The sequence below is a fragment of the Malaclemys terrapin genome, chromosome 4 (genome assembly GCF_027887155.1).
Source record: "Malaclemys terrapin pileata isolate rMalTer1 chromosome 4, rMalTer1.hap1, whole genome shotgun sequence".
Classification (NCBI taxonomy): domain Eukaryota; kingdom Metazoa; phylum Chordata; order Testudines; family Emydidae; genus Malaclemys; species Malaclemys terrapin.
In genome coordinates this window covers 137,093,472-137,237,650 of record NC_071508.1, presented here as the reverse complement: position 1 = coordinate 137,237,650, position 144,179 = coordinate 137,093,472, and positions in this window count along the sequence as shown.

The following is a 144,179-nucleotide window of genomic DNA, read 5'->3' as shown; positions in this document are numbered from 1 at the left end:
TCCTTTCCCAAAGGTTTTTATAGTAATAAAATTGATTGTTACTGATTAAAATGGTTCTATTACATCAGCTAAATGTCACTTGAGGTGAATGTGGTATTAGAAAAATGGTCATTAAAAATGGGTGAATAGAAAACAGAGGGTAAAAGATAAAAATGTAAGGGAAAAAACTCTCTGGAAGGACAAAGTTGAATACAAGTGAAGAATTTTAAAAAGGCGGCTGCTGATTTTAAAAAGATGTATCTAAGCACATCTAAAACCAGATTTCCATGCAATTTAATTCTGGTTTATACAGTTTCTTTTCTCCCCCCCCACCCCCCGCCGCCCTTTTCTTTTTTAAATGGAACTTGGCAGAGTTAAATTCTACACCTCCTGGGTGCGTGTTCATTTTGTAGTCTTAAAAACAGACTTCTCTCACTTTCTTAGGCCTTATATTATAGTGATGTACATCATATTAAAAATACAGACACAAGTAGACCAAAGTAATGTTATAGTTTAAAGGTTTGGATATGGGTATTAAATATGGAGCTGATGTCTTGGAAAATGTATTTTCAGAGAAAGCCGCCCTCACCCCCCCACACAAGTTCATAAGCCTAGGGAAGGCGAAGAGTTAAGCATGGAAGTCTGATCTGGAATATGGGAGGGCTCTAGGTGATGGGAGGAGCTGGAAGGAGCTAATCAACATATATTCCTGGCTTTCTTATTTTAAGGGGGAGAAATCATAATTCATTTTGCTTCCTCTGATATTCTAAAAAGAAGGGTTGATAATCCATAAGCCTATTAAAGCATAAAAAGAAATCACCTCTTGCAACTTTTTTTCCTGTACACTATTGGTCCTTTATGACTGAAAGTCTGTTTTGCCAACTCATGGTTTTATCATATTTAGTGGGGGTTTTAAATTCCCCACTCCTGTAATCATGTGATGGTGAGAAACTTTGCCTCCATTTAAATAAAAAACACCCGCCCCCCCCCCCCCCCAAAACACACAACAGTAAGTTTCCAGCCCTCAAGCTTGCAGAGAAAAGCTTGAAAACATGACCCAAGAGCACCCAAAAGGCTTCGAAACCAGAAGACGGACAAAATGAACCCAAAGTTGATTTTTAAAAACTTTCTTTTGAGGTCTGACTCATGATTTTTGGCTGCTTTGGGTTGGCAAAAGTAAAGTCTGCAGCTGTACCAGTTTCTCAGTGACCTCTGTTTCCTCTGGAGTCTTCTGTCATGTGACAATGGCAAAGAATCACACACAGTTGCTTTCTAACACTGAATAGTGCAGAAATAAAGAAAACAGTATTAACCTTTCTCCCTTCCTCACTTCAGAGCAGTTGTCTAGAACTTCCACAGCTCCCTTCTGTCTCACTTCCTCCTATAGATTTTAAAGAAACAACATATGTGTGCAGCTTCCTTACCTCCTTTCCTTCCTGCCAACATTGTCAATAATGTCTTAGATCATTAGCTTTCAGTTTTTGATATATATTGCCGTTTTGTGGCTGAATGCCTTACGAAAGAAAGTACAATTACCGTGCCGTATTAGCTTACACTAAAGACACCTTTCTGAATTCCATGTGTTTCTTGGCCTCTTTGTGGCCATTTCCTGTCACTCCTCTGCAGTTTGATATTGAAGAATGGAGCCAAGGTGGAAGCGGTGTCTGGAATGCAGCGTAACGAAAATGCCTGAAAGCATTGGCTTCTCAATTTTAAATGTATCTGCATGGGGCGGGGAGAGAAGGGCTTGCTGAAAACTGCAAGGCCTACTAAGGAAACCCATTGTGTTTAGGTCACTTAAATATACATCTCTTCCCCATGTTGAAGCAATAACAATCAAGATGCATGGCATTTCTTGGAGATTTAATGAGCATTTTCCTAGGGCCAATAATTCCAGCTGCCCATAAGTTCCCCAGGAAATATCCTAGACAGTGGTTGTTTATGGAATAAAGGGGCATTTCCTTGGGATTAATGACTGGCTGAGAGAAGCTGATGGCCTAAGGCACAGAGGAGCCATCCATTAACTGCAGCAGGTTAGGAATGGCTAGGAAATGTCCTGTGCTGAGGTTATTACTAGTATAGGATACAGATGAAGAAAGACATAAAATCACTGTGGAGGTATATGGATTATTTATTTGGTTTTTGGGATAGATGCCATTTCCAAAATATTTAGTAGTTTGGTGCAGGATATTTCTAGAGAATTAATATTCCCTTCACTAATCAGATTGCTTGAATCAACTCTCAACATTCCAGTCAGTCTACAGTATTGTGTAATCTCAGGAAGGGATATTGCTGTGGCTAGAGATAGGATAATTGTTATTGCTTAGTATAAGGGTTGGGAATTAGGCTTTGGAGAAGGAGGTAGAGGAGGAAAACCAGGGAGGAGGAGGAGATAAGACAACATGGCTTGCAAGTTGCATGTGCAAAGAGAAGTAATTATATTTGTCCTGCAACTGAATCAGAGTTCAAATAAAATGGACATTTTTGTTCTGAAAATAAAGTGTGTATATCCCTTCTACTACTAGCTTATTAGGAATAAAAAATGGTGTTGCAATAGCATTCCTAGCATTCTCCAAACCAGACCCATTCTTGTGCTTCCCTCTGTGCCCTGGATGAGATGGTTCAGCTCTTGATAGAAACAATCCTCAGAGGTAGATGTGGGTAGAAAAACTTCAGTCTTGTTCCACTGCTTAAAAACAGAAAGGCAATGGATTTAGCCAATGCTTAGCATCGACAAACCTGCAGCACACTGGAACAATAGGAGAAGGAGATGCATGCTCTGAGCCTGCCAAGAACACATTAACGAATTACATGTGCTTAGTTGACACAGGCAAAATGGCCGGGCACTATAAGGCAGTATGTAATAGCCCTATGGCTTTATCTAGACTAAGAAAAGTGGCTGAGTATGTACTCTAGTCAAGATGAGACCTGTAAGAATTTGGAGAATGAGGGACCTTGTGGGGGGGGGCATGGTGAGGTGCACATAGCCGCTGGCATGGTGGGGAAAGGAGCTGCACGCACACAGCGGGAGAGGAGGTTGCAGGAAGTCCCTGAAATAGAGGGGATGGGAGGCATACAGGGAGCTTGTGGGGTAAAATGGAAGATTGTCATGGCAATCAGGCGGTAGATGCTCCCAGAAGGGTGGCTGAAGACACAGGCACGTTGAGTCCATTTCTCATCTTGTATCGGTATTGGATAGCAGTTCAGCCAGCGCCAACATAAGATACTCCAGAGATGTCTGGCAATGCTGTGACAGGACCACAGTGTCTTGTGGACAGAATATCCTCTTTAAATATTTTGAAGCTTTCAGAGCAGAAATGTGTAGTGTCCACTGGCAGGATAGTTACTATCCTGTTTATGGAGGTAGGGAAAACAGGCAGGAAGGACGACTGTTAACAGTAATTGTTAGTTGCACATGTGCCTTGAAAAGGTCATAGTGTTACTCCTGTAAAAGAGGCCATGTTTATACGGCCAAGCAAGGAGAACAGTAAGAAGTGGTAGGAGCGGCTTTGGGAATTCTTAGCTGGATGCTCATAGAGAGAGAGTGTAACTGTGACCACAGAATATATTATGGTAACATGGCGTTAATCTTATTTCTCTGCCAATCTAATCTTGCATTTATAACATCCCAATTAGAGTGGTCTCTAGTGCCCTAAGAATGGGGTAAGCCTTTTGCCTATTGTATTTCTGCTACTGAAGCTGCCACAGAAGAGTCTGTCTAAAAGTGAAGTGCTATCTCCTCAGCTGGTGTAGATCATTGTAACCTCACTGAAGTCCATAATGAAGATTTTTGCATCACATTAACTGAAGTCAATGGAACTAAACTGATTTAAACCAGCTGAGCATCTGATCTAAATTGCCCCATGTATTCTCTCTGGTGTTCAAGAGTGTTTGGATTCACAGTTCTAGTTTGAGCCATTATAGAGTGACCTCAGCTGGAAAGTTCAAACCAGGATGCCTAGCCAAGTCTGACCTTTCCTAAAGTTCAGGGTTGGGGTTTAGATCAGTAACGCCAATCCAGGCACATCGCTAATTTGAATTTGCACGGCTTTTATATTTTACAAGTAATTACTTTTGTGGTAGCAATCCCTTGTGTCTGCTGACTTCCCTTTTTTGGCCTGCATTATCTAATTAGGTCTGATATTTAGCAGTCTCAGTGTACAACAACCTGTAGCTAAGTTTCAGATGTTGTTTATTAGAACATCATTATGGCAGGAGTTGTCAGCTGGTGCTGTTAACCACAGCCCCACAAGTTATTTTTCTTAGGGGCGGGGGGGAAGCCCAGAATAGCTGGTGCTGAATAGCTATTCCCCACTAGCTCCCCATATGGACGCTCTTATTCTGCACTCTGGGTGTGTCTCTACTGCAATTGGAGGTGTGATTGCAGCATGTGTAGACCTACCTCAGTTAGCTTTACTCTAGCTAGTGCGAATATCAATAGCAGTGAAGTCACGTCAGCGCAGACATCGGCTCAGGCTAGCTGCCTAAGGGCATACCCAAGGTCGGCTTGTGAAGCTGTGCTGTGGTTTCACTGTTGTTTGAGCGGTCTCAATTAAAGCTAGCTCGGGTATGTTTACATGTGCTGCAGTCACACCTCTGGGTATGTCTACACAGCAATCCTAGTGCCTTGTGTGATTAAGGCTACATCTACACTACAGGGAGGGGTCGATTTAAGATACGCAAATTCAGCTACGTGAATAGCGTAGCTGAATTTGACGTATCGCAGCCGACTTACCCCGCTGTAGGGACGGCGGCAAAATCGACCTCTGTGGCTTCCCGTCGATGGTGCTTACTCCCACCTCTGCTGGGGGAGTAAGAGCGTCGATTCGGGGATCGATTGTTGCGTCCCAACGGGACGCGATAAATCGATCCCCGAGAGGTCGATTTCTACCTGCCGATTCAGGCGGGTAGTGTAGACCCAGCCTTAGGTTAATCCACTTCCAAAGTACAGAAGAAGAGTGGCCACATGAAGAATTAGTGCAAAATAGCTATTGCGCTTTAACTTCACACCCTACATATTCTGCACCAACTTCCCTGCAAATTCCCCTTGTAGACAAATGCTTAGTGTGGAAGCAGATATTCAGTCTGTGTCACATGGTGGTGTTTTTTTTTTTTTTAAAACAGTAGTCCTTGTTGGAGAGAAACTGTGGTAGAAAGCAAAGAGTTTGCTCTCTGCTTTATTCTTTATATTCGGTGGCAATTCTTGGGACAGAGTAGCTTTCTGGGAACCAGGCATTGGTAAATGGGCTGACACGTCTGGAAGAGAGGATTGCCTATTGTCTGTGACTGCCTCTCCTCCAGGATTGCTGTACATGTCTGTCTAAATCAAGTTCTCTCCAAACTGATTTCTCCAACACCGAGAAGCCAACTTGAAAGGCCAGAATTCTCATACCACTCAGCAGAGGGGGAATGCTAGGGTGAGAAGAGCCAACAGTATATTTATTATTTCTACAGAGTCCTAAACATGCCTGGCATCTCACAGATACATTAACAAAAAGGACAAGATCCTAACACTACAGATCTGTAATTGAAGGCTGGCTCCTTTGCCAGTGCGGGAACAATGGGCAGGGGACAGAGTTTGCCCCTCAGTGGCATCTTTGCACATTGGCCTGCCATAACTATGCTCAGCACATAGGTCCTGCTCCCTGTTAACATCCTTACGGGCACTAGCAAAATGGCTTCAACGTATTTTAGTTACCCCATAGCTCCTAATGCGGGGCAGCATAGAGAAGGTATCCATTGCCTTCCTTGATTCAGCTCTAAAAGTCTTACACCTGGACAGGAGCTGAGTTGTACTAAAAACATCAGTGAAATTCTTTTTCAATATATTTTTCCCCCATTGACACTTTTTTATTTTTATTTTTTTATTTTTAAATCAGCAGTTCTGCAAACCAGACTAGGGAGTCTGGGAGCAGAATGAATGTGAGGCGCTCAGGATGAACGCGTGATCAGGGCATTAACATGGGAGTCAGAGAATCAAGTTCAGTTCCCTGCTCTGCATAGACTTAATGTGGACAAGTCCTCATTTCCCTGAGAGACTGATCACATGAGAATTACTCTCCTACCTCCCAGGGATGTTGTGAGGATTGTTGGGTGCTCAGATACTACAGTCATGTGGGCCATATAAGTACCATAGACAGAGCATTGTAAGACTCCAGATTCAGTAGAATAGATCCGGGAGTATTAGAAGGGAACCTAATAGGAGTAGCAAGGTTTATAGTAGAAGCAAAGGCCAGGAAGAAAGCTGAAAAGGCCACTGGCTTCAGGCCAGTGAGGAATATGTTTTTGGCAGAAGCAACTGTGCTCCCTTAGGTAGGGTTTCTGTTTCTGCCTTTCTGTAGAACAGGTGAGAATCTTGGGTGGGTTTTTTTTGTTTTGTTTTGTTTTATTTAGTCATGTGCAAAATGTTGTGTGTCACTCTAATCTGTCTATCAGGGACTTAAATGAAAAAGAACATAAGGGCAGCCAATTCAGAGGACCCCCGCTGTGGGTTATGTACTGCTAATGAGGCCCCATGTGATCTTAGTGCTGGAGGGATAGACAGTTGCCACAGGGAAGAGGCCCAGAGAACTTCTGAGGGAGATAGTGCTTCTGGGAAGCAGTTTGCAGAGAACAGCTCTGCAAGAAGCTTCAGGCCTAGCAGGGGCCGTGTTCCGGATGGTTAGTGCTGTTGGGAGCACCAAGAAGCAAATGAAATCCTCAAGGAGAGTTGGGAAGAAGTCCCTAAGTCACTAACCAGAGAGCGAGGCCAGGCCTTCTAGTAGTAAGCTTGAACAAAAACCCTCCCTAAAATCTCTGTATAAAAATTATATTCTTACCGCTTGGGGGAAACTCCTCAGTGGTTGCAGTCTGACACTTTCTATCCCCTGAGGAGAGCATGGATGTTGCATTAAGACATTTTGTTTCTGCTGATGCTTAGAGAAATACCGGTGCTGCCACAGGGCCTGATTCAACAAACCCATTGAAATCAATTGGAAAAATACCATAGATTTCAATTTGTTTTGGATCAAACTCATGAACAGGACCCATAGTGCCAGGGTCCCCTTTCGGCTGAGTGTTCCAGTCGAAAACTGGACACCTGGCAATTCTAGTCACTATAGTCCTCCCCTTCCAGGGTACCAAAGTGCATTTATATAAAATGTCAACCTTCTTGTCAACACCCTAACCATACCACTCCTCCAGTGGGTGGCAGGGGAACCCGGGCCCACCCTCCACTGCAGGTTCCAGTCCAGGGATCCTCTCTCTAGCAATGGTGGCCTGCTCCCTCCCAGACCATATTGCTCTTTTCCTGGACTCATTCCTACATCTTCCTACTTCTCAACTGTACCTTCTGGCTCCCCCCTCTCTGGGTTTACCAGCCCAAACTCCCTCCTCCCAGGAAGTAACTGTAAGCTACCTGGCCCTGTATCCCCCAAACACATCTCTCTTCACCCAGGGAATGACTGCAGACTACTTCCCCTGCTTCCAACTTCCTCTCTTTATATCTGCTTTGTGTTGGTAACAAGAAGGAGGTTATTGGCAACTAAGCAGGGAAAGTGCAGCTGTTGTCAGGAACACTGATTATCTGAAGCCTGCTACAGAAAAGCAGAGGGGAGAGAGTGTGGGCATTTCATGTTTGAAAGGTTTCATGTTGTTTCTAAGTGTGTGAATACCAACTAGAGAAGAGTTCAGGGCTGCAGTAACTTGTGCTTATAGGTAATGTCTCCCGAGGAGCAGGTGCTCCCTGTACTGGGGCCTCACCCCCTCCTGCCTATTGGACATGGCCTATTAAGCCCCGATGATGGGATGTACTGGATCTTTTAAGACCAGAAGCCTCAGTGGTTCAGGAGTTCTGCAATGGATATGAAGAGAACAACAGATGCAGATGCTGAGAGAGCGATGACGTGGTCCCACTGGAACAGTTGTTTGGAGACTACTATTCTCTTTAGGGCCCAGGAACAAGAACCATTTCATATAGGGTAGGGCAGGCCTCCCATTTCTTAGATAATCTGGGAAGGAGGCCATCATAACGGGAGAGAGACTGGTGAGAAGAGGACTGCCTGCTAACCTCTCCAAGGTCAGGGAGACTGTGACGGAATGGTTCGACTTTGCCTCCAAACAGTGGAGGAGTGTTGGTGAAAACCCCATCTAGCAACAAGGCCTGCCGAGAAAGGGATTTGGTTGTGAAGATTTTGTTCCAAGTTTTGTTTACATGAGAAGCTTACCTCCACGCAGATCGGCAGTGAATTCAAAGGGCCAGGTGGGAGATGCTGGTCCAGGGTCATAGCCTGCTACAGCTCCCTATCCTTCAACAGCTGAAGATGCATCTGTGCAAGGGGAATTCTTAGGTTATGGAAGCGTTAAACCCCTTTGGGCTGCTGGAGTGGTGCAAAAGGGATTTAACATTGGCACATGCGTTTGATAGTAATTCTGGAAAGGCTGATTTCTGGGGCGGTGTCAATAGCATCCTGAAAGAGGTGCCTGGTCTGATGTCCTGTACTCTAGGTTGTGTAAACAAGATGTGTCCACGGCCAGCTGGGGAACTTTGGTCAAGTGACTAATGATTCTGGGTGCCCAGCTTGGGTCCTCTGAAAGGGGTCAGATTTTTAGAAATGGCCAAGCACCCTCTCGTTGAAAAATCAAGCTGATTTTAAGGCTGTCTCGAGTTTGGGCACCCAAAAATCACAAGTCACTTTTGAAAATCTTTGATCTTTAAATTTAGAAGCGTCCCTTCCAGCTGAAACTGCTTAACTGTTACCTGACTCAGTTCAAGTCAGCATAGTGTTAATGTGGCCAATAACCAAATAGTACTCAAGTGAGCAGAGGCAAATCGCAGATATCCCACGAACCTTAATATCTCCATCATTATTGCTTTTGTCATTAGATCACTGCTTTTTTGTTAGAAGCGTAATTAATTTCTGGAGTCATTCCTAATGGCTGTAATTAGTGAAAACCAAAAGCAGGTTGCAGGGGAAGTTGAGGTTCTGCAATGCCATGATGGGAGCTCACTGGCCTCCAATCGTGCCACCTTCTCTATATACATACCAAGGTTTTCTTGAGTGCGGAACTGTTAGTGGCTAAGCTATCACATGAGTGAATAATCGTAATATTTAGAACTTTACTGGCCAGATCCTTAGCCAGAGCAAAGAATAACACTGTGGAAGTCAATGGGGCTGGGCTGATGTTCACAGCACTATACACACACGAATAGCCAGATTCACTGTAAGATCTATTCTGGCTTCTCTCAGTGCAGATGCTGACTGTGAGTCCAAGTGGTGCAAAGCCTGCTTGGGGAGGCTGCAATAGTGTTTTAAAAAATCTACAGCCTCCTGTCTGCCAGGAGTGGAGGTGCAGGGAGTGGACACCTCAGAAAGCCAGAAATCTTACTTTACTGTGGCAAAATAGGAGTGTGGCTAGCCTGGGAAGGGGTATCGCTAGGGATGCCAGGAATGCATGAATTCAGTGCATCTCCCCAGAAGCCTCTTCTGGAGGGAGTCCCTCTGATGCAACTTAAAGTTGTCTTCCTAGGCTACGGTACATGGCCAGATTTCTTCTTTGACTGCTGTTCATGGGCCTGATTCAAAACCAGTTGAAGTCTATGGGAGTTCTTCCATTGATTTCAGTGGAAGTTGAATCAAGCCCTATGGCAGCACAGGTTTCTCTAAACACCACCTGTTCTCCTCAGGGGTGAATCCCTCTGCAGCCTTGCTGGTGAAAGGAGATGCAGTTCTGCAGCAGGGCTGAATTGAGCAGCAGGTCTCTAATCCATTTTTAACACCCTAATGAGATGGGTGAGCAAGTACATATTAAAACATCTCCACTTTCCCCATTTTGAGCATTCAGTGCAATGCTCAAACCTGACAAAGATCTATGCCAAGAAGCAATCCAGGTTAGAAAAGGGACATGCTACTTTTCTCTACCTCTGATGCTTGTCACATTTTGTTACACATGGTCATGTAGCATGTAATGAAGACATCTGTTCATTTTGGAAAAAACTGTGAAAAAGTGCATACATTTGCCTTGTGCCATCTGTTGCCATTCCGATAAACATTCAGACGCACTGGCAAACATAAACAAAAACAATGCACTTTGGTGTTAACTACACCGTTTTCTTTCTGGCACTCAGCATTTGAACAGTTACATGTAATATGTTAAGTATTTCAGTGCTTCAGTATGCTGTGAGCACAACCTGTGCTCAGTAAAATACTGAGGGATACTCCTGCTCCTGTCTGCGTCCCTCCTCTGAACTTTCTACGACAAAGACCACATGGGAACGTAAAGAAAGGACAGGAACTGCCAATTGCTAGAATGGTATGAAATATTTAATGTTCCACTTTGACAGCTCAACTTTTCCCAAAGATTTTGTGACTCTTAATGGAAATTTGGCTACATAGAGAAAAAGATTTGGGAATATGCCACGACCAGGAGGTATTTGGCCCTGTTACATAGGATTATTATTTTTCCAGAAGTCTGATTTGGGAGCCAAGGTTCTTCTGTGTTACAGAATGTGTTGAAAGTAAGTCGCTTTATAATGTATTTCAAAGCCCAGGAGCCCTGTGAAGCTGGACGGTTGTTAATAGAAGGAAAGACAAAAGGAGACATTGTAGTGGAAGTCATATCCCATCAAATAAACTTTATAAAGAGAATGCTGGGATTGCATGGTTAAGTGCTTAAAAAAAAAGAGACTGAAAATGAATCCTGCCTCCTTCTGTGTGTGTGTCTAACTGCATGATCATATACTGTTTCTCAAATATTACAGTATAATAGAACACTTTTTTTTTTACAACCTTAGATATATGTGTAGCATCATATAGGACTATGCATTTCCATGTCAGTTTAGAGCTAAATTATCTTTGTAGCGATATGCCTGAATTGCATCTAAGGAAGTTTTGAGCTGTAGATAGTAAAGAAAATGTACAGTACTGACAAAATTACTGAATATGTACCTTAGTAAGAAGAGCATTCACATAGAATGTCTGTCAATAGAGAAATACTATCTTGGACCATTATGATAATGAAAATTTGTAAGTGTACAATGGTGTGTGGGGAGGAAAAAAAAGTCAAGAAGCCCCACCTGCATACTTAAGATCATAGGGGAAAAATCATATGCTGTTGCATTATTTGAGAAATAGTATGGTATCCTGTAACTAGAGTATCCTAACACACGCTGACCAGGGTCAGGATTAAGGTTCATTTTACAACTAGAGCTGTTTAGAAAACCAAACATGAAATTTGGGGGTGGGGAAACAGGACTCCCAGGAAAGTTCCATATTGGGAGCTGTAGCAGACTCCATTCTTCGTGGATCACAGAGGGGAGATATATTTATATATTGCATGCTGAGCACTGTGTTACACCTACTTCTTCCCCAAGCCAAAATTCACCAGAATTGTAAGTAGAGCTGTGCAAGAACTGGAATTCTTGTTTTGCAAGAAATCTGTGATTTTCAAATTTATTTCTAAACCGGGGGAAAAAAAGAATTTCTAATTTTTCTCATGAAACACAATTTCCCAACAAGTTTTGGGTGAATGAAGTGTTTCATTTTGACAAAATCAACAGGTTTTCAATTTTGCCTTTTTAAAAATGTTCTATAATAGAAAAGAAAATTATAAAGGAAAAGTTGTTTGAAATGGGAAGTTTGATTCTGAAAAGGTTTTTTACCTTAGAAAAATGCTCTCTCCCTCTCCTCCTCTTCCCCCCGCCCCATGACACTTCATTGAAATGGACACATTCCCACGGGAAGTTTTGGTTTTGACAAAACGGCACTTTCGGATGGAAAACCATTCTGTCAGAAAAGTTTTGACCAGCTATAATTGGGAGTCTTCTCAACTTCATTAACAAATCAAGCTTTACAATCACTATCCTAATGGGGTTGGGTGGCAGTGATTGGAAAAGGGATTTAGGGCCTTATCTAAAGCCCATTGACATCAGTGGGAATTTTTCTATTGATTTCAGTGAGCTTTAGGTCAGTCACGTAGAGCCTTGCATCTCTATTTTATTTTTATTAGCTATTTGGCTAGAGATCAAGGGCCCCTGTGACAAAAAATACCCCTGTATTCACACCCTACACACTATTGTAGTAATCTTTGTACAAAACGTATGCCTTGTAAAGTATTCATTTGTAAACTCAACTTGCTGGTCAGTATTGTCCTGATAAAATGTGTATTGCAACATTGTATGTGCAGTTATAAGATTTCCCTGCATAGTGTACATGTTTCAAACCCCACAGTGCTACCCAAACAGAAGCTGGCAAACAGGGGTGTTCTAAAAAAGGAATGTGTGCTCTGCTTACTTTGCATTTAAGCAGCAAACAGAGTCTTTAAGCAGGAAGAGTTCAAACAGGTGAAAAACCCATGAGGAAAAATCCTTCCACATAGACTCTTTGGCTCCTTGTTCTCAGCAGGAAATGTTTTTGAAGAGGGAGACTGAAACTATATAAAAGGAGGGATAAACACCCCAAGGCACCGCCCTGCCTATCACATTCACTGTGCCTGAAAAGACAAAGGAAGAGGGTTTTGGACTCTGGGGAAGGGATCCTGACCTGAAAGTTAGGTCAGTAATCTGCTGGAGCACATGATGAGAAACTTTCCTTAAATCTAATATGGGATGTTAAGTTAGGGATTAGTAAACATCTTATCTTATTTTTTCTTGTCACCATCCCTGTCCTCATTACTTGTACTCACTTTAAATCCCTTTGAAGTTGTTAAACTTTGTTTTACTGTTTTATCTAATCCAGTGTATTCAATTTGAAGTGTCTGAGTAACTCCTTTTGGGGCAACAAATGTGCGTATTATTGCCTTAAAGCAATAACGGACTTAATATATTTGTTCCCTCCAGGAGAGGGACAGGCGGTATGGGACATATATTTCTGGGGGAAAATCTGAGAACCAGGAATGTGTTGGGGTCACCCTGTGGTAATTTTTAAGGCTGGTAAGAGCCATTTTTAAGGCTGGTAAGAGCCATTTGTGAACAGCCAGGCATTGTAAAGGGCACCCTACGTTACAGGGCAGGGGATGACACAGCTACTCACTAGTCTGGATCAGGGGTAGGCAACCTATGGCACGCGTGCCGAAGGCGGCACACGAGCTGATTTTCAGTGGCAGTAACGCTGCCCGGGTCCTGTGCACCGGTCCAGGGGGCTCTGCATTTTAACTTAATTTTAAATTAAGCTTCTTGAACATTTAAAAAACCTTATTTACTTTACATACAACAATAGTTTAGTTCTATATTATAGACTTGGAGAAAGAGACCGTCTAAAAACATTAAAATGTATTACTGGCACGCGAAACCTTAAATTAGAGTGAAAAAAGGAAGACTCGCACACCACTTTTGAAAGGTTGCTGATCCCTGGTCTGGATTGTACCTGAGTATGTCACAGCCCCACTGTGGATAGTGAGACAGTCCCTTCCCTGAAGAGATTAGTCTACATAGACAACAGATGGGAGAGGCAATAGGCACAAGACAGTGATGTGATGTACCTGAGGTCACACTGTTGAACAGTGGGAGAATTGAACTGCTGCCTCTTGAGTTGCTAGCCCTGTGTCCTACCCACTAGACCACACTAACTCAAGAATACAGTGTCTGATCTAGGCCAGGCACTGGTAGGATGTGTTCATTACTGTTTGATTCCTGGGAGAAATGAATTATTGGTGTCAGTTTGGTTTTCCAAAGGCAGGTAACATCAGAAGATACATTGCTCCACTTCTCACCCTGGTTGGCAATCCCAGCAGAGTGGTCAAAGTCTGAATGGTCATGAAAGCAGAACTATTCTATTGCCTCCAGAGGTGCTCCTTCCATATTAGGTTGAGGCCCGTGTGTGTGGTGTGGAGAAGCTTGTCATGCCACTGTGCTGTACCTGTGCTATGGATAAATAGACTGGCAGCCCTACAGACTGAAGACCTCTCTTTCCTCGTCAACGGCTTCCCGATTCTGGCCAAGATGGTCATCCATCAGTCCAGGAGGACAAAACTGGACAGGGAGGGACTGTGCTTGTGAGGCCTTTTCCCAGTCCCCTATCTCGGTGCACATCCATAGAGTTTCTGTGGATGGCATGCACTGACTCATTGTATTCCTTCGAGGAGGAGGAGTGGGCATTGTCTTGGGTTCTCTGCTCCGTGTTCCCTTGTTTTACCTCTGTGAACTGCATCCTCATCCCTGTCTGGTTTTTGTCTCCTGCTCTCACTTGATGTCTGGGCTCTGTGGCCATTCTCACTGGAGGGGTTGGGACTTCTGTTGGCTTGGAGGGCTCTGCTCACTAATCCCAGTCACCAAGTGTGTGTGGTGGGGAGGGGAAACAGATTCTCCCTGAGAATGGACAGAGGACTAGCAGGGGGAGTGAGGGGAGGTATTGAGATTGAGAGGACTGTTGGCTCCAGGCTGGGAAGGAGGGTCCCGGGGGATTCCTACCTGCTTCTAGACCCAATCCTGGGCATTATGAGAACTTCTCTAGCCCTTGTCTCTGCCCCATGTCTCTGCCCCATCCCTGAGGCATGCATGAGTTTATGTGGGGGCTATTTTGCCACTGAGAGAGTGCTAGCCCACTCAGCACTCCAGGCTCCGCTGCCCCGAAATAGGGCATCCCCTGTCAATATTCACTGCTTATATCATACCAAACATGTGTCCGGGAACTGCAACTGGAGTTGTGTCTGACTAGTTATTTTTACTGTGTTTAATAAACAAGAAAGAGACAAGTGAGCAAAAACCTCAAGCAAAATATATGAATATGTAAAATCCTGAGCGTGTAATTAAATAGCACCTAATGAGTGGAATAATTTGAGTAGGGAGTATTAGTGCCAACAAAATGCAAACTATGACAGAAGGGAAAAGGAAATACAATCTTTACTATCCCTAAATGAAGACAGAAATGACAAAAAAAAATTAGCCTTCGCCCACCCCAATCTCATCCCGTATAATAAACAGCTTCAAAAACTTTTAATGAATGCAAATTTTGAGGCTGTCTCGGAGAGAAGGGGAAAAAAATTGCCTAAATACCTTCTGATACTGCTGGGAAGTCCCCTCTGCTGCTTTTCTAACAATGTTCACACCATTATTTAAAACCTAATGTAGGATTCTGTTTTCAGGTTGCAAGCAGGTCCATCCCTCTCACTTGGATTATATATTGAGTCATGTACGTGATGTCTGTTGCTGTGAACAGAAAATGGAATTGAAATTAGTTTTGCATCTTATATTTAAGAAATTTGACTTGAAGAAAATAGAAAATGTGCAAATAAGGGTTTGTTTTGTTTTTTTTCCCCATGAAAACACTTTTATGTTGCATTGCTCAAACTTAAGAGTGTAGGTGACAGAAGACCAAAACATCTGCTAGCCTAGATATGTCTTACACACAACAAAGCATCTATAAAAACAAGAGAAACAGGACCCCTACAGTTTGTCTTTTCCATTTAGTTATCCATTCCAGTAAATGATGCAGGAAAATTCTCAGGTAGCTGTTTGTAAGGCAACAAATCATAGCAAGCAGATAGATTCTAAGTTATTAATAACTAGAGAGAAACATGCTTAAGCTACCATCTTTCCCAAAGTAACATGTCATGGCAGAGGTGTACATGATATGAACGTCTGAGGCTACTTTTATTTCAAAATGCTTTGCTGCAATATCTCAGGATGGTGATTAATCAATTTTCTGTGCCTTTCAGAGTATTCCTCTGAACAGTGTTCTTCCTCTGAAGATCATTAGCTATCAAAACCTGTCATGCTGACACACGTTTTTTTTGCACGTCATTAAGAGATTATTGGTTGGTGTCTTCTATACCTTTCAGGACTTCAGAAAACTAATTCCAACCAAAAGCCCAATTTAACCAAGTACCTTTTTACCAATGTTTGATTGTTGCTTGGTTTGTTAATATAATTTAAAAGTGATCATGTTTATTTGTTCAGCTTCAGTAGATTCATGTTCTGCAGGAAAGAAAATTATGTTAAATGGTATTGTATAATATCGTCTACACAGGTTGGCACAAGCCTAAAGCTAGTTTAGAAATATAATGAAACTTTATAATTGCTATTGATTGATTCATAACAGGTGTATCTCAAAACCATCAGATTTGTCAATATAGCTATCCACTATGAACCATGCAATTAATGTCCTTTATCTATCTATCTATCATCTATTTTTTGGAGCCTTGGTAATTAGGACCAATTTTTCACTTGTTGAATTATTAATTATTCAGCTCCTGGGATTTTTTAAATTGGGAAATATATGTATGTCCTTTATATGTTTATGAAGGGACTTTTCTAGAGTCAAAAGCCACTGAATTTAGAGTAAAATCTACCATTGCTTGAGAAGAAGGAAAAAATAAGAGCAGCATAGCAAATTCTTCGTGTTATGTAGCAGCTAAAGGTCCAAACTCTGAGCAGGGACCCGTTGTATTAGACACTGTACAATCTCACAGTCAGAGGAGGTCTCACTGCCTCTCTACAATTGAAATAGATAAGGAAATACTCCTGTCCTCATTTTACAGGAAAGAAATCGAAACACGGGGGACAGATTTTCAAAGGTATTTGGGTGCCTAAAAATGCAGAGACGAGCCCAGAGGAATTTTCAAAGGTCCCTAAGCAGGTTAGGTATCGAGCTCCTATTGAAATCAATGGGAGTTGGGCACCTAACCTGCTTCTGAAAATCCCACTAGGCACTTATGTGCATCTTTAAGCACATAAATACCTTTATGAAATCTGTCTCAAAGTGATATACATAAGATTACACAGGAAGTCTGGGGCACAGCAGGGAACTGTAGCTAGATCTCTTCAGCTCAAGGCCTGGTCTACACTTAAAAATTAGACTGACCTAGCTGCATTACTCAGGGCTGTGAAAAATGTCATGCTCTGAGCACCGTAATTAGGTCGACCTAATCCCCTCTGTAAATGTCGCTAGGTTGGATGGAAGAGTTTTCTGAGAGGCAGTAGTTATGTTGATGGAAGCGGTGGATTATCTACATAGATTGCGGGGGGGGGGGAACTCTTCCCTCATTGTAGGGAGCATCTACGCTACATTGCAGCATTGTAGCTGCGCCACTGTAGTAGCTGTAGCATAGGCACTAGTTCAGTGCTTTGGCCCCTGGAAAATTTTTTCTCCCTACAAGATCTCCTGAGTAAAGAGGTCCATGTATTTGGGAGCATTATTCTCTTTAAGGTCAACCCCTCTCTGGTTTCAGCAGGGACGTCTCCGGTTGAACAATGGAGGAAGGAGGAGGACCTTGTGCTTCAAGCACTGACCCAGGTCTCACCAGAGCTGGATTTGCTTCCTGGCTCTGTCAGACTCCCTGTGTGATCTCTGGAAAGTCACTTCATCTTGCTGTGCCTTTGTTCCCCAGTTGTACCATGTAGCTAACAGTCATTTGAAATTTCATGACGTGGGATGGCTTAGCGGGCTAAGCATCAGTTGGCAAACACTTTGACTCCTCGGAGCCATGTATTCAAACCCTGGCAGAGCTGCTCAGGCCTTTCGCCCCTGACTGGCAGGAGGTCAGACTAGATAATGATGATGATGATCATGGAACGGGTCCCATATGAGGAGAGATTAGAGGCAAGGACTTTCAGCTTGGAAAAGAGGAGACTAAGGGGGGATATGATAGAGGTATATAAAATCATGAGTGAATTGGAGAAAGTAAATAAGGAAAAGTTATATACTTGTTCCCATAATATAAGAACTAGGGGCAACCAAATGAAATTAATGGGCAGCAGGTTTAAAACAAATAAAAGGAAGTTCTTCTTCACGCAGCGCACAGTCAACTTATGGAACTCCTTGCCTGAGGAGGTTGTGAAGCCTAGGACTATAACCGGGTTTAAAAGAGAACTAGATAAATTCATGGAGGTTAAGTCCATTAATGGCTATTAGCCAGGATGGGTAAGGAATGGTGTCCCTAGCCTCTGTTTGTCAGAAGATGGAGATGGATGGCAGGAGAGAGATCACTTGATCATTACCTGTTAGGTTCACTCCCTCTGATGGATGGACCTGGCATTGGCCACTGTCAGTAGACAGGATACTGGGCTACATGGACCTTTGGGCTGACCCAGTACAGCCATTCTTATGTTCTTATGGAGGGCCTCTTCTGAACTTCATCTGTGAACAAGGGAAGTGCTCCCATTTATGCCAGAGATGAGTCTTGTTTCATGTGTATGATTTTTCTTGGTAGCTAACGATACCAATCCATTGTTTTCTTGGCAGGAGTGGTTGGGTCCACCCATCTGTCTTGCTTAGCTAATTAGGAATTGATTGGGATTCAGATTTTCAGTTTATTTTAAACAAGAAATGTTAACCTGCAATCTGTGGCCTCTTGTAGGAGATTGAAAAACAACACTTTAAATTCCAAGTAAACAGTATGAATCCCTTCAACCACTGATAATCAAAAATAAAATCTATATAAGCCATTTGCTCGCGTCAAGTGTTTGGCATATCACAGGCGGAGAGACATTTAATTGCTTTCATTTAGGAAATATATTACACACATAGCTAAAGCCCTACTTAAAATGCAGGGAAACTTTTAAAAAAATCAAGACCACAAGAGACCAAATTGTCTAGTCTGACCTTCTCGCGGGGGTGGATGATGTGATAATTACCTGTTCTGTTCATTCCCTCTGAAGCCCCTGGCATTGGCCATTGTCAGAAAACAGGATACTGGGCTAGATGGACATTTGGTCTGACTAAGAATGGCCGTTCTTATGCATAATCCAGGCCACTGAAATCCACTCATTGATTGCTGCATGGAGTCCAATTTGTGGCTGGACTTTCAGATTCAGGGTATCCTCAGCACACTGCTTACTAGCTGAAAGAATACACTGTGTCTCGTATAGTTCTGCTCATGGATAGCTGATCAGTGGCTGTGTTTGTTACCATTGCATGGATTGTCTTTGACTTTGTATGATGCTCTCCAAACAAGATACGTAATTGCAAACTGCTCCTCCATTTATGTTCAGACTGCATCGGTGTGTCATGAGTTTACCACATGGTATTTCTCAATTTACTAAGTCCTATAGGCCCAGTTTGACATAGTACATTGGGTGAAATCCTGGCCCTGTTAAAATCAATGGCAAAACTCCCATTGACTTCAATGGTGTTAGGATTTTGCCCACTCACCCAGAGAAGTAACATGGGCACAGAAAACTATGTAACAAATGTGGTGGTTGTTCTTCTGTTAGAAACATAGGAATTGCCATACTGATTGAGCCCATATTCCATCTAGTCTAATGTCCTCCCAGTCTGTGGCAGCGGCCTTTTCCACATGCTGCAATTGTAAAGGTGTAAAACCATTGTAATGGACAATCACACAGCAATACAATAGCAGAATGTATCTGTAAGTGTATTTGTCAGCTAATGAATAGGGACTAAGGGTGAAATTCTACTCCCCTGTGCAAACCTGTAGTAAAAGGGCTCTGTGCAAGGGAATTGTGTGTGGGGGGGGAGGGGAGATGGAGAGAAGCAATCCTTCCCCCTAGTCTGGAGGAGGGGTGCATATGATGCACTTGCCTATGGTAGTGGTCATAAACTGATGTGGTGTTATGGTCCAGTGATCACTGTTTATGGACCCCCTGGTCATGTCCCACCATTTTCCTGTTCTGCCCACATCCTGCCATTCCCTCCTGGAGAGTGTCACCATATAGCTTGGCTCCATGCTGAAAAGGGTCTATGTAGTCCCCAGCCTCGTGCCCTCATCCAGCAGAAACCTAGCATTTCATGTGTGTTTTGGTTCTCCTGTGACTAACGCATGGGATCTGTTGCATGAGATTGGTTTGTCCTGGGTTGCTCAGTGTGTCTCTCTCATCTGACTTTTTTTTGTGTGGTGGTGAGAGCCCTTAAGCGGGTGGTGGCATGTGGGAGCAAGCCCCGCTTTCATCCTATCTTCTCTTCCCTTTTGACTGGTGCAGTAGCGTAGCTTTCAGTGGAAGGATCGTTTTTGAAATTTCTGCACATTCTAACTGCTCTGATGGCTTCCAACCTTTCAGAAGTCTGTTTCCCCTTCATCAGAACAGATTTAATGCTTTTTGTTAGGCATTGCCCTTCACTGCAAGAAATACATAATATGTGCTGGTTTCATTATGAAAAGTGATCCTACTGGGAGAACATCCGTGAACTTCTGAGCTAAAACTGGGAAGCTTTGAGGGGCTTGTTCATGGGCATTGGCAACACTCATGAACAGTCCCCTGCAGGTCTAATTATTTTTACTAGATAAAGTCCCATTTCGATGAATAGGAAATTTATAACTGTACCAGTGATTTCAGTGGGCTTTGTGCTGTAAGATAAATTATTCCTGTGTTAATAACATTGCATGGGAAGATATGGCGCAGTAAGGATAATGTGGTTGCTGGCACGTTGTATATGAGCAGAGAGAGTCTCTGTTGGTACTTTTGAGCCAGAGTTTTGATTCACGTTATTTTCATTTTCAACTTGTCAGTGTTGCAAACGGTTGTACTATTAGCATTGGAAAAGAATAAATGGAATTAAATATGCAAAAGCATCAAAGTAACATCTAGCATTTAACATAAAAACACAAAATTTGAGAAAAACCAGAGTTAAGCTTGTCCTGCCTTTCATTTGCCCTGGTATGCCTCTAGATTGCATCTCATACGGTATGTAATATCCTGAAGGGACTGCTGTGTGAGCTGCAGAATAATGAGGGGGTGATTTTAAGGATGTAAAGTAGTGGCAATGTTGGCTTTGAATTTAGTTTGTTCTCATTTAAGTCCCTCCCTAAAGATGGAGCACTGAGTGACCCCATAGGATGGGGTATTGGCCATTAATACGTAGGGCCAATATTTCCAAAAGTGACCACTGATCTTGGGTGCCTTAGTTTTGGGATCCCCATTTGAGCTTGGGGTGCTCTACTCACTGCTGGAGTGCCGCCTCCTGGCTGCGTCCGGAGATTAACTCTGCCAGTCTGACGCACGCGCTTCTCTCCCCTCACCCCCCCGAGGTTACTCACTCCAGCACTCTCTCAGCCTCGCTCTTTTGGGACTTGATTACTCCCACTTCGTGGCTTGGCCCTCCAGCCATGTCACTGTAGTCCTCCCCTTCCAGGCATCAAAGTCTCTTGGGACCCACTGTCCCAGGCAGTCCTTCCTCTTACTGCCCTTTAACAGCACCACTGCCCAGGCCTGCCCTTCACACCGGGTTCCAGCCCAGGGACCTTATAACAAACAGTCTGTATCCGCAAAAAGAACAGGAGTACTTGTGGCACCTTAGAGACTAACGAATTTATTACAGCATAAGCTTTCGTGGGCTACTGCCCACTTCTTCGGATGCATCCGAAGAAGTGGGCAGTAGCCCACGAAAGCTTATGCTGTAATAAATTCGTTAGTCTCTAAGGTGCCACAAGTACTCCTGTTCTTTTTGCGGATACAGACTACACGGCTGCTACTCTGAAACCAGTCAAGACTGGCACAGTCATGAACCTTACTGCTGTATCCTTCGGCTACTTCCTACCCTACCTTAGCTAGCACCAGACTAGGACTAGAGAAATAGGGTTTTAATCCTATCTTTACTATGTATGTCCTCTGTGATCCTGGTCCAGTCATTTAATCTCTGTGCCTACGTTCCCCACTTGTAAATCTGGGATGAATGTTGCTTCCTTTTCTCCACCCTCGGTCTGGCTTGGCTGCTTTGATTGCTGTCTCTTTGTGGCTGTGTGTTTGTACAGTGCCTAGTATAATGGGGCCTCTCCACACCACCACAATACAAATAATTAATAATAAGAATATGACTGTTCAGAAAAGTGAGAATTAGGGACTCTTACAAGGCTCTTGGAATCAGTAGGTTGGTTCAGTAGGTAAAGGTGAAACTGCCCATTATTATTTAGACACAAAGCTCATGGTGCAAATGCTATTTATCTCACTTCTATAGGCCAGTGAAAGCTTTGTGAACAACCTAACAAACCCCCCCAGAGATGGTGTTGGGGGGAGTGCTTCCTATGAGCTAGGCGATGCTGACTGCTTTGATTTCCATGGGCACCCTATAGTCACTGTTATAATGCACTACGGAAGGAGTGCTTATCTAGTCAATAATTAATTCCTTGATGTACAAATAAGCTGTGTTATGCACCAGGGTGTTTTTAAAAATGAGAAAACATTACATTATAGCTTCTACCCTACACACTTGTTAAACGTACAAAGTTACGATAGCTTCACTTTAGTCAGTCAATAATTCAAACAAGCAAAAAAGCTAAAAGCGAGTTTCCCACTGCCTTGCCCTCTGAATGAAAGCCAGGCCAATGAAAGCCAAAGGAGAACAGTCGGCTGGCAGAGAGAGTATATCTAACAGGACTGCTGAGAACCAGGATCGTGAGAAAATATCAGCAGGCTGCTTTAATCAATACAGAAAGAGAGGTAATTGATTTCAGGGATAGCAAGGGGTTAGTCAGCCAATAATTAGCCACCTTATCAAAGTTGTCTGGTAAAACCAAGGCTTATGCTGCACTCTGAGCATTTGCTCTTTGAGAAGGGTTCATTCAGATCCAGATTTTTCTCGTTGCTTATGCTTTCCTTTGTTGTTCATGTGCTGTCTCATTTCACAGGCCAGGGGATTCTGTTCCCTTCCCCTGGCACTAGAGTGCACAAGTGTCTGTCTAGGAAGAGCCATTCCATCATTGCCGTGACAGGGAGCAGACATGTCACCTCAGCACTAGACAAATCAATTCAGGAATTTGTGAGCAATGTTCTTTTTTCCACCCTAAGGTGACGACTTTTGTATCTGCCAAATGTTTGTGAGTCTATCAAACAGTTTTACATCTTCCTCTCCCCGTGTCTGTCTGAACCATCCTCCAAAGCCTCAAATCTTTCAATATCTTTGCCATTAAATGTGCTAGCACCTCTGATGTGGGTGGAAATAATCGGCAGCACGTTCCCTCGCTAGCGATACTCAAAGAAAGACTTCAACCGGTGGTACTCCTGCTGCGTTAGTTCAGAGGAGCTTTACAGATTAGTCCCTCTGTCCTTATTCCTGTGCCTAAGGCATTCTGGAAAGCAGGTATTTGTATTGCAGACATTTGACTCTCTGATCATACCTCTTGGAGCAGAAAAAGATTTGTTTTTTCTTCAGCCTGTGGAATTGGATGTACTTTTTCCTTTTAGTTTCTTGTTGCTGCCCTACTCCTCGGACTCACTATGTCTAAACAGCATATCACATTCTAAAGTATTTGTAACTGAAAAAATACCAATATAGAAATCTTCTTGACTCTATTTCTTAGATTATTTTGTACTGTATTATTGCTACTATTTATTTGTTTTACAGTAGTGCCGAAAAGTCCCGGTTGTGCTCAGGACCCCATGGTTCTAAACACATTGAGAGAGAGACCCTGTTCCTAAGAGTCAAGTATCAGGGGGTAGCCGTGTTAGTCTGTATCTACAAAAACAACAAGGAGTCTGGTGGCACCTTAAAGATTAACAGATTTATTTGGGCATAAGCTTTCGTGAGTAAAAACCTCACTTCTTCGGATGCATAGAGTGCATCTGTAACTTTCACTCTATGCATCCGAAGAAGTGAGGTTTTTACTCACGAAAGCTTATGCCCAAATAAATCTGTTAGTCTTTAAGGTGCCACCAGACTCCTTGTTGTGTTCCTAAGAGTCTAAATTTAAATTGGGGCCAGAGGAAAATTTAATGATGGGGAAAATTTTATTTTTGACAATGTAGAGAACTGGTCTGGTAAGTACGCAAAGGTTGGGAGACAGAAACTATTCTCTCCTTTTGCACATGGGGAGGTGGGGCATGGAGAAATCAAGCAACTCACTTAAGGTCCCAAAGGAAGTATGTGGCAGAGCCAGGAACTGAATTGATCTCTCTCAAGTCTCAGTCTAGTGCCTTAACCGCAAGCTCATCCTTCCTCTCTAATGTACTCATTTCTGCCTTTAAGCTGCATGTTCTTCAGGGTATGGGCTCATTATTATTTTGGCATCCTGATCAGCAATACAATCCAATAGACAAGAAATGGGTGGAGAATCAAAAGAATGGTTCTATCTCTGGCTTTGCTGATGACTTTAGGCAAATCATGCAAATTCTGTGCCTCTGTTTCCCTATTTTACAGTTGGGGATAATGATTTCTAATCATCTTTGTGAGTGCAGTGCTATCAGCGCTAATTGTTTTGCCTGTTGTGTGTCAGTGTCTCTCTCTCACTTCTGGTGCTGCATGAATAATAAATAATAGAGGGCCAAATCCTGCACTCTCTACTCAGGCACCACTCCCACTAAAATCAATAAGAGCTTCATCTGAATAAGAATGGCAGGATTTGAGTCTTCGCATTGCTAATCTGTACATGTTTACAGACTGTGCAGTAATGTCCTGATTCAGCAAAGTACTTACGCACGTGCTTACTCATGTGCCTATTGATTTCAGAGGGAGTACTCCTGCTTAAATTGGGCATGTGCTTAAGTGGGATAGAAAAGCAGCCTCATATTGCCAAGAGTAAGCGGTGTGTGTTGCGATAACCAGTTTAAAAAGGTCGCAAAACAAGGCGTGGCCACCACCTGTATTTTATGACGACTCTCTTGGAATTCTATTTAGACTAGTCAAGACTGCTCTCAAGGTATTTAAATGTAAAGTAGGAGGCTCTGTAATTAAGGAGATAGATCAAGTACACACATGGAGCATGTATTAAAATATTATATACTGCTTGATGGAGATACATACTGTACCATATATAGTGTCCTGACAAGTGCTTTGTGATCTCTGACTGAAATGTGCTATGGAAGTGCAATGTAATTATTACTGCATTTCAACGTGTCATATAATAAGAAGATGTTATAGTGCAGTTCATAAATATTACATTGCCATTGGGGTTTGATCTTAAATAGTATTTGCTATGTATTGTATGTGTTTACAGAGAATGTACGCAAGACACCTACTTCAATCAGCTCTTTCTTAAATTATGATCTTTTTGTTTCCTTCCTTTGGAAAACCTGCCTTCAAGTTGAGATTCAGAAGCTATTGTCCGTCAAGAAACAGGGTGGGCAAATAGTATTAACTGGGCTAAATTAGCATGTTATCCCTGGCTGCTTTTCCCAACTCATGTTTAAATTATGCTGTGTTAGTAATTTTTTGTTATCCAATGTTAAAACATGTTTATAAGATCAGATCTGAGTCATGTTGTGGATTAAGCAATGATGTGTAGCTAGAACATGAGTCTGTGTTACTGCCATTATCTATTTTTGGTACTAGGGCGCAGCATTTGAAAGAGGGGAAGTGATGTATCCAAGACATGTGGCATATCCCATGTTGTTTTCTCATAGCACTAATTAATATCCCAAGAGCCTCGCTATCCAAAGTACCTAACAAGATCGACTCAATTGTTTATATTCAGTTGAGGTTTATTTAATCAGAAGGGTGGCATTTGGCCTTCTCGTTAGTGCATTGTGGGTCTGACTCTAAATAATTAGAGGGAGAGGCTCCCAACTCTGTGACTGAAAGATTAAAGTGCTGTGATGCTGTTAGAAACCTATTAACCAAACAGAGTCTTAGGGAGCCTTTGAACTTCATGACCTTACCCAGACTCTAACAAACAACTCACTAAGCTAATCAATGAAACAGAGTGACATTGTGGTCTATTACATTTACCGACTCTTTAGTGTCTATAGGCTAATGCTACAACAGGAACGGTTTCTCCTGTTCTTAATATAAATGATTACCCTCTGAGCTGTATTTAATGCATCCGGCAAGGAGGCAATTCTACCTGTATGCTATTTTTAGGGCTACTTTAGCAATGGACGTTTAGTTAGTAGGCACCACTGGACCTGACAAACGCATTGAAAGCTTTGGTGTCTAACTGTAATTGACCTGACCAGTGCAGTAGTGAGACTTTTTACGTGAACTAGTGGCATGATGTGAAAAAGCTCTGTGGGCAGCACAGGTACCCTGCTGTGGTTGCATAAGCAAAGAGGACATGAATTATGTGCAAACACTGATAGACACAAGGCCCAGAAGGAGGGAAGACTTCGTTGTCTTTGTTAACGATGCAGACAGAATGAAAAATCTCAGGTTTCTTAGGGACACATTAAAGATCCCAGTGGTCCGTCATTAAGTGGAGGCCCATCAAATAGCATTAGCAGACTAATTGAGTGTGCAGCTTAAACTTAATTTTGCTGGTAGCAATAAGAGAGATTAAACATTATTCATTTTGTGATGTCCTTGATTCTTAGTTCATATTTTTCACTCCTCTGCTCTCTCCCCTTCCCCCCCCCCATCACTTTGTTTCAATCCTTATTTTGGAAGTTTTAGCTGAATTAATGTACCTGACCAGGTTGCAGAAGTAGGGTATCTCAGGCAAATCTTCCTTACCTGAAGCCTGGTGGTAACTCCTATTAGTAAGGCAAGCATGCTGTATAAAACGAAATTGGTTAATCATGTATAATGTCAAGACTATGGCTATATCTGTGCTTGGAGCTAAGGGTGTGATTCCCAACTTCTGCTATCACTGAGCTAGCGCAAGCTTGTGTACACGAGCTGGGAATCACGCCTAGCTGCAAGCCTAGACATTGCCTTTGTGTAAGAGAAACTTGCATAGACTCCAAGCTGAGTACTATCATCTAGTCTGACCCTCCCTGTCCATAGAACTTCCCCCAAACCATTCCTAGAACCTAGTCTTTAGATAAACATCCAATCTCGATTTTAAAAATGGTCAGTAATGGAGAATCTACCATGCCACTTGGTAAATTGTTCCAATGATTAACTACTCTCGCTGTTATAAACATATGCCTTATTTTCAGTCTGAATTTGTTTAGCTTCAACTTCCGGCCATTGGCTCATGGTATACCTTTCTTCGCTAGATCGAAAAGTCCATTGTCAAATATTTGATCCCCATGTATGCACTTATAGACTGTAGTCAAGTCACCACTTAACCTTCTCTTTCTTAAGCTAAATAGACAGACTCAAGGAGCTCAATCACTATAAAAACACATTTTCTTCTCCTTTGATCAATCTTGTAGCTCTGCTCTGAACCCTCTCCAATTTTCCAACATCCTTCTTGAATTGTGGACACCAGAACTGGACACTGTATTTCAGCAGCAATCGCACTGGTGCTCTCTGCTGCTACTCAAGATTTCCCTGTTTATTAATCCAAGGATTGCATTAGCCCTTTTGGCCACAGCATCCCACCAGGGGTGAATAATCAGCTGATTATTCACCAAGACCCACAAATCTTCTTGAGTCACTGCTTTCCAGGATAGAGTCCCCTATCATGTAAGTATGGCCTGTGTTCTTTGTTCCTAGATGTGTATATATTTACATTAGCAATATTTAAAACACATATTGCTTGCACCCAGCTTACCAAGCGCTGCAGTATTGCTCTGTATCAGTGACTTGTCCTCTTCATTATTTACCATTCCCCCAAATTTTTGTGTTATCTGCAAATGTTCTCAGTGATGATTTTATTTTTTTCTAGTCGAAGGATGATTACAAAGTTTTGTTTTACAAGAGGCTGTTTCAGACTTGTCCCTCTCATTTTTATGTCCTTTAAACCATAGATAGCCCCGAACCAATGCCCCAGATCCAGTATGTTCAAAACATGGACACTTCTCTCTGTGGCTGTATAAGAATCTGAAACAAAATGAGAGAACCTGAAAATAAATAAGTGAAAGTTTCAGAGGCTTGTGGGGAAGCTGGATTAAATGTATTCTGCTTTGTTTTGGGAAAGACAAAACCTGTTCTGGAAATGCACCTTTGTTTTAGAGTATCTCCGAGTGGTAGAAAACTGTCTTGTTCCTAATTCTGCAAATAAAAGTGCAGCTGTAGACTCAATGCGGCCATAAGAGTTTGACCAGCACATCTGTTTGTAGGTTTTTGGATCTGGCTTTAGAGATTCTCTATCCCAAATGAGCAATGCTGTTTCGTGATTGCCTCAACCTATAAGTGGATTACACCCTCTCCCCCAAAAGATGTTAAAAGAATGCTAAGGTTGCAAAGTCAAGCACTCAGACATTCAGAAGTTCCAGACTTAAGTTTGCCCATGCACCTTAATTTGGCCCCATGTGCATACACATCATTATACTTTTTAATTACATGATCACATACTATTCCCTCTACCCCCCAGTCTCTAAGTAGATTCGCATGTACAGGATATCTAAAAGCCTATAAACAAGAGAAGTTATAAGTGACCTGAAAAGGACGATGGTCGATGTACATTTCATCGGCATGAGCTGAATACTCTGACCAAACAGGGTGTAAATAATTCTTTTTATGTTCCCTTGAAATCTGCTGTTAGTCTTGCTACACTGAGTCCCAAAATGCATCATTCTTTGACATCACTAAATACTGCCAGCAAACTCCACTGGTGTACAAAGTCTTAAAGGTCTGAAATAACCCACCCTTCCCCACACTTTATAATTTTTTTTTGTACATTGTGAATTTTTTTTCAAAGTGTATTTTTAAAACCTTTTAAATAGCCCCTGCCCCTGGACTTACCTGAGCCCTGTGGGCTGCTCTGATGAGTCTGCAGTTCATTGGTAGCTGTGATGTCACTGCAATGCAGTGGAGTTGGTTAGCAGAGGCACCCAAATGGCGTGTTTGAAATGGCTGGTATTTACTTGTGTATTTTTAATTATTATTTGCGGTAGCACAGGGTGTGCTAAGTGCTTTCCAGATATATAAGGAGGGACAATTCCTGCTCCAAGGAACACTGTCAGAGAGTCAGAGATCAAGAAAAAGGAATAATAAAAAGGATTTTTCTATATAAGCCATCCTGATTCACTATAGATAGCACAGCAGAAGGGGTTTGTTAAGAGGGACTTAAAAGTGCGGAAGATAGGGTGCTGCCTGATCTATTGGTTAGGTATTATTTAGAGTTTCCAAGTAACATGACATGGTTTGGAAGGGTTCAGTTGCCTCCAGGTTGGCTGCAGTATTACAGTTCACCTGGGAGTGAGGACCCTGGGGTATGCGGGAGAGATACTTGCACTTAGGGAAGGCCTTTTATTAGCACAGTCACAAATGCTACAACATAGAAAAGTAGACAGAGATAATACAAAGCATCTAGAACTTGCATACTCACACCTTTCTTTGCAGGGAGCCCCGTTGTATGTAAAATGACTGAGTGGTCCTTGGTTTGGAAGTTTCCAGGAAAACTCCCTGGAGTGCATAGGCCAAGTGCCACCTTTTATCAAAAGCAACAGAGGGTCCTGTGGCACCTTTAAGACTAACAGAAGTATTGGGAGCATAAGAACCTCACTTCTTCAGATGCCACAGGACCCTCTGTTGCTTTTTACAGATTCAGAATAACACGGCTACCCCTCTGATACTTTTATCAAAAGTTACACTAATGCCTACTATGCCTAATATGTATTCTGTATGGGTTTCAGCCACTTTCTCCTTGTCTGTATTGCCTCACCCACTAATGTTGGGGTGCCCTTCTCCCATAGGTTAAGTCTTTTACTTCAAGCATTTACATCAGTTATCATGACACTGTTGTGGCTGGGCATCTGCTGATGTTCCTGATTTTAAAATATCTAAAGCTGGTATAAACTAGCATTTTGCAGTAATCTGTCAGCAATTTAGCAACACTTACCTATAACAGCACTCTATCTTGTGATACAGAGCAGTGGTTTTCAAACTTTTTTTCTGGCGACCCAGTTGAAGAAAATTGATGCCCGTGACCCAGTGGAGCTGGGGATGAGGGGTTTGGGGGGTGGAAGGGGGCTCAGGACTGGGGCAGTGGGTTGGGGTGCGGGAGGGGGTCAGGACTCTGGGATGGGGGTGCAGGCTCTGGGGTGGAGCTGGGGAAGAGGGGTTTGGGGTGCAGGAAGGGGCTAGGAATATGGGGGGCTCAGGGCTGGGGAAGGGGATTGGGATGCTGGCTTACCTTGGGCGGCTCCCGGTCAGCAGCACAGCAAGGGTACTAAGGCAGGCTTCCTGCCTGTCCTGGCACTGCGGATCGCGCTGCACCCAGGAAACAGCCAGCAGCAGGTCTGGATCCTAGGTGGAGGTGTGAAAGCGGCTCCATGTGACTCTCGCTCGCAGGCCAATGGGAACCAGCCAATGGGAGTGCGGAGCCGGTGCTCAGGGTGGGGGCAGCGCGTGGAGCCCCGTGGGTCCCCCCCCGCTTAGGAGCTGGACCTGCTGCTGGCCACTTCTGGGGCGCAGTGCGGTGTCAGAACAGGTAGGAACTAGTCTGCCTTAGCCAGACAGCACCGCCGATGGGACTTTTAACAGCCCGGTCGGCTGTGCTGACCAGAGCCGCTGTGACCCAGTGCCTTCCATTCCAAGACACAGTACTGGGTCGCGACCCACAGTTTGAAAACCACTGATATAGAGTCACTTGCTGGTCAGTTGCTTACGCTAAGTCTTGTATGCCTTAAGCCTTAGCTAGTTTGGCTAAGCTGTTGTCTGTTGTCTAAGCCTATAGGCCTATGCATTACTGCCTTAATCCATACCTACACCTTTTTTAGCATATGTCCATATATCTATACTAAAATGGCTGGCTACAAGGGGCCTTGCAGATGAGATTATACCATGGCTATGGAGATGAGTATATACTAAATTTCCCCATTAGCCTGGTTAAGTAGAAGCCTCTGGCTCACATTATTAGTCAGGTAAATGCAATTTACTACTGCGTTATGTAGGCCCGCCAACAGCAATTCCGGGCCCCATGGCCGTCCTGTGGGGGGTGGGGCCCAGGGCTGAAGTGATGAATACGTCACTTCCTGAACCGACCATGCTGGCCAATCATGTGCGCTGGCCAATTGTGCGCGCCTAAGAGTCCTGCGGCCCCTGGGCAATTGTTCCCCCTCCCCCCCCCATCGGCGGGCCTGGTGCTATGGTAAAAAGGTGAAGACTTGCAAATAATTGGTGAGTATGGTAAGGGGTAGGACGGCATTTGCAGTATGTATTTGGCGACCTTTTAAAGTTCTTATCTCAAAATATTGTCTGTGTAGTGAAAAATGAAAATTACCCAAGTACTTCTGCTTTTTAGTGTTCACAAACGTGATCTGTGAGCACCAAGCTAGCAGAGCCATGTATCTGATTCCCGAGGCAAACCATTTAATTGGCATATACCTTTCCAGCTTGAAAAATAGATGTACTTAAAAAAAAAATGCATCATGTATACTTTGTTAGCTGGGTAATTTGTTTTTGTTTCCTACCTTAGGAAGCAGGGGGATGGTGCCATTTATCTTATTTCTTGGGTGTTTTTTTAAAAATTCCATATGCTGGATTTCTATAGTGTTTATTACAAGCTGATCATTATAATCTTTACTAATATGAGGCAGCTTCCTTTGAGAAGCATAGAACAACGTGCAGGATGAAGTCGTTGCAGACACAGCATGTTTAGCTTACTACAGCAGGATGAATTTACCACACGAAATAGCTAATCATTAAGAAAATGTGGATGGAACTGACTACTTGGTTTACATATGAAAAATGTGCCATAGAGCTTTTCTATTTTAAGAAACAAATCCATATTGGAAGAAATTCATCCCTATTGAGAGGCCCAGCAACAAACCTGTGCACTGCTTTGGCCCTACTTTGAGGACTCCAGTGGGACTTCAATGGTGTATAAGCTTTGTGCTGGCTCTCTGCAGGGAGTGGACTTTAACCATTTTTTCTACATCTTACAATGCATGGTAAAGAGGCAAGGGCTTTGGGAATCAGTTTCCTCAGTTGTAGGTTTCCTGCAAAGTCAAGGTATTTGGTAAAAGCCCTCAATGCTCAGGGGTAAAGTTGTTATTTATTTGTTACCATAGCATCTAGGACACCTAGTCATAAACCAGGACTTCATTGGGTTAGGCACTGCACAAATGCAGAAGACAAAGATGTCCCTGCCCAAGGACCTTACAAGCTAAGTGTAAGGCAAGAGACAACAGGTGGATACAGACAGACCGATTGGGGGAGTACAAGGAAACAATGAGACAGGATATTGCTTAGCATGATAGGCAGTGGTCTCTGTGCCCTAGAAGCCTACCCATTGCCAAGTCTTTTATAGACTTCATGGCAAAAGAGTTTTAAGGAGGGATTTGAAGGAGGCGGTATTGCAGCTGTGCACAGGGAACTCCCCCCAACCATGTGGGACAGCATGGGAGAAAGCATGAAGGTGTCTGAAAATTTAACACATGGGCGATGGAGGCTGGCATCATGGGCTGACAGGAGGTGAGCCTTGACTGTTCTGGCGTTGGGCGGAAGGGGTGAGCATGTAGCTAGTACTATATACATTTTACCTGTGACTTGTACAGGTAAAAAGCAACAAGTACCTAAGACCATTCTGGGGACAGGTACAGTACAAGGCTCTCTTGAGTTATTCATTTAGGGCCTGATCCAAAGCCATTGAAGTCCATGGGAATCTTTCCAGTGACTTTGCCTCAGGTCCTTAGTTGGAGTTAGCTGAAGGCCCAGCTGAAGATGATGATGACTGGGTTTTGCACTGATGCAACTCAGTTGATTTTAATGGCATCACTTCTGATTGACTCTAGTGTCAAAGATCAGAATTTGTTCCTCTCTGGATCCTGGGTCCAGCTTGACTTTTATTGATGACTACTGAAGGCCCCCACCTCTCCCATATACAGCCCTTTTTCTCCATGTCAGTGCCATGGAGTCACTGCACTTTTCTTTGTACCTCATCATACAATGGCATAGTGAGAGTGGGAAGATCAGGGAGCCAGTTATGGCTTCCTTGATTCTTGGTGTAGATTTGTACTACCTGGAGACCTGAAATAGGTCAGGGCAGCCAGGGGGCTGCTCCAATATTTTCCTCTCTGGCCAACCCTTCCTCAGTGCTGTGCCAGGCCCAAGTTAGAGCCAGGTATGTTGGCTCTCCACCAAATGAGTTTTTCTACTCTAGGGAAATTTTCAGATGGTTGGATCCAGGTGCTTTCTGGCCCCTTTGTACTGCTGAGGGGCTGAAAGGCAGTTCAGAATCAGGCCCGTGTTTTCATTTTGCACATTTCTAACTCAGTAAGCAAAAAAAGTTGCTCCTTTTTAAAAATCCTATCTTATAATGACTTGAGGGTCACTTTCAGTGTATCTACTACATCTATCAATGCAATAAACTGTTTTATTTTGTGCTAAGTTCCCACAATATGAGATGCTGAGAAAAGAAGCATTTATTCAGTGATGATTTGTACTTTTCTCCAGCTGACTTAGTATGAATTCAGGGCTTTCATATTTGCAAATCGCAGGTTGGCGGGGTTTACAGACAATTTGGCTAATTCAACCACCTCTTGCAAAGATCTGTTGCTTCTGAAAAGTTCTCAGTGTGAAGAGGAAACCACGTTATTTATAAGAAACTGTCAAAGGGAAGCTCAGCTCAGCAGTCTGAAGAGCTGCTTACGTACATCAGCACTAAACTGCTCATTTGGTTAGCACGAATGGCTAATTTTAGCTTAAAATTGGAGGCAATTATGGGTTCAAGGAGAAATGTAGGGCTGTATGTCATCAGTAATTGATTTCTTTTGGGGAAGAGTTTGAAATGAACAGTTAAGAAGTAAAACCTACCTAAGTGATGCAACCTGTCGTGAAATATGCAAATAGTTTTCACATGTGTCTGCATCAGGTAGACTGGTGGTTCTGGTTTTTTCCAGTATTTGTCTGGTTTATTCCCATGTGCCACTCGACTTTCTTACTGAAACTTGTGAGCTAATGATGCCTCACTCGTGCTCAAACTGAGATGACTGCACAAATACTATACAAAGCAGAGAGCGATCCGTCCTAGCATAGGAAGAGTTGAGTCATTCAGTAAGATCTAGCTTCCTGCTTTTAACATTGCAATGCCTTGAGAACTTGTTCTCTGTCTCTCCCCTGAATAGCTCAGGGTAATTAGGCTGAGGCGAAGACTGGTCAAGCAAAACAAAAGTTCTACATATTGGTGAGGAAAACTTGGAACGTTGTTTACAAAACCAGTTAGGAATAGAAAAAAGAGTTTGAATTAGCTCCTGCTGTTCCTTTCCACTTGGAGCAATTTGTGGTCTTTCAGAGAGATACCTGGATAAAACAGAAGGAGGCGAGTACCTTTTTGGGTCAGAAATTCGTGGCCCCAGTAGAAAGGATCACACTAGTGCGCTTCAACAAAAAATGGATGTGGATCAATTTTTACTGTGTGATGGGTCAGCAAAATAATCGGATAGCATTTGGGAGACAAATCAATGTCCTTTCTGCTGCCTGACGTCACCATGAAACATCTCCTAACTTACAGAAAAGCACAAGCCAGAAATAAATAGAACCCCCCCCAAACTTTAATTTTAAAAATCTCATGATTTTGAAAGCCAGTCTCATGATTTCGGAGGTCTTATTCATAATCCTTAAATGTCCGTGCTTGGTAATACAGCTGGATTTAAAAAATCAGCCACTATCCCCTTTTTAAATTTTATACTTGTTGCTGTCAATAGTTACAATATATTTAAGGGAATGTACATGATTTCCCAATTTGCTCTCCAGTCTTATAGGCCCTTAGGGCATCGAGAGGCAAGACACATTTAAAATTCTCTTTGGGCTTTCTATGCCACAAACGCTTAGTGGGTGATAATGAATTGATGTTAACTGACTGATTATTTATTGACTTTTTGGTTTGTTATGCTCTATGCAGTCTTCCTCCAGAACTCCCATAGTATCTATATGGTAAATCTAAATCTTATATTGAATGATCTCCAATCTTATCTCTTTGGCTACATGAATTTGCAACATCTTAACAAATAAATACAACTATAAAAGGTTTTAAAGATAAGCAGTTTGTTTAGCTGCCTGACTGTAAATTCAGTATTACTTTTATTGTTAATGTGTACATATACAGGCTATCTATTCCAGGAAATCAAAATTATACTAAGGAAAATTTTTCTAATATGAACCTACTTTATGGGGTTCTTACTGCTTCATGAGAAAATATACAGATTGCAACATGATTAGCAATACATTATTATAGTGCAATTTCTGGAAGTTTTTGTAGTTAAACATGGCAAAATTTGTTCCCTTCTAGTCACATGCAGCGAATTAACCAAATTACCTGTCAATATGTTTTGTTTTAGGTTTATTTTTATTGGTTTTTGTAAAACAACATTTGCTAGGACTTATTGACAAGAATGCCAATCCCCGAGTAATTTTGGATTTGAAAATGCTATCAGATGCCTCCTTTTGTACTATAATGCACCTTGATCAATGGGTTGTTGAAGAAGGAAGAAAACAGAGCACAGCAAGATAAATAAAACAGCAATTGTTGTTTGACATGTTCCGTCCACGGCCTAGTTTATTAAACTTGCTGAGAAAGAGCTAAGCAGTAGTGATGAATGTATCTGTTTTCCATAAAATTAGATCCTCGGAAGGTAGCTGAAATGATTTTGTTTTCCATCTGAAATGGGTAGACGATCTCATTAAACAAAAGGCAATTATATGTATTAGCAAGCAAAACACACCCCGATGGATGTAATTTTAGAAGATTTTGCAAGGGTTAATATGAGAGCTGTTTTCTGTTCATTTTTAAAGCTTTGCTGTAATTTTGTATGGAATTCGAGATCAGTGAGTCTATAATATCTTATGAATAATTTACAATGCCAACAGTCTTTCTGTGGAAGAATACTAAATTAATTAGGGCCTGAAGGAATTTCCATGTGTTTAAGCCACATTATATCTTCAAGGTTTTACTACTTCAAAGTCACTGAGACTAACTTCTGGCTTCTTAGGTGTTAATAGTTCTAGAAAAACAAGATCTGTGCCATTGTTGTGCCTGAAAGAACTGAAGGGCTTGGGAGGATGTGCTGGGTACACCAAAAGTACCTTCCTCATATGCCCTCTTCCCCACCTTGCACCTTCACGTAGCTTTCTGAGAAAGGCTAAAGTTAAAGGGCCATCCCTAGTGTCTCTCCCATCACCAATGACCTTGTCGGCATTAAGGGAAGAGGTAGTAGGCATCCTTTGGGCAGGCTCATTTCCTGGGGTTGAAGGAAATGGAAGCCAACCTGAAGACACTGGAGGGGGGAATAGTAGGTTTCTGAGCCTGTCCCCCTCCAGAAGACCGCAGCCTATTGGGTTGGGAAGGAAGCTGCCCAGCAGAGGCCATTTCACTGAACCTGATGGTGGGCCTCAGAAGTTCTGGTTATTCAGCTAAACTTCCCATCAGCCCGGAATACCCTTGCAACTGGGAGATGGAACTCTGCATTTGTGAACATTGCCCATGGCTGATGATGTGGCAGTGAGCCAGTGGGGCCGTGGTTAAGGCTGAGGGGGGGGGTTTCCATCAGCCACTAAATTTCCCTCTCCCCCAGCCTGTCAGACCTGTATTATTTGTAGAAATTGAATTGAAAATAGCTGTTACTCCATCTGTGCTAGATACCCTTGGCTTAACTTAAAACACAAATATCAGTGTTCCCTCTCCTTGCCTACCTTTCAAACTCCTGGGGATAACGGCCAGCTTTGCAGCATGCCCTGTGAGGTTTTTCAGGTTCAGGCGATTTCAGATGAAGTATGAGAAGTGAGCTTCTGAACAGGGGACTCCCAATGAGAATGCCCTGCCAGCAGCTCCTTCTTGACTATATTCAGGGAGAGTGCTACAGCACTCTGCTGAGCTCAAGGGCAAAAACACGATGGCATAGGGGGTGAATACAACAGTCCTTTTAGACAGATCTTTTCTGTGCTTTGCTGCAGTCTGAGAACAAGGCTGTTACATACAGCAGAAGTAAATTTGGGGGGGGGCGTGAGCGCGTATGTATGTGTGTGGAAAAGTATGAGTTTTGTGCTCAAATAACTCATAAATGCCTTTGTTTGACATCCTAAGAAGATGGCAGAAGATACCCAGTACCGCTCTGGCACTCTGTGCCCTGCAGGAACTGAGGTCCAGTCCTTCTCTTGAATTTAAAGAGCTTCACTAGAGAGAGTGTGTGTGTGTGTGGGGGGGGCAGTGGGAATGATCCAAATATGGAAAGGAAATAGAAATTGACAATCAGTAGACAAGGGCCTGATAAGACCTGTTGTGCCATGCTCAGCCCTCCATGAGAGGCAGAGCCCTAGTTTAGGTCCCTATTCAGTAAAGCACTTAACTATCTTAGGTACTTGTATAGCTCCCATTACGAGAGCACCTCAATCATTCATGTATTTATCCTCACAACACCCCGGTAAGGTAGGGAAGTGTTGTTATCCCTGTGTTACAGATAAGCAACTGAGTAGGGTTACCATATTTTGTGCCTCCAAATGGAGGACACTCCACGGGGCCCCGGCCCCGCCCCCAGCCCCGCCCACGCCCCCTCCCCAACTCCGCCCCCTCCCCAAAGTCTCCGCCCCCTCCCCTGCATCCCGCGAACATTTAATTCGCGGGAAGCCTGAAGCAGGTAAGGGGGGGGGAGGTGCGGCCCAGGCTGGCCCCCCGGGCGGCTCCAGCCTGGGTCGGCTCGGGCCCTGGGGTGCCAGCCCCAGCCGACCACCCCCGCCCAGCACTGCCGGCCGGCCCGGCGCACCCCCCGGCCCAGCCCCCCGGCCCGGCGCACCCCCGCAGCTCCCGGCCCGGCGCACCCCCGCGGCTCCGCGGCCCGGCGCACCCCCCGGCCCCGCCACCCCGGACCGGCCCCGCGGCTCAGCGCACCCCCGCGGCTCGGCGCACCCCCGCGGCCCGGTGCACCCCCACGGCTCCGCGACCCCAGACCGCCCCCGCGGCCCGGCGCACCCCCGCGGCCCGGCGCACCCCGCGGCCCCCGACCGGCTCCCGGACCGGCCCCCCAGCTCAGCGCACCCCGCGGCTCCGCGGCCCGGCGCACCCCCGCGGCTCCGCGGCCCCCCCCAGTGGCCCGGCCCCGCGGGCCCGGACCGGCTCCCGGCACCGCGCCCCCTGCTCCCCGCCCGGCCCCGCGCCCAGCCCGGCCCGGCACTGCGACCCCGGACCGGCCCCGCACCGGCCCCGGCCAAGCCCTCCCTCCCTCCCGATTTTCCCGGACATGCCCGGCTTTTGGGGATTTCCCCCTGGACAGGGATTTGAGCCCCCAAAAGCCGGACATGTCCGGCAAAAGCCGGACGTATGGTAACCCTACAACTGAGGCTTAGGAAGGCTGAGGCCCAGATCCTAAGGTCATACAGGAGGCCTATTACAGAGCAGGGCACCGAACCTAAGTCTCCCACAGTCTAGGCTAGTGTCCTAACTGCTGGACCATCCTTTCCCCTCTACAAGCACATGCCAAAATGCTTTGTTGAATCGGGGCCTTGGACCCTTCCTCCCTCTCTCCTCTTTGAACACTGATTACAGCTAGATGTCTAGTTGTTTATAGTGTGCAAGCCCATGTGTTTCAATGAGTTGTCTGTGTATTTGTTATATTAACACATAAAGGGACCAGAACAGAGAATTCATGTATAGTAAATTGCAGTGAGTAGCAATATTTGAGTCCTATTTTATATAAGCAAATTAGGGCGTGCATACATTCAAGCTACTTGAATTACTGAATGGATAATTTAGAGCAGGAAAAAAGACCTTAAGTGAGGGCTGGTTGTAAAAGGGGGAAGCCAGTTTGGGGGCCTCAATAATATCAAAACTGCCCTGAGAGCCAATATCCATGGATGATTTACACATGAAAGGAAGGGAGCGGAAATGGACATGAACAGTGGCAGCAGTTGCCAAGTTCAATAAAAGCCCCTCAGTGAACATGAAGAGCAATAAAAGGCATTTGAAAAGTTGGCTGCAGAAGAAGAGGTTTTGTGAGAGCTTATCCCCTACTGCCGTCTTGGTCCCTTGGGAACTTATACAGACTCCGAATTCACTTGACCCGTGAGGCTGAGGAAAATGTGGCCACACATCAGGAAAGTCTGGTGTTTGTCATAGGAAACAATAGCAGAACTGTGCCAGCTACCAGACGAATGGGATCAGGTAGCAGGAACCAGGACCCACCTATAAACCTCAAAGTTAATCTGGGCCAGTAGGTTTCTTTAGAGCAGAGTCGCCCCCACTTAAAGAGGAGTGAAATATGTGTGTTGATTTTTTTTATTTTCCCCCTAGGTGTGTTGGAGGAGAGGTACAGGCTGGGTTTGGTAAAGCAACAAGAAGTCTTTTTAAGAGAGTGCTCCCTTAAAATATAAGGTTTACATTAAAACACTTTCCATTCTTCTCTTGAATTACTTTTAAAAAAAATGAAAAGCAGCTTACATAGGTGGAAAATTAATACCAAAATCGGTTTTCACTCTCCTCCCCCAGATGTGATTTTCCCCCTCCCCCTGCATGGAGCAAATCTAGCAATAATCCTGACTTCTCTCCCAGAGATGGAATGTTTCCATTTTCACCATGCAACCCTATTATGTTACCTTGTCAGGCAGGGAGAAATGTCATCCCCATTCATATTTGCAGATATGCAAATAGCTGCAAAGGAAAAAGTGATAGTTACCTGAACCTGGTATCTTGGGTCAGTTTCTGATCCCAGTAACACGGGTGTACATGAGAGTAAATCCACAGACATCAGTCTGGTCGGTGTAGATGTCCACAAGTGTAACGGAACAAAATCCGGCCTTGAGGTTTTTTTTAAACCTTGTTTCCCACTCAGACTGCCTGTCTGGGGAGTTAATCTAGCTCATTGTTCAGGGTGGTGCTGGTCGGTATTACCGTGCAGTTCTAGCCTGGCTTTCAACATCAACTGCAGCTGCTTTATGCTCAAAGTGACCAGAACTGGCAGTATCCTACTCCCCTCCATTCCCAAAACACAGCAGGTTTAAGTGTCCTTGCTGAACTCTTGTGACTTGCCCCTTTGTGAGTCATGTGACTTCTGTTGTTGGGATTTCTTGTCCCAGTCTGAGGAGGTGTGTGTGTGTGTGCTGGGGGAGGGGATGGGTTAGAAGCTGCTAGTGGAGATGTGTTTAGAGAATGAATAAGGTTAACCAGGGCCAGAGTCAGTCTGCAACACAGGGGTCTAAACCACCGTCCAATTCCCGCATTGCCTATTGGAGGCAATGCTGTGACACCTATAGTTGCAAAGGGTCCTCAATTGACCAGGGCAAGTTGAAATCTCTGTGTGATGGTTACAGCTTTTGCTCCAGTGCTACGTGGATTCGATAACAAGCTGCTTCATATTGACACAGCTTTGCAGGGTTAATAACTTGAGCACCTTGGGCAATCGGGCGTCTCCCTGTTTATCATGTCGGGGTGTGTCACAGATTGCTCCCTTCCTCTTATGTAACAGGAAATCTCCATCTTCTCTTTCTCCAAGGCCCTTCCACGCTAGTTCCAGTCGTGTTATGTGTAGTCTCACCACCACCTTGGCCTCCGAAGACATGGCAAAGCAATATTTGGGGCTCGTGGGTGGGCAAAAAGGATGAATTCTTGGCATTGCAGTTGGGATGGGGTTCCCTAACAAAACAACTTTGTAGGGGGACATCAAATTTGCTTGAAACTGCCCTTCTTCCTACACCTAGGATTCATTCCCAATTTCCCCCAATTAAGATGTTTCCCTTAGTATCTCCTCTCCTCCATCCCCTCCATTTCCAGTTGAATTAGCAGGCCAGATAATTTTTTCTTCTACCATTCCTCTCAGCTTCCTACTAGGAACCGGATCCTCAGCTGGTCTAAATCTGCATGGTTTTGTTGACTTGGGAGCTACACCAATTTACACTAGCTGAGGATGTGGCCCTAGATTGCAAAAGCTTCCAAAACAGGATGCTGTGAGACGCCTTGCACTGAAACCAGCGTAATGATGATACAAACAACCTATTAGATCGATGCCTTCCTACTAGGAAATGTCCTAGTTATGATGCAATCAGTTTCTATTTTCATTCAATAACCAGGTTTACTATAATTAGGTTAATGACCTGAGGCTGAAGGAGAAGAGATTAAATTTAATAGGGAAAAAATGATTAAAAGACTAGAAAACATGACCTATGGGGGAAGATTGAAAAAAAAAATGGGTTTATTTAGTTTGGAAAAGAGAAGACTAAGAGGGGACATAACAGTTTTCAAATACATAAAGGGTTATTACAAGGAGGAGGGTGAAAATTGTTGTTCTATCCTCAGAAGTTAAGGAGAAGACGCAATGGGCTTAAATTGCAGAAAGGGCGGTTTAGGGATCCTGGAGTCTCTGCCAGTCAATCGCAATCTCCGGCTGCTAAAAGTCCGGCGGTGTAGCAGAGTTGCCTCCCTGCGGCCCCTGGGGGGTGGGGGAGGGTGAGGTGGCTCCGCATGCTGCCCCTGCCCCCCAGCACCGTTCCCACAGCTCCCATTGGCCGAGAACTGGCCAATGGGAGCTGTGGGGGTGCAGGCAGCGCACAGAGGCCCTCTGCCCCCCTACCTCCCAGGGGCCGCAGAGATGTGCCAGCAGCCAGCTGCTTCCGGGAGCGATGTGGGGCCAGGGCAGGCAGGCAACCTGCCTGAGCCCCACTGCATTGCTGACCGGGAGCCGCCTGTGGTAAGCATCACCTGGCCAGAGGCTGCACCTTGTACCTCCTCCTGACCCCCAACCCCCTGCCCCAGCCTGGAGCCCCTCCTGAACCCAAACTCCCTCCCAGAGCCCATACCCCTCACCCCCTCCTGCACCCCAATTCCCTGCATCTGCCCAGAGCCCCCTCCTGCACCAAACTCCCTCTGAGCCCTCACCCCCTCCTGCATCCCAACCCCTGCCCCAGGCTCAGCCAATGCACAGCCCACAGTTGAGAATGTTACACTGATCTGTGACAATCCCTGAAGGATTTTGGATCTATAAATCACAAATGTCAGTACTAAAAAGTAAAACTCATTAAATGTCCAGTGGATTCTATGAGATTAGGTGCAGTGTGACCATATGACCCCTGCCCCAGGCTCAGCCCGGAGCCCTCTCCCACACTCCGAACCCTTGGCCCCAGCCCAGGGCCTGCACTCCCTTCTGCACCCCAACCCGGTGCCCCAACCCGGTGAAAGTGAGTGAGGGTGGGGGAGAGCGAGCGACGGAAGGAGGGGGGATGGAGTGAGCAGGACAGGGCCTCAGGGAAGGGGCGGCGTAGATCTTGGATTGATCTTAAATTCAAAAAGTGATCTTGTGCGTAAAAAGGTTGGAGACCACTGGTCTAGGTAATACTTAGTCCTGCCTAGAGTGCAGGGGACTGGACTAGATGACTTCTCGAGGTCCCCTCCAGTCAAGATTCTATAGTGTAGGAACATGTCTGACCAGTGCTGATCTCTCTAACTCTCTCTCACAAGGAGAGGGAGAGGGAGAGGAAAAGTTCCTTTCTAACTCTTTTCCATATCCTCTTGAAATGCAGCTGATAGGCAGAGCCTCAGGTTCACTTGGGGCAGAATAGTTATCCTCTTTGCCAGCCCCTTGGCAGCTTGGGATTGCAATCATGTGCGTATTGTGGAGTCGAGTGACTGTTCCCAGGGGGATGGGCCATGCCACAACGCTGATGCGGTGGCACACTCACTAATCTGCTGTGTGTCAACAGTCTGTTCACCTAGTGTCATGGCTGATTCCCCACTCTGGCACTTTGAGTGCAGAAGGTGGAGGCCCACAAGGATTCTAAAAGTTAATACTAGCCACTCCAGGCTTGTATTAAACTCCCAAGGTTACACCTTTTCTCTGACCTTGGATGGGTAAATGCTGCCACCATGCAAGTGCAAAAACCCCTTTAAGAACCCAGGAAGGTGCACTTGGGAATTCCTTCCTATGGGGTACCCTCAAGCCCTTTCACACCCCCCCCCGGGGGAAGAGCTGAGAAAGAAAACAAAGGAAATCAGCTGTTGCCACCAGCTAGTTAAACAACATGTACACACACCTCTTAGGACACACAAATTCAATCCTGTTCTTAGAAAAGGTAAATTTTATTAAAAACAAAAGGAAAGAAAATATATCTGAAAACTCAGGCTATTGCTAGATTTAAAAAACCCACTTACAAAAATTCAGAATCAAGAATAGCTTTCTTAAGGTCCAGCTTAAAGTCTACAAGCAAAACAAAAGCATTTGAGCTTAGCACAGAGGAGTCCACAAGTCATAAAGAAATAAACTTAATCATGTCTTCCTAGACATTTTCTGACCTACTTGCGTATCTAGGGTTTCAAATGAGTAGTTTCTAGGTATGATTTGATGATTTTTCATATCTGGCCCATAGCTGTAGCCCTGTCTCCGCTTCTTCCCGAGAACAACAGCCAGACAGACCAAGGGAAAGTTTTTTTCACAATTTTAAAAAGTTCTAGACTTCCGATTGGCTCTTTTGGTCAGGTGCCCACTCCCTTCCTTTTACCTATGGGGACTTTTTAACCCTTTACAGGTAAAGCAAGTAGAGAACAACTACTAAGAAGGATTTCATAGATGGTTGGCTGGGTGTCCATAAAAGGAAGCTACCCCCCCTCCTCTCCTTTCATTTATCACATCTAGTCTGCAGGGTCCAGGAAAGATGATACTGACAAATCAAGAGGAAGAAAATGCAGCTGTAGCATAATACAGAAATCTTTTCTCCGCTGACCCAGTGGAGCAATGGAAGGATTTGCTGAGTAATCTAAGGGATCAGAGAGCTCCTAGGGTTTGGACCAATACAAGAAAAGAACAGCGCAGACTGGCAGTGGCATACTTAGGCTCTGGGGAAAAGTATACTGTCTGCACTGTAGCTTAGTTACTGCCTGCTGGCATGTTCCTCAATCAGGGCAGACGGTGTCTCTGAAACAGCTGCTTGCCTTCCTTCTCAGACATCCAGCAAGGTGCAACCATGACAGCTGTTCCCTTAGGGGGAGCTGCTTCAGAAGGGTATTTCAGCTCGGAGGGACTTGCTCTGGAAGGATAAGCCTTAGGCTGTGCACGTGCCAGTCCACACAGGCATGAGCACCATCTGGTATGAGGTGACTGCTCTGAAGAAGGGGGCAAGGGCGAGTAAGGAGTATCGTTTCTTCTTAAGCCTAATAGGCTAATATTTAGTCATCCTTTTCCCAGCAGGATCACAGTCATGTCTGTAAGAGCTACAGTATGAAATAATGTCTTTATTAAATAATGTATCACTGAAGCAAACGGTGGTGATTACCTAAGCAATTTCAAAGCTCTGCGAGCCATATCAGAAAAACCAATCTGAGACTCATTGCCAGGAGGAGTGGGAGAGGGGCTGTCAGCTGCTTCGAGGAACTTTTTGCTTGACATAAAGGACTCAGCCATGTCAGATGCTATAAGGTGCCTTGTAGATGATTGTTTTATCTATGGCTCCAGGTATTTGAAGGAGACAGCTGACAATTAGACCTTTTTGTTTTCTTTTTTATAGTTGACAGCCAAATGTTTTTTTTTTTTTTTAATTTGGGTGTGGGGGTGCATGCGTGTGTGTGTGTGTATGTGTGTGTGTGTGTGTGTGTGTATATATATAACCTTACATCTACTAGTCTGGCAGCGTCCTGAATGGTTCAAATGAATGTTTAAACAAATACAGAACTGTCTTGCACACTGTAACACCACAGATAAGAGAGCTCTTTCAGTGCTTGCTTAGAAACACTGTAGGGAAATAGTCTTCTTTCTCCTGCAGCTATGAAATTCTAAGAATTGTACAGTTTCTGCTAAGGAAAGAGAGTCCCAGAGTTTGATTCATAAATGTCCATGCAAGCACTGTGTGATTTGTGCTGCAAAACTTTTTTGTGGGCTCCCTTACTGTTAACCCTACAGCTGGGCCAACAGAATAGAATCTGTTTTGAATTCTAGCTATTGAATACCGGAAGCCAGTCCAAGAGTGAACCCCAGGCTGAGAACTGTTTGCATAAAAAAATTGTATCAAATAATCCTGAAGAAGGAACTTGCTCACAGAAATTATGATGTTTCTGTGGGTATTTTGTGAACTGGAAAAGAATGACCCAATCAAACAAAACAAGTAATAATATAAAAGGAGTGGTAATTCGCATGCATATTGTATAGCTGCAATTTATGGCTGAAAAGGTAAATAATAGTTTATATGAGACACTCATGATATTGGCCTGGGTTCTCAGTAGTAATGGAGAGTGGCCGCTGCAAAAAGTTGTTCTCTGATTCAGGACTGTCCAGCTCCAGTGCAAATTAGAGCTGCCCGGGGCAGCCCTGACCCATTCAACTGGTGTAATGACCTTTAGGGACCTTACACCAGTGGACAATCAGGTGCAGCGGAGTGCTGATCTGCCACATCCCCTTCCCACCCTGCCCGACCCATGATCTGCTCCAGAAATCCCAACATGTGTCCTCTTATGCCAGAGGAGGGGGGCACAGGTGTGATAGGAGGCAGTGGAGCAATGAGATGTTTCTCTACACAGAGAAAATTCTCTACTTTCCGTTTCCAGACTAGTGAATCTGTCTCATTTTTGTGACAACAAGGCCCATTTAGGCAGTTAAATGATCGGAGTAAATGGTGTTTGAGGGATGAATATGGGACTTTGAGGCTCTTATTGCATTAGGGGGTTCTAAAGCCCTGACAGTTCACTCCTGCACTTGAAAAGTGTCATCAGAAAAGCTGAAGAGCAGAAGGCACTAGACTGACTGACTGTAATGAACAAGGAAAATCCTGCGCCATGAAAGGACCTGGGCTAGTTGATCCATAAGATCAAACGGCCAGGACTAGAACTCTGGACTCACAGACACTTGCTCAAGTGACAAGACCACACCACTCCTTAGTTTATCATAAGGCCTGTCACAGCAGTTCCCTATCAGTCCGGTAAGTAGTGGTTGGAGTAATTACAGAATTGGGGTGAAGTAAAACCAGCCCTTGTTGGAAGGATAAGGGATTACGTTAGAGGGAATTTTTGCTGTTCTGATGTGTTGAGAAAAATACATAACAGTGATTGTTCTTCTAAAATTAAAAAATAATGAAATGTATTGTCCTGCAACATCTCTCATGAGCTATTATAGGTTCGCTCCTGTACAGGAACTGAGATATCAGCTGGTGACAAAGTGAGCTCTGGGAATGGCTGTAGAGGCTTGCTTCCATCAAGGGAGCAGAATGGAAGCGTAGGGAGACTGTTTTCCTTGATCCTTTGCCAGCTGACTAACCATTTGGGAGGATGGGGGCATGGCCATGCACGATCTAGCAACCTTTGAGGTACAGCCCCAGCATGTGTATTCCTTCCTGGGAAAATGTTTGTGTGTGTGTTCACGTTTCTGGGCCTGCTCCTACCACCTTGACTCACATGAGACTGCAGTGGGACTCCTGCACTTGTGTATTTGAGGTATGCATGTGAGCGAGGACCAGACATGCCAAACCCGTGGAAAAAAAATGCAGAAATTGGGCTTGTTTTTGGCTTAATTGGCTTGTGAGTTGCTTGTTGGCTAGTTTTTGGCTTGTAGCTTGTTTGGCCTGTTGTTGCTTGTTTTTTTTTTTGATCGGCTCCCAGCAAACAGGAGCGGGGGTGGGGAGGGCAAGCAGGGGTAAGGGGTGGAGAGGGTCAGGGATGCACAGCCGGCCCACCATCCCAGGCAGCATGCCGGGGGGATCTAGTCGCATAGAGTGTTGGGGTTCTTAGGGATTGGCTTGTTTTGGCCTTGTTTTGAAATGAGATTAGCTTGATTTTTGGCTTATTGTGAACATCGGGGTGCTTATTTACCGCGTGAAAGTTGGCAGCTGTGGTGAGGACTGCAAATTTGGGGCTTATATGTTTGTCTGTGTCTATGTTACCATTCCGATGAGTCATCCAGAGCTTGATTGGAGGTCCCATTTTTTTGAGATGCTTATGTAATATTTGGCACTTTTCAGACTGCGCTGAAAATTATTACAGGTGGAGATTTTCATTAGTTTCAAAGGGAATTAAGCCTCCAAATCCCTTAGTCATAGCTCAGGTCAAATCTTGAGGTCCTTAATTGGAAAAATTTGCACTGAAGTCAATGGGTGTTTGCCTGAGTAAAGTGTAAGCAGAGAAGTAGGATAAAGGCACACACAAAGTGCTGTGTGCATGGTATGTGGGCTTTGCACACAATCTGCATATGTCATGTTCTGTACAATCTATCATAGTGGTATTGCATACTAGCGGGGTCCCTCTAATTAATATACTAAAATAAACTCTTAGTGTGTAATGATTAAGAAGAAATCATGCATAAAGAAATCACTAGTAGATGATCGCATTGGCAAAATTATAACTCAGTTATATTGCAGTCCCATTTATTTTCTGTTAGGTTTAATCACTACTAATAATTCAGTCTGGGATAATTAATCTTTGCTGATCAAAGTACAGGAAAGAACTGAAGTACTGTAACAGCATCATAATGAGATAAGGTGCTGACGGAGCAGAATTGTTCAAAATGCTCACTTATATGGAGAGTTTTGAAGATGGCCTGATAGGCACACAATCAATCAGCACATGTTTATTATCAGATGGTAGGTCCTGCTCAGGTTCTATGGTGATGGGGTCCTATGAGTACCAAGATAGACAGATGTTAATAGCTAGGACCAGCTCATGCCATCCATCAGGAAAAACCAGTGGGGGAGAGATCTGGGGAAAAGGCCATTCAAAGTTCCCCACCTTGTTTCCTTTGAATTGTTTCATTAGTGGGAAGGGCAGGGTTTTCTCCACGGAAGGAGTGGGAAGTCCCATTCCCAAACTCTGTGGATTACCCATGAGTTGCAAAAGGCCCTGGCCATCAGCATGGAGGTTCTGTTCTTATGCAGGGGCTTTCTCCTACTCGCCCTGTTATGGCTTCTCCTAACAGCTGCTGCCCATGGCATCTCCCCCTCTTAAAGGGGGTGGGGGTAGATGGTTCGTAATGCACAGCAAGCACTAGTCAGGAGTTAGTACAGCTGTAAATTGAGTGAGGATGAGAATTAGGACTCAGCCGTAAACAGAGTAAGGTTGGACTGCACTCTTGGTATTCTGTCTACCCCTTCCCTGACTCCTCTGCAATCATGGGTCCAGGAACAGGGTGGGTGGATGTTTGCACTGTTCTGTTTGGCCAGGTGGGCTAAATATTGTGTATATAATAGGTATGTTTTGGAGTTACAAGGCAGGAGTCAATGCTACACTGCAGTAGTGTAGGGTTTTAAGATGACTGCTAAAAAGCTCAACAAGCCTAATTTGTTTAGTTTGGGTTCATTTATTTTAATCTTTCAGGGAAGTGCTTTTTGAGGAACTTTGATCTGAAGGTGGGTGTCTGTTTTCAAAGGGCCAAAAAACCTTTTCACATCTGAATATTGTGTTTAAAATTCTTTTGATATTCCCTTCTATTGACTCTGTCACGGAACATCAGCAATATTTTTTTAAAAAAACACACATTAAAAGTAGACAGTATTTAGAGTGATCAACAGCTTTGGAATTAAACAGTGAATTAAAAGCAGAACTCCATCAATTCTTCTGCTGCTAAAACATTTCCATGGTGGGTTTGCCTTTATCATCTAGAATAAAGAATATATTCAGAGAACACCAAATAGCTGGCAATAGGCCAGAGGCATTGGCTGTAGGACAATTAGCACAAGTGGGATCCCTCCTCCCCCCAAAAAACCATAAAAAACCCCCAAACAAAAAACCCCAAGGCTTCCGGAAATAGACATGAATAAGAAATATTTTTAACATGCACTTTAACTTATTGGTTTGATCCAAATGCTTGCCTCTTATTCCTCTTGGTTGGAAATGCGGTCTTGTATTACTTGGTTAGCTTTGCTTTCTTCAGTCATTAGTTTCCCCCTTGAGTTATAGGACTAGTACAATATTGTATTTGTTGTCTCCATCATCTTTAAGACTATTTTTGTTCCATTTATAACACATAAAACAAGGACTCAGTAGTAGTCACAAAGATAGGCTGCTTTCTTCTAATCCTTCAGCTCTCCCTCCTTACACAACTTTAATTAGCCACGAGGATTTAAGCCTTTACATTCCAAGGCTTGCTATAGTCAAACTAATCATTAAAAGGAGATATTTAAATGGCTAAAAATCCCCTTTTAAGGATAATTTTTGATATTTAAAAGTACCAGGCCCCTGTCGGTATCATATGCTGTAGATCTACTCTTGTGTATTATCAAGAAGAATGTGGCTTATAGGAGCTGGAGTTCAGATGTCTTTCTCCCATGATGCATCACGCTCTCCTCTCTTCCTGATCTGTCATGGTACATCATCAGAGTCACATAGCTGTGGTGCATTGTGGGAGAGTTAGTTCAGCTGGAAAATCTGGTCCATAGAGGAGAATGAGGGTATGAGGCATGCAAAGGCCAGCTCTCATATGGCACTACGTGGCTCAGGAGGGCATGCTTAAATGTGGAACCGACCCAAAATGAAATATTTCTATTCAAGAATGTCAAAACATCTCATTTTGATTGCCAATGTTAGGAAAAAATTTGTTGGACACTTACTAAATGGAAGCTTCAGGTTTTTTTTGTCCAAAACTCAAACATTTCCATTTTTGAGTGTTCAGTGTTTTGATGAGGAGCTGATATTTTCCCACAGAAAGCAGATGCTTTTCACCAAAAAAGGGTTAATCGAAAACCTAATTTTCAGGCAAAAAAACAGTTTTGCCACTATCTTGGCCAAGGCACCAGGGATTGACTCAGGGATCTATAGAACTGAAAATGTAACTCTACAGCTTGAGTTAGCAGGTGTTACGTGTCCCACTCTGTCTGAGTGGGTATGTTACACCCGCTAGATAAAGATGTAGATCTTATGTGTTCAGCTTATGGACACTTTCAGTGTCTTGGCTGACCTTATATTGGCTGACAGAGCTGTATGGAGGCAGAAGACTTCTGTCAGGTGGGTAGGGTTTCCCTCCACAGGAAAGATTCAGCAGAAACTCCACAAGAGGAACCAGACAGATATTTCCCTCCCTTCGACCTCTATGTTTTTCCACACACAAGGCAATGATCATGTCCTGAATAATCATAGAATCTCAAGGTTGGAAGGGACCTCATGAGGTCATCTAGTCCAACCCCCTGCTCAAAGCAGGACCAATCCCCAGACCGATTTTTGCCCCAAATCTGTAAATGGCCCCATCAAGGATTGAACTCACAACCCTGGGTTTAGCAGGCTAATGCTCAAACCACTGAGCTATCCCTCCCCCCAAACACAAGCAACCATCCTCTGTGGAAAAACATAGAGGGCGAAGAGCGGGAAATATCTGTCTGGTTCCTCTTGTGGAGTTTCTGCTGAATCCTTCCTGTGGAGGGAAACCCTACTCACCTGACAGAAGTCTTCTGTCTCCATGACAGCTCTGTTCCCCGGCCGTCCTCCGTCTCTCACTGGAGACTGATGCCAGGGATTCTAGAAGGATGGTTGCCTCTAGGACTTCATTAAAGGCTGTATTACCTTTTGTACCTTGAGCTCTAGTCCCAGCCCGCTCACACTGTGCCCCTTTAAGACTTTACTCCATCTTTGCACTTCCCATGTAGGGAGCCTCCAGGAAGCTCGCAGACTCTGTCTGTAAGTGCCCCCGTGGGCTATCTGGCAGCTCAGAATAACGGTAGCACAGCATTCTGCCCTATCTTCTGCCATTGCCTATTTTGGGGGTTGCATAGAGGTGGCATAGAGCCCTTCCAGCAGCTCTAATCTGCCCAAGGAACTCCCACATGCCCAGGGTACGCCTAAGGAGCCATTTCTGTGCCCTTTACCACTCCTTTATACCGCAGGGGTGAAAGGGAGAGTCAAGCCCAAGACTTACAGGGGAGGGAAGACTTAAATATTGACTTAGACTCTAAAACCCGATTGTAATCTTTTAAACTGTAGTGTCCTTTCTGAAAGAGCAGGTAATTATCAGTTGGATTACTAGGAAATTAAAACTATCTGGAAAACTGCTACCTGTGCTCAGAGAAATGGCACTGGGAATATTGGCCCTAGAATAATTCCTCCTCTGAGCTAGCACAAGGTCATGGAGCACTGAAACTGCTGGCAGGGGATGGTAGAACGGTATACTTTTGTTTCTGCCATAGATTATTGCTGTTCTGTCTCTCTAGGTGCTTCTGCAGCTCCCGTCACCTTGATATCCGAATGCCTACTGCGGGTTTCTTCATACCACGTTATAATCCTTTAGCATTTCTGTCCCATTTTCATGAATTACCGGAGGCCCATGGGTATGTCAGTAGTTAATCATCACGAGCCAGATCTTCAGCTGGTGCATACAGGTATTGCTGCACTGAGTTCAATGATTTATGCCAGCTGAAGGTCTGGCCCCATGTTCTTAATAGAAATAATCACCTCTGTGTTTTACTGCAGACTTGAGCCGAGCCAGATGAGCCCAAGCTACTTGATAAATTGACACACAACAGGCCACTTTTGAGCAATGTCAGGATCGGGAGGTGCGACAAACCAGCCCAGTCCGCTGGGAAATTGAGCAGGTAGAAGAAATACGTGTGTGACTCATTCTGTTGTTCCCTATTGCACTTCCTAGGGAGGTTTGTCATCTAAGAACCTGCAGTGTGGGGAGATCCTTGTAATTCCTTTGGGGGGAGGGGCGAGTCGAGGCCCTTGCCCTGGTTTGAAGCTTTGTATTTCTTTGCTTTTGTCATGGTGTTTTTGGCACAGCTGCAAGTTAAACAGTTTGCTTCTGTCAATTTATTTTAAAAACAGAAACAAGTTAAAGGGAGTTGTGTTTTAGAGACAAAATATGACCTATCGTCTGTTTCAAAATGGCTTGCCTGGTATATTTGGGGAGGTGCAGAGGGCTCCGGAAGTGGCAATGCGGGTGCGACTTGGAAACAGCAACGGTGAGGATCCTCTGCTAACCAGCTCCACCAGCCATTGACTCATGCAGAGCAGGGATGCGGGAGCTGTGGGTGCTAGTCTAGCCTGAGGGTTGCAGAGGAAGATTTCTCCTTCTCCAGCTTACCTGCACGCAACCTGGCGGATTAGATTTCCTGGCTTTGCTCTTTTATGCGGTTGGAAATTGGGGATTTTGCATGGTCTGTTGTGGATTTAATTGAGCACTGCTTTAGCAGCTAGTCATGCAAAATATCTATCGGAATGCAAAAATATGAAAGGGAAAGTATTTGTACTCACAGTTGCATGTTAACCAACATCTGCTGAGCTGCTTAATATCTTCCGGTCTTGTATCTGTGCCCATCATGTGCATTCCAAAAACAAGCCTGTGACCTCAGGTGTCTAGGGGTGCCCACACTGGAATTGCCAACGTCCGAGCAAGCTGCGAAAAGGAGAGATGATTCCCCCAAAACCAGTTAACACTGTAGTTAAATTCACCAACCAGTCACATACTGTGCTCCTGACCTCCCACACTGGTTATCAACAAGCAGAAGGGAAAAAAAAGAAATCACACAGCCCCCTTTATTGCATTCCGGTCTCTGGCTCCCAATTAGCAAATAGGTCCAATAAAGTGAGAAGTTACTTAAAAACCTATTCACTATACAAAGTGTTCTTCTGATCCCCAAAGGGATCAGCCACATTACCAGACCAATATTAGTTAGGGTCGTACCCAAAATACCACACTGCCAGCCAATCCTTTAGTATAGAAAACCAAAGGTTTATTATAAAAGAATGAGAAGAGAGTTATCTGGTCAAAGCAATCAGATACATACATGTGACTTCAGAATCCAGATTCTTAGCAGCACTGGTGAGTTTGCTGGCTTGTAATGTCCCTCTGGAACACACCCAAATCTTGGATGGGTCTATCAGTCCTTTGTTCAAAGCTTCAGTTTGTAGAGAAGTTACTCCAGAGGTGAGAAGCAGGATTGAAGACAAAATGGAGGTGACGCAGCTGCCTTTTTATATTCTCTGCCATGTGGCTTGTACATCCTTTGGCCCAAAGAAAAGCTCACAGCACATGGGTATGGAAACGTATTGGGGGTCCCCTGTCCATAGGCATGTCCCTACATGTCCTGCTGACTCTTAGGCCTAGCTCCTGGCTTCTCTCAATGGATTCATTGTACAGCTGATTTCCCTTGATGGGCCATCAAGCAGGCTGGATAGTGCTGATGCCAATGTGTCTGAGGGTGTCACCCAGATACACAGCACAAGTATGAGATATTGGTATACCCCACACATTTATAACTCATGATACAAAGATGATACATATAAACAAGCTTATTATATTTAGCAAATCATAATCTCCACTGACATCTTCCATGGCATATCTGGTATAAGATTCATTGCAATTTTGTAATATTGGTATCAATGATACTATAAATGGTCACCAGTGTTCCCTCTCATTTTTTACATCCATGTGAGGAATTAATTTTATGTGCACCAATATGGAGGTGATGTGTGGTGGGGGAGGGGGCTCAAGGCTGGGGCAGATGGTTGGGGTGTGGGGAGTGAGGGCTCTGGCTGGTTGTGCAGGCTCTGGGGTGGGGCTGGGGATGAGGGGATTGGGGTGATGGAGGGGGGTTAGGGTTGGGCAGGGGGAGGGGCTCCTCTCTGCAGCAGCTCTGGCAGGCTTGGGCTGGGCCGGGGAAGAGGTGCCTCTCCCTGCCAGTGCTGCCGTTGATAGCCTGCTGTGCGGCCGCGCAGCTTACAGGGAACTTAGATGGTCACCCATATTCCAGACAGTGTCACAAAGCCCACTCTCCTTGTTTTCCCATTCACTCAAACCCGGGGGTGTTGTAACCAAAAATAAAAGTATTAGCATGCAATGGCCAATTTAAACAGATCTTGGGTCCCAAATGCTAATGACCTTAAATGAGATGCTGTTCAGGCCTCCAAACCTCCTTCTAACCCCTCCTCACAGATTATTAATTATAAGTTGTTGTTCAGACCTATACGTCTGCAATACTTGCTCCTTTAGGGACTGGAAAACTGGCCACAATTGACAATGGCTCTACAGTGGCTTTTAGCTTCCAAACACAAATCTCAGAGCTGACATCATCAGCAATTATGGTGCACAATCAAAAACACTCTGACATAAGAAGGTAAATTATGCATTAGTTGGTTAGTACCATGGATGTAGCCAGCACTTTATGAAACATAGGAATTGCAAGACTAGATGGACCCTGGGTCTGATCCAGTCCATATTCTGTCTTTGACAGTGCCCAACACCAAATGCTTTGGAAGAAGATATAAGAAGCTCATAGTAGGCAGCTGTGGGGTAGTCTGCCCTCCCACATAGGTCTCATCCTTGTCTTTAATACTAGATTGGCTTAAGCCCAGAAGCACCAGCTTTAATATCCCTGCCCAATAAGGAGACAAATTTCCTGTCCCAAAAAGGTTCCTGCAGTCTTAACCAGACAAAAGCAAAACACAGGGCAAGAGTGGAGGCATAGAGACAACATTTGTGAGATCTGGGTCAGAAGGACTAGTGGAAGAAGTGGGGAGGGATTTGTAGGGAGGGCCCTGGGCAGACAAATCTGCTGTGTGTTTTCATGGTCATGTTCAATCCTGCACCATTCAAAACTCAAGGGTGGATAGCTGGGAATATCCGTTTTCCCAAATGGAAAAGGACAAAATCAGTGGCAGAAATAGATCATGATTCTAATAACAATTGCAAGCTAGAGTGTTCTGATAAGCCACGGTAAACTCTGCAGATATAAGCCATTCCAGGTAAGGATCTATTTGGGGGCAGGTGGGAAGGTGGCTGCTTTCCCTGCATGCCCATTTGTCACCTGGTAGATTTGGAGAGGTGTAACTAGGCAGGGCTTTTCTCCAGCAGCTCCCAAAGAAACCCTGCCACACCCACAGTCTCTCTTAAGCCGACTTATTGTCCAAATTTAAACAAACAAACAAACAAACAACCAAAACAGTTCCTCAGCTCACCCTTTATACTTTAGTTTCTCACTGCCTCCCCTCCCCAGGGACTCTGTCAAACCTACTTCCTGCAGCTCTCTAGCCCTCTCTCAAGCAGTTCCCCTTCACCAGGTCTCTCTCACCCTTTCTAGCCAGAGGTACAGTCTTGCCCCCTTAATTGGCACGGGGATGCTGGGCCTACTTCAGTGACCGGGGGTTAATTGGAGCACTGATATAAGGCAAATTTTAGTTCTCACTGCTATGGTCCAATGGATGATTGACTCAATCATTGCATGGTTTAATCGCCTTAGCATTTGATTGTGACCAGTCCCATGGGGGTGTGTACCAGTGGGGTCAGAGCATGAGGAAACATTTTCTCCAACCTTGTGCAAGCGTGAGTCCCAATCTCTGTCCTTGCACTCGGGGTCTGCACTTGGCTGCTCGACATCCTAATGCGGTGGAGTCCTTGCTCATGGACATTTGCCATGTAATCGGCGCTAGCGCGCCAGAGAGGCCATGCTGCATCCTGCTACAACCCCTGTAACGGTTGTTTAGGTGGCTGTGCTCCTAGGAAACATATGGACTGAATCTGCTTCTACATCCCACGGCCCCAATATGTGCTCTGGCTGTAAAAGCCGGAAGAAAGCCTTTCATCATAAGAGACTGAGCTTGATTTTGGCAGAGGGCTTTTATCTATCAGTGTTTGTCCTGTTCCTTGACCACTTCACTATATACAATAGTAATGAAAAATAGAGGTAGGAATCCAGGAACTTTGGGGGGAACTGAATTGTTTCCTTGGTGGTAGATGTATGAGGTTACCCAGAGGGGGGGTCTCCTCTGCAGCAGTACTCTATTGAGTCACTCAGATTTCTGAGTGTGGTCTGCAGTCCTCTCTAGATACACAAAGTGTAGGCGGAAATAACTCTTGATCAAGATTTAAAACTATAAATAAACACATGCAGAGGGGCCAGAGGGGAACCTTATGATCATGTACCCTGATCTTCACCAAGTAACGTTTAAACTATGCTAGGGGAGACATTTAGTTTGCAATCTATAGTTTGTGATGAAAACTTTCTTGGGGAACTTGTTTTTTTGTGAACTAAAAATTAACCTCTCATACTCCCCCTTCCCTCAAACAAAATAAAAAAACCCAAACCTTCTTGCAGGATAGAAATTTCTTAGCATTCAGAGTTATATTATGAAGAATTAAACACATCTGGCTGAGATTTACATCAACAAAGGGATGTGTTTCCTTTTTGACATTTCATTGTCTCTGTGGGTATAGATGCAGCAACATGTGGCAGCTGCCTCATAAACAAGAAGAAGCCCTCACAAACCCATCACACAAGATGCAATTTAGAGCCTTTTTCCTAATCCCAAAAGTATAGGAAGGATCTGGCTATTTGAGGTCCTGGTCCTTCTATCACTGAAGCCAGTGTCAAAACTCCCACTGAAAAGGAGGGCCATGACTGGATCTTTAGAAGCTAGCCCTCCATTTGTGACCCACCAAGGTAGCTGCACTCAGCAGGGAAGCGAAGCCTAATGGAGTTGGAGATGAAACTCTTAGGAGAAGGAGGTTGCTAGTTCTCAGCAGATGGATCTGGATTGTGGAACTCCTTGCTCGGGATCAGAATAGCCCCAGGTGGGTCATTTTCTTAGCATGACACGCCATCTTTTTGGAAAATGCTTTCTGTAGTAAAGAAGTCTAAAGATCCTTCAGCTGAATCTAGTAGCTGTGGAGAATAAAGTCCTTTATGGATGAATTTAATACCAGTATTCATTTTTCTAGTTGGCACCTTGAAACAATTGGATGGGTGAATTATAAATGCAATAGATAGACTTCAAAATGAAACAGACATATAATCAATATCTTAAGAAATGCTAAGAGGAGGAACATCCATCAGGCTTTGGGTATGTATTGACCTGGAAGAATGAGTTTGTTTATATTAAAATATATCAGGGTGAACATATGCTCCTGTCTGAATATGGAGTAATATTAATAAATATTCCTGTTGTATTAAGCAATGGCCTGGTGTTATTAAAATGTACTGGCAGGATCTGAAAACATATTCCTTTGCAAAAGTGTCCTTTTAAATTAACACTGATTCAATGGGAAAGATTTGCAGGGAACTTTGGTTCAGCCTCCTTTTGCTTAAAGGCTTGGAAGGATTAGATTTTTATTGCTAAATGTTGACTTCATTGTACACCCACAAATCAATGGAAATATATTTCCATCGATACTAATAGAAATTTACAGCTAAGCAAAGTAGCAAAAACACTGCTTGAGAACTTGTTTGGGTTTGCTGCTGTAACGCCATGCCTGGGATGCTCACAGCCAGCCCACGAGCAGGCAGACACCCTGAGTGTCTGTGTGCTAGATAGCCCTAGTTCAGCAACTGGCTGTTTACAGTTTCCAGGATACAATGTCAGAGAGTATCCATAATTGCACCCACCGAGTTGTTACAAACATTTCACAGGGACATTAATGCCCAGTGTGATGTTAGATTTCAAAGGACATGTGTGAGGTGTAGAGAGTATGTCAGGCCTGAGGAGTTGCTGATACAGCGCAGTGAGCCACAAATGGGCCGCTGTGTCACAGCATGGTGAGTAGGCCAATGCCAACCTGGGGTCTCTCACTAAAGCAGGTTAGATGCAGCTGTGGGGGGACAGTGATGACGTTTTCTCCTCCAGCAGTCTTGGATGAAACCTGCCTATGCCTGTAGGCATGATATTACCAGGCATGCTGCTATTCCCTGCCCTGCAGAAAAGGTAGAGCTGCTTTTGAGGTTTTGGCATCTGTTTGACTCTGACTCCATGATAATTCCTTAGACGTTAGCCAGCTTAGAAAGGAGCGGCCAAATGCTGCTCCTAGTTATGCCACTGGCAATCTGGAGTACCTCCACTGGGCCAAATTAATCCCTGGTGTAACTACAAGAATCTGGATTCTGGGCTGTGCTCCTACACGGGTGGATGTGAGGGTGGACAGTAGACATCCATTCAGCTCTTGTACTAGGGTAATTTTCCCCATGTGATCCTAATATGCCTCCCCAAAGTGGCAAACAAAGACCAGAGCAGGGACCTGACTCTGACCCTTTGACTTCAGTTTACACCCTGTATCTGAAAGGGAAAATGTTTTCGGTGGTGACATTAACTGAAAGTAGAGGGGAGAACTCAGACTCCCTAAGTGAATGCAACTCTGCTGAATCCATTTATAGCAGGTCTGAATTTGGCCTGAAGCCTTCTTATTCTTGAAGGGAATCATCCTTTTCGTATAGTCTTTGTGGTGCATTTATATTTACATGGTCTATTCCGCACATGGATTAATCCTTGAATACTCTATATTTACTGTTTCATCCAGATAAGGCTTGATGTTCTAGTAATGAGATTATTATTATTATTATTATTTTTTTTTGACATAAAACTACATGGAATGGGGCAATACACCGAGCGTCGTGGAGGAATCCCTGATAGCTTCATACTAGAACGCTGTAGGAGTTCATGGCGCACATGTTCTGGTGGGGCAGGTGTCATGGAGAGTGACTGTTCCTCACCTGCGCTCCATCTCGTCCTGCTTCACCCATCCGCAAAATACCTTGAGTCGTAAGCTTGTGGTGTTGAAACACCTGGGCTTCCTCAGAGCCCGCTGCACCCTAATTACCTACACAGCCCCTTGCCTCTTCTGAATGAGAGAGGGGATCTGGAGGAGTTTATGGGTTTAGAGAGAACCTATTCAAAATAAAAGCAGCAGAGAGTCCTGTGGCACCTTGTAGACTAACAGACATATTGGAGCATGAGCTTTCGTGGGTGAATCCGAAGAAGCGGGTATTCACCCACGAAAGCTCATGCTTCAATATGTCTGTTAGTCTCTAAGGTGCCACAGGACTCTTAGTCTGCATCTGTAAAAGCAGCAAACACGGCTACCCCTCTGATACTCTTCAAAATAAGTTGTTACAATGCCTGCCATTGCTAGAATGTCTTATCTTGGTTTAAATAACAGGGAAAGACTTCATTTGGGAAACAGACACACTGAAGCTGAAGGAATCTAGTCATACTGCAGTGCACCTTAAAGAAAAAGTCACTCCTGGCTTCAGCAACTGTGTAACTATCTGCAAACTCCTTTTTTTTCTGTTCCCCTCTTCCCCTCTCTCTCTTCCGTGATGCCTAGTTATTTTGGAGAAACACCATGTCATCCAGCTATCTCTGATGATGAGCATTAGGAAAGCTGTAATGAGAACTGTAATGATGGCAGAGACTTGTGTAGATGAGGTGACATTTACTTTGGAGCCTAGTTTGCAATCAGAGAAGTGCCTGAAACAATTTCTGTGTTCAAATATACTGAGTTGTTCATTCTCTTTCTCTCATATTACCTGGAATAACTTGGCTTCTCTCCTATAGCTTGGGCAAGACACACCACTGTAGTGTAATCACTCTGGCAAACGCTGGGTTTTCATGCTGCATACTCTGTTTTCTTGTGTGTGAGGGAGGAGTATATATGTGTGTGATATTTTTATTACACTTACACTTTCTCACACACCAGCACCTTTAAAAATTCAGCATATGCCATCACAATTCAATGGTGTCTCTGGCCCAGATTACAGGAAGATTCCACAGTGGTGGGAGATAGCTTGGACAGTGAAAGTTGCATTTTTAATGGTGCTTACAATATTTAGTCTAAACTGTGGTGATTTATTTTGTTTCTCTAAATTATTCCCGCTGGCTGTGGATAAACGAGAAAGAGTCCATTTTTAGTCTGACTGTTGCTTTTTCTTTGCTTCCCAGCAATCCAATTTTTGTTTTAAAAAATACATCTAATTAAAGGACACATTATTCAGCAGGCACTCTTTTAAATGCATAACTGATTATCTACTTCCTGTAATTGGTGGCTTGTATACTGAAACTTTGATTGAGTTGGCAGCCAATAAAAGATTATATTTTAATTAGGCATTCTCATTCCTGCCATTTGGGAATAGGGGATTTCCACCCCTTATTTGCTCCTATTCAGGAACACACAGTAATCTCTCACTAGCCATGTATGTCATTTTTCCCCAGAAAGAAGAACAGGAGTACTTGTGGCACCTTAGAGACTAACAAATTTATTAGAGCATAAGCTTTCGTGGACTACAGCCGACTTCATCCGAAGAAGTGGGCTGTAGTCCACGAAAGCTTATGCTCTAATAAATTTGTTAGTCTCTAAGGTGCCACAAGTACTCCTGTTCTTCTTTTTGCGGATACAGACTAACACGGCTGTTACTCTGAAACTTGTCATTTTTCCCCAGATGAGAAATAAATTGAAATCTGTCTCCCTTGCAAAACCAGCATGGCTAGGCATTATTTATCATTTCAGTTTGAGAAGGCACGGCTAGCAGGATAAACATGCATATAGTACGCTGAGGCCAGTTTAAAGTACTGAGATTTACTTCCTGTCCCAAAGTGTGTTTTTGTTTTGTTTTGTTTTGTTTTTTTGTTCTTCATTGTAAATTCTCTATTTACATCAGGAGAATGTTGACATGAAATTATGACCCGTAACTATCCTTTTATAGGACACCAAACTCATTTTCCCCCTGACAGACAGAGCGATTGTTCGTTGCCATAAAAGGCATCTCATGTAACCTCTTGCCCTGCAAACTCCATCTAAAGTGATGGTTCCTCCAGAGGGCTTTCTTTCCGCTTGATAAACTGTGCTGTAGCCTGTCTCTGGAGAAATATACAGTATCATAGATGTGTAACTCTTTGTTAATAGCAGAGCTGCCAAGCAGGGTGTGTAGTTGAAACATTTATAGCGATGCATTTTGCTAGCAGGGGTTCTTAGATTTTTTTTTTTTTTTTTTTAAGGTATGGGCAATATTTCAAGACAGGTGCGAAGACCACCACCCTTTTCATTCCCAACCACATGAGCCATCTCCTTCCATTTGAAACTGCGTTCCATTCATGTGGCAGTCACCGCAGGCGCTTTCGTGGGCGAGAACCTGGCCAGTCGTGAATACGTTTTTAGCCGTCCTTTTAAGTTAGCCACCGGAAATGAGGAGGAGTTGCTGGCATCCCACCTTGAGTGCTGCACTACCACTAGTTTGAGAATACGGGTGCTAGGTTTACCCAGTGCCATTGCTTGTGAATACATGCTGCCCTACAGCGCTGGATGCCACTGATCTCTGGCGCGCGCTCTCTCTCTCTCTCTCTTTACTGCGCAGAAACTTGCCAGTGTAGACAAGGCCTAAGTGAGGAGAGAATAGGGCCCCACACCTTGTACTGTGTTGAAACAACATTATTCTCTTTGGGCAGAATGCGACATTTTTATCAACCCTCCCCTCCGCCACCTTCAATAGCTTCCTCTGCTTAACAGCATCCAGAGGGCTTTCAAAGCTCTCCATGGACTTGCCTGATGCTACCTCTTTGATCTTGTATCCATCCCCATACACATTCATTCAGTTCCTCTAATCTGGATATCGCCTGTGAGCCCTCCCCTCAGCTCAGAACATGTGGGTGTTTCTCTCTTGTAATCATTTATCTGGAACTTTGAGCCACTGAGTCACTTCCCCTCTCTGAATCTCACAGTAATCTAACCTCACCCTCTTATACAGCTGAGTCCCTGGGCCACCACTTGGTGACACTGTGCAGGAAGGCAGGCTCTGTTACTAGCTCTGCTCTGGGACAGCACAGATATTGTTCTATGCTCAGCCACAGCTATTGATTCAGGGCCAAACTGTGGCACCTAGATACTGGCTGCAGTAGGGAGTTCGGGGTGGGATGGTGCCTCAGAAAAGGAGAATTGCTCTCGGTGGTAGTGAGGGAGGCCAGGTTTTCTGCTGTGCTGAGTTTATGCCAGTCAGGGAGCTGGTTATGGCACCATGATTCTCTGCCTAGCCTCAATGCAAGTTAGAGCAGCTGTGGGGTCTGCTCCAACCTGTGCTGGCTGCCAGCAGCCCCCCAGGGACCATCCACCAGCTGACCATAGTCAGACCTCTCCACTCCCCATGCAACCCTCCTCACTCCTATCAAGCCTGGTTACACAGGCTCTATCTGGGGACTCTCTCACAACAGGGGATCCCCAGTAAGAGATTTAGGTCCCCCTTAGGACTGCAGCAGCACAAAGAGGGCAGAGTAGCTGGGTCCAGAAGTGGCTTTCTGTTGAAAGGCACCTCCATGCCTCAAATTGGGAGGGGCTGATTCTGAAAGGGCCTTGATGTCTTAAGGGTTTTGTCACGCGATGGTACGTTTTACCTGGTGGTGTTGGCGCACATGTGTGTCTGGTCTTGTCTGCATCCAGGGGTTAAATAGCTTTATAAAGAGCATTTTGTCAAAGGTGGTGATTCGAGGCTGCATTTTAATGCCATTGACTCTTGGTTTATGCTTTGTGACGTGATCCTCATATTAGCAGAAGTGAGCTCCTTCCCCTCAGTAATTGCTCAGTTGCCCTTTATGTGGGAGAGGGGAAATCAGAGGTGGCGAGTAGCTAAGTAACCTCTTGCTGCAACTGCGTCTTCAGCAGGCCTTTCTGTGTGGCAGATGTAACCTTTGGAGAGGATATATGCTGCAGTCGCTTTTCCTCGTCACCCACTAAAAGCAAGCTCAGGTGACACGTGAGTCAAATGATCTGGAGAACAGCCTAAGGGCAAGTTTTTATGAAATGCACAGTATCGAATGAACTGATACTCTCTGTGTAACTGTGTATTAGGAACAGTATTGTAATAACATGCAGTGTTTTGCTTCCCTCTAGGAACAGTAATTTACAGTTTTTTTTTTTGTTTGGAAAATGATAAATATTCACAAAGTGATATCTCCGGGGCCACTGGGTTGTCCTGTAAGCTCTGGGTACAGGGTCACAGCAGAGCTGTTTGCAAATCCCCAACCCTGGGACTGATTCTGTGCCATCCCTGTTCTCTGCATAATTTAGAGCAGCCTCAGGGAAGCTCTACATTCCACCAGTAGCCCCCATTATGCTGACTGTGCATCAAAGAAGCACCACATTCTGGCCTTGTCTGCCCTCCCACCTCCCCCCTCTCCCCAAGCATGCTTCCTACATCTGTGATCTGGAAGATGATGGTGTTGAGATAACTAGAAGAATTCCATCCTGGGGGAATCCATTGTTGATGAATTAAACTTGGTTTCTGGCCCCTTTGTGCTGTTAGAGAAGATCTGCCCCTAGATAAGTATGCCAAATTCCCATTGACATTAATGGGAGTTGTGTGTGTATGTGGAATGAGTAGTGCTGGAAGTAGCAGGTCTATGTCCCCACAACAACTAGAACCTCTCTGAAGCTATGACATTGTTCTTCAGAATGTCAGATTTAATTGGGGCAGAGGGGAGTAAGTCTCTAGCTGTTATGGTTGCTTAGGAAACCTCAAAAATGTAACCAATGCAAAAATGAGTCCACAGAGAGCCTGGAGCAATAGTTTGGAGATGTGTGAACCACCCTGGAATAATAGTTTGCAATAGTGTGAATTTCCACCCCCCCCATACTCCATCCTCCCCAAATGCTCAGATATGAGAATTGTTAACTATTTAATTCCTCACATAAGGCCTTGTCTGCATGGCAAAGTTTGTTTGGGTATAACCTAAAGTGTGAATTCAAGCTAGCATCGTTATACTGATATAAACGCCAGTGTGGGTACTCTTACTTTGCTATAAGAATTGTGCTTTTTTTGGTTTAACTTAAACCTTTTCCCAAATGGTATAAACTAATAATAATAAAATATTATTATTATTATTATTATTAGCTTATACCATTTGGGAAAAGGTTTAAGTTAAACCAAAAAAAAAAAGCTAAAATGAGAGTATCCACATGGGGGATTGTATCTGCATAACTATATTGGTATAAGGCCTTGACTACACACACAATTGTATTGTGTTAACTACACTGGTATAGATAAATTGGTACAACCCCTGTAGTGTGGATGCGGTTATAGCAATATAAAGGTGCTGTGTGGGAAAGGGAATAAGCTATACTTGTATAAGGCACCTTTATACAAATATATCCATGTTCACACTATAGGGATTCTATTGAGTTCAATCTCACCCTGAGCCAAAATAGTTAAACCAGTATAAAAACTGGATAGACAAGGCCTTATGGGTAAAACCTTCCCATGTGCACAAGTCCTAACCAAAGAGAGGGAGGGTCACAGATTGGCATGATTGAGTGATGTCTCATTTTAGGGTCATGAGTGGGTGGCGTTTGGGAGGTGTCCCCACTAACTTCTTTTCCCCCCATTAAGCTGAGCCCAAAGAGCCATTGACATGCTGAAGTCACTGCGGGCGAGCCAAGCTCAAGGAGCCCAGTACATCCCACAATTATAATATGAACATCTACAAACTCTACAGCGAATGGGGTCACATTTTGGCTGCTCCCATAACCAGAGCATACTATAGGTATCTCTACACAGCAATGTAAGCTCAGGGTTCGAACTCAGGCTCAAGTGTAACCCTTCTTCTGTCTACACACAAATTGCGCTAACCCAGGGCTCAGACTCGGGGTACCAGGACTTCACGGGGTGGGCGGTCTGAGACTGAATCAAGCTGGGATCCAGGGTTCAAGCCCTATTGCTTTGCAGTATAGGCACAGCCCCTCAGGACTTGTGTTCTGGGAGTCTTCCAAAAGTATCCCACAGGCTGACTTCTTGTTCTCTGGACAGTCAAGTTTGGTGGAGAGTCAAACTCTCTGCACTGCAGCATGAACAAAGGGCTAGCACCACATTATGAAAGGGTGCTAGGAAGTCTGGGATATGGGTGGCTGGACTTGGGCCTACATACTGGAGTGTAGACTCTGGAGACCCAGGTTAGGACCCAGGCTTCAACCATTCCTAACCCGGGGTTGTAAATGAGTGCAGACGCTCAAGCCCTAGATTAACAAACCCAGGGTCAGCTACTGGAGCTCTACAAATGCTGGACTTGTTTTGTAGTGTAAACATACCCTAAGATGGTGGTGCTTGGCAAAGCGCCATCATCTTTTCCCAGGGTTCAAAAAAGAACTAGATAAGTTCCCGGAGGATAAGTCCATCAATGGCTATTGGCCAGGATGGGCAGGGATACAAAACCATGCTCTGAAGTGTCCCTAGCCTCTGTTTGCCAGAAGCTGGGAAGGGGATCACTTGATGATTGCCTGTCCTGTTCATTGCTTCTGAAGCACCCGGCTTTGGCCACTGTTGGAAGACAGGTTACTGGGCAAGATGGACCATTGGTCTGACCCAGTATGGCTGTTCTTATGATCTTCTTAATCTGACCTCTGGGAGTGAGTGGAGAATACGGTCTGTGGTTGTGATTATTTCATTACAGAATTGTGTCCCCTTCTCAGTAGTACTGTTGTGATAATTGGGCCTACAAATTCACCTAACTGTGAATTCAACTGTGTAAAGTGAGTGAAAGTTCATAAAATGTCAGAATAACCTATAACAACAAATGTTGATGGGAAAAGGTGTAAAAAAGAGAGAGATGAATTAATCCAAACAAAAAAAGCCTACTCATATAGTTCAAGCAGTGTTTAAAATCATGCCTGGTAAACAAGATCAGTGTGAGACCAGAAATCAGTGAACCAAATCGGTGTGTTGGAAATTAGGCCTCACTAATGGATGAAATAATGTGGGGATGGGTTATTCCACCCAGCACTCCTTTTTGGGGTCCTTATTAAGAAGAAAAAGACTTTGGGAGGAAAGCTGGCTACTGCTCCACTGGCTGACTGAAAGAAGCAGCTTCATCACCCGGCCATCACCCCACTCTCTCCTGGGACCTCCAACCTTCTTTGTCCTAATCCTGAAAGATGACCCAGATCAGGCCAGAGAGGGAGTCAGATCACATCACCACCTACACTGGCTCTGGCTAAATCCCCCAACATCATCTGGGATGTGAGACTTTGCTTCTCCCCACGACACTCCGTGAATTTCTCCTCCTTCGCTTTCCTCTCTCTCCCCCTTTCCTTCTGTCTAATAAGAGTCTGGCTTAGACAGCCAAGGCTGCATATTTTGCAACTCCGCTGTAAACAGGTGCCAGAGAGGCAGATACAAGTAATGCCCTGCCCAGGTTGATGCTTGTGCAAGCTGGGCTGATCAAACCATGTGCTGTGCCTATGTTTTTCCAGCAGTGGGTGAGAGTCAACCCCAGAGACAGAAGTTGCATTTTCTGTCTTTGCTGTTCTTTCCTTTTCCTTTTTGTGTGTGTTTGTCTTGTGTATTAGGAAATGGGATTGGACTTTAACAACAACAGGAATGACAAGTCTTCCAGCCCAGGTCGACTAACTTCTCTTTTTTTCCCCAAATGGACAGTTATTACAATCTTTAGTATCATCTAAGAGACTGTCAAATGGTGGGAGAAAAAAGGCTCCCTTCTAAAACCTCCCACCCGGTAAAGAGAAAGGGAACGAGAAATGCGGTTAAAATGAAAGCCTAGCTTAATACTTTACACGTCAAATGCTTTTTGTGTTTCCTTCATTTTCTGCATCTTTAATAAATGGTTAAAAAGATTTGTAATGGTGTGTTTGCCCTGGTACCGAGCAGGCTGAGGTGTCTGTATATTAAACCCTGAACCTTTTTTAACACTGTACAGTGATTGGGTTCTGTCAACGTCTTTAACAACTTGGGCACTTTATTCCATCTAAATTAATACAATAAGACTAATGTGATACTGTTTCCCTTGTGTGCCCCTTTCATTCTTCTCACAAAAGGGAATTCTCTCTCATCTGACAGGGGATGCAGGATACTGCTGCATTGTCATCTGCTGTGTGTATGGAAAAGCAGTGTTTAGCACTTCCATCAGTGTTTTGTAATGCGAGTTATATGGTCCGTAAATGTACGTGGTGCTGTACAGGGAGGGAAATGTGCGGAAAAATGAACTGGCGTCTGTTCCCCACACAGTTAAACTGGGATTTTTAAAATAACATAGAGGAGTTTGGCTCCCAACTCCCACTCTATTTCCGTGGGCTGTGGGTGTTTAATCTGCTGTGCAGAACAAACACTGAGTGGGCTCAGATCTTTAGAGCTAGGATGCTTCGTGGAGCAGATGTGGCACTAGAAGATTTTGAAAGTGGAACGGAAATGGGTTGGGTGTATATTAACTGGAAGGCTATTCCAGACATGCAGTGCATTGTGAAAGAGCGACAGTCTGGCGTTGATGAGACAGAGAGGGGCCAGTCTGGTATTTTAGCATAACCTTGTTGGTGGAAGAATGGCACAAATCTTTCAGCAGCGTAGTTTATCTGCAACAGTGACAAGGTGTCAGTGGCTATTTAATTTATTAAACACACTCAAAATCGCAGCCCATTTTACAAGTATCATTATTACATTTGCCCTCCCACCCATGGATCTCTGATTAATGTAATACAAGCTGTATATGCGCTGCCCCATCACAGCCAATGTATCTATAGCTGTTATCCAGATAATTCTATAAAGTGAGTTACTGTCTTGTAGCTTTATAAAACTGGACATTACTGCCTGGTGCACCTTCTCCTGGCGGAACAAAATGTTCTTTATTTTTGCACTGCTTTAGTATGATATTAACAGCGAGGCATTGCCCTGAGTCCAACTCACACCTTTCCCCTGTGGAGTAATTCACATTTTAAACTTTGCTGAAATAAAAGGTCATCCCATTTATTCTTTGCATGATTCAGAGCCTTTCTGGAGAGTCGTCTATAGCCAATATTAGAGGAGCACATGCTCATTAGCTGACTGCTGCTGTCTCTCCAGAACATTTGGAAGACCTATTTAATTTACGAATGTCTCCTGTAAAGGGGTGAAAATGACGGGAGCTTTCTAGGCACAGAGTCTGTTTGAAGAGAAGGCAAGAGCAGGTATTTGAGATGAGATTACTAAACATGTGCCTTCTGGGAGTTCTTTGCAGCCCTTCGGGCTCCTGTAGTTTGTGCATTAAAGCAGTGCCTGGTCCTGGTTTTCTCTGGTCAGATTGTGACCTGTTGACTTTTCCTTTCATTTCCCTTGCCCCTCAGCTAGTTACCCCTTGCAACTGAATTGGCATTGGTGGCAATAACAGTGGCAGCTGCAGGAGCCTTTTCTACACTGGGCCTCCCCTGGCAGGAAAAAACAGTGTAGCTGAAAGGGTGGTAGCATCAGGGGTGAATGTTGGGGGTCAGTTTCCCTAGTGTAGAGGAGAGCTCTATTTCCTCACTCAGTTCTTTTTTACCTCTCCCCCCTCATCCACTCTATTCTCCTTATTTCCAGTTCGTTCCCTCTGCTTCTCTAGACCCTCAGTTTTGCCCAGTTCTCCATACCTTTTATTACTATTTTCTCTGTGCTACCTTAAGCTGATGGCTGGAGATGCTGGAGAGACAGGCTGAGATTTTGGTTGGGCCAGTTCTGGAGCAGAGAGGTAGATCTGTGAATCGCCAGCATAGCATCCTCATCTCTCCTTTCATTGGGTCCCTTTAGCTGTCCTCACCTCAAGGTCCTCTGCTGCTCAGTTCCCACCCTATTCTCCTTACCCTGCAGTTCCTCTCTCTCACTCCTCCAGTTCTTCCTAAACACCAAGGATTCCGCCCCCTCCTTTTCCTTCCATTGGCACTGCAGAGACGCTTCTAGAAGGGGAGGGAATTGGGGACTGGAGTGGCCTGAAAAATGTTCTAGGAGAGAGGGATGAGGAGGTCTGGAACAGCCAGTAGGTAGGTGTTGGGGGAGGGCAGCCTGGGATGGGGCCAAAGATGCTCTGTGTGTAGGGGCGAAGTGGTGTGGGAGCAGCTGAGCTGCCAAATATCTGCTGGGGCAGGAGCTTGTGACTCAGGGATGAGGTGCGGCTCTGTCCTTCGGAACTAGTCACTCTCCGCTGTATCGTGTCTTAGCACCCAAGAGGTGGCCTTTTGTGCTGAGGCAGAGGGAGCTGCTGCTGCCCATGGGGCCAGAGGGGGCACTGCTGTCCAGGAGCTCACAGAAAAGTAGCACCATTGCATCAAGGTTATTAGTACCCTACATAAGAATGGCCATACTGGTCAGACCAAAGGTCCAGCTAGCCCAGTATCCTGTCTTCCAATGCCTGGTGCTTCAGAGGGAATGAACAGAACAGAGCAATTTTGAGTGATCTATCCCCTATCGTCCACTCCCAGTTTCTGGCAGCTGGAGGTTTAGGGACAGTCAGGGCATGGGGTTGTCCCTCTGACTATCTTGGCTAATTGTCACTGATGGATCTATCCTCCATCAACTTATCTAATACTTTTCTGAACCCTGTTATTGTTTTGGCCTTCACAACATCCCCTGGTGACCCCATTCCTCCTGCTGCCTCCTAGGCCCAACAGTTCAGCAGCCAGCACTTCCCACCGGTGACATTGTGGTAGATATCTTATTACTGGCTGGGGGGAGGCTGGGACGAACATGTGGTTGTACTGTTTGCCTATTCCTATGACTGGATCCGCATTTCAGATGTTTATCAGAAATGCATGCGAATGTCTTTGACTGGAAATCTCAGGGGATGAGGCTTTCTGGAAAGGCTTGCAGTACGTGCTGGCTTGGCTTTGCTTGAGCTGGGAGTACTGGGAAGAACTTCTTTTGTGGTTGGCACATCTGCTCCCTGCCCTGGCTATAACCCAGAGGAGAATACGTGTTCAGACATTTGGGAAAAGGCACCAAAATTCACCCCACTTCTTCAAATCTCAGAAGAGGTTTTGGTTCAAGCAGAGCTCAAGTTTTAGGTAGAGATTTAGTTCAATCTCTTGTTTGTTGGTCTGTTCCTCCCTTTTACATCATGCTAATACCATGGATTGAGGCACAAAACAAACCACAGAAGTGAAGGAAGGGCCCAAACCAAAACCCCCGGCTCCAACCCCCCCAAACCTTTGGGAAGGTTCAGTTCTAGGTGGGCTTGGACACAGAAAAATACGCAAAGGAAATAAAAAAGGGGACTAGTGAGCAGTAAAAGGCCGCATGTGTGCCCTGTAAATTTGGCCGCTTTTTTCCTAATGAAAGATTCTATTTCCTCAGTACACCCTATGGCCCCTCAATGGGACCACTCAGGTGCATAAAGCACTTCTGTGTGTAAGTCTTCGCAGGATCTGGGCCTAAGTCAAGATACTATCTGTCTGTGGTGCGTATTTCAGGCACAGCAGCTGTCACTCAGGTTATTCTGGGGAGGGGCAGGGTGGGAAGCAAAGAATCTGTCATTGTTAATCATCTTCGCCGACTCCAGGTTCATCCTCAGATTGGCAAGTGTCAGTCTAAAGGACATAAGTAGATAATCAGGGAGGTTTCTCAGCCATTGCCTCATATTTTTTGATCTGGGTAACTTGGTCTGTAACAACGGCACCAGCAGCACTGATGTGTTGGAATATACAAGGGTCAGATCCTGGCACAGGCCCACGTCCTTTGGGTCTGTCTAACTGTGCTTAGTGCAGGACCCAAGGAGAAGGGGCAAAGGGCTGCTCTAAGTTAGTTCAATAGGAACAGTCCCCTAAGGACCATTCTGCTGGATTGCCAGAATGCAAGGTGCTCAGGTCATGCCCTGTCTTGCACCCAACATGCCCCCTCTGCCGGGGTGAGAGGCTGGGAGTGGGTGGTGTAGAACCGGCTCCACCAGCTTTATCCTCCCACGCTAGGTAGCACAAAGCAGCTGGGTACAGAGCAAAAGCCAGGGTGGAGTGTGCAATGGCACGTACTTCGACATGGTGTGAGGCACAATCAGTACACAAAAGCCTGCCTTCGCAAGGCAGAATGCCACATATTGGGTTGACTCAATGTACTGCAGCGTGATTTATCTGCTCCTTTTTGGATGTAATATAATAATTAATGGAGATATCCCATCTCCTAGAACTGGAAGGGACCTTGAAAGGTCATTGAGTCCAGCCCCCTGCCTTCACTAGCAGGACCAAGTACTGATTTTGCCCCAGATCCCCAAGTGGCCCCCTCAAGGATTGAACTCACAACCCTGGGTTTAGCAGGCCAATGCTCAAACCACTGAGCTATCCCCCCAAGGGAGGCACAACTAGCTCACTGTCAGGATTCTAGGCCTTTGTACTCACTCCGTTTTGTGCAAACCACACCCTGTTTCCCTCAAACTACACCCTTTGAGGTCATGGTACCTTGAATAACTGGGGCACTGACTAACTGTGTCCATAAGTGTGCTTGGTGCAGTGTAGGCCAGAATGCCTTCTGAGGGCCCAGTTCACATGGCCAATGAATTGTGTGAAGGTTAGTGGCTGATTGACCCTCCGCCCCCACCCCGGATAGCTGTCCAGGCATAGCTAGGATTTAGCCTTACATGTTAAGCACTGTGCCATTCAGGCACAGAGGAACCATTTGTGTCTGAGCTGGTGGCAGAGGTTTCTCCATGTCTGTCACCCCAGTGGGTTTGTATCACACCTGGAGATGCTTCATGAAGGATAAAGAGACAACTCCGCAGTCTCAACAGTCTTCGACAAGTATTTCATTACAAATTAAAAAAGCAGCGCAGAGTGAAATTGTCAGGAAAGCACAATCTTCTCACTCGGAGCCCCAAGCAGTGTCTTTGGAATACACCAATGTACTCAAACAATTAGAGAAGTGTAACAGCCCAACAAATCACAGCAGCATAATGCTGCCCCACCTAACGCTTAGCTGCATATGTAGCCTCCACGCAATTTTCTCATGCAGAAACCCCGTGACTCTTTTAACACCACTGCACAATCCTACAAATCTCTTTACAGTTCGTTCTCCCTCTCTGCTCGCATACATGGCTGCCAGAGCTGAGTTCATAACGTGCAAACCTCTAACAGCTGCCTGATGTGCTTTTAATCTTTCCCAGATGCTGCATCCAGGCGCTTCAGTCTAACAAAGGGCACAACTACAGGCAATTTAACAAACCCGGCATGTTCTTAGGTCTATGTCTAGTCTTGACTCTTGATCCCCGAACCAACGATAATTGGCAAAGTGCAACTGTCACATTTATTTCAAAATTCCTCTAGCAATGGGGATAGCTCTTGATATTCTATGCTGCTTATTCACTAGTCAGCCCTAGACTAGAAAAAGATCTAGATCTTCACTTTTTAATTCAGTGAGCAGGGAATGTTTCTCGGTCTTTGCATGTATTAAATCTTTCCAAGATCATTCCTTTCTCCCACTTTTGTCTTGTCCAGTCAAGTTAGATCACAAATTCCTTGGGCAGGGACTCTCTCCTACTGTGTGTATTTATACAGTGCCTAGAACAATGGGTCCTGACCTTGGTTGGGGCCTCTACGCTCTACCATAATACTACTATGACTAATCTCACTGATGAGCAAGATCATTATAGAGATCATGTCAGAGAACTCACTTTAACCCTTCTGAGACTTCACATCCTTCTACGGATCCACTTTTTGTTGGCACTCTGAAAAACGCCAGCTTTCTAAGAGCTAATATTAAGAGTCCTATAAACGGGTACTGTCTCTGCCATGCTCCTCACACAATAAACACAAACTGGATATTTTCCAAACGTACCCCTTTCCTACATCTGCCTTTAACCTTCACGTGAGCTTGATTCTTCTCTTTCCTCCTCCAGCACCATTCCATGCCCTACTTCCCTCTGCCTTCACATGACTCAACTAGAGCTGGTCAAATAAACTGTTGAAATTCAAATTTTTTTTTACAAAAATCAGGAACAAACTTTATGAATTTTGTTTTTTTTTAAACCAGCTCTAACCTCAGCCCTGTTATACTCTTGAGCTGGAGCAAATGAGCCCCACTAGGTCTGGCTAGCTGAGCAAGTCAGCAAAATAGCTCTGTGTCTCTGTGTAGGGTCCTAGAACCTGACACGCTATCACAGGTTGTTAGTGGCAAAATGCAAATGCAATGAGTCTTGCCTATCTCATAACTTCTATTATATAGACACCATCTGCCAAACTGTCAATTAGATTTACCAAACTATCTTTCTGCCAAACGTTGCCCTATAGGGCAACTCCCTGATCCTCTCGGTCTCTCTCTGACTGTGAATTGTGGACCAGAGATGCTTATAGAATAATGAGAGCAATGAAGAAGACTCTGATTTCCCTTCGTTGCAACTAGCAAATCTATCTGTCCAGACACTTATGCTGCATCCATCACCATGGCATCTGAATTATAAAGTTATGTCTTTTGAATGTACCTAATCTAGCTCTCTGCTTATGCTCCAAGTGTCACAGATGGAGGTGTGGCCAAATACTAGGGTACAACTAGATGTACCATCACAGTGAGCCGACAGATGGGGGTGAAATCCTGGCCCCATTCAGATCAATGGGAGTTTTGCCATTAAGATCAGTTGGCGAGGATTTCACCCATCAGTCTATCTTGTCACAATAAGCAAATAGTCTATCTTCAAATGTAAAAGAGCAGGCACTGAAAAGAAGTTCTAAGTCTTCATCACTTCAGATTAAGAGGGGGTCCTTGACTTCCCTTTTTTATCATTTCAATTTATCTTCAGTTTGAAAATTCTGTCGTTTCTGCAAGGAAGGTATTTTTAAGACCTGACCCTGCCAGCCTCCCTGAGCTTGAGTAATACCTTACTCTGCCGTTAGCCTCAGTGATTCCGACAGAACATTAGTCTGTGTGAGTAAGGCCTGGTCTACACTACAGAGTTAGGTTGATGGAAGCTGGCCTTACGTCGACCTAACTCTCAGTGTCTGTGCTACAATCAGGGCCGGCTCTAGGTTTTTTGCCGCCCTAAGCAAAAAAAAATTTGGCTGCCCCCCACCCCAGCCCTGGGCTCTCCCCCGCCACCTGCACTGCCTGTCGCCCCAGCGCTGGGCTTCCCTCCCCACCAGCGCTGACTCCGCCTGCTCCCCCCTCGCCTCCATCCAGTCTAGCGCTGGTAGGGTCGGGGTAAGCAGCGGGGCTCCCGGGCCGCACCTCAGCCCAGGGTCCCTCCAGCCGGGGCTCCCGCCTCCAGGACCGGCCGAGACCGGGGAGGACAGAGCCAGGGGACCGCCCTGGCAGGGGGCTGAGGAGCTGGGGCTAGGCAGTCCCAGTGGGAGCGGAGCCCCGGAGAGCAGGACGCGGGCCCCGCATGGCAGCACCCCGCCCTCTAGGGTCTCGCTCCTGCTGCTGCTCCTGGCCGCCCTGCCACAGTCCCTGGGTGGCTCTGGCCACTTCACCCAGTGCCGGCTGCAGGGCTGGGGGGCGGCAGCCCTGCGGCACCTGTAGGCAGCTCCGTGTGCCCTGAGGGGCGGTCCCCAGCCCGAGTGTCCCGCGCTCAGAGCCCACCCAGCCATAAGGTGCGGGTGCTGCTTCGTGACGCGAACCGCAGCGGCCCCAGGGCGCCCCCGGTGCAGAACGCGCTGCTGCTGCCAGGGCCGGCTCTAGGCTTTTGCTCCCACCGATGCAAGTCTCCCACGACATCGACTTAATAACTCCACCTCGGTGAGAAGTGTAGCACTTAGGTCCAGTGTAGCCATGTGGACACTGCTTTACTTACATAGCCTGTCGGCTGTTAGCCGTGTGTGGGGCTGACCGATGGAGTGCCCCCTGCCCCGGCACTGACAGCCCAAGCTGTTAGCCCAGCAAGGGGCTCAGTTTCACAGCAGGGAGCCTACCAGCAGTGAAATTGACATTCTTGTTAGTACCACAGCTGCTTTTATTTCACATTTTCATCTCCGATGGTCAGCCCCCGGGTCGGGAGGCCCCATCTGTAAGGCCCATGCGGTTGCCAGTGCCCCACTTCAGTCGGTGCAAGTGCTTCTGATGAGGATGCACGCCACCGGCAGAAGGAGTGTAGTGTGGACACCAACAGCCAATTTAATTGCCGCGGTGGCAGTAAGTTGACATAATTCTGTAGTGTAGACAAGCCCTAAGCACGATGGGATCTGGTCCTTAGTGGAGTAATTACTTTGACATTTATATATAATGGCTGTAACTTGCTCCCACAAAAACTCTCCCAAATAATATCACTCTTGAAATTAGAATCTAATATGGGGAAACGAATGGGAATTTGCACATAGTCCCCTATTTATGTAGATGGGGAATGAGTTGATATGGAGGAATAATGCCTTCCTTTGGCTTGTTGGAATGATGAGGCCTGAAATAGTCACAAGTGAAACTGCACTTAGGTGCAGACCTGAACTGCACGCTCGTGTTCAATGCTGCAGCTGGTCTCCGTGTGGCTGTTACTGTTTCACTACTCTATTACGGGCACTCCTTTCGTGTGACATGTGAGATGTTCCTGGCTTGCATTCAAAGGGCAAAGGGGAAGAGGATAACAGCACAGACTCTAGTTTGAGCATTTTGTTTACTGGAATATCCTTTTTAGCCATTCAACAGTATATACTGCATGGGCTGGGGAAAAGTCATTAATGCTGCCCTTGATAAGTGGATCAAGTAATGCTGCCATATGCTCAGATCTAGTCAAATGAAATCACTGCCCAGAAAGACCTTTCCAACAAAAAAAAAACAAAATTAGATTTGCTCTTGCTCATTTTTCATTACCCTAAGGACATCTGACTTTGCTTCACCAATGTCAATGAAGTGTCCAAATGTGCCTAGTGCCTCTGGATAAATCAGAGCATTAAAATAACCACACATAATGCTTTTATTTTATTTTTTAATTTACTTTGTGTGAAATCAAATAACCACTGACACCAGATTGAAAACACAGGCCGGGCCACCAGCTGGTGAAAGTTGACATTTGACTTCAATTGAGCTGAGGATTTGTCTTGTTGATTCTCTGTTTTGCTTTGTTAACATATATTTTGCCTTGGTGATGGTGCACTGGACTGGGGCCCTGGGTTCTACTCCCAGCTCTGCCACTGACCTGCTGAGTGACCTTGGGCAGGTCACTTCTGTGCTTCAGATTCCCAATCTGTAAAGTGGTGAAAATGAGAACCACCACCCTTTTGTAAAGCGCTTTGAGGTCTGTGGATGAAGAGCAGTGTGTAAGAGTTAGGTGGTATTTATTACTGAATGACACGTTACTAGCTGACTTTGCATGAAAACAGACTCTTGCCTAGAGTTATATCTGCTCCTGCTACTTCTTTCCCAGGTGGAGGCGCAATCCTGTGACGCTACAGTTGGATGCTGTAGTGAGTTAAGGATCATTGTTTAATATCTGTGTTGTATAGTGCCTAAAGGCCACACCTAGCTTGGGGCCCCATTGTGCTAGATTGGGGCGGGCAAACTTTTTGGGCCAAGGGCCGCATCGGGTTTCGGAAATTGTATGGAGGGCTGGTTAGGGGAGGCTGTGCCTCCCCAAATAGCTGGGCGTGGCCCCCCTCTGTACCCCCCCCCCGCTTCTCGCCCCCTGATGTGCCCCCCCGGGACTTCAGCCCCATCCACCCCCCCCCACTCCCTGTCCCCTGATTGCCCCGGAACCCCCGCCCCTGACTGCCCCCCATTACCCCATCCAACCCCTCCTCTCATTCCTGACTGCCCCCCTGGGACCCTGCCCCCATTCAACCCCCCTGTTCCCTGCCCTCTATCCACCCCCCCCCCGCCCCCTTACTGTGCTGCCTGTAGCACCAGTGGCTGGCGGTGCTACAGCCGCGCTGCCCAGAGCAACAGGACAGGTGCCCGGCTGGAGCCATCCATGCCATCGCGCAGCACAGAGCACCGGGTCAGGCCAGCTCTGCAGCTGCGTTGCCCCAGGAGTGTGTTGCCCCAGGAGCTAGCAGCCTCACTGCCCAGAGCGTTGCACCGGCGGCGGGGCAAGCTGATGCTGCAGGGGAGGGGGAACAGCAGAGGAGGGGCCAGGGGCAAGCCTCCCGGGACAGGAGCTCAGGGGCTGGGCAGGAGGGTTCCACGGGCCGGATGTGGCCCACGGGCCATAGTTTGCCCACCTCTGTCCTGGATGCTGGATAAACATGCCCTAAATGGCAGCCTCCGTCTCAGAGTTTACAATTTCAGATACAATGCAATTATGATGTCACACGCAGCGGCATAGCGCTGGGATCAGTGCTGTGAAATCAAAATAAATAAACTGCAAATTAGCAGCATCACTCAACACACTTCATTTACAACAGGCTGAATTCTGCATTGGCTTGCACCCTAACCTGGCCCAACTGATTTGTAGAGGGTATAAACCAGGCAGAATTTGGCACCCTGCTCTGTACAACATTAACTAATTAATCCTCTGAACTGCCTTATGAAGCAGGACAGGATCTATTATCATCCCTATTTTTGTGGAGGGAGTAATTGAGGAGAGAGGATAAACGACTTAAGGCCATGGAGATAATGATTGTCAGAACTTGGATTAGAACTGGCTCTTAGTCGTTTCTGCACCAGTCATTTCTCAGCAATCCCAGGTGTGGAATAAGAAGTAGGAACTGCTGGAGCTATTCAGAAACCAAGATCACCGGCTGTATCCTGATCTCAGTTGCACCACTGTAAAGCTGGAGCCATTCCATCGGATCTCAGTGGAGACGCCCTGGATTTACCCGGGCGCAACTAAAATCAGAGTCTGGCTCCTCATATTCATGTTCAGCGCAGAAAATACAAGTGAAGGGTCATAAAGAAAATAGGACTGTTATAAGCAAAACTGTTTTAAAAAATAGTTATCCAGGCCTCTCCTGTGTAATCCTGCGGAGAAGTCTCTGTTATGTCAGGGAAGTATACTGGAAATGAAACCAGAGGTAGCACCAAATATGCCCATATATGACAGGACTTTTAAATAACAAAAGAACAATTCTGTCTCTTTTCCTGTTTGCTCGGTGTTAACTTAAGGAGATCGGTGCTGACTTTCTGGAATCACTGCACAAGCTGTAAATGATGTATGAAAAATCTCTGCCCAGTGCTGTGTGATCACCGCTGTGCGGGGCTAACGTCTGTTTGCTCCTGAACTTGCGGACATGATACTTAGCTGAGCCACAGCCAAAAAAACAGTGGCCCAGAAATCACTATCTAAAATATCCTGGTCACAATGTGATTTTCTGTAGTTGCCCCCTAATGTGGAGTCTAAGGCTTGGTCTACACTAACCCCCCAAATCGAACTAAGGTACGCAACTTCAGCTACGTGAATAACGTAGCCGAAGTTCGAAGTATCTTAGTTCAATCTTACCTCGGTCCACACGCGGCAGGCAGGCTCCCCCGTCGACTCCGCGGTACTCCTCTCGTCTAGCTGGAGTACCGCAGTCGACGGCGAGCACTTCCGGGTTCGACTTATCGCGTCCAGACAAGACGCGATAAGTCGAACCCAGAACTTCGATTGCCAGCCGCCGAACTAGCGGCTGGGTATAGACGTACCCTAACAGAGAGAGGGACAGGCACAAATGTTTACTAAACCTCCTTCAAAAGCCAAACAGCCCTGGTGCAATCAGCAAAGTAACAAGTGGGATACAATCACTGCCTTCTATGGCCTGCCCTTTCTGCCTCCGTCCCCTGGTTTTGCTTTTACTCTTCTCTGCTGTCATATCTGTGCTGTGCTGTTGACAGCCTCTGCATTGCAATATGCTGGGGATAAAAGAGGGTTGCTGTAAACAAATGGGTATGATGCAATTAAATGAGTATATGTGTATGGGTGACACAATTTGATTATATCAATACCATTAAAAAAAGCAGAAAAATAATGCAACAGAGATTATGACAAACTAAATTTCTGATGACCTATTTAAAGAAATATACTGTTTGCACTGCTGCATTGCAGTATAACTAACAGTGATGCTTAATGCCATTAAAAATTCATGCAAGCCCAGGTTCTACAAATGCTCTTCCATATGAATTGTCTCTATGGAGATAGAGGGCACTACGGCAAGTATGAAAAACCAGTGTCCAGGCTAACGATGCATAACGCTGAAGGAACAGCTTCACAACAAGAAACTTGGGCCTGATCCACTGGTGCCCCAAGGTAAGAAATGGGCCATGTATTTCAGTTGAAAATGTCTGCCATTGTAAGCGTACAATATGGTTCTGTACCCCCATTTTATAATTTGCTTTTTCAGAGGTAACTTATGCAAGTGTAAACTAAAAATAAAATATATTAAATTAAAAATTCCAGTTCATCACTTTTAATACAGCCTGGAAGCTAAGTGGAGATTGGATTTAATTTAGGCCAATCCTCTACTGAATTTCAGATAAAGGATTTTTAATCTAGTCATAGGCTGATAAAAATACCCCTCTTCTCTCCTGGAGGCAACTTTTTGTGCCAATTCTCTTTGCAGAGAGGAAGAGAGGGGAAGAAATAATTGAAAGAATACTGCAGCATAGAAAATCACACTAGAGGAGGAATGCACTTTGGAGTTGTATGCGCTGCCAGTTCCACTTGTTTCCTATACTTTTTTTCCCACCCCCCGCTGCAGATCAGGTAGTTTAAGCTATTGGTAGTCATCATCACTCATCTTTTCTGAGCATGACATGAGGTGCATTTATTCAAATAGGAAACAAATTCTGTGGTCTCGAGTGTTAATACAACTTTCACAGTATGGTTTGTTCTCGTCTCCCCCTCTCCCCACCCTCACCACTAGCAGAAAATTTTCAGGGTGAATTTATTCATCTAATTGCTGGATGCACATGTGGCATCGCAGGCCGCAGTGATTTTTATGGACTTATGGCTATGGTAATGATTTCATAAACATGCACGTATACATGATTTGAAGAAAATACATTCTCTTGAATGCAACATTTCAAAACCATGGCATGAAAAATAAAAGGATAGCCGGAGGCATATCTGTTTGGAGGTGTGAAATGCTGAGCTCTGAGTATTGTCTCCAGATTAAAGTCTCTGTTCAGTGAAGATATTACCTAGCAATTTTCTGGCAATTCATATGTATTTGAATAATCAAGAGACAAAACCCACTTTTCTGCATTTCTTCCTACATTAAGCCCTGAGCCTTTCTCTAGGATTGTAAACATGCGACATGAGGGCTCTATGTGAGAGTGGAGTTGAGCGAAATGAAGATGGTCAGGGGGCCGACAGAAAAAGAATGTTTTAAAAAGCTTTGAGACTGTTTAAAAAACAGTGCACATGTGACGGGTTTCAGTTGCTGTGAGCCAAACCCAGATCTCTTCTGCATTGGTATAAAGAGGAAAATGTATGTCGTTACGCTTGTGTAACACTACAGTGAGAGGTGAGCTGTACCCTTTAGCTGTAGGGTAATCTGTTGTCCTTAAATTTTAAAATGATTCTACTGCCTAAGATAAGCAAGTGATCACCTGTAACTTGCTAACAGAACATTGTGAATTCCCTGCATTCTCTACCAGTGTATTTCAGCTCTGGGCTGCAGAACCATTAGCTTTGCAATACTGGGCTTCTCCTTGCTACTCGCAGATTGTGAGAGTGAGCAAGACATATTGCCACCTACTGGCTGGCTCTACAGTGAGGATCAGGGGTCTGCTGCTACTTCCTGTAAAAGATGATGTCCTTTAGGCCAGCTGTTAGAAGCTTGTTTCTTTGGAGCAAGGGTTCGAGTCCTACACCCTGAATGTGTGGCTTTGTGTGTGAGTCATAGAAAAAAATGGAGCTGCTCTTTGTAGAGCATGGATTCCTTACAGTCCGAGTGCAGATTGTCAATCGTGCAAAATTATTCCAGACCGCTTAGTGAGGTAAATAACTGAGCAATAGGATTATAAGGATGGGTGAGCCTGTTCAGATAAAATGACTCCTCCCACTGCCAATCCTTAGCCAATTATAGAACTAAACTCAGACCTAACCCTGAGGGGTGCACCTGGCCAGTGCATCTGACTTGAGAGTGCTATCCAGAAAGGTCACAATGGAGCACTCTGGGATAGCTCCTGGAGGCCAATACCGTTGAATTGCGTCCACGCTACCCCAAATTCGACCCGGCGATGTCGATTTCAGCGCTAATCCCCCTGTCGGGGGGGAAGTACAGAAATCGATTTTAAGAGCCCTTTAAGTTGACAAAAATGGCTTCGTCGTGTGGACGAGTGCAGGGTTAAATCAATCTAACGCTGCTAAATTCGACCTAAACTCGTAGTGTAAACCAGGGCTGAGTCTCTGGAATGCTTAGGCAGTGGCTAAAATACTTATCTGTTTTTTTTTTATCAGGATTGGTAGTTGCAGTGTCAAAGAGGCTCTCCTTATGGTATTTCAGCTGGGACTGGAAGGACCAGCAATCCAGCCCAATTTTGCAGAAGACATGGATAGACTTTGGGTAATAATCCAAAGAGAACAGCATCTCAGAATATCTGTCCTTTGAGACCCTCCAAGTCCATTAACTTTTGATCTGAAAAAAATTTAAACCTAAACCTCCTGTTTGGTCCCCACTTTAGAAGGAAAATACACATTAGGGTGAAATTCACCCTTGGAGTGAAGAGTTGGTACCAAAATCTACATTATTTAACCCCACATAGAAGTGACTCTGGGCATCGACCAGCTGAGTGGCTGCAGGGAAGGTTTGGCATTCCCCTATGTTAGATGGAACTGGCGTCCATGCTGCCCTTTGTAGAGTCAGTTTGGGGGCAGGCTGGGGCTGGTTTAAGGTGCAGGGCAGGCCAGGGGAGAGTCCAGGATCTGCATCCACACTCATCGGCTGCAGTAGTTGTAGGGAGGGTCTGCGTGGCAGCCTGGCACCCTGGCCCTCTGTTAGAGCCATGTGAATTTCACCTCTGTAGCTGCTCCAACACTCCATCCCAATACTTGGGTTTTGGGCAGGGGCAGTGAATTTCATCTGTTAGAGGGTAAACTGTGACCTGTCCGTCAGCTTTTACACTGTATATTTTGCTTGATCTACACACGTTTTTCTTGTTTTTCAAATCATTAATTTTTGAAGCGAAGAATGGTGAAGGGACAACTGGTTCTCCTTCTCGTCTTGTTTGCTGCAGTGTTGATACTGGGGCACAAAACAACACTGGCTCCCACTTGGTACTTCTCTGTCTCCTTTATTGTAAGCTACAAAAGCCAAGCTTAGCCAATCCATCCTCACTGCTCAACACCTAGAAGCCTCAAGAAAAGCCTCAAGAAATTATGGTTGCCCTCTGCCTTTCTCATCTCTGTAAGGTCCTCTTCTGGGCTTCATCCAAAAGCCATTATAGGGAATGGGAGCCTTCCCATTGACTTCAGTGGACCTTAGAACTGGCCGCATGGGGTGGTGATTAAATGTGCTCCTACTCTTCCAAATGAGGTCCCAGGTAGCGTCCGTATGCCCCTGCAATTCTGTTGGGAGTCCTTGTTTGTCTCTTGCTTAAAGGGTACTAAACAATCTGCAGGTGGTGTAAGTGCATTATCCAAAATTATAGCCACTTCTCACTGCCTCTCAGTGTTCTGTAATGTGCTTCCATTCAGACTATAAACCCTGTGCTTATTGTCGCTCACCAGTCTCATTACCTTTAATTTTGCTGCGTTTAGCCTAGCTGGTTGAAGTGATATTCCATTTTCACTCAGTATTACGCAACAGGTCAACAACCAAACCAAACAAACCAACCAAAACACATCTGTGCAAAGAAAACTTGGAAACATTTTGTGCCTAGCAAAAGGATAAATGCACATACCGAGGTCTAGTCGGGCACCTTGTTAGTCTGTTGGGTGCACTGCACAGTATTTAGGCTCACAATCGTATGTGCATTTTGTACACAGCTTTTCAAAATCAGGCCCTTTAAATATCTCCAAAACGAGGGCTGATCCGTATCCCCACTGTGGCATTACAACTGATGTTACAAAATATGACCGCAGCAAACAACTTTCCAACACTAATATTATTATTAATTATACATGCAAGTGGGCCCCAGCCAAGATGGAGGCCCCATGAGAACTGGTGTGAAACTCAGAATTTCTGGTTCATGGGAAATTTAGATATTTCAAATTTAGTTTCATTCTTATTGGGATGGAAATCACATTTTTTGAAAATTCCCATACACTAGAAGTTCCATTACATTTTGGTTTGGGAAACACTGAAACCACTGTGTTTGTGACATGAAAATGCTCCCTGGAACCCCACCTGCTGCTGAGTTAAATTGATTTGATTTGCGGTGGGGTTCCCTGGGGCTGGAAGCTCTTAGCTCCCTGACCCTGAGACAGTCCTTATGGCAGGGCTGCTCCAAAGTGGCCAATTCTGAAAGACGATCTCAGGACTTTCAGGCTCCCAGCTCTGTCAGGGAACCTGGAAGATCCCAGGTCCTCAGTCCTGGGGCAGTCGACATTGTATGGATGCCCCAGAGCAACTCTGGAAGCCCTGGGTCCCCAGCAGGTGAGCTTGCATGAAACCAGGCAGGGTTTCTGATGGAAACCAGGCAGGGTTCTGCCAGACCCCTGTCTATGGTTTGTGGGAAGTTTGTCAAACCCAGTGTGTTTCTGCAAAACACTTCAGGTTCAGTGAACTGGCATTTTCTGGTAAAACTCTGTTTCGTTAGAAAATCCCCAACCAGCTCGAGGCCCCATTGGAGATGCTGTACAAACCCCAACAAAAGACTGTCCCTGTTCCAAAGAGCTTACAATCAAAACAGACAAGATGGACAAAAAGTGGGAGAAAGGATGTACTGTTATCGCTATTGTACAGAGCAAACTTGTGGCACAGTGAAATTAAGTGATTTGCCCAGGCTTCCACAGGCAGTCTGTAACCGAGCCAAGCTGGAAATTGTTCCCAGATCTCCTGGGCAGAGCTGGTCAGTGTTTTTTGATGGACCTGTTGTGATGTTCTGTACCTCGGGGGAACACACTGCACCCCCATGTTAATCCTTATAATATGATTGTGTGGTATCCAATGCAAAGTTTGTCATGTCAGGTGTCTTCGGAAGGCTCATGATGCACTGAGCATTGTTGTTATAGTAATGTTATAGGTTGTAATTTCATGTATATAGTTATGATGCTGAAAATGTGTCCTCATGGCTTAAAACAAGCACAGGCAAAACTCTCCAGGAACAGAGGGGCGGTTCACACCTCATCAGGGCATGTATGGGACAAACCCAGCCCAGCCTCACAGGAACAAAGGACACTGGCCTAGGCAGCAACAAAGGATCTGTTGGACTCTTGAGTGAGTCATCCCCCCTTGCCTTGGTCAGTCAGGGACTACGATGAGGAAATGCTCATCTGACCCAAAGGGGGGGAGGGGCAAAGCCAAGAGGGAAGAAAGAACATGATAAAAGGGAGAGACGTTCACCAGGCTCTTCCTCTCTCTTCCACCTCCATCTACAAACACCACCACCAAGCAACTGAAGCGCTGATCAAAGGGGAGAGCCTGGCTGAAGGGCAACCAGCCAGCCTGTGATGAGAAGCATCTAACTTTGTAAGGGTGCTGAAAGTGTTAAGATCAGCTTAGAATGCGTTTTGCTTTTATTTCATTTGACCAAATCTGACTTGTTGTGCTTTGATTTATAATCACTTAAAATTTATCTTTGTAGTTAATAAATCTGTTTGTTCTACCTGAAGCAGCGTGTTTGATTTGAAGCATGTCAGAGTCTCCCCTTGGGATTACAAGCCTGGTACATATCAATTTCTTTGTTAAATTGACAAACTCATATAAGCTTGCAGCGACCAGTGGGCATAACTAGACACTGCAAGACGGAGGTTCCTAGGGTTATGTCTGGGACCGGAGATATTGGCTAGTGTCATTCGGTTGCACAATCCAAGGAGCAGCTTACATGCCAGAGGCTGTGCATGAACTGCCCAGGAATGGGGGTTCTCCCAGCAGAACAGGGTAAGGCTGGCTTCCAGAGTTGAGGATTGGAGTGACATTGCAGATCAACAGTCCAGATAACACCAGGGGAACGTCACACCCGTTTTCTGTTGGAAGGTGGAGTTGTGGAAAATGAAATGTTTTGTGGGAATGTGTTGACTTTTGACAATTTTTTTTTTGAAAGAAAGGTGTCCTTTTGATTCTCGTTGCATTTTGATAATGTTGAGACATTTTATTTATATTTATATTATTTAATATCATGTATATAGGCAATCTATATACTATTCTATATTATTGTGTTTTGACATCATCAAAACAGTTTAATGTTTCTAAATCGAAATTTTACTGAATTCCCATTCTGTGGGGGGAAAAAAATTGACTTTTTCTTCCAATTTGGAATGAATGCACGTTGTGAAATGTTGAATTTTCCCTCGGCCAGAACTTCCAATTCCCCGCCAGTTGTAATTCTGAGCCCCAGTCCAATGCCTTAGCTAGATGTCCAGCCTTCCTCTGACCAAGAAAGAGAAGCTACTTTTTTTAAATCAAAGAACTTTTTTTGAAGTTGTGGTGTCCTGTATCATGTATAATTAATAAATAGGAATGATATTCATTGCTCAGGAGTATATACTTGCAATAAACGCCTTGCAGTGCTATCAAAAACGTCAGTAATCACCCGCTAAAAGCATTTCTTGCCTGATATACCCTACTGCCATGAACATTTCTCTTCATTAACTGCCTTATTTAATATAAATTAAAAAAGATCAAAGTGTTAACACATTTTTATTATTAAACTTGAGCTATATCAACTGTATGAAAAAAAGTTATTCCGTGAGCAGAGGTATAAGATTTTATTTTCTTGTGGAAATGAATGAGTGTTTTATCTTTGGCTCTCTGTGTTTTTATGAATTGCTCATGGATTCATTTTTTTTTTTCTGCTGATATGGGCTCTGACTGAAAATACTGTCCCCAGGGCTGCTCCAGCTAAAGTCAGGAAGTCAAATAATTGCCCTCACAGTACCTCCCTGCAGACTGTCTAGGATATTGGTGCTAGATTTTTCAATGGGAACAATTTTAAGTAAACACAGGAATGTATTGGAAGCCGCATCCAAATGGTTAGACTATTCGTGGGCCGTAAGGAAACCCATGACAGAATCAAATCAAAACAAAAAATGGAAACATTTTATGAGAAAGTCTCTTTGTTTCTCTTTTGGCTACTGGATTTTCCCCTGGGCCTTGACCCATCCAGCCCATACGTTAGTACGTCTGCAGCCAGTTAATACATTTGTAGCCTAACACCTTGTAGAGGAGCTCAAAGCTCTTCTGTTGACTCCCCCTTGGCTCTGGTGGTAAAAGCTTGCATTAAGATTCAGGGTAATCACTACTGAATAATGCAAACATGTGGGTTCAGTTAGTTTCAACCAGGATATTAAGGGGCAAAGGTGGCTCTTTGGATGCGGGAACAAGGACTGAAACCATAGGAACTGCTGAGTTCGGGGAGGAAGTTTATGCTGGAGGTTTATGCTGTACTGTTGTTTCTGAGTCACCAGTACAGCCATGTCCCAGCTAGTGGGTCAGTTTGGACACTAATTCAAAGTCTGCATCCTCTTGTCGAGGCCAGGGAAGGGACACAGTCCGTTTACAGCAATGCTGTAGGAAGGAGCAGCTGTCCAAGGGTGAAACTACATTGGATGGGGGTCGATGAGTGGCTAATGGCTATGATAGGTTACTTCAATCACATGGAATAGGGAGATATTTATCATAACAAGAATGATTGTATGCACTGGTGAGCAGAGACCGGATGCTGCTGTTCTCGCTGCAAATTAAGGAAACCCTTAAAACACACAAACCAAACCCCAGAAACCCAAACCCAAAACCCCAGAAACCGAGCATTACCCCAGAGTGACTGGTTTGCCTTTTTTTGGATCACAACTTAATTTTCTTTATCCTCTTCTATATCTCTCTGTCTGTGGTTTTATAATTTTCCATTACACAGTTGTACACAGCCATAAGGAGGGCAATAGGCATTATCTTTATTGTTGGTAGGGAGAAATAATTTCAATGTTCTCTTAATTACAGTTTTTAGTAATGGATTGACAACTACCCAGAATAAACAGGTTTGAACTAGCAGTGACTTTCACTATGCAGAATGTCCCCCTGGAAATGGTTACTCTGTAAATCCCTAGGCAGAATTCGATTTTTGTTTATTTTTTAACATTGTGTTCATTTTTAAATTTTCAGTTATGCAATATTATTGGCTAAGCTTTTTTTAAAAAAATATCAATTTAAATGTTCAGTTGCTTGAAATTGTGGGAGAATCAATTATTAAATGACAGTAGATATGGAGATATAAACTATTAACACAAGTTGGCAACATCACATGCCAAAACATACAAACATACAAAGTAAATATCCTTAAATCAACAAATTATTGCTTTTTTTTTCTTTCTTTTTTTTTTTACTATTCATGTACTAGTCCATTTGTGACCAGCCTAATTCAAAAGTCTAAATCACAGCATTTTTCTTACTTTGCCTATATGTAAATTTAGATGATTCTGGATGGAACTATTTTTGTCTGTTTGTGTTTGTACAGGTAAACTGACATTTACCTATAAAAATTTAATCTTTCCAAGCTTAGTTATATTTGAAAGGGTTCTTTCTTCCTTTTTTACATGGACATCTAGCACTCAAGCCAACACCATAGACTTGCCCATAGATCACCACAACGCAATACTGGAGTTGCCCCACTAAGGAACAAGCATTGATTTAGCCCCAGATTAAACTACTATTTGCTTTGCCCCAATGTTAAAATTCAGTCCTGATAACAATCCAGAGAGATCAGATGGCCCAACATGCAACTGGAATTGGATTACTCATAGCTGACACGATTCTCGACCCTCTCCCCTCATTTAGGGCTGGAATTTCATGTTGTATCCTATGCACCCCTCGCGTTATAACCTACAAAGGTGGTCTGCAAAAAAGTCAGATGTGGGAGCCTGTAGTGAGGCCGTATTGGCAAACCGGGAAGTGGGCGGGCTTAGCCGCCCACTACTAAAGGCCCCTCCCCCAGCCTAGCGGGAGGGACCACTGGACCCAGTACCAAATGATTACGTGGGACAACTAATAAAAAAACAGGGAGCGAAGTGACGGTCAAAGGTTCAAAATCAGGGAACCAGATGGGGACACCGAGCAGAGAACCCCGGACAGCGCCCACTGCTCCTCGAAGGTGGCAAGGGAGCCAGCGGACGCTGCCCAGTGAAACTCCGCACGGAGACGTGAAACCAAAGAGGTGTGAAAGTAGGCCCCACAGTCGCAAAGCACCCCCTCGTCCAACATCTTCTCCCTGGTATTATAGATGGTGAGTTTGGCCAGGGCCAGGAAGAGGTTGACGAGGAGGTCTCGCGACTTAGTGGGGCCACGAACAGGGTGTGCATAAATAAACAAGTGCGGGGAAAAGTGTAGCCAGAACCTCAACAAGAGGTTCTGGAGAAGCCGGAAAAGGGGCTGCAGCCTGGCGCACTCAAGGTAAGCGTGCGCCAGGGTCTCCCTAACGCCACAAAATGGGCAGGCCTCAGGAATAAGGGTGAACCGCGCCAAGTACACGCCCGTGCTCACGGCCCCATGAAGGAGCCGCCAACCAATGTCCCCGGCGGGCCTTGGAACTAAGGTGGAATAAAGGCTGGTCCACCGGGGCTCCTCACCCTCCACAGGTAACAGATAGTCCCTCCACTTGGTGTCGGGGCGGGACACGAGGGTGAGGTGATGCAATGTGTGAAGCACGAGCGCGTACAGATAGTCCCTAGGCGCGGTTCGAAACTGGACCGGCTGCAAAGCGCGCAGCCGGCTCGGGTTATGGGAGCGGGAGAGCCGGGGGGGCTCATGGAACAGGGGCCCGAGAAAAAGGTCCGGAGGGCCCGGGGTGAGGGGTGGGCGGGGAACACCCTCCCGCAGGGCCCGCCACAGGAAGCTGAGAGCAGGAGGTGACAATGCAGCGCCCACCTCCTGGAGTACACGCAGAGGGGTCGCGAGGGTGGAGAGCCCCATGCGCCGACCAAGCGCGCGGGGATCCACCCAGTCCCCTCTGGTGTAGTCCAGGAGGTCTCCGACCCTGGTGGTTTCTGCCAGGACCAACCTCCGGCTCACCGAGGGTGACTCCGCCACCTGCACACGAAGATCGGGATTGTGCAGCAGGGGCTCCGCGAGGAGATCCGCGCCCTCGGTGGCCAAAATGGACCTGGTCGCCGAGAAAAGCTTCCAGGTCCGGAGAAGGTCCTGGTAGAAGACCGGCAGCTCCGAGAGGTCTCGCGGAAGACCTCTCGGATGAAGAAAAAGGAGCTGCCGGTCGTATCGGAGCCCTCGGAGGCGGCGGAGGAAGGCGTGCGCTAACGTGCTCCATGCCGGACTACCTTCACCATAAAGGAGCCTCTGCAGGGCCTGGAGGCGGAAGACATGGACCTGGCTACGAAGGCAGACCAGGCCCTGTCCCCCCTCCTCCAGGGGAAGACTCAGAACCCCCGCAGAGACCCAGTGCAGTCCAGGCCAGAAGAACTCCAGGGCTATCCTCTGGAGCCTGGCCAGGAGTCCCGGGGTCGGGCTCAGGGTGTTGAGCCGGTGCCAGAGCATGGACAGGACAAGCTGGTTCAGCACCAGCGCCCTCCCCCGCAGGGAGAGACACCGGAGCAGTCCCGTCCATCTCCGCAACCGCTCACGCACCCTGGCCTCCAAATCTAGCCAGTTCTCCAGCGGAGAGGGATGCGCGGCGGAAAGATAAACGCCCAGATAGAGCAGCGGGCCCGCGCTCCACCGAATGGCTTGAAGCGCGGGTGGGAGGGAGCCCGCCTGCCAACCGTCCCCGACCACCAGGCCAGAACTCTTGGCCCAGTTGACCCGGGCGGAGGAGGCGGTCGAATAAACGGCCTGGCAGGCCTCCACCCGCACCAGATCCTCAGGGTCCTGGACCACGAGGAGCACGTCGTCGGCGTACGCCGACAGGACCAGCCGCAGCTCCGGCTCCCGGAGCACCAACCCTGCTAACCTCCGGCGGAGGAGGCAGAGGAAGGGCTCGATCGCCAGAGCGTACAGCTGGCCCGAGAGGGGGCACCCCTGCCGTACTCCCCGCCCAAAGCTGACCGGCTCGGTCAGGGTCCAGTTGACCCTGACCAGACACTCCGCCTCAGCGTACAGCACCTGGAGAAAGCCCACAAACTGGGGCCCGAAGCCGAATGCCCGCAGAGTGCCCAGGAGGTACCCGTGGTCCATCCTGTCGAACGCCTTCTCCTGGTCCAGAGACAGGAGGGCGAACGACAGACCATCCCTACGTCCCAGCTCTAATAGGTCCCGGACCAAGTACAGGTTGTTAAAGATGCTCCGGCCCGGGACGGCGCAGGTCTGGTCGGGGTGGACCACGTCCGCCAGCACGGACCCCAGCCGCAGCGAGATGGCCTTCGCTACGACCTTATAGTCCGTGCTGAGGAGCGAGATGGGACGCCAGTTTCGTAAATCGCGGAGGTCCCCCTTCTTCGGCAACAGGGCGAGCACTGCTCGCCTGCACGAGAGAGGGAGGACCCCGCTCTGCAAGGACTCGGCCCAGACGGTGACGAGGTCTGGGCCGAGGACGTCCCAGAACACGCGGTAAAACTCCACGGTCAGCCCGTCCATGCCTGGAGATTTGTTAGTGGGCATGAGCCAGAGGGCCGCCGAGAACTCAGCCAGAGAAAGAGGCAGCTCCAGCCGGTCTCGGCCGCCCGCGCTGACCGTCGGGAGCTCGGTCCAGAGCACCCTGCAGGCCTCGGCGTCGGTCGGATCTGGGGAGAAAAGAGCGGCGTAGAAGGCCCTGGCCCTGCCACGCATCTCCTCCGGATCCGTGAGGGGGGCGCCGTCCTCCGCCAGGAGGCAGGTGACATGCTGTTTGGCCCCCCTCCGTTTCTCCAGAGCGTAGAAGAAGCGGGAGCCACGATCCATCTCCCGAAGGAGACGGATGCGGGATCGAACAAACGCGCCCCGGGCCCGGTGGTCTTCCAGGGCCCGGAGCTCCTCCCGCTTCTCCCGGTACGCCGCGCGGAGGGGTGGATCCTCGGGGCCGGAGGCCAGACGCCTCTCCAGCTCCAAAACCTCCCGCTCCAACTGCCCTAACAACGCATCCCGCCGCCGGCTGGCGCCCCGGGTGTAGTTCCGGCAGAAGAGCTGCGCGTGGACCTTCCCCACATCCCACCACCGCCGCGCCGAGGGAAAGGCGCGTCGCTGCCCCCGCCAGGCCAGCCAGAACTCCCGGAAGGATGCCACGAAGCCCACGTCCTCCAGCAAACTATTATTAAAATGCCAATAGGCCGGCCCCGGCCGCTCGGAACTGAGAGAGGCCGTCACGGTCACCAGGTGGTGATCTGAGAACGGGGCCGGCCGGACGCTGGAGGCATGGGCCCGCGCCAGATGAAAACGGGACAGATAAATGCGGTCCAACCGGGAGTGGCGCGACCGGTCGTCCTCTACCCGGACATAGGTGAAGGTGGTGTCGTCGTCCGGGTGGTGGTCGCGCCAGACGTCCACCAGGGAGTGATGGTCTACGATCTCCCTGAGGACGCCCGCGGCTGCCTGGGAAGACTCAGGCCCGGAGCGGTCCCGGTCCTCGAGGGTGGTGTTAAAGTCCCCGCCCAGGACCAGGCACTCGCGAGAATCCAGAGTGCCGAGGAAGGCCGCCGCCCGCTGATAGAAAGGCACGCGTTCCGAGCCCGTGGTCGGGGCATAGACGTTGACCAAGTTCAGAACCAGCCCCTCCACACGGGCCCGGACGTGCAGCAGGCGGCCTGGCACGACCTCGGCGACCCCCAGCACCTCAGGCCGCAGCCCCGGGGAGAACAGGGTGGCCACTCCAGCCGAATGGGCGCTGAGGTGGCTAAAATAAACCCCGTCTCCCCACTCCAGCCGCCAGCTAGCCTCGACGGCCGGAGCCGTGTGGGTCTCCTGCAGGAAAATCACAGAGTACCCCCCCTCCCGAAGGAAGGAGAGCACCTGGCTCCTGCGGAAACCCACCCTACAGCCCCGGGCGTTCAACGACGCAAAGGTGGTAGCTGTCATACGGAGGGCTGGGGCAGATCCTCACGGGCGGAGGGATCATCGGCCCCCAGCGGGCCCCGCAAGATCCCGGTTTCGACTCCGAAGGTCAAAAGGGAGTCGCGGAATCTGCGGGCCCGCCGATAGGCCGCGATGTCCCGCCGACCGGACCCCCGCCCCTCCCCCAAAAGCGCCTTCACGGCCCGGAGGACGAGATGGAAGTCCCCCCAGCGCTGAAGGGCGAGCTGCACCTTACCCTGGGAACCACGGGAATCCAATAGAAAGAGGCGCAGCTCATCCCGCAGCGCGGAGGGGGAGGCAGCGGCCAAGCCGCTGCCATCCTCCGGCGGGGCCCCTGAAGGGTCCTCGCGGCCCACGGTGACGGACAAACAAGGGGCCGAGCTCCGGCGCTGCTGCGCTGGGCAGCCCGTCCCCATCCCCGGCAAAGGAGAGAGCGGCTGAGGGAACAACGCAGCCCCAACAGTGGCAGGAAGGGGAGACACGAAAACCGCCCCCTGAGGGTTGTCTGCAGGCAACGGAGATGCGACAACCCCGGGGGCGGCAGTAACACCAGAGGTGGCAAAAGGAGACACCTCGGGGACAGGATCTGGGGCAAGGGCGGGAGTAGGGGCGGGGCTCGAGACGGGAACAGGGACTTGGGCAGGAGAGGGGACAGGATCAGGGACGGGAACGGGAACGGGCTCCCCATCTCCCGCTGCCAAGCCGCTAGACTGCGGCTCCCCTCGGCCAAGGTCAGCATCCGAGGGGACGGAGGCAGCAGGGGCAGGGGAAGCCTCAGGGGCAGGAACGATGGAAGGGGCAGGATCGGGGATAGGAACCGGCCGCTCAGCAACGGCCGTCGCCCCGAGGGGCTCGGCGGCCGTGCACGAGATGGTAGTCGCGGCCGGGCTGGCGGGTAGGGCTAAGGGTTCTCCCAGGACTAAGTCGGGAGCGGCAGAGTGGGGCGAGGAACCGGGAGCAGGAGAAGGGGGCGGGACTAAGCCAGCACCCGGATCGGGGCCCGCTGGCAGAGGGTCGTCCTCCCCTTGGGTAACCGGGGTCAGACCCAGGGCCTCGATCTCATCGAAAATGGAGGCGAAAGCGGTCCCCTCGGCCCCGGCGACCTCCCCGCCAGTCACGGAGACAAAGGCCGCCCCGGCATCGGCGGCGGCGGCGGGGGGCACGGACGGAGCAAGGGCCGGGAGAACCGCTACGGAAGCCTCCTCAGGTGTGGGCTCAACAAAGGGGACAGAAGTTTCCCCAGCCACTGCCACGGCATCCACGGTCTCCATGGCCGGCACCTCCTGCTGGGCACCGTCCGGGGGCGCGGAAACAGAACTAACAACGTCGGCCCCCCGCGGCATCTTTCGGGGGGCCTGCTCTCCCTCCTCATCAGAGGGGAGGGAGAGAGCCCGCGACCTGCGGGCACCGCGCTTCCCCCGGACGGTCACCCAGCCCCCCGAGGTGGAAGAGGAGGTGGAAGGCCGGTCAGCAGGGGCAGGGCCAGAGGGCAAGGGCGATGGCTCCGGGGCTCGGGGCGGCAGGGTCGGAGGGACAGCAGGGGCGAGGGAAACCTCCCCCTGGGGCGGGCCCTTCCCCGCGGCCGGCGGAAGCCGCCCCGCCCTCTCCTCCACATGCCCCGCCGATCCAGGGTCGGCGACGGCAAGGCCCGCCCGCCCGGCCGTCTCCGCGGCCAGAGCGGGAACCGCGGCAGAAGGAGGAGGGGCGGCGGCAGCAGCAGTGTCCGAACCGCCAGGGTTGCCGGCGATGACAGGGCCGGCACCCTCCCGGGCCCCGGGGGTCTCGGACGCCCCTCCAGGCCGGGCCAGGGGACAGTCCCTCCGGACATGCCCCGGCGCCCGGCAGAGGAAGCACCGGGCCTCCCCCGTTGAATAGTGGACCCGATAATGGACCCCCCGGTAGGGCACCAGGAAGGACCCCTCGAGCGCCACTCCGGCACCCGCCGCCGGTGGCAGCTGAAGCTGGACCTGCCGGCGGAAAGACAGGATGTGCCGGAGGGCAGGGTCCTTACAGCCCAATGAGAGAGAGCTCAGAATGGAAATGGGCTTCCCCAGGGTGGAGAGGGCCGGCAACAGGGCGGCGTTGGGGAGGTAGGGCGGGACGGAGGTCAAGAGCACCCGTACGCCCAGGTCCTCCAGGGGTTCCAAGGGCACAAACACGCCTCCCACCGCCAGGCCTCGTTCCACCGCCTCCTGCGCAGCGGCCACCGACGCCAGGAAGAACACGGCCTTCCCGTACATCTTGGAGGCCGCCACGATGGCCGTAGGCCCCACCACCCTCGCCAACGCCCGCACATAGGTCTCAATGTGGGGCGAGGCAGGCACCAAATGGCAACGGACGCCATGCCTCCTAGTCAGCGAGGGGAAGGGGCCGTGGTCACCAGGGACAGGCCCAAAGGCGGCGGTCGGGGCGGACGACGGGGCGGCACGCAAAGAGGCGGCGGCCACCTGGGCGTATGCTCTGGGGGCCGGAGGTGGAGCGCCACCAGAGCTGGTGGAAGGGACGGCAGGAGAGGGAGGGGCCGCGGCCGGTGTCGGGGCCGCAGCGGGGACCGTAGCCCTGCCCGCAGGAGGTCTGGCTCCACGGGCGGGGCCCTTGCCCTTCTTCCTCCCTTGGCCCTTCCTGCCGGTGGAGGGGGCAGCCGTGGCAGCGGCGGTATCCGGGACAGGGCCAGCCGAGGGGCCAGCCACTGGGGTGGGCGGGGACGACGGGGCAGGGGCAGGGGCAGGGGCAGGGGCAGAGTCCCCCGCCATCACAACCTGCAGCCGCTCCTCCCCTCTAGGCAAAAGACAACACAAAGGAAAGGCAACCACTCCCCCCCGCTAGGCCGCAGGCTGGGGAGGAGGGTGCCAATGGAGAGGGCACACAGGAGCGAAAAGAGAGGGGTGGGGCACAAGTGTCAAAAAAGGAAAGCCGGCTCCCCCGGCTACACTAGGGCGGGGAGGGACTACAACAACAGTAAAAGGGGGGGTGAACAGTGCAAAAGGGGGGGGCAACAAAACGGGGGCACAAGCACGCGTGGGGGGGCGAAGGGAGGGGGGGTGCACCGGAGCAGCGGCTCGGAAACAGAATGGAATGTCCAGCCAGCTGCAGCCCAAGGACAAGGAGAGGTAGGAGGAAAAACTCCAGCCAGCCACAGCCCAAGGACAGGGCCGGGAACACAGCCAGCAGGCTAGGAACCGAGGGGGGGGGGGAATGGGCACCAAACAAAATAAACCAAAGGGGCTCAAAAGGAGGGGGGTAGGGTAGGGCCAACTAATACAAAGGGGGCTACAGGGAGGGGACCCCACCAGTGAAACGTAGTTGGGGGGCAGGAGAAGTCCAGGGCAAAGGAAAAGGTGCACCCACAGCGTTCGCGAAGCGCAGGCTCCGCCGTTCACTGCTGCAAGTAAACAGTCCCGGACGATGGAAATGGCGGGGGGAGCAAACAGCCCTGCCAAGGGGCGAAAAGCAGGTCCAGGTGGCACGCGGGGCGGTGGAGGGGTTGTCGGCAGCTGTCGGCGGTGGGGGTGGTGGTAGAGGGGGAGTAGATGAACGAAGGGGGGGGCACCGCACCCCCCCCGCACCCCCTTCAACAGTCCGATACGGGGGACGGGACAGCAGGATCCCAAGTCGACCTCGGAGCTTCCTGGCAAGCGACGGCTTCCAGTCCGAGGAATTACAAACGAGAGGCTCAGTACCGTCCACACTCCTAACGCGACTGGGGGCACCACCACCCCAGGAGCAAAGATGGCAAAGTCACTCAAAACACAGTCCTCAAACAACCCCCTCCACAATCTCCCGAACCAGGGACGCAGTCTCTTCGCACTCCGCGACGGAGGCAGCGGCTCCCACACAGGAACAGCAGCAGCAGCGAGCGGCAGTCAGCCGGCCGGGCAACCGGCCAGGCAGGCAAGCAAGCAGGCAGGTGGGCCCCCAGATGGTATCGGTGTTGGCGTTGGGGGGCCGATGCTTCTCCCTCCGGAGGCGAGGGCGAGGGGGGGGGCAGGCCGGCAAGGCCCCCCCCTCCGCACTCCTCACTCACGCACGCAGCAGCAGCAGCGGCAGCAAAAGCAGCAACAGCAGCAGCAGGAAGGGGCCAGGGAGAACGGAGGGAGAAGGGAGCACAGAAAACTCCAGCCGGCTCCCGACGGCCCCTGAGGGAGAGGAGCCTGAATTGGCACCCAAGTGGGCGGAGCCACCGCCACCTGTTCCCGCCCCCCGGAAGTCAAGGGGTGGGACAGGAAGTATAAGAGCCAGGCCCCAGCCCTCAGTTAGAGCCCAGCAGCCGGAGAGGCCAGACGTGCCGGTGCGAGCTCCAGCTAGACCAAGGCTTCCCAGAGCCAGGTACCCGGACACGGACGGACCGAGCTGCCCCAGAGCCAGATACCCGGACACCGACCGACCGGACCTCCCCAGAGCCAGGTACCCCGACGCGGATTGGCCAAGCCTTCCCCAAGCAAGGTATCCCGAGGTAGACTGGCCACCCTTGCCCCGAGCACGGTACCCCGAGGAGGGGCCCGAGCGCCCCCCGGACCGGAGACCGGAGGAGCAACCCGACCCGGACGACCCTCTGCGAAGTGAGGAACCCATGGTGTGGGACCCCGCTGCCGAGCCCAGCGGGGAGCAGGTACAAATGGAGGAGGAAATGGAAATCAGCCCGGGGGTAGCTGACCCCAGTCTAGCTACAACAGAGAGCGAACCCATGTTGGTGTGTTGCGGTCAGGACCCCACCAACACAGCGGCAGACTGACTGCCGCTCTTAGGGCCCCGGGCTGGGACACCGTGGAGTGGGTGGGCCTGTGTCCCCCCTGCCACCCCACTTAACGGGTGGCAGTCTCCCCCTCCAGCCAGCGCTCTGGCACCGCCACTGAGCTATTCCTTGCTGCCCTGAACGAGTGCTTGTTGCCCCGCCCTGACTGAGGGCCTGGGCCTACTAACTTTGTCTGGGCTCAGCCTGAAGGAAGGTTCTGAGCCCCCTGGACTATTGTGTGCTGCCCCGCCCTGATTGAGGGCCGGGCCTGAACCCCTGACTTTACTGCTCAGCCTGAAGGAAGGTTCTGAGCCCCCTGGACTATTGTGTGCTGCCCCGCCCTGATTGAGGGCCGGGCCTGAACCCCTGACTTTACTGCTCAGCCTGAAGGAAGGTTCTGAGCGCCCTGGACTATTGGGGGTTGCCCTCCCCTGAATAAGGGCCTGGGACGTCCTGAGTTTGTCAGGGCTCAGCTCCGGATCCACGGAGCTGAGCGCCCGAAGTATTGTTTATTGCCCCGCCCTGAGCTAGCGCGGGGGCTTGACTGACTTTGTAATCCCCAGCTCCGGCAGTGAGGACCGGAGCCCGGGCCTGAGTTACTGCCGGACCCTGACGGAGAGCAGGAGCTCATTGCAGAGGCCGTGTACCTTTGGCCTAGTCCCTGCCAGAGGGGCGGAACCCTGAGACCGATCCAGGCCGTGTAGTGAGGCGGCCTGGCCCCCGACGGCCCCTGAGAGGGCCCGACCCCCGCACCGGACGTTTACAGAGCCCAACATGGGTAATGTTGGGCATGCATACCTGGTCAGCAAGCATTTACACTGGTCACTGAAAGTTGTCAATGACAGCAGGGTCAGTCCCAAAGGACGTGCAGGTACTGTGCCAGAGCTGCAGGCAAAAACCAAGCCAAGAGCAATGTTTCAAACACCTTTCCTTCCGCCGCCCCCGAATGAAAGCGGGGAAGGATAAGGGAACATTTTGTGCCCTATGCAGGTGTACAGCTTTGGCTTAGTTCGGCTGCAGTGGTGCTGCTGTTGTAAAGGCACCTCCAATGTGATGTGACAGCTTCCCTGACTGACATAATCTATGGTAATGTAACATGAGGTATTGAGACAGACACTAGCAAACATTTCAATCCTTTTCAGTAGGAACCAAGCGCTATTCACTTGGCAGCTTTCATGGGCATGCTGTTTCGTTATTAGGCACCAACATGGTGTATTGTATTTTAAGCACACTAACAGGGGGTACCTTCTGCTTTCCCTTTGTTAGAGATCATGGCTAAGTGGATTCTTCTGTTGCATGGCCAATAAAAGGTTCATTTAAAACCAGACCTATTTACATTGTGACAACGATAAGAGAGTACCCTGAGGTCTCCCAGTGGCTGTCAATTTCAAAGGTGGCGGAGACAATTCTGTGTGTAGCTTTCTACCCCTCTGCAGTTTGTATTTTCTTAACAGAAGTCAAAGAATGAGCATACAGCCTCACTAGGCTGCTTGCACTGGCTAGTTACAAGCTGGTACCAAAGCAGTTGTAATGTTATCTGCTTAAAGCCTCAGGCAACACACAGTAGGTAAATGGTTAATTAAAAGGCTTCTTTAAGACTACCTTTAGGGGTGCATGGAATATTTCCAAAACCTCCAGTGGCAGTTATTGATGAGAACTGCTGTCTGTGTTTTTCTCTCAGGCATCCACACAGAGTCAGTAACTGTAACTGTTTCTGACACTTTATTCATTTCACCATGAGATTCCCGAGAGGGTAGAACTAAATAGCTAATCTCCTTTAAGAATGAAGTGTGACACAGGCAAAGACATAATGGTAAAGATAGAGTATCCATTCATCCATCCACAAAGCTAAGCAACGTTATTCAAGTTGCAAAGTCAAGCACCCAAAACTTCAGAAAGTTCAGAACTGTCTGTTCATTCCGCTTCTTTGTGCACATGAATCATGATACAGGCTTTAATGACATGATTATCTATTTTTTTTCTACAGGACCCTCTTCCCCTTCAGTGCACTAGTTGGACAGGGCTCACTTAATGAGCCGCTATTCGATATTTAGTCTTCTCCTCAGTGTTCAACGTGTAGCTGTAGGCCTTGTTTATTGCACACTGTCCAAACCCTGCTCTCAAGATAGAATTTTTAATTTCCTCCTGGACTTTTCTATGATGTGCGTCACTACAGTGTCTGATTGCTTCACAGACAGTCATGAATTTATTTTCAGAATGCCCCTGGGAGATGAGTAGGTATCCTCTCCATTTTACAGATGGCGAGCTGAGGCATGGAGAGATTGAGATCAAAAGTATCCACTAATGATGGGTGCCCAATTTGAGACACCTAGGACATCATTTTCCAGAGCATTTAGCATTATGAGGGCCCTACCAAATTCATGGTCCATTTTAGTCAATTTCACGGTCATAGGATTTTAAAAATGATACATTTCATAATTTTGGCTATTTAAATCTGAAATTTCATGGTGTTGTAATTGTAGTGGTCCTGACCCAAAAAGGAGTTGGGCGGGGGGGTCATAAGGTTATTGTAGGGGGGTTGCAGTACTGCTATCCTTCAGCTGCCCAGTTCTGAAGGCAGCGCCAGCAGCAGCGCAGAAGTGAGAGTGGTGGTTGCTGGCTGGGAGCCCAGCTCTGAAGTAAGCAGTGCAGAAGTAAGGATGGCATGGGATGGTATTGCCACCTTTACTTCTGCACTGCTGCCTGCAGAAGTGGGCCCTATGTCAGCAGCTGCCACTCTCTGGCTGCCAAGTTCTGAAGGCAGCAGCGTAGAAGAAGGGGGCATGGTATGGTACTGCTACCCTTACTTCTGCGCTCTGTTGGCGGGGTGCTGCTTTCAGAGCTGGGCGCCTGCCCAACATCCGCCACTCTCTGGTCACCCAGCTCTGAAGGCAATACTGCGTCCCTCCTAAAATAACCTTGTGACCCCCCCTTCAACTCGCTTTTGCGTCAGAACCCCCAATTTGAGAAATGCTGGCCTTTCCTGTGAAATCTGTATAGTACAGGGTAAAAGCACACAAAAGACCAGTATTCACGGAGGGAGACCAGATTTCGCGGTCTGTGATGCGTTTTTCATGGCCATGGATTTGGTAGGGCCCTAAGCATTATATAGCACTTTGTGTTCAAACCTATTGCCTTCAGTTGCAGCTGTAAGTGCTCAGCACTTCTGAAAATCAGACCCCAGAGTCTTAAGTCAAGTACCTAGAAAGAGAAGAACACACAATTAGTGACCTCCTGGGTGAAGTGACTTGTCCAATATCAGATCGGAACCCTGTGGCAGAGGCAGGGATAGAATCTATTTATCCAGAGTGATATTCAACTGTCTTAACTATGGGACCCTACTTTCTTTCCTGAAGTCCCCTGCTTCATTTGCTAAATACCTTCCAACTTCTGCAGCAAATGAGGCTGGGGTCCTACAGACAACATCCCTTTAATGACACAACCCTGATTCCTCTCCAGAGCAGAGTCAGCCTATGGAAAAATATGGAGCTCTACATATCTCATAGAACTGGAAGGGACCCTGAAAGGTCATCAAGTCCAGCCCCCTGCCTTCACTAGCAGGACTAAATACTGATTTTGGCCCAGATCCCTAAGTGGCCCTCTCAAGGATTGAACTCACAACCCTGGGTTTAGCAGGCCAATGCTCAAACCACTGAGCTAGCCCTCCCAGTAAGTGATCATGTAAATAAAAATGGTATCATAATACATATATGGGCTAGGTTCCCCAGCTAAGGTCAGAAGGGACCAAAATGGTCATTTAGTCTGACCTCCTGGATAGCACAGGCCATAGAACATCCCCAAAATAATCCCTAGACCCTATATTTTAGAAAAACATCCAATCATGATTTAAAAATTCAGTGACTGAGAATCCACCAGGGGTCAATTGTTCTCACTATTAAAAAGTTATGCCTCATTTCTGGTCTGAATTTGTCTTTCTTCAACTTCCAACCATTGGATCATGTTATACCTTTCTCTGCTAGACTGAAGAGCCCATTATCAAATGTTTGTTCCCCATGTTAGGTGCTTCTAGATTGTAATGAAGTCACCCCTGAACCTTCTCTTTGTTAAACTAAACAGATTGAGCTCCTTGAATCTATCCCTATAAGGCAGGTTTTCTGATCCTTTAATCATTCTAGTGTCTCTTCTCTGAACCCTCTTCAATTTATCAACATCCTTTTTGGATTGTAGGCACCAGAACTGGACACAGTATTCCAGCAGTGGTTGCACCAGTGCCAAATAGAGAGGTAAAATAAACTCTCCACTCCCACTCAAGATTCCCCTGTTTATGTATCCCAGGACCTCATTAGCTCTTTTGGCCACAGTGTTGCACTGGGAACTCATGTTCAGGCAGCTGATTATCCACCATGACCCCCAGAGTCACTGCTTCCCAGCATAGAGTCCCACATCCTGTAAGTATGGCCGGCATTCTTTGTTCTCTGATGTAGACATTTACATTTAGCCATATTAGGACACATAGTATTTACTTGTGTCCAGTTTACCAAATGATCTAGATCGCTCTGAATCAGTGACCTTCCTCTTCATTATTTACCATTATTTAAATTGCATAGCTCCGCTGATACATATAATGTCAAAGACCAGCACCCATTTCAGATGAAGGTACCTAGAATAGTAAGACTGATTATTTTTATATTCACAACTGAGAAATATTGTCTACATGAAGTAATACAAATAAATAACAAATGTATTTAAGTAAAATGTTGTTTATGTAGTAACCAGTCATTCATTATAAGGCCTTAGTAATAAACAAATTCCTTCTACAGTTCATTTGCCTATTTTTTACAAACTTATTATTATTTCATTTGCAGACTAGACCCCAGCTTCTCTGTGCTGATCATGGAGAAGACTCTCCAGAAGGGTTCTTCAGTCAATGAGGTTTACTTGAGTAAGGGCTGCATGATTTGGCCTTATGGAAAAATACCAAACATATTAGTTTAACTGCTAGCCTATATACCATCTTTTCCAAACATTACATACTTCCTCTAATGTAGCATGAGTTTGGAACACATATTCAAACAACAAATGTATGAGCACACAATGAGCTTGGTTCAAAGCCCATTGAAGTCAATGGAAAGACTCCAAAGGGTCTATCTTGAGTTTGTGACTCATGTAATACACCCACTTGCATAGCACTGGAAAACTGAGAGGACTGGATGACTCAGAAGATTGGCAATAAAGGGCCATGATGCGGAGGCATAAGGTCCACTAACTATTTGTTTTTTGGAAAAGGAGGGTCAAATCTTGGTTCCATTGAAATCAATGGCAAAACTCCCATTGATTGCAACAGAGCCAGAATTTAACCCAGAATGTTTCTCTCTCTGCATGGATTTTCCTTTTAAATTCAGGGATAAAGATGTGGAGGAGGAGGACAGTGGTGGCTGGGGTGGGGAGGGCGGTGTTTCTGAAACCAGCAGGTTCAGTGTGGTTGTGGCACTTGTACTTCGGATTTTAACAAAAGTGAGTTGGAGCCATGTCAGGAGGCAAACTGGGCAGGGCAGTGGAAAGAGGAGCCAGGCAATCTGGGGAGAGGTGAGCGTGGGGAAGAGCTCCAGATCTGGAGCAAGAGAGCAGATTCTGGACAAAATAGGGATGTGGTATGTTGGGAGTGCAGCCAAACGTCAGTTCTTTTGAGCTGTTTGTCATGTGCCATTCAGAATGCTTAGCATGCTCACGGTAGAACAATTATCAAAACATTGTCAGTATCCGTCAAAGATCGAAAAGTAGGCAGCTGAAAAGCAGAGTCTGTAATTAAAGATGGATTCAATTTTGTTTCTAAAATTTGTTCAGCTAAATCCACCAGAGTTGCCACAGGTTCATTACCCTCCAAACCTCCTCTTAGTGCCAATACACAAATATTACAACTACAGAATTTGTTTTTGAGTGACTGACTACCTTTTCCTCTAACCAAAGAACTGCCCTTTGTTTTTGAGTGTATGCTTCTATTTTTAATAAGATCCTGATTCAGTGAAAACAGGTTTATACCCATGCTGTAGTTGGTTCTCTAATTTTGCAATGTTTGGCAGAGTTCTGTCCAGTTTCTCGATTAAACTATACAGAGTTTGATCCTGCCCAGTGAGGATGTGAAACATACATAGAAGTGCCAGCTGAAAGGCGATGCGTCGACTAGGGAGAGCAGGTCTACTGAAACCTGTGTTTATATGAGTGGTACTACATGAACGCCAAGTTACTCCTGCTGGTAGCAGCAGTGAGTCGAAGGGTATGTCTACATTGCAGTCAGAGGTGTGATTGCAGCATGTGTAGACATACCCAAGCGAGCTTCGATCTAGCTAGCTTGAACAATAATAGCAGTGAAGCTGTGGCAGAATGGGCGAGCTGCTTGAGAACATGCCCAGGGTCCCCAATGGTCTTGTACAGCCCATGTTGCTGCGCTTCCCTGTTATTGTTACTTGAGCTAGCTAACTCAAAGTCACGCCCCTGCAGTCACAAGCCTGGTTGCAGTGTAGACATATTCTGAGGAGACTGCATAGTTAAGCCCCTCATTGGGAAGTTAAAGATTGCACTTAAACTCATGCCTCCTCAGCTGTGCCTGGTTTCGGCTTGCACACTGCTCCTCTTTTACCCTTGGGGATGAAGGGAGTGGGCATGCAAAGGGCTTAGGCTCTGATCCAAAGTCTAATGAAATAATTGGAAAGACTGATTTCAATGGACTCTGAATGAGGCCTTAGCCTTTACTTCCACTCCATACAGGGATCTAGGGGGGAGATTTTCAAATGAAAGTGTGAGGCAGGCATCTAACTTCTCTTCGTGCCTTCAAAAATCTCCCTCTATATCTATAGAGAGAACCAGGACAGTGCAACATCTACGCTTTATTCCTTCCTTTGCATATGCTGTTCTTTCTCATCAAGCACCATCTGAAAGCGCTCTATGTTCCTACTCAGAATTGTACTATAGTGTCACCACACTGGGATGCTATTTACCATAACACTCTAATACTGTACCTCATCTGGCTTGTGTGCTTGTAGTCTGCTCAGGTCTGTGCTCCCTGCTGTGCTCTGCACAAGTGTTTAAACCTTATATAGGTCTGCCTGCAGCCTCCACTCGCACCTGAGAAAGGGCTCATTCCTGCAAGGCGCTGCTGAGTGCCCTCAAAGCCATTGAAGCCAGTGGGAATTGAGTGCACCCAACAGCTCGTCGGAGTGCTCAGCATCTTTCAGGGCGACACCCTTGCACCCACTCCATGCTGCCTGCTATGCAAGGACTTGCGGGACAAGGTCGAAGAGATGTCAGAGTAATTTCTGAACTGGCTTACCCTGACCTACTTAAGTGACTAAGCTGTTCTGAAGAAAAGGGCTTAACCCCAATGGGCAAACCCTTATCTCAGGCATCCTCATCTATTCTGTCCAATCCAATCAGTGAGAAATCACCTAGGACTGTGGCTAGCAGGGCTCTGTTGGGGATTTCCTCTTCTTAGGGGCCGTGGTTGCCGAAAGAAGGTGACACCCAAAGGAATGCTATGAACATGTAGCTCCTTTACACCAATTCCTAATAGATCAATAGCTGAACAAACTGGAGAAGAAAAGGGCCACAAGCCCCCTGGAAGTCTATTAATATGACAGAAGTCAGTTGTCCGTTGCACTCTTAATAGCCCTGACACCTAAAATACTATCCATAACAAAAACAGGGGGGAAAAGTATTTTTCATAATCTGCTTTGATGCTAGAAACTTTTCCAAGCCCACAATATCTCCCGTAGTTAGTCCAGGAGAAAGAAGGGGAGCTGTGCTGAAATCATGGCTCAAGTGACTCTAGCTGGCAGCAGTAAATCCTATAATATTTCCAGCAGTCAAGAGGGTGAAGCTGTCAGGGAGCCAGTCAAGAGGATGGAGCAAACAGAGAGCCAGCCGTGCTAGAGCAGTGGCCCAAACATGATTTCAGAATGTTATGTGGATGAGAGTTCCTACGTATCGTTAGCTATTATAACAACATTTATGGAACGAGTATGCAGGTGGGTGCACCACTCTTACGCAAAGGCCAAAAATGACTCGTGATTTTGGATACCCTGATTTTTGGCTCCCCAACTGTAGAGGAGAGGCTGGACTTTCAAAAAGTGGTGAACACCCAAATCTCTGAAAATCAGATCCCCGTCAGGGAGCTGAGTAAAATCGGGGCACTCAGTCACTAGTTGCTTTTGAAAATCTTGGCACAAATTTGGAAAGTTCATGTCATTTTGTGTTAAAGGTAGACATTTGGTGCCAAGGTTTCTGCTGGCATAACTTGATTGGTTTCAATGCAGTTAGTCAAACAAAGAAGGCAGCATAGCTTCTTTTTTAATGTGTGTTTCTTGGGATTCCAGCATTTCTACCCACATTCTGATTCTCTGATGTGTTCTTGTATGCTCAATAAAAAGAGATGTGATCAATTTAGGAGAACAGCGATATACACTTGCTAAAATTTCCCAAGAATGAAATTAGCAATTTAATTTCATAGGAGGTATCAGTGAGCTGGATTTTTTTAATACATAAATTGAATTTTTCATCTTGACATTTTTTTGTATGTATTCTTTATTTAGTTTGCCCAAATTTTAAATGGTCAATATTGAAAGTATGATATACAGTATAATACCAGATCTGGGATTTCAGTCTATACAGAAACAAGTTCTGTTTCTTTTCCAACAGAAAAATCAATATTATCTGACTCTGATTAATGTTGTTATAAGGAAAAACTAGCTATCCAGAGAGATCTGAGGCTTATACCTTTGCTTCTCTGTGGGCTGTTTCAGTTATTATCCAATATTTATATGATACCACTGGATGGAGAGTGAGGATAATTTTATTGCCAAATGTATTTTCTTCAAAGCTAGGATTTATATAGTGCAGTAGGGCAGTGTTCACTAAATTATGTTAGAGACTGGAAGGTGTATGTCATGTGATTGTAATGATGCTGATAAATTCTGCTGGTTTTTTTTTTTTTGCTGGTGATCTGAGAGACAACATGCGCCATATCAAATTTGAGTATGTTACCAAGAATGGGAAGATGAAGAATCAGTTAGTCACAAAATTCAGCACACTGCCATTTCCAAATGTTCCATTTCTAATGATTCATAGCTCTGAAAGGGTCGGCTCTATAAGAGCTAGGTATTATTATTATTTATTATCATTATCTCTTTTCCACACCATTGATCATGCTTGATTTATCAACAGAATTCTGCATGACAATGTGGAGAAGATAATTCAAGGCTCAACTTAGCAACAACCAAAACCTGTTAGATTGTAAATACAGCTATTGCAATGTTTCCCCTAGTTGTTTTTTATTAACCTTTCCCCTTTGTCTGGTACATCATCTTTTCTAGTGAGGATATACTGAATTTTCTTTAGAAGTGCTGTTCTTTCTAAAACGGGGACACAGTTCCTTCAGAGGGTTTAGTATATTCTTTGTAGTTGGGTTCAAGAGGTAGGAGAATTGTGAGGTTCTATAGGTACATCTTGATTGAGAAGGGATCCCCCTAAGTGAGAGGCATATAACAAAGTTATATTGCGAAGTAAAGCTAATCTTAAAGCGGTAGAGTAAGACAATTTCATTAGACACTAAGGTTGGGATTTTCAAAGGTGCCTAGGGGAGTTAAGTAGAACTCGGGCACCTAATTCTCTTAGTCTCCTTTGAAAATATTGGCCAAGATTTTGAAAATAGGAGCTATATGCAGATGTCTACACGAGTGACCTGATTTTCAAAAGTGCTTGAGCACTTTCACTGATCTCAGTGGGAGCTCAGGATGGTAAGCACTTTTGAAAATCAGATAATTTATTCAGGGACATTGAGTCAAGACTTTCAGTAACAACTAGTGCCTGGTTATCTGGGTGTCCAGCTGGACATACCTGGTTTCCAGAGGGTGGGTGTTCAGCACATTCTGAAAATCAGGCCCCTTTAAACAGGCTCAAGTTGGGCACCTAGAAACCAAGGCATGCAAAATCTCTAGTCACTTTTGAAAATCTTGGCCTTTCATGTATACATAAGAGATTAATGTTAGGCACCCATTTTAAAAAAATCTTGGCCTAATAGTTCGTAATTTTATAAATGATCCAGAATTAGCCATCTGTGTACTATAGAACTTTTGTATATGGGGACACGTTTTCAGCTGTGAGCACAATGGATGATTCCTCAAAAAAAACCAACAAAACTTGTCTGAAAACCTCACATGCATGCACGTGTGAAGGTTGTACAGTAGTTAGTCTCTTTCAGGATTTACATTTTCTAAGGGAGCTTTTGGCACCGCTGGGCACATTGCTCTTGCTTATAGTTCTACGTTACAGTACTGCAGCAAATGCATGATAGGTATTTGGATCAGTTTGCAACAATGTGCATGTCCAAATGACGAGATCACTTCCTGGCATGCACGTCCTTTGTTGGCTGAATCCCTCAGTGCCTGTGTGAGAAGGCACAGGCCTATGCCATGCCTGGTTATAAGCTGAAGCTGCTGCACAGTTTACCTCTTTTGCTTAGGACGAACCATGGCAAATTTGAAGTTGTCTGGTCACATTTGGAGTAGTGACAACTCTTAGGCATGTGGAATGGGGCCAGCCACCGGCCCAGCTCAGTTTTCCTCGTTTAATCTCTTAAGCACATTTACAGGCTTAGCTGGTTGAGTGGCAGAATCCCCATCAGCAATTTAAAAAAGCAATTATTTTGAATCTCTTCAGAAAATATTTTATCTGAAAGACTCTGCCCAGCTTTGGCATTTTAGAAATGGTATGAATCACTCTGGAAAATATTAATTGATAAGATTTATTACCTTAAAAACATTATTACGGAGCATGATGTAAAGCACATGCAGTGTAATTCGGGCCGAAGGGACACAGTATTTTAATGGAAGTGTGCTAATTATGGATTGGATTTTTCAAGGATGGCGGAAAAGGCTTTTAACAGAAAAGTCAAGTATCCGATCAGTTATGCATTATACCCTTCAACTCACTCCCCTCCCCCCCCCCAAATATAATAGATGATTTATAACTCCATACAAATCTCTAATGAAAGGGCCATATTTAGGGAAAGCCTTTTATTTCATATCACTGCTCTTTTGAGCCACCATAGCAAAGGTATGAGTGACAGCTCTATTTCCTCTAATCTTCGGGCCACTAACAGTTTAGTTTTCATAAGAATAAGCCATTGTCTGTAGTTATGGAACTGACATTTAGGAAAATTTCCATCTGTACTGTGCTGTGAATACAGTGAAACTTGAAACATTTCCCCATTGCTTATCATGGAAACAGAGATTAAAAGAGACTTGGGTCACCTAATTCATTTCCCCTGCAGTAGATCAAGCTTGTCCTATTTTTAAGGGTGTTTACCTGATTTGCACATGCAATTACCTACGTCTGCACAGGGCTGAATTCAGGACCTTAATGTTCCATAACTGATCTTTATAGATCAATGCTTCTGATCCCCCTTGGGCTAGATCATTCTCCCACTGAAGTTTTGCTGTTAACTTTTGCCCTGATTCAACAAGGTACTTCAGCACCTTTCACTAACATATTAAAGTTAAGCAGCTACTTAAGTGCTTTGCTGGATCAGGACTTTTAATAGGAGCAGGAGCAGAGCTTTAGTTCTGTTCTAACACCAGCCTTCTGTGCATTCCCTTTAATTTGTATGTCTTTTGCAGTAAATAGTCAGATGCTATTAAAGTTTTCTTGAATTAAATTGAAGAAACTAATTTTGTTGCTAGTATTCTATTCTGATATGTAACTCATTTTTTTCAAAGTGCTTTGTATAGTATGGTGGATCGCATCTGCTTTATAATCATAATCTTAAGGTTTCCCTGGAGTTGAGGAAAAATTAGCTTGTGCGTCCCCTATCTAATTAACACATGTACGTTGCCTAGCTCCTTATAATTTACTCTTGTGCACAGTAGCTAGAACATAATTGTAAAAATAATGTAATCCATGAAGGAATGAGGAAAAAATCCTTTTGTCCTGCCCATAATATAGCCAAACATTTCCAATCACCGCAGATTAAAAAAGTACAGCAGTATTAAAATATCTGTCAGTGAGAGGAAGAGGACTGGAAACTGGAGGGTTTAATTTAAAGTGTGGATCTGTTTTGGGTCAAAAACTTATTTTTCACTGAAGATTTTTTGGTTGGTATAATAAATAAATAAAACTCGATGTAAACACTGCACACTGCATCTCTGTGTATCCGTGTCCACTCCCACAGTGCACAGGGCAGCGTGAGCGCCACCCACAACAATCTGTCACCCCCTCCGTTGCTGTGATGGGCACACTAGAAATAATGGCCTAGATCCTCCTCTGGTGTAAACTGCTCAGCCCTACTATCTTCAATTAAGCTACGCCAATTTGCACCTGCTCAAGGTATGGCTCAACACAGATGAATATCCATATATATTGAAGTGAATGGAATTACCCCACATTTACACTGGTGTAAGGGAAAGCAGAAACTGGCCCCAGGTCTCAAAAATCAAAGCTGCGAGGAAAGGCTAAGGTGGTTAGGCTTATAATTTCACTGGGAAAGAGGGGACTTCAAAGGCATCAAATAGACATTTTAAAAATGGTGCAAGGGATTCAAAAACGGGGGACACAGGAGTAAATAAGGAATGTGGGATGAAGTATTTTACACCAAAGATGATAAACATATGGCTTAAAATGCCAGGGAAGGTAACTAAAACAAAGAGTACTTATTTTAAAACAAGCCCACTATACTGAACTTAGCTATTTTTCCTTCTTAGACAAAATACAGTTGTTCTTTCTACAGCCGGCAAGTACCATGAATATAGGGTATAGCGTATACCTAATGTCTCACTTCAGATCTTGAAATAAAAGAAGTGTACAAATGCCAACATCATACTTAAAATAATACCGTCCCCTTCTTCCTTGTGAATGTCTCTCTTCCTTCAGAAGGAAGGAATCTTCCCTTCCCCTCCAGTTTTCTGTCTTTTAATTCTTTCGGCATCTACAGGCCTCCCTTTTCCCTCTTGTTTCATATTCTCTAATGCACAGGATTTAGAAGCTTCCCTGCTCTCTCTTTATCTCTGGTCCCTCACATTTCCTGCTTGGATTATTAGGTGTCTGCCTTTAAAAGGTTAGTCATAGTACTGTTCACACCTGAGGTGCGGTGAGATTTTATCCTGGATTCAGAAATGCTGCAGACACTTGACACGCCAAAGAAATCACATGAATGGTAGGAGATGTCCGTTTATTGGGAAATGCATACTTCATGTGCTGAGATGCAGTGCATAAAGAAATTGATTCACTAGGCATTGAAACACAGATGCTGCCTGTTAGAATACATTCATGCTTTACTAAAAGAAAAGATGAGTATCAAACAGATGCATTCCTTCCTGAATCAGACACATTGCCTGTTGCATTGGATACATGACTTGTCAAATCAAATCATTCTTGCTCTAAAGCAGGGTTGACAGCTCTTGAATCAAACATGTTGGCTATTGAATTAAACCTGTCACATAGGAAATCATATCAATATTACGTAGAAAACATATACAAAATACCATAGAGATCTGTAAGGTGATAAATAAGGTACACAAAATATTATTTGGGATTACATAAGGTGTACTCAATATGTCCATATTCAAATTCTGATTCAGAACATCGGCAGCTGTAAGGCAGTCTGTCTCCACTGACTTCAATGGAGGTGTGCTGACTTGTACCATTAGAGGATCTGGCCCTGTTATTTTCTGTTCCTGTGAGATTGATGTATCAACCCTACAGGGTTCTGTTAATACTTTTAAAACAGGCTTTGTTATTAAGCGGATGATAATGTGCTGATAACTAGAGCTCGCCAGGAACTGGCATTCCCATTCTGGAAGAAATTTCAAATTAAAATAAAAAACACCCCCCACCCCCCAACTCCTTCAGAAATTGACCGGGAATTCCAAAAGGTTGTTTAGCAAGAGTCAAAATGACATTTCATTTACACCGGGTGGGCTGTGGAGCTCTGGGCAGCCTTGGGAGCATGGAAACCCTGGGGCAGTCTGTCTGGTGGGTTACCTTGGAGCTGGGCCGGCAAGGTGCCGGGAGCTGGGGACATGCGCTCTCAGGAAACATTTCTGCAGAACGTTTAGATTTCAACAAACTGACATTTTTCGATGGAAAAACATTCTGGTAGAAAATGTCCAGCCGCCTCTACTGATGGTGTTTCTCGGCTCAGTTCCCCACTACCTTGCTCCTTACACAGTCATTGCACCTGTGTGAAATGCTGTTGTAACGGGGTCCTACTCTCTGTTGGGGCACCTCCTTGTGGCTGCTTTCAAGTTTGATGCGCCTCTTCCAATGGCTGTTCACACCACATCCCCCCACCTCACTCTCCAGGGCTCGCAGTGCTCTCTCTTTGTGACTCAGTCCTCTGGCCACGTCACTGCAGAGTACTCCCTTTCCAGGGTGTCAAAGTTCCCCTGGATCAGCTGTCCACATGCCATTCCAGACAGTCTTCCATCCAATTCCATGTCACTTTCCCAGTGTCTGGTTGTGGAATCGGGTCTGCCCCCTGCTCCAGGTTGCAGCAGGGATCTTATGTCCCGCAACATGATCTGCTTGCTCTCAGACCCTGTCACTATTTCCCATGACTCCTTTCCACTTCCCTTTTCTATCTTCCCACCTGTAGCGGGGCGGCCTGGCTTCCAGGCGCCCCAGGAAGCGATGAGCCAGAAAAGCCGCCAGAGTGGGCGGAGCCACTGCGGCCTGTCCCCGCCCCCCGGAAGTCAAGGGGCGGGACAGGAAGTATAAAGGCCAGGCCCCAGCGCTCAGTAGCTGGCCGGCAGCGGGAGAGGACAGACGCTGGTGCCCGAGCTCCCGCGGACCTGAGCCTGCCGAGAGCCCGGTACCCTGAGGAGGACTGGCCGAGCCTGCCGAGAGCCCGGTACCCTGAGGAGGACTGGCCGAGCCTGCCGAGAGCCCGGTATCCTGAGGAGCGGTCTGAGCTTCCCCCCGCCGAGGGCCCAGAGGGAGCGACAGACCTACCTGGTGCTCGGGGCCTGGAGGAGCCCATGATCTGTGACCCAGCAGACGGAACGCAGGAGGAGCAGGTACCCATGGAGGAGGAGATGGGAAGTGGCCCGGGGATAGCAGACCCCGAACCCATGTCAGTGTGTTGCGGTCAGGATCCCCACTGACTGCGCGGCAGACGGACTGCTGCGGATAGGGCCCCGGGCTGGAACACAGTGGAGTGGGTGGGCCTGTGTTCCCCCCTGCCACCCCGCGCCGGGTGGCAGTCTCTCCTCCTCCTTGTCCAAGGGGCCTGGGCCCCTGACTGACTATTGATTTGCTGGCCTGCCCTGACCAAGGGCCTGGGCTAACCCAAACTGACCCAGCCCCTGCTACAAGGCCTGGGCCACTGACTGACTACTGGTGTGCAGCCCCGCCCTGACCCAGGGCCGGAGCTGCTAATTGTGTGCTCAGCCCCTGCACAAGGGCCTGAGCTCTGAACTGCTAATTGTGTGCTCAGTCCCTGCATAGGGGCCTGAGCCCTGAACTATCAATTGTGTGCTTAGCCCCTACCCAAAGGCCGGGGCCCTAACTGTTATTCGCTTTGTAGCGGGGCGGCCTGGCTTTCAGGTGCCCCAGGGAGGGACGAGCCCCACCCCGGAACTACTACACCACCCCATGGGTTTACTGGCTCAAACTCTCACCTCCCAGACTACTTCCCCTGCAGCCCTCTTCTGGTCTCGGCTTCATCCCTTTATACAGGCCCAACCAGCTCTTTTCCAGCTAAACTTATTTCGTTAGGCTTTACTGAGCCTTGGCTCTCCTCCAGGTGCAGCACATAAGGTTAATTGACCTAATCTAACCTATTGTGTGTTGTCTGGCATGAACCCCCATCACAGCTGCCCCGTCAGAACCATAGCATTTTACACCCACTTTGCACAGGGGTAAGTGACGGTGACCCAGGGAGCTCCTCAATACCAACTGGCAGAGGGCACACCATACCATCATTCTCCTCAGATCCGGCACACTCATTACCCCAGCCTGGCATGCTGGTCATTAATATTATTGTGGGGTGTATGTAGGGGTGACGTATAAAGAATTATAGCTGTGTTCTGGAAATATGTTCCTAAACTGTGTATGTCAGGTGGTGCCTAAGCCTTGCCCGTCCTCGACATAGGAATCTTGTTTCTCAGGCTTGACTGTGTCTCCAGTGTAAGTTAAGCAAAGTGAGACCAAAGGCAATGCAAAGTACATTTAAAAGAGAGGTAAACACAGCCATCAGAAGAGCAAGTGGGGAAGATGACCACTCAGCAATCTTGATGGGGAGTGGAGACTGCACCACCAGAACCTTTCCTGCCTCTTGAAACAGGGTCAATGCACTTTGGGAGGGTAAAAACAGAGGCAAAAAGCCATTTTGTTATCCATCACTGGATGGAGACAAGGGGCCAGAGCATTGTAGTTGAGAACGCTGGATCCTTCAACCCAACAGGGTTGGAGTCTCTGAGAACTGACTATCGGCGAGAAACCTGCTTAAACAAAGACTGTAAGTTTTAGTCACTAGAAAGCGTGTTTTGTTTCATTGTACTTGTAACCATATCTGTGCCTTCTATTCCTGTGTATTATTACTTAAATATCTGTTCTCTGTTAATAAACTTAGGCTTGTTTTATTGCAAAAGCATTTCAGTGCTGGGTATAAACCGAAGGGTAAAATCCTCAGCCACGCTAACAGGCTGGTGCATATTCTGTCTTTTGAAGGCAGCGAACTTAGTAACTTCTGTGAGGGTCCAGTGAGTGGGTCTGGGCACTGCAGAAAGACATCTCTGGGGAACCTGGGAATTGAGGTTCACTGATTGCTACTTGCAAGGCAAGGTTTGGACTGGCAGAGTCCTGAGGAGTTTGCTAGCATGGCAGACTAGTTGGTGTGTCAGGGAGCTGACTCATCGCTTAGCGGCAGCGAAGCTCACTGTTGCTGAGGCAGAGCAGTAACACAGTGGGTCACAGTTCTGGGTGACCTAAGCAAGTCCTCACAATGATGGTCGTACATTCAAGGCCAGAAGGGTCGGAGAGAAGGCTTTGGATTCTTCGACCATGGGATGGTGTTCCAAGAAGGAGTGCTAGGCAGAGACGGGCTCCACCTAACGAAGAGAGGGAAGAGCATCTTCGCCAGCAGGCTGGCTAACCTAGTGAGGAGGGCTTTAAACTAGGTTCACCGGGGGAAGGAGACCAAAGCCCTGAGGTAAGTGGGGAAATGGGATCCTGGGAGGAAGCACAAGCAGGAGAGCGCAACAGGGGAGGACTCCTGTCTAATGCTGAGAAAGAGGGACGATCGTTGAGTTATCTTAAGTGCCTATACACAAATGCAAGAAGCCTGGGAAACAAGCAGGGAGAACTGGAAGTCCTGGCACAGTCAGGGAACTATGATGTGATTGGAATAACAGAGACTTGGTGGGATAACTCACATGACTGGAGTACTGTCATGGATGGATATAAACTGTTCAGGAAGGACAGGCAGGGCAGAAAAGGTGGGGGAGTTGCGTTGTATGTAAGAGAGGAGTATGACTGCTCAGAGCTCCGGTATGATACTGCAGAAAAACCTGAGAGTCTCTGGATAAAGTTGAGAAGTGTGAGCAACAAGGGTGATGTCGTGGTTGGAGTCTGCTATAGACCACCAGACCAGGGGGATGAGGTGGACGAGGCTTTCTTCTGGCAACTAGCAGAAGTTGCTAGATCACAGGCCCTGGTTCTCATGGGAGACTTTAATCACCCTGATATCTGCTGGGAGAGCAATACAGCGGTGCACAGGCAATCCAGGAAATTTTTGGAAAGTGTAGGGGACAATTTCCTGGTGCAAGTGCTGGAGGAACCAACTAGGGGCAAAGCTTTTCTTGACCTGCTGCTCACAAACAGGGAAGAACTAGTAGGGGAAGCAAAAGTGGATGGGAACCTGGGAGGCAGTGACCATGAGATGGTCGAATTCAGGATCCTGACACAAGGAAGAAAGGAGAGCAGCAGAATACGGACCCTGGACTTCAGAAAAGCAGACTTTGACTCCCTCAGGGAACAGATGGGCAGGATCCCCTGGGAGAATAACATGAAGGGCAAAGGGGTCCAGGAGAGCTGGCTGTATTTTAAAGAATCCTTATTGAGGTTGCAGGAACAAACCATCCCGATGTGTAGAAAGAATAGTAAATATGGCAGGCGACCAGCTTGGCTAAACAGTGAAATCCTTGCTGATCTTAAACGCAAAAAAGAGGCTTATAAGGAGTGGAAGATTGGACAAATGACCAGGGAGGAGTATAAAAATATTGCTCAGGCGTGCAGGAGTGAAATCAGGAAGGCCAAATCACACTTGGAGTTGCAGTTAGCAAGAGATGTTAAGAGTAACAAGAAGGGTTTCTTCAGGTATGTTAGCAACAAGAAGAAAATCAAGGAAAGTGTGGGCCCCTTACTGAATGAGGGAGGCAACCTAGTGACCGAGGATGTGGAAAAAGCTAATGTACTCAATGATTTTTTTGCCTCTGTCTTCACGCACAAGGTCAGCTCCCAGATTGCTGCACTGGGCAGTACAGCATGGGGAGAAGGTGGCCAACCCTCTGTGGAGAAAGAAGTGGTTCGGGACTATTTAGAAAAACTGGACGTGCACAAGTCCATGGGGCCGGATGCGCTGCATCCGAGGGTGCTAAAGGAGTTGGCGGGTGAGATTGCAGAGCCATTAGCCATTATTTTTGAAAACTCATGGCGATCGGGGGAGGTCCCAGATGACTGGAAAAAGGCTAATGTAGTGCCCATCTTTAAAAAAGGGAAGAAGGAGGATCCGGGGAACTACAGGCCAGTCAGCCTCACCTCAGTACCTGGAAAAATCATGGAGCAGGTCCTCAAGGAATCAATTATGAAACATTTAGAGGAGAGGAAAGTGATCAGGAACAGTCAGCATGGATTCACGAAGGGGAAGTCGTGCCTGACTAACCTAATTGCCTTCTATGATGAGATAACTGGCTCTGTGGATGAGGGGAAAGCAGTGGATGTGTTATTTCTTGACTTTAGCAAAGCTTTTGATACTGTCTCCCACAGTATTCTTGCCACCAAGTTAAAGAAGTATGGGCTGGATGAATGGACTGTAAGGTGGATAGAAAGCTGGCTAGATCATCGGGCTCAACGGGTAGTGATCAATGGCTCCATGTCTAGTTGGCAGCCGGTTTCAAGTGGAGTGCCCCAAGGGTCGGTCCTGGGGCCGGTTTTGTTTAATATCTTTATTAATGATCTGGAGGATGGTGTGGACTGCACTCTCAGCAAGTTTGCAGATGACACTAAACTAGGAGGCGTGGTAGATACACTAGAGGGTAGGGATCGGATACAGAGGGACCTAGACAAATTAGAGGATTGGGCAGAAAAAAACCTGATGAGGTTCAACAAGGACAAGTGCAGAGTCCTGCACTTAGGACGGAAGAATCCCATGCACTGCTACAGACTAGGGACCGAATGGCTAGGTAGCAGTTCTGCTGAAAAGGACCTAGGGGTCACAGTGGACGAGAAGCTGGATATGAGTCAACAGTGTGCTCTTGTTGCCAAGAAGGCTAACGGCATTTTGGGCTGTATAAGTAGGGGCATTGCCAGCAGATCGAGGAACGTGATCGTTCCCCTTTATTCGACATTGGTGAGGCCTCATCTGGAATACTGTGTCCAGTTTTGGTCCCCACACTACAAGAAGGATGTGGAAAAATTGGAAAGAGTCCAGCGGAGGGCAACAAAAATGATTAGGGGTCTGGAGCACATGACTTATGAGGAGAGGCTGAGAGAACTGGGATTGTTTAGTCTCCAGAAGAGAAGAATGAGGGGGGATTTGATAGCAGCCTTCAACTACCTGAAGGGGGGTTCCAAAGAGGATGGAGCTCGGCTGTTCTCAGTGGTGGCAGATGACAGAACAAGGAGCAATGGTCTCAAGTTGCAGTGGGGGAGGTCCAGGTTGGATATCAGGAAAAACTATTTCACTAGGAGGGTGGTGAAACACTGGAATGCGTTACCTAGGGAGGTGGTGGAGTCTCCTTCCTTGGAGGTTTTTAAGGCCCGGCTTGACAAAGCCCTGGCTGGGATGATTTAGCTGGGAATTGGTCCTGCTTTGAGCAGGGGGTTGGACTAGATGACCTCTTGAGGTCCCTTCCAACTCTGATATTCTATGATTCTATGATTCTAAGGGACCATTGTGATGATCGAATCTGGCCTCCTGTATAGCACAGTCCATAGAACTTCCCCAAAATAATTTCCAGAGCAGCTCTTTTAGAAAAACTTCCAATATTGATTTAAAAGTTGTTGGTGAAGGAGAATACACCACGACCCTTGATAAATGGTTCTTCTCCCATCAAGTGGGGTCAGATCATCGTGCAAGCATCTGCTGTCATTGTCTGTCCGAGACAGCATTAAGGTCATTATGCTTCTCTTTAATGCAATCCATCCATTGCTTCCTCAGCTTTCCTCAGGGTATCCTTCTTGTCACTCTTGCTTGCCATGCTTTCTTCACTAGGTCCCATTCATTCATCCTCTGCATGTGTCCAAACTAGAGAAGTCACACTTCCTCAATTTTTGTCAGCCACAACTGGTAAATTGTTCAAGGGATTAATTACTTTCTCTCTTAAAAATTGATGCCTATTTCCAGAGTGAATTTGTCTAGCTTCATCTTCCAGTCATTGGTTCCTGTTATACCTTTCTCTGTTAGACTGAAGAGCCAATTATTAATATTTGTTCCTCATATAGGTACAGAAATAATTGTCACCCCTTAACCGTCTCTTTATTAAACTACATAGATTGAGCTCCTTGTGTCTATCACTATAAGGCAGGTTTTCTAATGCTTTAATCATTCGTATGGCTCTTCTCTGAGCCGTCAACATCCCTCTTGAATTCCGAACACCGGATCTGGACACATTATTCCTGCAGTAGTTGCGCCTACTTGAGATTCCCCTGTTTATGCATCTCAGCATCACATTAGCTCTTTTGGCCACAGTATCACATTGGGAGTTCCTGTTATGCCAAGTATCCACCATGATCCCCAAATCTTTGTCAGAATCACTGCTTCCCAGGACAGAGTCCCACATCCCCTAGGTATGGCCTACATTCATAGTTCCTAGGTGTATACATTTACTTTGAGATGTATTAAAATGCATGATGTTTGCTAGTGCCTAGCTTATCAAGTGATCCAGATTGCTTTGTATTAGTAACCTGTCCTTTTCATTCTTTACCATTCCCCCAATTTTTGTGTCATCTGCAAACTTTAGCAGTGATTATTTTATGTTTTCATCCAAGTCATTGATAAAAAGGTTAAATAGTGTAGGGCCAAGAACTGATCCCTGTAGGACGCCACTGGAGGCGCACTAGCTGGATGACAATTCCCTGTTTACAGTTACATTTTGGGACCTATCAGTTAGCCAGTTTTTAATCCATTCAATGTGCACCATGTTAATTGTATATCATTCTAGTTTTTTAATCAAAATGTTGTGCAGTACCAAGTTAAATGCCTTACTGAAGTCTAAGTATATTATATCAGTACTATTGTTTATCAACCAAATTTGTAATATCATCAAAAAAGATATCAAGCTAGTTTGACGGGATCTATTTTCCATAAACCCATGTTGATTTGCTTTAATTACATTACCCTCCTTTAATTCTTTATTGAGATCCATATCAGCTACTCCTTTATCTTGCCTGGGATTGATGTCCAGTTGACAAGCCTATAATTACCTGGGTCATCCTTTTTACCCTTTAAAAAACTGGCACAACATTAGCTTTCTTCCAGTCTTCTGGAACTTCCCCAGTGCTCCAAGACTTACTGATGGTCAGAAGTAACAGTCCAGTGGGCTCATCAGCTAGGTCCTTTAGAAGTCTTGGATGCAAGTTATCTGGACCTGTAGATTTAGAAATTTCTAACTTGATTAGCTTCTGTTTAACATTCTCCAGAGATACCAGTGTAATACCTAGCTCTGTCGTATATTTCCTGTGTGATCTTGGGCAAGTCACTAAATCTCTGTCTGCCCCAGTCCTTCTCTCTAAAATGGGGATCATTCTTCCCCTAACCCTTGTCTGTTTAGAGTATAAAGTTTTGAGGGCAGGTCCTATCACTTACAATGTGTTTGTACAGTACCTTGCACAAGGGCCCCCTGATTTTGGTAGGGTCCTCTAAAACAATATGGTAATACAAATAAAAAATCTCCGATAAAATAGTTTTGCAGGTTTTTTTAAAACACTACTGCCACTAAACAGGTGGGAGTGTATAAAGCAAATAGCATATACTGTGCTGAAAGTATGGTACTTAACTATCCTGTTCTGATGACTTATGAACAATTCACAAGTCATTTATGGATGAGCAGTTTGAATCACATTCCTCTCCACATTATGAAAACACTGAGAAAATGAGTCATGGTAATGAACACAGCCTACAATGCGACATTCTCACCCTCTGCCTATAATAGGACAGGAAGGATGGTCCAGGGGGTAGGGTGCTAGTAAGAGGCTTGGAAGAGATGAACCATTACAGCCTTCCTGTGTGACCTTGGTCAAATCACTTAGTCTCTCTGTGCCTCAGTTCCCCCATCACTTCCCTACCTCACAGGGGTGTTCAGAGGATAACAATGCTTTAGAGATTGGGAAGTGGTCCCATACTATGGTAATGGGGATCATATATAAGTACCTGACATAAATAGCAACCCAAATGCAGGACAGAGTCTCCTGAGCACAAAATGGCACTTGGCATAATATCAAAGCTTTCAGCCTTTTAGGGCGTAAATAAGGGAAAGATTTTATTTCTGTACGTTCTTTGCTTCCTTTAGTCCTGTCTCCCCACTGTTCACTCCCTTCACCCGGGCAGCTGACAAGAATTCCTGTACCTCTGTCACTTTCCCCTATGAAATTGGCTCCTGCCTTCCTCCACTCCATCAAAAGCCCTCTCTGTCTCTGACTTCTGTCCCCTCTTCAGTAGCAGCACTCAGTCAGGGATCCTAGTAACCCTTCCCAGCAGCACATAAGAACTCCTTTCATAATGCCTGGCCTTTATTCTTCTGTGGTGGCTATTGGGCTGTTCATGGGCTTGCTGGGGCTAGCCTGAAGTGTTTCTGTTGCTACCAAGGAGCCTGGTATTTGGAATATGCACTGCCTGGCATGGCCCCCCTGAAGCCTTCATGGAGCTCTTAGCCAGGAAATAGAAGCACTCTGCTAATTAATGAAGAGCTGTGAAGAACACACAGCATCAGGAGGAAAGGATCTTAATTTGACTTTGATTTAATCTTCCTGTGGATTGAGTTGAGGCAGCACTTCAGGTGCCCCAGGGACAGAGCCAACACTGTCCTTCTCTATCCCTCCCCTTCTCAGCAAAGCACTTGAGAATTGAGCTCTCTCTTCTCTCCCCCCTCACGTCTCATATTACACTCTTCTGGATGGTTTTTATTTGGATTTTGCTCTGGTCAGCCATACAAAGGGCCCTCTTCCAGGTAGTTAGCTCCCTCCCTTCTATTATCTCCCTGCCCTGTCTGAGTCACATTGCTTCATTTCTATCCAGCCCTGAGTTAGGGTCACTGTGGAGCTGCCCCACTTCAGGGCTTGCTCTGTGAAGGACTGGGCTTCCCGGGACCTCTAGGGAGTACAGCAGGGATGGCTCCTTTTGGAGGGGCTTTATTCCCTGTGCTAGGAGACTACAGCTGGGCCTGGGCCTTCCCTAAGAGTGCAAGGATGGAGGCAGCGCCTCGCACCTGTCATCCTATGCATTTGCACAAAGGCCAAACACAGCCTAGCCCTGTGTGGGAAGTGAGCTCCTCACGTCCCTCTAGTCATGAGTAACCTGAGCAACCCTTCTTGCTGCGTTAGCAGTGAAGGTGATGGACTCCAGTAGAAATCACCTCTAGCTCTGTTTGATATAGAATTAACTGTACCCACTCAAGAAAAGACAGGGGTGTCATTGTGAGCAGCACAGTGCAAACCCCATCTCAGCGTGCACCACCAGGAGGAAAGCAAATAAAACATTAAGATGCATAAGGAATGGGATAGAAACCAATCTGGGAATATTATGCCAGCCTATAAAGCAGTGGTACGCTCTCCCTTGAAGTGCAGTGTTTGGTACCAGTCACCCCATCTCCAAGAGACCTAGGAGAAAAAGAAGGGGAGCAGAAATGGGAAACAAAAACGCTAAAAGGAATGGAAGGCTCTGTATGGAGAAAGATGGAAGCATTAGGACTGCGTAGTTGAGAGAGCAGACAAGCAAAAGGCAGAGGTATTAATGAAGCCGGTAGAGCAGTGGTTCTCAGCTTTTTGGCCTCAGGACCCCTTTGTAAATGTTTATGGCTTGTCGTGACCCAGTAATTCTTCTGGGGGTGGTTTCAGTCAGATCCTGGCCCCTGGGGGGCTTGGGTCTTGCCAGGCACTCACCCCACAGAGGCAGCTCCTATGCTGTGGGGCTGGCTGGGCTTAGTGTTGCAACTTCTGGGGTTGCAGCGCTGCTCTGTTTTGGCCTCGCCCCTCTGACTGGACCAAATTTGTGAGAGTGGAGTTGTTACCTGGCTCCTGGGGTTGCAGCGCCACTCCCTTGAATTTGGTCTACCCGGACTCCTATCATCATGACAGCTGGGCTAAACCTGAGTGGTGCTGGGACCCCAGAGGTTGCAGTCCCTGGAGCAGGGAAGTGAGTCCAGCTGGCCCCAGGGGACAGGAGCTGCCATGTGACCCTTTGAAACATTCTGGCGACCCAATTTTGGGTCCCGATCCACAGGTTGAGAAACCCTGGGTTAGAGGATGTAAATCAGTCACTGCTGCTTATTCACTCTTATCATAAAAGAACGTCCAGTGAAACTGAAAGGCAGTACATTTAAAACTTAAATCCTTTGTTACGCAAGCATAAGTAACCTAGGAAAATTGCGGTCACAAGATATCACTGAGTCTAAGAGTTTAGCTGAGTTCAAAAAGGGGTTAGAAATAGATGTGGTTAGTGAGAACATTTTGTGGTTGTGTATGACAGGATAAAATATAAGTGATAGAAACTCTCATGCTTCTGGGCACAGAGAACCTCATCTTAACCCCAGGCAGTTAGAAACTTCACTAATTAATAGGTTATCCTGTAACTGTCCATTATACGGACAATTGCATCGTCCTCTGACTCATCTGGTATTTACCACTGTCAGGGCTAGATGGACATCAGCCTGATAGAATATGGCAATTCCTATGTAGAAACCAAGATTCCAAAGCAAAGGAACAATTTAGCTTCCACTTCCATTTAGCAAGTGGAACTTCTTTACTTGTTTATTGAAGAAATTAACTTTAACCAGGAGAACAGCAGTTCCTTTATTTTTCCCGCAGTTTGAACTCTGAATCTAGGAAGAGAAAATGAGAACCATGCACTTAATAGCAGAATAGCTTCCTCAGTCCATGCTCATTCCAGAATTAAGACCTATATTTAGAGAATTCAAAGTATTAGATACACACTAAGTTGGCAACTGTTCCGGGCAAATTTCCCGACCCCTCTGATTTTCTAAACAAGTTAAACATTTCAGTAATATAAGAAGTTGCAAGAGAGCCTAAAATAGTATGCTCCTGCATTTACAGCCTCTGCCTGCCTCCGTTTAATATCAATTTTAAGATGAAGTGTTTGATCTGATGTGATGGATACTATACTCATTGTACTGTATTTGATTTAAGAGTGTGTGTGTGCATGTGTGTACATGCTAGGAGTTGCATGGGTACATGAGAGCAGAATTTGGCCCATTATTTTGGCAGCTTTTTAATGAAAAATAAATCTGTTTTTAAGGGAGAAATACACAGGCATGTGATACAGATGTGTGACATCCTTTATGCTATGGTGAGCTAACACCTAATCACTGAATAATTTAGCATCTGTAGGTTCCTGTGGTCATTAGTTTCCAGACATCTCAAGCTGATTATGACAGGCATGTTTAGTTGCACATTGTGTCCTGCTTTCAGGGAAGAAGTCACATGTTGCCTTTGTATTTACATTCCAGAGTATGGGAGCAGAAGTCCTAGCAATTGCTGTGGATAAAGTTCCATCTTCCATTATAATCGCCACCCTCCTTGCTCATAATTTTATCATATTCCTTTAGATTGACATTTTCTATGCTTGCTCTCTGCCCAGACGCAATCTTTTGGTGACAGAAAATGTCAGACTTCGAGTTCTGCATAATCCCTATCCATTATTGCCGTAGACACTGTCCTTCCTCCTCAATTCTTCCCTACCATTTTGCTATTCTGTTTGGTGCCTCTTTCTTTAAAAGTAGATTGCAAACTCTTCAAGATGGGAACCTAGTCTCCTTAGCTGTAGTTAGAGCAGCGGTTCTCAAACTGTGGATCGGGACCCCAAAGTGGGTCACGAGTCCCGACCCCGTTTTAATGGAGTGGCCAGGGCTGGTGTTAGACTTGCTGGGACCCGGGGCTGAAGCCAAAGCCCCACTGCCCTTGGCATTCGGCTTTGGCCCACCTGCTCGGGATGGCGGGGCTCGGGCTTCAGCTTTGGATCCCAACCTGGGGCGGCGGGGCTCGGGCTGGCTCAGACTTTGGGCCCCTGTCCTGGGGTTGTGTAGTAATTTTTGTTCTCTGAAGTGGGTCGCGATACAATGAAGTTTGAGAACCCCTGAGTTAGAGGAACCCAGCACACCTGAGGCAATGTAACATGATGATAATGATCCATGTATTAAAAAACCATACCATCCTCTAATTATAAACATTGTTCATGCACAGTTCAAAAATGCTTCAATATATTTCTTCAAACTTGACTTGCTTTGTAGATCTCATTCAGATCTAACAATTAAACTGAGTTTGAAGGAGATTAGGTGAGCAGGTTTGAAGTTGTGTGTTGATGGGTTTTCATGCCTTTATAGTTGGATTTGATGGTAGGTTTCCTTGTTTGATCTAAACATAGAATACAGGTGTATGAGAGAGGTATGCCTTATTGTGGGTCATTCTGGACAGTCAACAGCAACTTTGGAGATACATTGAGACATATGAACATAACAGAAGTTGAGAGAACATAAAGAACTGGCAAAGCTGATGAATCCTTTAGGAAATCTGGGACACTGTAAAATCAGAAGAAAAAGCAACGTCTATATGGGTTAGGGGGAAAACCACAGTGTTAAGATCTACCTCTACCCCAATAGGCTGTATTAATACTTGTACTTTTATAACATTTTGCAAATATGGTTAACTTCCCTGGGGCCAGGATTCATCCATTATTTGGTTAGGTCTCACAATCCCCCATTAATTAGATAAACTGAGGCTCAGCAATATTAAGATCTACAGTTCAAAAATACCCATTAATTTTGATGCCCAACTTGAGACACCTAAAGTATCAACTCTGGCATCTGAGACATTCATTAATAGCAATCACTTTTGAACAACGATTTAAACGAACTGCCCAATGAGTCAGTATCAGAAGCACCATTATAACGCAGATCTCTAAACTGCTAGGCATAAGGACCCAGATCTTCAAAGGTATTTAGGTTCTGGAAGTTCAGAACCTAAATACCTTTGAGGATCTGGGCCTAGCCAACTCCAGCAGAATACACTGCTTCTCAGGTGAGATTCTCTTGGTGTTCCACTTTTCCCATCTGTATGTTTATGTTTAATAAGCATTCCAGTGCAATTCCACATGCCAAACCACTGTATGGGTATAACAGAGGAAAATAATTCAGTGATGGTAACTATGTTGTTTTCAGAATAGTTTTAAAGCACGTTGGCAGTGTCCTTTTAAGTAGTTTTACTGCTATCTGTAAAGTAGTTGAAGTATTGCCATGACAAGTAGACTCTGCGCAGACTTGCCCTACTACCATTGTCAGTGGGAACTGAACAAAAATAAAACAAAACACTTTTATGTAAGAATAGATTATTAAAGTGAATGTAACACCCAAAACTATTTTGTATAAGCCACTTTTGACAGACCCAGAACTTTCATATTTAGCAATTACACACATTTTAATTCTGCTACAATAGTGGTACACAGCTGCAGCTCCATCCTGTAGAAGTATCTTTCTTTCTGACTGCCTAGTCCCTACTATTCCTCCTCAGTGTTTTGGTTTTTTTAATCAGAACTTGTCCTAGGATGCCTTTCTGGGGTCTGGCCCTTTAAGTTTGGGAAAGGCAAACAGCTGCTTTGCTAATATGGCCATTTTGCAGTCGGTGACTGCTTATTACTGCTCTCTTTCTTCGAGCAGGTAAGTTTTCTTAATTGCTATTAGTTTTCTTCTTCTTGGTTTTTCTTTCTGGTTCCTTCTGATGTTAATTGCTTTAACATGTTTTAAATACTGTCAATGTTTCTTTTGAGTCTGTTTCCAATCTCTAAAGTGACTCAGCCACAAATGGCAACGTAGGGCTCCATGTATTCTGGCTCAGTGATTTCTGGTTTACAAGCAAGATGACATTTGTTCATATTGCCAGCCTTGCAAACTCAGCCTGGGCTCAGACAGCTGAGCTGTGCTCTTTCCTTGTGCTCTTAGTGAAGATTTTGCAATCAGGATTTATTGTAATAATTCTAACGATGATGTGTCAGTTAAAATAGAATCCAGCTCACACTCTCACAGTAGTGACTCTGCAGTGCTAGCAGGAGTAGGTAGATGCTTGATGGAATATACGCAGAGGGCCCGAGTCTGATCTCACATACACTAGTGTCACTTCACTGACTTTGATGGAGCTTTTATGTGAGTATAAATACTTAACACTTTCCATAGGTAGACCATAACGCTTTCAAGACTAGAAAAACACTGTTCTCTGGAGGAATCTTTTTTCCATTCCCTCATTGTTCAATGACACATAATGCTTTGCTCAGATCTTTTCAGAAAGTGGAAACCCCAGAGTGCATGACACAGTAAAAAGTACACTGGTTTGCGCTCTACTCTAAAAGGGCTTTGAGTTTTTGCAAGATTGCACAATAAACTTACGAAGAGACTACAAAGTAGTATGGGAAATGGGGGTTGTCTATATTGTGCAGGATGCTGTCTGAGCTCATGCTGTGTAATAAGTGTCTATCGAGGGTGTGTGTAGACACAGATTCATATAGATATGTACATGATGAAAAGTACTGCCAACCATATCTATATTTACTAATCTACATTTATTTTGATTGTGGGCGTGTCTACACTATAAACTTAAGTCGACCTATGTTAGGCCAATTTACTGCGGTGGTTCATGTCCACGCTGCCCTTCTTCTGTTGGCTGGGCACGTCCTCACCAGGAGCACTTCTACGGACTTAAGAGAGGCAGTGTTGGGGGCTGAGAGTCAGGGTGCTCAGCTCCATGTGCAGCTCCCCACCGGGAGTCCGTCTGCTCCCAGCTCCCCACCGGGAACAGGGCAGCTGACCAGACTTCAGGTGCAGAGCTCCCCACTGAGCACAGCTGTGTTCCCATTGGGGAGCAGGGAGCTGAGAGCCTATGGGGGCAGCTGGGCTCCCAGCCTATAGATCTGTGCCTGGAGTCCAGTCAGCTGCTGTGCTCCTGGCAGGGAGCCCGGGTGGCAGCCCAGATCGTAGTGGGGAGCCAGGCGCTGGGGTGGCAGCACAGCTTGGAGCAGAGACCAGGCGGCAGCCCTGCTTTCTTGTCAATTTCATAGCTCCAGAGGAAGTAAAATTGACAAGAATGTCAGCCAATAGATGTAAGTAATGCAATGTCTACACTGCGTCGCCCTAACTACACTGACATAAGCTCTATGCCTCTCGTGGAGGTGGAGTTATTATATTAGTGTAGTAGGGCACTTAGGGCAGGTCTTCACTACCCTCTGGATCGGCGGGTAGAGATCGATCTATTGGGGATCGATTTATCACGTCTCGTAAATAAATCGATTCCCGAACGCGCTCCCCGTCGACTCTGGAACTCCAGCTCGCGAGAGGCAGAAGCGGAGTCGACAGGGGAGTGGCAGCAGTCGACTTCCTGCCGTCCTCACGGCCAGGTAAGTCTACCTAAGATACGTCGACTTCAGCTACGCTATTCGTGTAGCTGATGTTGTGTATCTTAGGTCGACATCCCCCCCCCCCCCCCCAGTGTAGACCAGGGCTTACATCGGTGGGAGCAAGGCTGTAGTGTGTACACTGACATAATTAGGTTGATTTGAAACTGCCTCACGTCAACCTAACTCTGTAGTGTAGACCAGGCCAGACTGGCAGAATCCCTCGTACAGAGCTGGCTCTAAGAATTATTTCAGTTCTTAGCCTAGAGACCCATGTACTTTAGACTCAACTCACTCTCCTGGTGGTTCAGTGCTGTGTAATGCTCTCTGTGTTATGCTCAGATGGTTGTGATTTGATCCCTGATATCCCCATGTGAAATGGCATCCACGGTTTCCAGAAACAGCTTTCTGTGTTTCAAAGCAACAGGCAAGGGAGCGCTTCTCAGAAGAATTTCCCACAGGAAGGGAGGTGTTTGCATTGACCTTGCACTGATGAAATCATTGGCCAGCTCTTGGAATAGTAGCAGTGAAGTGACGTCCTCTAGATTCCATGGAGCGTGACTATGATTGCAGATTCCTATAACTGCATGATTCAAAGCCAAGAAAAAGATCTAGGAAACATGATAGTAGAAGGGAATGGACGAAATAAATAAATATTGCCATTTTTCACACCTAAAGAAAAGCTGATATCCCAGTCAAAATGCAAGCACTGATTCAACAGTTAATTATTTCCATGTGTTTACTGGCTTTAATAATGTGTTTGAGGGGGGAACCTATACAGAATTCTGATGTGTTTTAAAAGGGTTCACCCTTAAAAATTATTTTTCATGGATGTTTGATGTAGCAGGAGGAGTCCAGAGTCTGAAATAACATGGTAGAATAGGAACTAAAAATATAAAATGTCTTATATCAAGGGTTTATATCACAGTTGTAAATTTTACATCCTAGAATTAAAAAAGGGTATAATCGATGAATGATTCTGAACGCTCCAGATACGATTATATTAGCTGTGCCCTTTGCTAACAAGGGCTTTGTGAAATATTTACATTGAACTTTGAAGCCTCTTGAACTTAGGCTGTTTTAACTCTCCAAATGAGCCTGGAGGGATACATGTGTGAATTCATTGTGAATCTAAATCCCCACGATTCACACAGACCTATACTAAACCTGAGCAGAATGTATGAGGATGCATTATTGCATTTGACATAAGCGCAATCAAAAAAACTGATCAAAGGAATAACCTTTATTAAAGTGAAATGCAAAATCTTTGTTAATGAAACATTCGATTGTGTACTTAAAATCGCACATGAGCTGCAAAAGTGTAGGTGCCACTTGCAATATTCACTTGATTGCCTTACCTAGCTTTTAGGAAATAAGTTTTATGACATTTTCAGTAATATTCAGCTACAAGTTTAATAAGAAAAAGCAGGGATAGAAAATACAACATATGGGGAAAATGGCTAAGTTAACTTTGCTGTTGAAATCTGAACTCTTGCATTTCCTGTCTGCTGTGATAAACCCTTAGGATGAAATCCTGGCTCCGTTAAAGTCAATGGTAAAATGCCCACTGATTTTAATGGGGCCAGGGTTGGACCCTTAATGTTTCTGTTTTTAACTAGACAGACTTATTTTGCATTAATACATGATTTTTTCCTTTCATTTCCTAGGTTTTAGAAAAGGAAGAGAAAATAATTGGAGCAGTTTAGCATGAGCATATAAGATCCTTGTTATATAACTATTTTGCTTGTCCAGCTTACAAGCTCACTTGGCTTTGTCTACACAATCCATATACTCTGCTATTACAAAATCAAACAAACCTTTGTTTAAAAGACCCAATGAAGTTGGTACATGACTGCCTTACTTATCTATCCCATCATTTACAAAGCCAAGATTCTTAAAAGCAAGGAAATGAATGGTTAAGGATATAATAAAATGGATATTGCCCACAAAGTGAACAAACATATTATTTTTATCCACAATAAAGAAATGTATATCTGATGTGGGCAAGATAACCTTTTTTAATGTCTTGTAACTCAAAAATTATTTGCTGACTTTTCCTCAAACTTTGCACCAACATTTGCCTTAACCTTCATAGGAAGTCTAGCAATTTTTCCCATGCAAACCTATTTTCTAAGCCAAAATTACAGGAGGATAAATTTAGGCTTTAGAATAGAAGTTTGTTGCCGCCTGAACTATGGATAAGTTCCCCCCTCAATAATACAGCTCTTTTCCCTGTTGGGGTTCTTATATTCCTCAGTGGAACCTGTAAGCCTCTTCTTACAAATGGGGTTCTGAGCTCCATCTGCATCATTAGGAGTTTATGGGTGCTGGGGGGAGGGGGTTTGCGGGAGTCAGTACATCTTAGCAGGTTCACCTTATAGGATTGGGCTCTGAACTTGCAGATTCCTTGAGCTAACAAATGTGAATTAGCTATCAACACATGCATGCAGTGTGCACACTCAGATTTCAGAACATTTTTTTCTACAGTCATTTCAGTTTTAAAATGTCGGCAGTTTTTTTCAACTCAAGCTCAAGCGATAGTCCTCAATGAGGGATAGAGGTATTCCAAGCTTCAAACTTCATTGTTTTTCCTGTCAAAATAACATGTTATACTTTTTTAAAAACACAGCTGGGAAGGTATGTATTGTTTCCACTCTCCTGTGATTAGTGTGATTGTATTCTGAAAAGTGATTTTGTAAGATGGTCCCTTGCTACACATCAGATCTGCTCCCTAAGTGTGTTAAATCATGTCTGGTTCCTTTAATGACAAAAGCTTTTATTTCATTTTTTAGTCCTTCAGCTGCAGAGGTATCAAAGCTACAGGACAGTGAGATGGATACTTTTCTAGCTTTTGCATAATCAATACAGTTATTAAGTTCCCGTTACATACCATTTACCTCAAGGTGTACAGATGATGCATATTTGAATAGCACTTTAACTACACAGATAATACACCTCAGCTGGATCAGAATTATGGGTAATGATGCATGAGCAAGAAGGAACATCCTTTGACTTTCAAGCCAGGCTGAGTTTTCAGAGTTCACAGTTTGGAAAAAATATCCCATACAAATGAGAGAACTTACTACAGAAGTAACTGAGAGCCAATAAACATGGAACACATGGTGCCAATTTTACAGTCACTTTTCAGAGTGAAACCACACTTTAAAAGTTACTGAGAGAATATTTATTCAAACTTTTCAGTCAAATTTCACTTTTGGGGGAGAGCCTAAGCCTGGAAAATTTCAATGACAATGGGTGCAAGTTTGAAAGGTGAACGTTTCAGTAAGTCACGTGCGTGGATGAAGCAAAGTGGTTGTAATGAAAACTGCCTTGTCTTCACTCTAGCAGTCCCCATTAGCAACCGGTACAATATTGTCTAAGCAATTTCCCGTCACCTTGGTAAAAAAACAAATGGCTCATTCCAGATCCTCACTTGCTGTCGCTTGTCATTGAAAGTGTTCTGAGCGTGTAATCGCTCTGTTTTCACTTTTGGGGAAAATCCAATCCAGACCATTGTTCGATATAGGACCAGTTGGAACATTTTTGCATAAATGAAATGTTGGTGAAACATGCTGTTTTTGGAAGCTGACACATTTCATAGAGATGTATGAGTTTCGACAGAAGTTTCATCAGGAAGTTAATAAAAAGTGACGGCTCTTCTGTAGCTAGATGACTAGGGTTTTGGGCTGGGATGTGGGAGAACCAGGTTTGAGTCCCTGTTGTGCCTGATTCAGGGTAATCTGAACTGAAAACCTCCGTGCTGAATCAGGCAGAGCAGTAAATCATATCCCAGGCTAGACACTCACACGCAATTTACAAAAATATTCTGAAAGTTTTGGTTTTGTTCAAATGCCTTGAAAATTGCTGCAAAATGGAATTGCCTTCTGGTCAGCTCTAGTTCAAAATCAACAGTAATACAGAAAAGCCACTTAATAGTTATTTATTATGGCCTGTGGCAAAGCAGCATTATTCAGGCAATGTGAAAAGTTGATTTCTCTCTCTCTCTCTCTCTCTTTTTTGGGGTGGGGAGGGGGGAATGGGGCCTACTTAAGGATATTTTAAAGGGCTAGTGCAAGCTGTTTGCCACGGTACATTTTAAAGGCTGCTTGCTTCTGTCAATGCATTAATTATTAAATCAGTCAGTCTAGTTCACAAGTGCTATAGAAGCAGGAAATAATTTCAGAGCCTATATGGAATCAGCCATTTTATCCCCACAGACGAGAACTTTTTGATTACTAGATACGTGTGCTATCTTGTGAACTTGGATCAATCCACTATTATTTGCTTGGAGCTAGTAAACGCGAATGAAGTTTAAGGGAGATTGGCTGGCTCCCTTTAAATAAGTGGAAACTGATAGTCTAGTCACTTTCTGGCTTAGATAGATAAGAGGCATAGAGACTGGTGGGTACAAAAATTAATTCTTTCAGTGCTATATTAAATTGCACCTTTAGAACTGAGCAGATCTCCCATTTGTCGCTCTTGTGTAAGGCTGTGTTGCACATACTCATAGAGCAAGGGCACCCAATCTGTACACAGTCAAGGGCTACCTGGGCAACTTGCCAAGAGCCTGCAAGTGCTACATACTGTGAATAAAATGAAGGCTGCAACCGCCTTGATTTTTAATATTTAAGTGCAGCCCACAGAGGTTACAACTTCTAGCATCTCCATCTTGGTCTGAGTAGCCAAGAACCAAGATGAAGCATTATGTGCTTTACTTCATAGTTTCCATGGGCTGCCTTACTGTATTAAAGATGAGGCCTGCCATGGACCATCTGGCCACGCCCCTGCAAGATGTTGCTCGTTGTGTGAGGGCACCGGAAGGATGGACATACAGCATCTTTAGAATCTGAAATGGAATTCAAGTGATTCACATTCCTCGAGCTGCACCTTGTATGTGCTCCACGTGTTGGTGAGCTAGCGCAAATAGGCACAATCCCCAGAAAGATGACAGCAGGCCTGAGTTCAATCATGTTGATTGCTGAAAGAGAGCACAGAAGCAGCATCTGGCTGTTGGCTATGTTGATGTTACTGTGATGGGTTGGATCACAGAACCCGCCTTGGGAACTGCCAACTGATGTGCCAAGACTCCTTCTGCCCCTGCTTTCCCTGCCAGCTTGAGACTCCAGCATCCCGTCTTGCTGAGTCAGACATGCCAGTCGGCTCCACTACAGACTCGGGGTCTGAACCATGTGCCCCAAAGCTGAAGACTTAACTGAAATCAACTTACAGAAGTGTTCCTGTCTTTAACACTCAGCTGCTCAACTCCCAATGGGATCTAAACCCCAAATAAATCCATTTTACCCTGTATAAAGCTTATACTATATTTTCATAAAATCATATAGAGTGCAACGTCACAATTACACTCACATATTTCGTCTAAGGCAGGAAATTAGACACATCCCTGAGTTCCTCTCAGAATTACTTCCTGTGCTAGCGGTCCTGGGAGGACAGTACTTTCAGGGTAATGTCTGGGAGGTAATCGAGGTAACTGTAATTTACAAAATAGGATCTGGTACCTAATATTTCTAACAGAGATGTAGGTGTGAAATGCAGCACACACTGAAAAACAGAGCAAATAAGTCCCTTATCTTTCAAGCATTCAGGGATAGTTTTCATTCTTGCTATTACAATATGGTGAATTGGGCCTTTAAGATATGATGTGCAAGTGGCAGCACCATATTTCATGGCACAAACAAGTTTGATAGAAATGTCTTTATTTCTCCAGTTGGTTGGCAGGATGCTTCCTCTTGTGGGCTGGAATTTTCAGATTGATAGCTAGGAGTAGTAATTCATTAAGAGAATGAGAAAGGCAGAGTGGAGTGCGGGGGAGATTGATACACACTTCTCACATAACAGATACAGCAAGAGGCGGCATTGACGAGCTGGACTGGCATGGCAACACCAGCAGATTGAGAATGATTCTTCTTGCAGAAGCAAACCCATTTAGGATGATGCTTTTAATAACCATTAGCGGTTTGACTTGAAAAGTAATGTATTCCTTCCACCCAGCATCGACAATGAATGACAAGCGTCTGGTACATGACCAGGTGAAGTCATACTTCTTGAGAAAGGAGAGTCTCTGAGAAGCACCTTCCTGCTATGTAATTGTATTGCTCAACTTGCATGAACAAGTTGGCCCAGCAAACTGGAAACTAAGAAGACAAAGAATGATCAGGGGTGAGGCTGGGCTCCTGTGTCCTTGGGAAGGATGACTACCACTCCTTTACTCACACAGTTGCAAAAAAACAAAAAGTCCTCCCAATGTTTTCAGCCTCTTTTTCAAAGGCATGGTGCAATAAGGGTGAATTTCACCAGGTGTGGAGGGCAAGAGGCCCTGAACCACTTAATCCCTATGCAGGGAATCTGCTGGCTGTGCAGCCATACTGGCGTGCATGCGCATACTCACTTTTGCTTCTCCTACAGGATGGCACAGGAAGCCATGGTGAGGAGAGGGCCAGGAAATGTCTGTCAATGGGCCAGAGGAAGAACTGTGGCTTCAATGGGCCCAGCCCAGAGCTACAGCTTAGTAGTAGCTGTGAGTGGAGCATGGTGGGTGGATTCTGTTCTTCACTGGGGTGTTGTTTGATAGCTGAGGTCGGAGGCTGTGACTGTTCCCTGAGGGTAACCAAGGCTGTGAGGCACCTCAATACCACGTGCCCTTAGTGTGAGGAAACCCTGTCTGTGCCTATCGGGGATCAGCTCCCCAACAAGTAGTGCCCTCTAGGACTCATAGGCCCCACTCTCACTCTGCAGGTTAGCGAAAGGCACACTCCAGCCCCGAACCCTCAGAGCGTCTCCCTGGAGTGTCCTGCCTCCTGGTCTACTGGACACCCGCAGTATTCACAGATTCTCTGCTTCCAAACAAACAGTAAACCCCAACTTATCAGTTCCCCCTCAGATCACTGCTCCACTTAACACACAGCACTGAGATCTATTTATAGTGAAATCAAGTAGAAGTTTATTTAATAAGCCATAGAGATTCAAGTAGTAGCAAGTAGAAGTATTGCAAACAAATGGTTACATATAAAATAAAATCATAACATGCATTCTAGAGCCTAGACTTTATTATCCAGATACTTTCATGTCTTGTAGATGATTGTTCACCCCAAATCCTTGCAGTGCTTTACAGGCAGGCTGACTGTGACCCTTCTTTCATGAGGCAAGTACACTGTGACTTTGCTTCCTAGGTGAAGGATTCCGTGTGTCTCTTTGTACACCGCACCAACCCTTTGTCTTTACTCCTAAACAGGAAACTCCTTGCTGTTTGTTTCATCCTGTAGATTTCCATCAGTTTCTCAATTCACACCTGGTTCAGCGTGCAAATAGGCAAACCTATTTCACTAGGAGGGTGGTGAAGCACTGGAATGAGTTACCTAGGGAGATTTTTAAGGCCCAGCCTGACAAAGTCCTGGCTGGGATGATTTAGTTGGGGATTCGTCCTGCTTTGAGCAGGGGGTTGGACTAGATGACCTCCTGAGGTCTCTTCCAACCCTAATCTGCTATGATTCTATGATACCATGTGACGCAGACGATACACCAATGGTCAGACAGGGAGACAGGTGTCAGTTACCTTCTGCCTGAAAGGAACATCTCCAAGGTACATCACCTCAGTGACCTGCCTTAACTCCAAGACCTTAAGAGCATCATTTTCAGTACAGATACATAACTCCTTAAATATTTTCCATACATACATTTTTTGCAATGATTATGATGACCAGTGGGTACTGGCTCTCAGTAGGGAGCTCACATGCCACCCTTTGGTGAGCTAGTATGCAGATATCTGACCCAGGGGATCCCTGTAAAACACTATGCTCACCCTGTGTCTTCTGCCAGCTGGCAGCATGAGGTCACGAAGCCGCCCCCTCTTCTCACTCTCAGCAGCTTGGCCCACCTTTCAGCAGTTTTGAGAAAGACTCCATAGAGAAACTGACTAGGTGGAACTAGCTATTTACAAATGAATGAATTCCTAACTGGGCAAACTTACTGAAAGGGTTACTAGGGAGGGGAGTGGGAAACACCGGAGAAATTCAGACCAAATAGTGAAAGAGAATCGGAAAGAAACAGCAAAGTGAAAAGAACTCTCAGCTGTATCAGTTGAGGGAAATAAAGCACTGAAATGCCCGCTGGAATGGATGGAAAATCAGGTCAGGAACAGAAATATTCATGCATTCGGTCTACTGGAGGGTAAGGAATCTCCAAACCCAATTTCTTCTGTGGAAACCTGGCTCCCTAAGGCTCTGGACTGAGATGCAGAGTGACCTGCTGTATGTGGAGTGCTGTTTCAGGATCCCCATCAGGGCAATCAGTCCCAATAACAAGCAAAGCAAAACTGATTTTCTGAGTTTCAGCCATTCCAGGGAAGGACAGCCTCTGACTGTGGAGAGAGAGCAATATGAGGCTGTTCTGAAGAGGAGTATGTTCATTTACTTCCAAATTAGTCCTACTATGCGAGTAAAGAGGTGAGACTGTGCCACCATGTGGGACAAAGCCTTCGAGATTGCGGGATGCATTTCCCTTTGTTGCCAATAAATGCTCCTCCTTTTCCCCACTCTCCCTTACTTTAGTTCCCAGACACCTCCTCTCTTTTCCCCTTTTCCCTGCCATTACGCCCTTCGCTGCCAGATTTCTCAGGAAGTTGTCCGCTTTAGAGTTCCCTACTGGGGCAAGTTCACCTTCCTCGGACCAAATCATCACAAGATAGTTTGGGATGGTCCCTGTGGCAGAGGCAGCGGGTTCTGATTAATGTTCCCTGCAGTGGGTAGCTGTTCTTAATCTGTACTCTGAGGTGTTGTAAATAAACTGCTACGTGCTTGGGGTTACAGACGATCCTTACAAAATCGATCCTTACAAAATCCACCCTTCACCTTCTGTCTGAAACCTGTTCTTGAGGCAGTATTTTCTCTTCCTCATTATTTCAGTCTTATATCTGTGGCCAGTATGTGGGGAAAAAAGAAGGGAAAATCCAACCCAAACTGTATTGTTTGTGTGTGAACTGTAGTTGCTTATGAGCTGGACCTAGTGGTGTTTGCAAAGTTGTAAAGATGCAAAAGAGCCTCTAGTTAAAAATGATCTATTTGAACCCTCTAATTTGAAAACAAATTAATTTTTGAAAAAATGAAGTGCAATAGACCTTGCCCTGATAAGGTCTATAGTACTAACAACTCTGTTTTAGAGCCACCCTAGATCCATTTAACAGGTTGCAAAGCAGGTGAGGAGAGCAAATTGTAACTCTGTGTGTATACACTGGAGCTCATAGCTAATGCCTTGTATAGCTGTTCCAAAGAGATGAATGATTATGCCACAGATCACAAGGCAACATTGTCGTCATCACCTTGCAAACATCATTCCAGGGGGCTATTTTGCTTAAAACCTGCAAGTGGCACGTACTTCAAATTGTAAGGAGGCAGGTCAAGGCAAGAATAGGGTGGGGTACTAACAATCCTGTGTCAGTCAAGTCTAGACCTAACCATGATTCATACAGTAAACAAGATGAACAGTCAAACCTATGCTACCTCTATAATAATAATAAACCTTCAAAACTTTCCACTTACTTTTGAGAGGATTAACAGGAAAAAGGAAATTGACAATATGCACGGAGGGTGAAAAATATTCTATGTATCATTTAGAAATAAATATGTATTCAGAAGAATAAAGTCACTTGTAACTAACACTTCCATACAAGTGAGATTATGAACAAAGAAAATTATCAAGAGAGAACCAGTAAAAAAAAAAAAATCTGTTATCTTGCATAAGGTGTGGTGTATCAGATGAGGCCACCTGTAGCATGCTCTAAAGAAGTCTGCAGTGTCCCCTGGGGGTCTGGCTTGCTTGGATGTTTTATTGCATTAAGATTTCTTTCCATTTGTGTCCAGTAACATTTTCTGCGGTCAATACCCGTCCAAGGCAGCTGGATATCATAAAGGAAGTTGTCAGTCTTGTGGTCTAACTACTGTTTTGTAAGTTAAACGAGCAACCAGGAATTTTGAGTGCTGTTTATGAAAAGCAAACTCCATTTATTTTGCTCTATAAGGTGTGTCATAGAAACATATCTATGTTTCTAACATGGACATTTTGTTAGAGATGCATAAGGGTATCAGAAGAAAGAAACGTGGAAAGCAATCCTATTGCTTTCCTAACTCTAATTCCTGCAGTAATGTCACACAAAGATGAGTACTTTCTCCCAAAACATCCATGTAAAAATGTAGTCCTTAACCAAGCAATTACATTGGCTGTTTAAGCCCTTATTGCAGCCTCTTTTTGTCTTCATTGCTACAGCAGTGACTGTGGACTGAATGGAATGGAAATCCATCAACCTCATGAAAAAACTCGTACAGATTACCCGTATAGAAATGTTCTAATCTTTTAATAGCAAATAAAGTCCTCCTGCATTAGTAATTTAGCATGAATTTTTTTCTGTGCAATACTGCTGCATAAAATTGCCCATCCTCCAGGAGCTGTACATTACACACAGTATAAATGTTACAGAGACCACCTTAGAAGTCTGAATGTTTTCATATAAGTATAGGTGGGAGAATAATTTGTAATGAACAACAAGCAAAAAATGCCACTTCATCTGCTGTTTGTGAATTGTCCACGAGAAGACTGTAATTACCTTGACCTGTTTGCTGAATAACTTCTGGAATTCATTCTTCATCTGTAGCTTATTGGAGAGCAATTTGTTGCAGGCATTTGATATTCAAGATTTGCAATTTGAATTAGTTCTATTTGATATGCACGTGGCCTGGTATGTTTCTGTTTTGTGGTTGGATGAGTGCATTTCTTACACTTGAGTTTCTGATGTGAGTAATCCCAATTAGGGACTTGAATTTTGATACTTTCCAGGAGTATCCAGTGCTATTTGTTTAAAATTTGCTCTTTTGACAAATACTGGTAAAATAGTCACAGGAAGCAAAAATGAACACATCTGAAGCAAATTCATTTAAAAAATTGAAATGGATGACCACGGACCACTTTATTTTGATGTAATCAGCCCCAGTTCTTTGTATAAGCTAGCTGATTGCTAACCCATGACCAGTCACGCAGGGTCTAATGGCTTTTAGACTACTGTGTTATTGAAAAGGTAGAGAGAAAATTAAACTTATTAGGAGATAGGAGTAGGTAGAAAATGTAATCTCTGGAGGAGATCACTTTCATCCTGTTGCTTAAGATGTCTTAGCACACATAGGATCTGACCCTGATCTTGCTTCACCATAACAATTCTATTGACTTCACCTGAGTCTCTTATGATTTACAGTGGCGCTCTTCCAGGGACGGCTCCATGCACCAGCGCACCAAGTGCGTGCCTGGGGCGGCAAGCCACGGGGGGCGGCCTGCCGGTCGCTGTGGGGGCGGCAGTCAGGGAGCCTTCGGCGGCATGCCTGCGGGAGGTCCGCCGGTCCCACGGCTTTGGCAGCAATTCGGCAGCGGGTACACTAAAGCCACGGGACCGGCGGACCTCCCACAGGCATGCCGCCAAATCCGCATTACCAGCGGGTCTCCCGCAGGCGCGCCGCCGAAAGCCGCCTGACTGCTGTGCTTGGGGCGGCAAAATACATAGAGCCGCCCCTGAGCTCTTCATCTCTAGTGAAGACAAGGTTCCTTGCAAACTTGCCTCATCTGAAACAATTGTTAGGCCAAAGCCTAGTCTGAAATTAAGTCTTCCCAGGGTCCAGACAGCCTGCCAAATTCTAGCAGAAAGAATATTCTGCTCTGTTAAGGGTTCTCCCTGTGGTGCTAATGATGGATAAAGGAGGAGGAAGACGACAAGGAAAGGGTAATGTTTCTGTTGACAGCATTGCATAACATTGCTTCTAGGAGTTTTTATTACCGGTGTATGCAATCCAATCCCTCTTTTGGTCCACCTGTTGCCCTAGCATCCTATCTTTGAGAGCGCATGCTCAGATTGAGGTAACTTTACATAGGCTGTATTTTTTTTGTCTTCTGATGCTCAGGGCTGCGTTGAGTCAGTTGACCTTTTGTAGTTACAAAGTCCTTGGAGGAATCAATAATCAAAACTAAGCTGTAGAAAACAGACAACATTTCAATGTCCCGTTGAGTGCAAACATATAGGTCTGTATGCTGCTTTGTTTGGAAGTAGGATACTAGAAAGCTCTGGGTTTTTTGGATTGGTCACTGATAAGGAAGTAAAGAAAAACCACCAAATTGTTGTTGAAGTTCTGTTCAAATACATCTTTACAGTGAGAGAGGTGAAGGAAGGAAACCAGAAATAAGGTGCATAGAGTTTGTTACACAGCAAAGGAAATGAAGCATCTTAGCACTAGCCTCTGAGCTCCAAATCTGCGTTCATCACGCAGAGAGAATGTGAGACAAGGAGACATTAAACCCAAGAAGATCTAATTTCTGGGTAACGATAAAACTATTGACAAGGTTTCCAAACCTCCCAGTGAAAAGCGTTCCATTAAAAGCTGGGAAAACTAAAGGGCTCGGCGTGCCAGCTGTTCAAGTCAGAAGCTAGTGTCCCTGAATGCCTTCATGTAGTCACCTATTGAAGATGAGATGCCAGTCGGCATCTGTATTCTGCCTTGAGACTGACCAAAATGTGCCACACACATTTTTATAAAGAGCAAGCTAAGTCCTTGGAGCTGTAAAAGAAAATCTTCAAATAGAGATGTTCAGAATTCAGCCAGCCACTTTGGTAATGGATGCATTATTGGCCTTTCTCACACCCAAGCTCCATAGTTAAAAAGGCAGGCAATTACCCCAATAATCATTTCATAAATGTATGTGTCTGGGTAATGATCCTCTGTATTACACCCTTCTGCTTGTATTAAACCATTATGGCTCGGGAATGTAATACTGTCTTAAGCCTTTTGATCTACCAATATCATGTACTGGGAAATGTTCCTATTAAAAACAAAAAAAAAGTGCCCCTCCCCATCAGTGGCAACAGGAGCCGAATATTGTTCACCTTACTCCTGTAAGTAGTCTTCAAATTCATCATGTGCATAAATGGATGCATGCATCTTGAACTCAATGGCATTCCAGACAGATCCGCTCACGTCACTGTCAATATGGCCCCTGAGGGCAATCTTCAGAAAAAAAGGTGAGCAGGATTTGGCCATAGGACTGCAGGCACCTGTTATGCGATGATCAAGGGTGAAAGCAGGAGAGGATATAGTATGACAATAGCTTTGTTGACACATTTTCCCCCAACAATCTTCATTTTTTCATTAATTTTCCATTTCATAGAAGAAAAAGAAAAAAACAGCAACAAAATGCAGGAGAGCAGTAGCATTTGGCCCAACAAGGTAGCCTACTTTTGCATTTATAGGGGGTGAAGGTCTGTGTAGGAAAAAGTATGTACCAGAAGACAATTGCTTTTGCTTGTTGTCCTGGTGCGTTCATTTTACTGTGTTCCTGCTGTTCTTGCTTTTCACTTCTGCGGGGTAAGCTTTGATGGACGTAGGGCTAGAAAGCACAAATTGGATTATTTGTTAATGTGCCTGTTTTGAAAGTGTGTAATTTTCAGCCGTCTGCAAAGAGTACAAGCACAAATCCTGTTATTTGGTAATGAGCTCTGTGTGCATAACTTCCACAGACTGTTTTAAACATTTACTCTTTTTGAAAGGGATTCATGTTTGTCACATTTAATTCTCCTCTGAGATCCAAACATTGGGCCCATGTGTAAGATAACGCTTTCAAGTAGCGATTTAGAGTCTTTGTCCTTCTGCCATGTGACAAGTATGCAAAAATCTGAAATCATAAAAATGATCTAAATGAGTTCTATAGACTGTTAAAAGGGAAGATTGCTTTTGTTTACTGTGTAAGCAGCTTAGCCTGACTCCACCTTTTAGCATCTCCAATAGGAAATCTTTTGGCAATGCAAGTTACAACAATGTTATCTGTAAGGGAATGCATCAGTCATAGGATGAGCCTAAGCTTGTCACAAACTTTCAGTGAACCATTACGTGGCTAGCCTTAATACATCACATCTCAACCATTATGCAACTATAATACACAAATAAACAGCTGACCAGTTTTTTCCCCCTAGGCACTGGGTGCGCATGCTGAGCAGATGGGGAACAGGCTAGCACTACTACATTGTTGCATACTTTTTTCAGTCTATTTTAACAGCTTCTTACATAATGTCAAGTTCCTGTTGGTTCCTACAAAAGGTAAAACAACATTAAATAAGTCATTCTGCTTAAGAGGAGAAAGAGACCCACGTTCAGCATAAGCAATAGCAAGACTTACGGCCCTGATGGATTTCTAGCAGAATTCTATGAATGCATATTAATTCATTAGATTTGGTAATGAATTACCTGAATTGCTTAAAATAATCCAAACTCTCAAATATTTTTTTCTGTATAAAAGAATGTTTCAACTTGTTCTTTTTGGTGGACTTCTATTTGTTATCGTCGAGTATTCAGACAACCTTTGGGTATTTGTGATGACATCTGAGTATCCTGAAAGTTCCACAAAGCCTTAGCACAGTATTGAAATTATTATTTGTCATTTGCTAGTCTCCTGTTTTAAAATGTTCAGTCATCCAGGGAGCTGAAGCAATACTCTGTGCTTCAGGTCACCAATCCCAAAACATGTACACTGAATATTTAAAGCAAATAGTTTGCAAACAGTCAATAGGCTAAAAATTAGTGGTTGAAACTAATCAATGACTACTTAAGAATGGCAGTGGTAGAAATCAAGAGGATCAGTTTGCAAATGATTCGCTAACCATTAAAGGTGCTGAATTCATAACTTCCATTATTTAGTTTGATCAGCTCTGCAAATGGTATTTACTAAGAGTTCCTTCTTCATGTGATAGCTCCTTAAATGCAACTGGGAGTTTTCAGCATGATGGCTTCTCAAATGACTAGGGAGGGGAAAAGCAAGTAGTCAAAAAATGTTTTTCATACAAGTCCAGCTTTCTTTTAAATACTGACACCAAAACTTTGTTGTGAAACCCTTTCAGATGAGATGGGTACTTTTCTGCCATAGTTAAATAAGTCAGGCCAAACTGTTTTCAGCTTGGGATGATAGTATAGATGAAATCCTGGCCCTGTCAAGGTCAGTGGCAAATCTCCCTTTAACTTCAGTGGAGTCAGGATTTCACCATGTGTGTGTAAAGAGTCCTTGGGAAACAATCATCCGACAGGTGCAACAGGAAGCAACCAATTATTTCCCAGGATGCTCAAAATATCGTTTTAGAAAGGGTTATTTAAGTTACATATGAATGGCCCTTACTAAGGGGTCATCTTGAAGCATATGTTAGTACAACATACCTAAATAGCTTCTGTTCGGTTCACATTTGTGTTCAAGAGGGAGATGGATAAGGCTTTTGAACTGGCAATGCATTTAGGGGAAAAAAAGGAACTTAATGATGGGGAAGAAAGAAAAATGTGGAAATTACTGTTTGCAGTGAGCACTGTAGTTCTTCTAGAGAAGAAACTTTATTGCTAGCAGTTCTCTCTTGCATTAAACATGCTGATGCTGTACTTTTCTGACCATAAGATTAATGATGCCAACCCAAATATTATGCCCATGCTTAAAGGGTCACAAATCATCTCCTCCCTTTATCATCTGTTTTTCATTTCAATGACCACCAAGGCATTTACTTTTACAGGAATTAGTATATATCCAAGGTTTAAGTAGATTAAACTAAACAATGGTCACTGTTCATGGTGTAGGTCTCATTAGCATAACTTGTTGCTGCTGGCACAAAGTAGTTTAATTAAAATGGCAGTCCAGTTTCTATGTGAAATGAGTTAGGAACCCTGTGGAGATCACCACTGGACAGATATGTTCACATCTCTAAAGGCACCATCCTGAGTGGCACCATTGATGGAGGTCACATCAGAGAGGCCAAGAACTGACTTGATTGTCTCACCTCTAGAAGTGGTCTCTCTGGGCTGATTTGAGGCACCTGGGTTTGAGGATAGTATAAGGAAGCATGCAGTGCTTCTGTTCATATTCTACCTATTTGATTGTTCTAATGCTATCTACGCAGACAGATCCCTTTCACCAGCACTCAGTTTTTTGTTATTACATGCCCTGAGGTGTGTTGATTTGTGGACTTGCAAAAGCAGGAAAAGTCACTGGAATTATGATGCAGGGCGTGAGCTCAGTAAGCAACAGAACTACATCTACGAAGTACTGGAAGAGGGTACGTAGGCAGCAGCCCTCCTGTTACCGATGGCTAGAAACGAGGGCTGGTTGGAAAGCAATGATTCTGCTTTGTGAAACATTTTGAACTTTTGAAATAGGATTGAAAGAGAGAGACATCCCATTATAGCAATAGTCCAGTGGCTGGAACACTCTCCAAATTAAGCTGAGAATTAAGCTTGAACCTAGGTCTCCCATACATGTGCCCCAACCACAGGGCTATAGAATAAGTCTCTCACAATCTTTTCTGCTGGAATTGTTCTACTCTCTATAAATAAATAATTATTCACTGGCCCAGAGAGAGAGACTGACTCTATAGCTTGGTGGGTAGGGCATGTGGGAGACCTCAGGCCAAGACTCTGCTCCAAATAAAGCAGAACAGGGACTTGAACCTCCCACATGAGTACCCAACCAGTTCTCTTTCAGTTCCATCTTGGGGCCTGAGAAACATTTTGATGAAAGGGCATTTTCTAATGGGAAAAGGTACTGTCAATTTTTTTTTTTACCTACTCTACTAGAAATGCACTTAAAAAAAAATTAAAATTGAGATTTTTTTACCTAATCACGTGACTACAGGTGCTGTGGCTTTAAGAAAAACACCCAATATTGCTGTAAGACAGGTGATGAATTTCGGAGAATTGGCACCCCCACTTTCCCTTTCTCCCAATAGCAGAAAGCACAGACACATGCCTGGATATCCTCTCAGAGTTACTTCCTGAGACTTCCCACTCAGGGCAAGTCTACACTACAGCCGGGATCGACGCTCTGAGATCGATCCACTGGCGGTCAATTAAGTGGGTCTAGTAAAGACCCACCAAATCAACTGCAGATCGCTCTCCAGTCGACCTCTGTACTCTACCCCCCGTGAAAAGAGTCAGGTAAGTCGACGGGAGATTTTCTCCCATCGCCCCCCATGGTGTAGACCCCGCAGTAACTCGACTTAAGGTATGTCGACTCCAGCTATGGTATTCACGCAGTTGGAGTTGCGTAGCATAGGTCGACTTACCGCGGTAGTGTAGACTTAGCCTCACTTGTGCCTCCCACTTTGGAGAAGCATCACCCTTTAGATGCTGTCTGTGCGAGTGCCTAGAAATGCTCACTCACCCAGCCAGCCCAGTAACTGTGTCTTCTGTTACACTATTGTATTTATTGTACTGTGTGGAGGCCCGGCTCATATTGGGGATTGCATTGTGCTATGCATTGTGCAAACACATTAATGATACAGTCCTTGCCCCACTGAGCTTACTATCTGAATAGACAAGATGGAGAAACAGAGCTGATATGACTTGTCCAAGGGCACTGAGTAGGCCACTGGCTGAGCTGGGAATAGAATGCAGGATTTCTGAGTACCAGTCCGTGCCCTATCCACTAGGCCATGCTACCTCCCTGATCATTTTCAAAAGAACAATAATATTTCTGTCTTATATGTCCCTATTCATTATTTCTATGACAAGCCTCCTTTACCAACACACACAAACTTTGGAGGGGAGGTGGAGAGTGGCGACTTGAAGGAACAGCCTAGGAAGATGTTTGTTTGGATGAATCACTTTTACAAAAATGCAACAGAGGTAAAGCAGAACAGAAATTCACTAACTGACTGGTTTTGTTCCAGTGTCCTGGCACAAGAACAACGGCCCAAACTCCCTTGTGTGGAAAATGTAACACCGGGAAAGAGCAAACATACAAGCCTATCCGCTATTTCCTCAAAACAATGTTAATCTGTAATAGGATACAGCAACGGGCCTTCAGAATATGGATTGGAGTCAGAAGCTGTATTTGTTCAGTGGTGTGACTGAATTGATTGGTATCCCCTAGGTAAGGAGAAGCGTTTTAACCAGCTGGAACAATGAGTGCTTCAAACCTACAGAGCATTCATCGGTGCCAGTGTTACTGAATGCATTCAAATGTAAAAAAGGCCAGAAGTTTCAGGATCTAAAACAGTGATTTTAAATGGTTGTCATTAGGAATTATGCTGACTGTTTATTGAGTTGTAGTAGTGCCTACTGGTTTCAGGCAGGGATCTGGGCCCCTGTCGTGCTAGATGCTGTACAAACAGAGTCCCTGCCCCTAAGAGCTTACAATCCAAGTATAAGACGAGACAGAAGGTAGATACAAGAAGAGTGAGGGAGCACACAGAGAGTAACAATGAGATAATTATGATCTGGTCTGATCAGACGGGGCACAACAGCCCCCTAGCCGCTGTCAAACTTTTTGTAGGTGTCTCAGCAGAGGCGAGTGCTAAGGGGGACTTGAAGAAAGACAATGAGGTGGCTTTGCAGATGTTTATGGGAAGCTCTTTCCATGCATAAAGGGCAGCCTGGGAGAAAACAGGAAGGTTCCTGTTGGAAAATTGGACAAGAGGTGCTGAGGGCTGACACCACAGCTGGAGCAGAAGCAGGAGCCAGGATCTCAAGAGCAAATAGCGTTATAAGAGAAGTGAAGGCAAGCAATGCAGTGGGGAAGGAGGGGCCAGTGGCGGGGGGTAGAGAGGGCAGGAATGTGGTTGAAGTACCAAGCCAAGCAAATGATCTTGTTGCAGCAGTGTTTTAAATAGATAAAAATGGATCAGGATGGGACTAGCCAAGGCCAGGATTTGATGGACCTACTGAGAAATCAGAAAATATCCTTTCCAAATCTTTGCCCAGTTTTTAAGAAAGGCAACTTTCTAATGGGTCAGAAATGTCCAA